Source organism: Neolamprologus multifasciatus, chromosome 15 (assembly GCF_963576455.1).
Source record: "Neolamprologus multifasciatus chromosome 15, fNeoMul1.2, whole genome shotgun sequence".
In the NCBI taxonomy this organism is placed as follows: domain Eukaryota; kingdom Metazoa; phylum Chordata; class Actinopteri; order Cichliformes; family Cichlidae; genus Neolamprologus; species Neolamprologus multifasciatus.
Window position 1 is genome coordinate 14,480,868 of NC_140453.1, and position 144,179 is coordinate 14,625,046.

Sequence of the window (144,179 nt, forward strand, 5' to 3'; positions counted from 1 at the left end):
AAAGCAAACTAAAGTGAATGGGGCTGTTAGCATACAGTACGTAGGAAAAAAGTGCAAAACCATATCTCAAGCTTTTAACACTAAGATATGGCAGTCCACCTACAGTAAACTGGCAGGCCAATCAAAAAGCGTTAATCAGAGAAGCAGCCAAGAGGCCCATGTTAACTCTAGAGGAGCTGCAGAGATCGAAATCTGGACTCCCCAAATCTGGCTGTTGTAGAAGAGCGTCAAGACGGAGGCCATTGTTGAAAGAAAGCTATAAGAAGTCTGCCACAAGCCACAGCAAAGGTGCCCTGGTCAGATGAGACCAAAATTGAATCTTTGGGCCTTTATGCAAAACTGTACATTGATTTGAAAACACAATCCCAGCTGTGAAACATATGGTGGTGGTAGCATCATGCTGTGGGCACACTTTTCTCCTGCAGAGAAAGGGAAGCTGCTCAGAGCTGATGGAAAGATGAATGGATGTAAACACGGGGCAAACCTGGAAGAAAACCTATTAAAGGCTGCAAAAGACTTGACAATGGGGAGGAGGTTTGACCTTAAACATACAGCCTGACGTAAATCCTGTTGAGCATCTGTGGCAAAACTTGAAAATTGCTGTTCACAGACACCCTGCATCTAATTTGACTGCACTGGAGCTATTTTGCAAAAAAGTCTGAGTCTGCAGTCTGTAGATGTGCGAAGGTTGTAGAAACAGCCCAACAGAATTCAGTTAGTGTTACATCGCCAGTAATTAGGGCTAGGGGATGAGGGGCCTTTTATTCGTAAAACTTTTTGAACACCAAGCATCATTTTTCTTCCACCTCACTATTATGGACTAGTTTGTGTTTGTCTATCGTGTAAAATACCATTGACTGTAGAAAAGAAGGACGACGCGACCCCGCCTCCTACCATTGTGCAAAAATGAAGCCAAAGTACCCCGCTTGTCGAGGCTGCCATCTTGCAAATTTGGAGCCAGAGTCTGCGCAGTAGTGACTTGAGGTGGAGCGACTGTGTAACGCTCCCGCCCACACACCCGCTGGACGTGACCGCAAACACGCCCCCCTACACTTTTTACGTAGCCCGGCTGCTCGAGTTTTTTTGCTGGTTTACCGCGACTGACGACTCGTTTAATTAAGGTAAATACAACCATGTCACTGTTATAAAAAAGACACACAGCTTATCTTATAGTTCTAAAACCACTGTTGTTAATTCGTTAGTTAGATTAGCCGCTAGCATACGCACTGTGTTGGAGGCTTGTTGCTAGCTAGTTAGCGATGCTACACACCTGCTACTCTTAATAGTCTTCAACACTTATGTTTTTTTTTATCCATTTTTAGACAGCGATGAGATCAGCTGCACACTCTACAGAGGCCCAGAGTTACTGTTAATATCAAAAATATAATGCTGTCCTTTGAGATTTTAACATAAGACTGAGTGTGATGGATCTAAAACTGTTTAAATCTTCAGAGCCCTCTACAGCCTGGTAACATGGAAACTTTAAAAACATCAGAAGGTTTCAGTAGTGTAGTCTAATTTGTTCCTTTCATTTAATAATAGAGTCCATATTATATCAACAGCTACATTCACCCTGGAGAGAAACTAGCGAGGGAGACCATCAGGACTAAGCTGGGTTTCCTGGGTCCAGAGGTTTGGAGAAACTTCTTCCCTTTCTTTCAGCACAGCTGTCCTGTGCCATAAGTTCTGTTGACCCGCTGTAAGAGGCATCATTTAAGAAACACCAGGAAGACTGAAGCTCATGGCATTGATCAAGCAGGACTCGTGATCTTCACCAGCAGCTCCCTCACAGGGAAATCTTCAGCACTCCTCCGTAGGCCCGCCCCAGGAGATGGATAAACCCAGCATTTCATCAACACTGTGATGAGACCTTTGGTTTGTGTAATGTAATAAATACTCAGATACTCCCCAGAGGCTCCGGACTTTTACATAAAGATATTATATTCAGTCCTGTAGAAAGTTATATATTTAAAAATATATGATCCTCTCTGGTTACTCTGGTATGAATAACTCTGAATCACTTTATGGTAAATAACACACTACGTGTAAAAAAAAAAAAAAAAACTGAAAAAGTTCCAGTTTGTAGTTCAACATACAAGTGACGACCTTTGACCTTCATCAGGTTTTATTTAATTGTGTTAAGAGAAACTCAAACGTGCTCCTCATGCAGCTGAGTACATCAAGTGTTTAAAACAGAAGCTGTGCAGGTCTGAGATACAAACTGAGGTCCTGTTAATGCTGATATATAGTGACACAGTTACATGAGTGATTAATCCTTTAGTTTTTTTGTCTTTAACTTTATCAATAAAACAGCTGCAGCTTTCACTACAGCACGTGTGGTACTTTAACCTTTGTACTGTTTTCATCAGTTCATTTTGCAGTTAACATGTGAACATGTTGGATGATCTGTCTGCTGTCACTGGGTGGCGCTGAGGTCTGAATCTCAGGGCAGCTCCTGTAATCACAAAGACAACAGAACCATCAAACTCAGATATAAATTTTATCCCTCAACATTGAAATAAAGCTGATTCTTCTGTCCTCACACACTCAGGATCTGAAGTTCTTCTCTTACATTTTTTTCAGTATTACAGTACACTACAGTACTTTAATCCATAGTTCCTGATTAATGAGGAGTTACCGAAGTACAAGCTTTTAAAAAAAATGGTTACTGTCTTTACAGATGTGGCAAGAGACTGAAAACATGCTGTTGTTTGCACATCTTTAATATTCAGCTCTGCACAGGAGCTGAAGCAGGGTGCAGCCTGTTGCTTTTACAGTATAATACTTGTAATAAAAGTACAGTAACAGTAATTAGTGACTGAGCAGCCCGGGGCGTTTCTCTTGATTTCTTTAGTAAATTCATTCACCTGCACGGGTTAGCTAAACGAACCCTGACAGCCGAGTGCTCATTTTAGCTAGCTAGGTCTCAGGAGCTAGCTAAGGTCGGTAGTTACGGATTAGCTTACAAACACGTTTAACTTACCGAAAAAGTGCAGCGGGGCCTCGGGTCCTTCTGTCGGGTAGTCCAGTTTACTGAAGAACACCTCAGGCTGTCAGGTTAAAACACTCGGTCGTGTTTTCGTAGTGTAAACGCTGGGCGTCCTCTCAGAGCCTACGCTCTATCTGCTATTCGCGAACAGAGATATGCAAGTTTCTCCGTGACTGCAGCTGTCAGTCAAAGCTCTCATGATGACGTTTCACCCCATTTAACATCACCGCGGTAGGAATTAGAATCAAACTTATGGGAAAGGAGACCCCTTGAACATCAATCAGCGTGATGAGAACTATTGAAAACAAAAGAAAGAATCTTTGGAAAAAAATTATCTAAGGAGAATTAATTTATTTTAGTCTGACCCCAGTCCCATCCGCTAACATGGAGGAGGCGGGGTTTATGACCTATACTGCAGCCATACACCAGGGGGCGATAGAGACGTTTTGGCTTCATTTTTGGGGAGCTGTCGCGTCGTCCATGTTTTCTACAGTCAATGTAAAATAGCAATAAAACACACTGAAGCTTGTAGCTGTTTGGTAAAATGTGTTAAAAGATCAACAAAAAAAGAGCAAGGTTTGTTTTTTTGTTTTGTTTTTTCAAATATAAAGCAGGAAGTAAGTGTGTGAGGTTATGTGGCCAGATTAGAAATGATATCTTCAAATTATCTCAAGACACTTTCAGGCATTCGTGATGGCCTGATGTTTATTCTGTCTGCTGCGAGATACCATCAGCTCTATCAAAATAGCACCTGAGCTGGGGGACTTTTTACAGTGAGTGGTTCTCTTTGCCAGAAAAATGACATTTATTATGTGCCGAAAAACCGTTTTCTCCTCCACAGTACACTGGCAAGCATGATTTCAAGTTAAAGGGATTGGCCCGACAATCAACCACAAAAACCACAGGTTAACAGCCACAGCTGTGAAAGGAGAGCAAGAAAAACATTTTTCTGAATCACAAAACCTTCATGTTCTTTGTTTAGCAAAACAAAAGTTTTCTGGGAAAAGTTGTTTTTTTCATCGTTCGTCTATAGAAACCATCAAAGGCAAGAATATAGTCTTTGTTTATTTAATTTTATGTAGTAGATTAAAACTGTTCTAATTTCTTTGTCTGATTATGGACTTGAAAAGTGGCACAGTGAGAAATGGTGATTAGCATTGTGAGTATTTATTGTGTTGAAATAAAGAGTTGTAGTCAGAGGTTTACATACACTCATCATGGGCATGAATGTCATGGCGATTTTGGGCTTAATATGATGCACAAGTTTGAAATGATTTTGGATTTCCTCTTATCCACACAGGGTAAAACGTGTACATACAGACTCATTGAGCTTATCGGACTTGATAGTATAACCTCTTGAGTAATCAGCACTGCTTAATCCCTCATGTCTTTAGTGGGATAAGGGTAACTGCTTCACTGGGACACCTCCAGACAGCACCCAGGATCCCATGTGTAAATGAAAGATTTTTAATGGACTTATTCTTGTATAGAGCTTTTCTACTCTGGAGGACTCTTCAGTACTTCATACAACATGCCTTATTCGCCCAAGCACTTTTTTTTTTAATGCTTTCTATCTAGCAGTCATACTCCGATGGATGCATCAGAGATTAATCCAAGTAATACTCTTCACCGCTGATGTGTCCAACTATATCTCCATGCCGGAAAGAAAGCTCTGCCTGCTGCATGGGTTCCATGGTTGGCTCCAAAACCGAGCCAAAATCAGTTCTGTTTCAAAAAGATCAAGATAGGGACAGCCACAATACTATAAAGCATAAGTCTGCCTGAAAAGTGAGAGTCAGGAATACGGCTACTTCCATCTTTTAAATGCAGTTTATCATATAGAGCAGGGGTGTCAAACTCAAATACACAGTGGGCCAAAATTCAAAACTGGAACAAAGTCGCGGGCTAACGTTAATATTTATTGAAATATATTTATTCCTCCAGATATAAGAATGAATCTTTTCTTATGGACTCAAACACGTTTTGCTGAAAAACTGAATATGGAACAAGCAAAGCTTAATACTAAACAATATATATATTAGCTGTATAATACCAGTAGGCCAGCTCTAATAGTAATTTGGTATGGCTTCGCGGGCCAAATGTAATTAGGCTGCGGGCCAAATTTGGCCCGCGGGCCAGAGTTTGACACCTATGATATAGAGTAATGGAGGAGGTCAGGATGGATATGTGAAGCTATAGAACAATAGCTCTTTCCACAGGAACTTGCTGTTTGTTTCCTGTTTCAAAGCTTTGCGACACACATACTGTAACCACACTGGCAAATGTTCTTTAACTGAAATAAAGCATCCGTTTTTGAACCCAAAACAAACCTTTACTACTGCACTGTGACATCATCACATGATAATTTATCTATTTTTTTAACTTGTGGTTTGCGTGAGAAGCAGAACAGGAGGTGTGTCTACCGCTTGACTCTGATTGGCTACTTTTTATTACACCACTTTTTAGATTTGCCCACTCACTCTGGGAATGGAATTATTTTAGACTTAAATACTTACTTGGCTAAAAATTGGCTTTGATTTTCATTATAAACATTCAGCAGTACATCTCTATATGTTTAACAGGGACGTGGGACCGATCTGTGAGGCCTCGTTTTTCTGAGGAACCTGTTGTCACGGAATCTCACCCTCGTTAGTCTGGAAATGAGGACGAGCAGGCCATGACAGGATGCAGGCCGATCTCATTATGGGAGGAAGCTGCCTCGCTGAAGCGTAACGGGACAGGCTGGGATGATCAGATGGAGGAAGTGGTGGCTTGGAAAAAGGTTTTCAGCGGGCGAGGGAGGGGTTAGAGTGGCACTGCAGGCCCAGGTCAGCCACAAACACCCCCCCTCCCCCTCGCTCTTCTTCTGTGTGCCAGCCTGGCCTCCATTGTTCAAACCCTCATTAGCACCAGTTAGAGAAGAAGCTGTTGTGGATGCGCTCCCCCACCACATTCACAGCAGAGCCGTCAAACCGGGACGCAAACTGCTTCTCCTCTGCTTTGCCAAGTGGAAACTGTAAACTGACAACACAGACTACAGCACAGGACAGCAGAGGGGTCGAGGGCTTCCTCTGAGATCTGAGACACCAGGATGGACGGTTCAGATTATGGAATTGGAGCAATGAGGAGAGGAAGCTATGATGACGGTGCAGCTTCACTGCATCCCGTAAGTATGCGCCCATTATTTACTCGCAAAGGTGATAATCGTGACAATTTTGTGATATCAAAAAGAAGAGTTATTTTGATCAGTTCTTATGCGTCTGTGAGGGGTTTGTGATCAAAGACGCAGAGAGGAAATACAACATCACAACACTGACTGACTGCTGAAATGTGATTACATGACAGAAAATGGGTGTGGGGGAGGGTTCAGGTAAAATTGGTCGTTCCAGATGAGGTTCAAAGGCGTGTGGCAAGTGAGAGGTGTAGAGATGTAGCCTCTCAGAGATTCCACGGAGTGCAGATGCAACAGAAGCACGAAAAGCTGCAAGAAAACGTCTATGAGCCTTTCAGGTTTACCGCGGTTTGTTAACTGATTATTCACTGATTTGGCCGGATCTTCATCTAAGTCAAAATTAGATAAACCAAATAGCTTTGTAATACGGGAAAACTTACATTTGATCTTTAATGAAAACCTTAAACTTCAAACTCTTCTGTTTAAAAAGCGATTAACAGCTCGCTCAGCTTAGCCAGGTCCGTCAACAGACGATGGACCCTCATGAAAGAAAGTTTGGTAACAATCTCAAAATTGGAGCAGTCAGAAGGGGCCAATCTTAGTGTCTAAACCTGCAAATTTGCATCAGTGAGGTCTCTAATTTGGCCAAAAGGTGAATTTAGGCAGGACTTTCCAAAGATGAGAGATCCTCACAGCAGATATATGTTAACCCCCTTTTAAGGCTTGACGTTGAAACAGCCAATCACATGGTCTAAACCTGCAAACTGGCTTATATGAGGTCAGCATGTGTTCTATGTAGATCGGGCAACACACAGAAGCTCTTTAAAAGTGCCTTTTAATCAATTCCATAACATAGAGGACATCATTTGATTTGGAGGTTTTGATTTATACAATTCATGTGAATTCAGTTTTGTTTATACAGCACCAAATCACAACAGGCTCTCTGCTCGCTGCAGTTGCCCCCATTGATGAGTATTTTTGCCCTCACTTTATCCTGAACCCGAGCAGATGAATCTGCTTTACTGTGAAATGGCTAACCATAACCCAACCTACACTTCAACTCTTGCCGTGGCAAGAGTATACACGAGGCATCACCACACAAAATGCTGTTTACAGAGGAAATAGCATTTTTTTTGTGGCAACTGCTTTGTTTCCTGTCTCTACTAAGCAATGCACGCTTGTTTCTTTGAACTGTGATAATAATATTTCCGGAACCGACACCTATGATCTGTCCTGGATAGGCTTATGCACTCAAAACTATTTGGTTTTATACGCAAACCTAGCCAGGTTATAGCCATAGTAATAAAAAGCATTAATTTATCGTTTCCCTGGTAACAAGGTGCTTTAGTAATTCTTAATAGAATTAATATTGAGTGCATTAATATTCTAATTCTTATTGTTGTAATCAAGAGAAATTAGCGCCACATGGACCATCCTCTGTAAATATCAAACGTTTGGTAACGGAAGATTTTCCTAACAAGTGTGTTTAAGAGAACAGGCGAGCGTGAGATACTTCAGAGGGATGGGTGCTGTTGGTCTATTTGTTGACTGTGAGAGAGAAATATTATCAGCTTTCTCCAAAAAGAATAAAACAAGTGTTTATTTGACTACTGCAGAGACTCTTAAAAACAAAGCAAATCTCCATTAGATGGGACCTACAGCTTGTTAATGGTGACACTTTTGGCTACGCTCCCTTAGTGGCGTGCATTTGTGGTTCCAGGATTCAGGTAACAATGAGCCTTTGTGTCCTCTGTCGCATCCGTCATCAGTCGGCGGACTTTGTGCGCCAGCCTGGCTCCGAGCTGCAGGGACAGAGAGACACTTTGTTAAGAGTTCCAGCTCTTGTTTGTTTTGTGCTGTTGTTCTCCTTCATCTCCAACTCTGCTTCATCCAATTTCTCAGTTTGTCTGACAATTAGAGCGCAACATCATCATCAGCAGGAGCCATAACAAGGATGGAGAGAGACTGTTTGTTTTCCTTCAGGCAAATGAACAAATGTCCAAGTGCGTCGCAGTGTTACCCAACAATTATTAGGCAACTTCAGAAGTTCCTCTAAACTCTTCAAATGCATTCAAAACTCCCCAAAGAAAAGCTGTTTACAAGAAAAAGGTAGAAATAGTAGAAATAGACTATTCATCCATCAGTGCAACTAAGTAAAAGAAAAGTAAGATAAGGAAGATATACATGTGTGAATAAACAAGCAAATAAAAGAGAAATCCTCAAACACAGAATCAGATGGACTGCTCTGAATATTTCAGAAACAGCTGATCAGCTTCGATTTTCCCACACAACCATCTCTAGGGTTTACTGAGAATGATCTGAAAAAGAGAAACTCTCGGGTGAGCGACAGTTCACTAGGTGAAAATCTCTGGTTGATGTCAGAGGTCAGAGGAGAATGGGCAGAGTGCTTTGATCTGATAGGAAGGCAACAGTGACTCAAACCAACTCACAAGGTATGAAGAAGAGCATCTCGGAACACACAGCACATCAAATTGTGAGGCAGATGCGCTACAACAGCAGAAGAACAAACTGAGCCTGCAGTTCACATGAGCTCACTAAACTGGACAAGAGCAGATCAGAAAAACTGTAACTTGCTGTGAACAACATGAAAGCACGGATCCCTCCTGGCTCGTGTCAACGTTTCAGTTTCTTGGTACACTTTAAACTCCTTAATGCTAACTGGGCATTATTTAACCACCGCAGCCTGTCTGAGCGTGCCGCTGACCATGTTCATCCTTTTATGACTACAGTGTAATCACCTTCTGATGGCTGCTTCGACCATCATTACACACCATGTCACAAAACTCAGGTCACAAGCTCAATATGAACCAAAATCTCAGAGGAATGTTTCTAGCACCTTGCACCTGTGCCACGAAGAATTAAAGGCAAACAGGGAGGTCCAACCCAGTAATACCAAGATGTACCTAATAAAATGGCAAGTGAGTGTCTAGCTGTTATGTTGTCAAACTTTTCTAGTCATATTAATAGATTTAAAATGATCAAAAGTGTTTCTGATAACTCAGGAAAATAAATATTTTTTGTATCTGAACGTTGTAAATAAATGTGCCTTAAATCTACAAAATAAAATCAAACCTTGAGACAGGGGCGTAATTTCCAGGGGGGTTAGGGGGGTTATATTTACCCAGATTTATTTATTTATTTAGACAGAGATCTTGACTCCCCCAATGTTCAGCACAAAGTTACGCCGATGCCTTGAGAGCAATAAAACAACCCTTTTTACCTTTTTAATACTCAAATTAATGTTTCATATTTGTGTCCAATGATTTGTGTCGACAATTTTATCACCTGAAGCAACTCTTTCAGCGTTTTCACAGTTCACGTGAGATTTGTTTTTATTTGCAGATTGTTACACGGCCCGATGCAAAAAAGCTCGACACTAACCGCAGTGAGAAAATACGATCGGGCAATCAGCGTCCTAAACTACCGAGACTGAAGCTGATATGTGATGGAGGAAGTGTCTGACCCAGATTCCAGAGCTCATATGTGTAGTCATGGCTTCAGTTTACCTTCGCTTTCCACACAGATTCTCATTGGCCCCTCCTTTATGCAAACACGCGTATTCAGTGCACGCGGTGCTGATTAATTTCATGGAAGTGTACTCTTGAATTTCAAATCCTCTCTCGGTTGTCCTTTGTCACGAGAAAAAAAAAAATCGTATTATTGCACACAGATGTTTGGCCTTCAATATAGAGGACAACTGAACCACACAGGAACTCATTCCTACCTTTGGCTATCTTGTACAATCCTTATATTTGAACATTGTATATTCTGTGCTAAGGCACTTGAATCCTTCAGTCCTTTATCTGTCCCCCTACAAACATTTATTCGTCCACATGTATTCACTTATTAGAGCAGAGAGGGACGAGGCTTTCAGTACCCAACCTTCTGATTGGAATCCAGAGCATTATGGAGGATTAAGTTCAGTACTCAATACTTTAAGCAGTGAAATGTAAAATTTGGCCTCTGAAGGGTGGAAATTGGTAAATTAAAGTACTTTGTGTTGCTTGCTTTCATTTCTTTTCTTGGTAAATGTATTTACTTTAATGGAACCTCTGACTGAGCAGCTATTTTAAGCGATTAAGCTGCCTTTCTTGAAGCTGTTCCTGTACTCGTTTGTCTGCAGGTGGAAGGTCACCAGGGAATAAGTTATTTCCTCAGTCTAAATATACGCTTCACTGCGGTCACAGCTCCGCCATCTCTGCCATCTCTGATTGCGGCCCAATATAAAGTGTATCCGTTATTAAATTTCACAAATCAGCAAACCTTTTGTTGCGGTTTTCTTCCCTGACTGAAATGCTTCTGTGTCTCTTGTGTCTTGTCAGCGAAATGTTGACAGATATGAGTTAATGATTTTTATTTTCCCGGCAGACACAAAAGGTTATGTTTATCTATCACTTCTGCTTTCTTACAGCACCTCAGACACTTGGCTCAGAGACGGCGCTCAGCTCCATCGCTGGTCTTTGGGAAGGCTTTGGGGATGCCATGGTCCCCTATCAGGTGTGCAAAAGACTCTCTTCTTAGATACATTTACATATGTGCAACCGTTATTTTCTTGTACGGCCTGGAGTCATTTTAACACACTCTGATCATAGTGCTGTACGCACAACAGTGCCTTACAGTTTTCTGCTGCGACAATCTCTGCACAGCTCAGCATAACTCGTAGGGAAGGAAGTGTGCGCTAAGTAAGGCTGTGTAATTATCTGATGTACAGTTATGTATTTGTTTTTATGATGGAAATGGAACACTTAGCTTTAAAATGTCAAAACATTGAAAAAAAGTACTGTTTCCATAGCGATTAAGAGGGTAAGTAGCAGTAAAGGTGCAATCAAATGCGTTTGATTAACTGATCAATGGCAAGTGTGCTGGAGCATTCACTACAACCTTCCCAGAAGTCAACCTGGAGTGCAGAGCACCATGTTTGGAGAATTGTATTGTATTGTCTACGCAAACACCTCATATCAGCTATCAAGCACGGTGGTGGAAGTGTGAGGATTTGGGCTTGTCTTGCAGCCACAGGACCCGAGTAGCTATGAATCATTGAGTCAGCCACTAACTCCTCTGTATACCAAAGTATTCTAGAGTCACATGTGAGATTTAGGTGTCAGAAAGCTGAATCTTAGGTGAGAGTGGGTCTGATTCAGTTTGATCTAATTAGAGAGTCAGGCTCCAATGTTTAGTCAAGTCCAGAATTCAAAAATCAAAACAGCAATCACAGGAAGAAGAAGTAGCCTCACTGTCGCCTCCACCCTATAGATGGCAGCACACTCTTCATTAGAGAATAGCCTCACACTATTATATAGACAAGCAAAAAACTAACTTCCCCTCCATCCCGCCACGTGTCACGCTTTGTCACCCTGCAGGCCACGCTGCCTACTCTGTTCAGGCCACAAACACAGATGTCCCCACGGGGAATTACACAGCAGGGTTTTGAAACAACAACGTGCACATGTGCTGTGGCTCCTCACCTCGGCCATGACCGGGCTGTGAGGGGCGAGCAGCGTGGACGATATCGATCTGTCAAGGAAACCTAATTAACCGGTTATTCTCGCCATGACAAGGTGACCTTTTTGAATAAATCAACGGGAGGTCATTACCAGCACCTCCTTGTTTTGACAGCACAAGCAATCAGTTCAATATGAAACTAAACAGCTTGCTTCCAGATATTACTACAGCAACATCTTAACTCCTGTCCCTGAGTTTAATTTCATGAACCACAAAAAGTCCTTTCTATGTTTCCTGTAAAGCAGTTTCTTTCAGTAATAACACTAGATGACTGATTTTAGAAGCTGTGCGATAACTGCTCGCTGAGTGTACAAGAAGCCAAACAATCTCTCAGTATTTAAAAAATAGAAATTAATTTACAGCTACAGCTGCTATTTTAAACACGCTGAGCTCATATCCTGAGGGGTTTTAGCAACCTGCAGACATTTTCTTGGGAATAATAACGTAGCTTATCTTATCATTGTAAGCTTAGGCTAACAAATAACCTGAAATGTTTTCTGAAAACGTCGTTAAATAGATGTAAACGTGACCTTAGATGAGACTCAAACATAGAAAACTGAATAATTAAAATATGTTGTCAATGCAAAGCTTTTTTCTTTTTTCTTTTTACTCCTCTCAACAAACCCTCAGTTTGACAGTTTTTTTTGTCTTTGGGCATTTCAGACACGTGGGCTTTGATTCGGCTATAAAATTTAACCTTATAACGATCACACTCGTCAGACGTTGTCATGTGAAGACCACCAAAGCACGCAGTGGGCGATCCCTTCAAAGCAGAAAGAGAAATGTCAGACACATCCCACTCTCACACATTCAGCTAATCAGCGCGCAAACGCAAACACACACACACACATCAGGTATTTCCATGAGGGGGCTGGACTTCGTGGGTGTCAGTTTCACTATGGTGGGACTGCCACTGACGTAGAGTATACCTCAGCATGAAGAGGCAGAACCAGACATATACAGCTATATTATTTCACAGAGTTAAGCACTATGTTATTATTGGATTCTACATATATATGTGTTAATGATGTAGTGGGGTGAAAATACAGTGTTAAATAAAGTTGTGAATCATAGTTCAGACAGTGAATCAATAGTTTTATACTTATTAAATATAAAGATGGTGAAAGCTGAACATATTTAAACACCAGGCTCCTGAGTTAGCTAATAAAAAAGGCTGTGCGATGAAAGCAAAAAACCCCCAACCCCTCCTCCACGTGACTATTTCAAAATAATACTCTAGTTTATTGCTTAACTAAGAAAAAGTACCTTCAATTCACTGTATCAGATTCCCATTTTTGACCAGTTTTCACACCTTTCTGACACTATATACACTCACAGGCCACTTTATTAGGTACACTTTGCTCGTAGTGGGTTGGACACCATTCTTATGCTCAGTAACACAATGTGTAATCTAGTGAAGCAGCTATCAGAATATGGGTATACTGTGGTCATAAAGGCACAGACATAGTCAGTAACAATACTCAGGTAGGTTGGGGTGCTTAAACATCACTCAGTTGCTCAGTTGTCCAAAATGTGCCAAGAAAATATCCCCCACAACATTACACCAGCAGCAGAAGCCTGAGATGTTGATCCAAGGTAGGTGGATCCATGCTTTATTGTTGTTCATGCCGAATTCTCACCTTACGATATGAATGTTACAGGAGAGACCGAGACTCATCAGACTAGGCTGAGTATTTCTGCTCTGTTGTCCTGTTTTCGTGAGTCTGTGTGAATTGTAGCCTCAGTTTTCTAGCTTAGATAGTATCAGTAACACCTGGTGTGGGTGTGATCTTCCACTACTTCTTCTTCAAGAACCTATGAGTTGTTACTGTTGCATTCTTATCAGCTGGAAGCAGTCTGGCCCCTGTGACCTGTGACATAACCCCCCCCCTTTGGTCTTTTCTCCCCATTCTGATGCTCAGTTTTGAACTTCAGCAGGTTGTCTTGATCATGACTGCATGCCTAGATGAGTTGCTACCATGTGACTGGCTCGATTAGATATTTGCAGTAAGGCACAGTTGAACAGGCGTGATTACACCTCTTATACCTGATTTAGACCATCTACCTCACAGGGTCACTGTGAATGGTTTACTTCAGTGCTGCTAAATTTGGACTTCTTTGTAATGAATGGAAATATTAGTACATAAAGAATATGTTTTAAAAAAAAAAGCAGTAGAACAGTAAAAAAAAAAGGTGTTGCCCACCTAGCTTGGTTAGCAGGCTAGGTCTGTGTTAGCTTTAGCGGAGCAGCTGGCTTAGCTTTGTTCAAAGTTTTGATGTTTAGAAACAACAAAATACATTTATGGACCTGTGTGCCAAGTAGACAAATATCTAATCTAGCCTCGTGCCTTCAATTTTACTCCACAAAACACAAATTTAGGTTCAATTTAACCAAGCGCAGCTAGCTACAAAGCAACTCTATCTTTTGCCCGTGTAGCCTGGCTAATTAGCAAAGCAAGAGTAGGTAAAGTGCATTTATCTTCTGATTTTACATCAATATTTACTAAGAAAAAAAAGTGGTCCCAGTCTGTAAAACTTATCTTTGAAATTTAACAAAAACAAAACAAACAAAGCAGTGGCATGCTCGTGTTAACACACTTTTACTATTGCACTTCTATGGTTTATCCTGTTGTAAGTACAAACACAAAGCTTCTCCCACAGTTTATATGCCCGTAGTTAATGTGTCATCTCCAGCATTCGGGGGAAGTACCTCTACTATAACAATTTGAATTTCTTCCCCCGGACCAAGTGGGAAGATCAACCACTAAATGTGGTTTCATATGCTTTTAGAACAAACAACTCTTACTTGCTCTTACTCTCTTGTCATCTTCACAGGCTCACTCTAGACTCAACAGGGAGGCAACAACATGAGCATGCTGGCTTTTTACATTCATTATTTTTTGTCATCTGACCGCAAATATTTGTGTTATTTGTACATTAATTAACAGCAAACAGTGAAGTAAATGTGACAAACTCCTCCATCCAGATAGATGGCATTTATGAAGAGGAAGAGAAAACCAGCGTCTATGCATAGATAAGAATATGTGAGTCAGGTTTTAAGTTGTGTTGGTAAATGTCATTTCTGAACAAATAACCAAACTTTAGTTAGTAAGTTGATATCAGACCACTTGCCTGTAAAGAATAAGATGACCTTATTGATCCAAGATCAATCAAGCAGGGTTGGCGATGCCGTTATGCACACATCTGACATTTATTCTCTGAATTAGAGCATCATTTCTGCTCTCTGTGATATTTGGAGGAGGAACAGCACTTTGGAGGAAATTGATCAGACAAATAGTGGTTTATTGTGTTACCCATATTGGAAAATAACCAGAAAACACAATAGCAGTGACAAATTTAAGTTTTTAGGATATTATTATGGAACATGTTTGTTCACTTAAAGCATCAGCTTCTAAGTATGCCACATGTAAAACATGCTGTAGTCCACTAAGTATTAGTAATGTGACCCTGTGGTGTTATTTACAAGACTGTGTGCCTACAGAAAAGTTTCAAAAACGAGGGGTGGGTGGCTCAGCAGGCTGCAGGCTCTAATCATCCATTTTTTCTGCACTTACGCTGTATTTCCTTAGAATTCAAATTACTTATTATCGTAAGTAGCCTAAGAGTAAAATTAAACATACATAGCGGTAGTTATGGATTCACTAACTCATTCTTCATTTTCTGGTATGTCCTCTTATGACAAGGCAGTTTCATGCATACCAATTCACATCTTAACCATCGGCTTTCATACATTTCTGGTGAAAAACTTATGCAGCGTGTTACATATGAATTATACATTTCTACGGAAATTTGTTCTCCTGAAGTGATTAATATTCATTTTTAGCAGAAACATCTGGAGACAGATGCATACAATTTAAGTCTGATTCTGTTTTAGTAGAAACTAATCTTTTTTTTTAGCCACATTTACGATGTTGTGCATATGCATGGTTCCTTTTAAAAAAATAATAAATTCATCAAGGAGCCTGGAAGAGTTAAAAAGAATATATATATATATACTTATACAGTCAATGGCCACTTTATTATGTACACCTTTCTAGTACCATGTTGGGCTTAATTTTGCCCTGAGAACTGCTTTAACCCTTCGTAGCACAGATTCAGCGAGGTGCTGGAAACACTCCTCTGTGATTTGGGTCCATATTGACTTGACAGCATCACATAGTTACTGCAGAGTTGGCAGCTGCACATCCAGATATGAATTTCCTTTTCAATCACATCCCAAAAATGTTCTATTGTCTTAACATCTGGTCACTGTGGTGGCTAAATGCACCATTATACTTCTGCCAGCAACCTGAACTGTTGATACATAATTTCATGTTGTTTATGCCAAATTCTGATCCGTCCATTTGAATGTCACAACAGAGATCAGGAGTCATCAAACAAAGTTTTCTTATATTTAGCCTCAGTTTCCTGTTCTTGGTTGACTGGAGTGGCACCCAGTGTGGTCTTATGCAGCTGTAACCCCTCTGCGTCAAGGCGCTCTTCTGCATATCTTGGTTGCACCGAGTATTTTGGCCTTCCTATTAGCTCGAAGCACTCAGCTATTCTTCTCTGACCTCTGTCTGGCATTAACAAAGGATTTTTTCTTCCAGAGAACTGCCATTAACTTGATGGGCCATTCTCTGTAAACCCTGATGAGATGGTTATGTGGGGGGAAATCCCAGTAGATTAACCGTTTCTGAAATACTCAGACCAGCCCATCAGTCACCAAAACCACAAGAGCCACATTCAAAGTTACTTAAATCATCTTTCTTCCCCGTCCTTGGCTTCAACTTCAGCAGGGTCATCTTGACCATGTCTACATCCATAAATGTACTGAGGTGCTGGGATTGGCTGATTAGAAAGTTGAATGGTGTACCTAATGAAGTGGCCGGTGAGTGTATATATATGAGTTTTTGATATTTATCCTGAACTACATCTAACTTTATTTTTCACCTGTGCTTCACCTTATCAGGATTGACTTACATGTATACGCCTATTCTTCATACATCAGGCTCCAGCTGTTAAACTATGCCATGAACCTGATCTCTCTCAGATTCAAAATCAGCTCTGTATCATTTCCATGTGGAAATCACCATATTTAGACTTGTTCGGCTGTGGATTCTCCCCGTCACCCACTCCTTTTTTTTTTTGGTGTGTATCTGGCTCAGGGAGGAGGCTCCCTGCTGGGTGTCTGTGGAGCAGAGTCCATTTGTCCTCGGCCTCGCCAGCGAGAACGGAGAGCTGCTGCTGGACGAGTGCGTTCAGGTCACCGAGGGCTCAAAAACCAGGGAGAGACACCTGTTCCTCTTCAGCGACGTGATTGTCTTTGCCAAACTCAAGTAAGATATTATTAATCTAAAACCCCAGCATGTTAGCTTGTGATGATCAGATATTTTCAGGAGTGTGTGTATGAAACCCAGATAGTTTCTGCTTGTAAAACTGGAGATTTAAAAATAAATCACAACTAAGGAAACTGCCACTGTGTTGTTTTAGCAACTTTCTGTTGAAAATCATCATGTGTTTGTACAGTAGGAATGGGAGAGCGAAAGAGGAAGTGAAAACAAAATGTGTATTTTTGGACTCTACTTGGAGAGATGGGGAATCTCCCAGCAACAGACATTGTTTATGAGTCGTTTCTCTTATTTTAAATTAGTAGAAGAAGAGAGTCGGGTGGTTCCCTTGGAGTGGAGTCACATTAGGGGAAACTCAACAGTTATTTTAACCTTCGCTTCAGCTTTGAAGCGAACAACAGAGCTGCTGGTTCAATACTCTCACAAGTGCTTGTGTGGCTCAAATCACTCTTAAAATTCTTCAAATTTGAAAACCCTGAGATGCTCTGAACATTTACTCACACCTTTTCTTCACCATTAAACATCCTATTTATTGTTTTTCCATATAAGTAAACCTCTGTTTCCTTTCTTTTTTAAATGTAAACAGCATTTAAATACACCTTCAGGCAATCACTGTTTACATGGCTTAGTCAGATCAGATCTGTTTGTCAAACACGGTGGAAGTTTTATACCTAATGAGTGGGAGGACATCACACTCATCTCTGTACCACAACCTGCCTACTGTTCCTGTAGACACACAGCTGGCACACCACTGTCATACAGCATAACAGCCTTTTTGAGCCTATAAATCTATGAGATCATTACATCTAGAGATGATTGTGTGCTACTATTATTCATTATGTGTTTGCGTGTGTGTGTTTTTTAGTTTGCTGTGAAGAAACAGGCACACAGCAGGTGTCGGAGGGCACTTTTTCTCATTTCTCCTACAATGTGAAACAGCCCATCTCAGCGTTTCAGCAGCGTGTAGGTGGATGGTGAGGTGGAGGTGTCACGAGCACACCTGATTTTTGATCCGCGCTTCGAGTTCGGGCCAAAGTTTAGCTCTGCTTTGCTGTTTACTTTCACTTTCTCACTCGTGGTCTTGTTAGGTTCATATTCAGAACCACTATGGCTAAGGTGCAGCACAAAACCTGGTCACTTAATAGTCAGGAGGAGATCGTATTTTGATGTCAAATGCAACCTTTCAAACAGTTAAAAACACGTTACACAGCTATGTTGTGTTAGATTCCAGTGGTGGCAACTCTACCCAGTTCACACAGCTTTTGTTTATCTTTTAAGATGTGAACCCAGATACCAGGCACGTTTGGGGAACTTCTGATTCAGCTGTAGCATGAGCAAGACTTGAGAGGCCCAGATGTGGCCCTAATGTGAAAAACCGCCCGATAACTGACCTGTATAAGGTGTGCCTGTGGCTGAGAGAGTGCATCCAGATTCACTCAGAATCAGTGGAGGCCACATATGGGTCGCAAGAGAACTGCATACCACATTTGGGCCAAATGTTCATTGCTATCAGGGGAATTAAAGGTCATCGTAACAGCTTACACAAAAACAACCTTTTCATTGGGAGGACAGTCTCAGAACAACAACTCATGTAACAACACCTTTAAACAATCTCTAAGTTGTTTTTGTTTGTTAGATCTATACCAATCTAATGCAGAGGGTGCACAGATGGGCTGTGTTTAAACAGAAATGTAAACTCAAGCGCCAGACTCCAAATTAAGAACACGTCACAGTCCCACATAGAAAACTTATTAACATCATGGATCTCTCATTTAAGTAGGTGTCTGTACTCTAGAGGATTTCATAACTTTACATGCCTATAGTTTGCCTATAAATGCTGGCAATTTTCAATACGTGTTATTGTGATGAAATTATGACGACACACTTTGTGTATTTATAGTAAGATACTGTTGACAGAAACCGACTTTGGGCAAACAGTACTGCCTGAAATCTGCCAAATTCTGCCAAAGCTATTCATAATCTGTCCTGAAAACAACAGCTGTGCACATAAACAGCACCCATGTTTACTTCTAACATGCTCAACGCATCGCTTGCTCAACGCATCGCTTGCTCAACGCATCGCTTCTCTCCTATTTTTAGTACCAAAACACCTCCCAGCTCCTTCAATATATCGGCGCTTCAGGATTCAGTCAGCTCCCCTGTGCAAGCACATGGAGGTCCGCGAGGTCATACATAGAAATCCTCTGTGTGGCTTTTTTGTGGTGTTTTTTTTTTCTTCAAATAATAATTCCTCTCTAATCTATTATGAGTCACCTTTTCTTTTTTAGACTCTTATTTGTCATAAACTTGTATCTATTTTAATAAACTGGGGGATGACCGAAATCTTGACCCTTTTTTTGACACTTAGCATGTGACCATTGCTGCTTGACCAAGTGCAGCAATTAGTCAGCAATTCAGGTGCAAGAGTAGATCATTGATTATTTCACAGAAATAATCAGCGATTATTCGCATGAAGGACCAACTTTCAAAACAAGCTGTCACAGGAGAGATTACGGCTTTTTATTTCTCTCCGTGTTTTTATTTCGGTGTTCAGTGCCAAGGTTTTCACAGAGAGGAAATGCGCTATTTCATATAAAAGATATTTTTTCAACGGTTTCACAGGAGGGAAGAAAATCAATCACTCATCCAAAAATTATGGAACTGAAACCTGCTTTGTAATCTTGAGAAAACAACATGTTTAGAAACAAATTCATGAAAATTATTTAGAGGAGTGTTGGTTTTATTTTTATTCCTGTTTTGACAGGTCGCCTGCCAGCTACCGACTGAAGCACAGAGTAAGTCTTGAGGACGTCTGGCTTTACAGTTTTGAGGATGAACCGGAGGAAGAGGATGGACTGATTGGTGACATTGACCTCAGGCTGACCCTCATCCTGGCCTGGGATCTCACGTTTTGTCTGGTGTGTTTCCGGTGAGAAGCTCCCCTACCCCTCCCCGCACACACAAACTCATACACACAGTGAATGACTCACATGGAAATGGCCAAGCATATTTAGTGTTGAGTCACTGATTCACTGTACGCTCAAATACCTGGATACACGTGTCTAAACATCACAGCTCACATGTGGATCTTCATTTGATTGTTGCTCTTCCTTCTTTATGGTAAACCTTTAATATTGAAACATGTAATCTAAATAAGGCAGCACAAGGAGGTCCTGGGTTCAAATCCTCCATCTGGTCTGTTTGTGTGGGCTTTGCATGTTTTCACCGTGTCTGTCTCTGGGTACTCTGACATCTTCCTACAGCCCAAAGACATGCAGTTAGTGGGGTTAGATTAATGAGTTGGAGGTGTGAATGTGAATGTGAATTGTTGTCTGTGTTAGCCCTGCAGGCTGTACCTGGCTCTCGCCATGTGGCAGCTGGGGAAGGCTACAGAGCCCCGTGATCCTGAATTGGATAAGCAGAAGTAAATAGATGGATAATCTCAATAAAGAGGCGTCAAAGTTGAGTTGACGAAGGGCCACAGTGGGAACTGAGAATCAGATTAGAGACCAGACTTAATTTAATTGACTGTATAGGCTTCTGGTTACTATTAGTCAGCACAACAACCTATTTCACAAGCTTAAAGAGGACAGCTGTTGGCAATATGGAGAATTTAATAAAACAAAATATATTTACGGTTTAAAGTCAGGACTCAGTGGTAGTGTGGGAAGTTTATTTGAAAATAAATTGCCTCTTGGCAAACGGATACACACACACCTCTCAGAGCTTAACCTTTGTGCTGCCATGCTGTGCAAGCTTTCAGGCGCAGTGGAGCTTATCCTGTTTTTTGCTTAATTCAGTATTTGCATATGTCGTAAACCACAGCTGTGAGTAGATGGAGTGAAATTTGATGAAAGCCAAAAGTAATAAATAGGCCAGAATATAATTTCCAAAAGGCCACATGAGCTCATCAAGAAAGGATTACAGAGAGACATCAAGGCAAACAATCTGTTAAAGCACTGACGGAGGAGAAAATACGAGTGTATTGCAATATAAAAACACTGTTGCAACTATAAGCTTTCTGTTTCTTATTCGGCAGACTGCTTTTTTTGCCGGTCATTCAGTTTATGAAATCTTCCACATATGCACACTCGTGCATATGTCGTAAAAGGTCAGATGATCTGTGGCCTTCATGAAATAGGGAAGTGGCAAGTAGAAAGTCCGCAGAGTAGCATCACAAGACAAAAAGGTTGTAAAATAGGAAGTGTGGAGCTGGGAGGGAATTAACATCAGATGATCTTTATCTGGAAATGCTGGCCTTTACAATAAAGATAAAACACATCAGATGCTTTATGTCTAGACATTTTCATTGTTAAAGGAGTCAAAGTAGATTTTTCTCTCTCTAGTGAATTTATGATGAAGAGCACCAAACGGCACTAAAGTCTAGAAATGCTTCATTTGGGGCAGTCACTCCCACGTTTCTCGCAAACTTATTAGAATCAAACCAAGAGCCGTTTCACAGCTGGTGCTGTATTCCAAGAAAGCGATGAATGCACTAGTAGGTTTTGAGTTGTTTTGTTTGAAAATGAGACAATTTGTTTCTCTGATTGGATGCTTGGACTCTGGTGATGATTCAGTGTGTGAAACTTTCACTCCTGCTCACTCACATCGAGTCGACCGTGGATCCCGTGAGAGTCCGCGGCCTCGTTTGTTGACACTTTCCTGTCGCCTATGCGCAGACGGTTTATAATTAAAGCGCCTGGCATTAAATCAGGTCATGAAAGGTGAAAGTGCACAGGTGTATATACGTAGGCTCGTCTGTTTCGTCTGTGTGTTTCCACTGATGGACACGAAGCCACAGCAAGCATATGAGGAAGTGGAAGATGTCTCTGGTCGGGGCCCGCCGTGACGTTGCTTCCTGTTCCCATGATTGAGTTACACTTTCCGACAGAGCTGTTAAAAGACAGCGAGGGCCGCACTTCGTGTCATTCCTCCCACTGTAATCTGCCGGCTTGTTTCAGTCACTCTGTGTGGATTAGTAACTCATACCATGCCGTTATTTTGCCCACAGCTCGCCTGAGGTGAAAGAACGCTGGTTAGATACTCTTCACCGGTAAGAACAAGATCATTGTTTATATCAGCAAACTCTTGCAGGCGCTCTCCCATTTATCGTCATTCATAAAAAGCATTGTGAAATTTTTCGATCACTTCTGCCACTTATTGTAATTTTTCGGCACATATTCATATCGGCTTCTTAAGTTATGCAAACATCAAGGCAGCATTTGTAACAATGTAAAACTGTATTTCTTTAATAATCTCTTGAGGCTCCATTGAACCACCCTTTATTCACAATAACTTCGTCATTTTATTTTTGGTTTTGCTGCTTTATAAACTCAAAATTCAAACTTGATAAACAGTCAGTGAGTGCCACTCCTCTAAGTAAGTGTTTCATCGTCGTTGCAGAAAAATTAAAGAAGCAAAAACGAGGACCGGTTCTTCTTCTTTTCCTCCAGACGTCCTGATGAAGGTGTTGAGTGGCAACATCACAGTAAGTCTCGCTATCTGCTTTTTTTTAAAAAAAAGCATAAACATTTTTAAGAGCCGTTATTAAAGAAAAACTACTCATTTCCGTCTCCCACAGACCAAAACTCTAACAGGAGGTGGCATGGAAGAATTGATTGAGTTTCCACTCGATGTAAGTAATCCCAATTTTTCTGGCTTCTTATGGTAGAAAATGTTCAAAATAGACAAATGCTGGTAAAAAACAGCTGTGCCTCTGCGCTAACGCTCGGTGGACAGTTGTTACATAATGAACATAGTATGTTAAATGCAGAAAGTGCAAACATACTGATAAGTTGCACAATTAATGCAATAATTATATTAGAATTCCGAAAATAATTCGAAATCTGTCTTTTGAAAATCTAAAAGACTAATTTAACATTTGTTCATTCACGTGTTAGGAGGCGTGCAATTTGACACAAAAAAAGCCACAACCCCTCCCTTGGCTACTGTTGCATGCTCGTGTTCCTCTTCCACGTTGCTCACCATGCCACTTTTTCTTTATTTTGTCACCAGGGCAACGCAAAGATCTGCGCTGTGTCGAAGCAGTTGAATAATCAAGAGGAGAGGCAGAGACAGCCCACTGGTGAGTTTGAAAATCTCTTTACGGTGTTTTTTTTTTTTTTTCTGGTGGGAGGGAGGGCCTCGCTAAATGTGCCATGTGCAGAGAACAGACCAAAGAGAACAACCACAGACGAAAGGAAATCTAGCCGCTGATAAGATAGAACGAGTACAGAAAGCTTGTTTTTTGGCACTCGGGGCTTTGACTCTTTGCACGTCTGCCTTTGTTGCCGTGTCTTATGAGCATAAAATGTTAAATGGATAAAACATTTCTGCTCCTAACAGACACCAAGTGGAACGTGGTGAGGAGGAGGCTGTCAAAGGGCCGCAAAAAGCGACCAGAAGTAGAAAACAAGATTCAGCTGTTTGGAGAGCCCCTCCACAAGATATGCCCAGACGATTGCTCACTTCCCAAACCAGTCACAGTAAGTTGCCCTTTGATAAATGTCAGAGTTGATGTCATATCAGTAGCTTAGCTCACTTTGAGAACTTTCTGTGCATTGGTTTCAAGATGTTAGCAGCCTGTGTTTTAAAATGATTTCTTAATGCTTTGAAGATTGAATACAATATGATAGCATGCATGCACGCACAAATGGTGCACATTAATAAGTCAAAACAAAAACACACACAGAGCTGCTGTGTTTGTGTGTTGTTTTTTAAAGAAAAAATTCATATATGATAATCTCATCTTCCTTCTCTCCCGTCCTGCTTCATCAGGAGCTGCTGGTGCTGCTGAGGAAGAAAGGCCCCTCCACAGAGGGAGTGTTTCGAAAGCCGTGCAACAGCAAGAGCATGAAAGACATCAGAGAGCAGCTGAACAGCGGCGGCAGTGTGGACATGGGCGATCTGCCCGTCGTTCTGCTCGTCGGACTCCTCAAAGTACGTTTGCATACTGAGAGGCGCTCGCACTTCACATGTTCTGCGCATACTATTAGCGTTACCACGTATGTGCAAATCCACGATTAATATTAGCGCTAAAGTACTTTCTACATTACTGATAAAGAAGCATTACGGCTGTAGGTTATTTTAACCACTGCTACCACAACGGCCACACTACTACTGCTTTACCCTCTGCTATAGTTTCTAAGAAAGCAGCAGTACTTCCTTGAATATGTTAGACGGCTTGACAAGGAAGCTGTCAAATAGGTGGTCTTAATCATATTTAATATGCTAGTGCACAGCCTCTAATATACATGTGTCTGATCAATGCCTTTCTCCTATTTATAGAGTTTTCTGAAGGAGCTTCCTGGCAGCCTGCTAAGATCTGACTATTATGACAAGTGGATGGCGGCTCTGGACATTGAAGACACCCAGCAGAGAACTCTGGAAATCACAAAGTAAGCAGTCGATGTCTGCTAATGAGTCTCGGCACTGCCTGTTTAAAAAACAAAAAACACAAAAAAAGAATTTATATGTTTAAAAAAAATAGTTATGTTCTTTTTTTCATGACTGGTTTTGTGGTTTTGAGGGAAGTTTTTAATCATTCCATATGTTCGCTATACAATCCGACCGGAACATAGCCCACTTCTCTTTTTTAAGTCTGTCTACTGTTTTAAAAAAGGAAGAGACTCTAAAAAAAAAGAGCGGCAAGCTAACCGTTTTGTTTTTTTTTTCCCCTTCCTGCTTCCCCTTTTTTTTTTTGCTTCCCGCGAACTAGGGTGGTAGATGATCTCCCCGGGCTGAACAGACTCCTCCTGCAGCATCTGATCTGCGTCTTCCATCACATCCTGGAGAGCGCAGACATCAACAAGATGGATGCCTACAATCTGGCGGTGTGCATCGGCCCCACGCTGCTGCAGCTGGATGACACCTCGCTGGAGGAGCAGAAGGAGAAGATGCAGAAGGTAAAAAGATGTGATATGAATTTACTTTCTCACTTTGAGCGCTTTGAAGCCTCGCGGCTCACAGTGCAAAAAACCTCAAGCGGTTTCATAAGTGGGAGTGCACTAGCACATACTTAGGTGCTAATAACAAACCGAGTATTTGGACCAAGTGAAGCACTGAATTTGTCTACAGAATCCCTTGACTTTGTTGTTGTTATTCATTTTACTAATGTTCGCTTGTCTTTGTGTGATTCTCTGCAGGTGACAGATCTTACTCAGTTCCTGATCGAGAACTGTGACATTCTTGGAGAGAATACCAGAGTCTTACTGGACACAGATGAAGGTAAATGAATTAGCAAATAAAGCCCCCAATAATGCTGAGAGACCTTTATGGGCCTTTTTTACAGAGGTAAATGAGATTAAATGGATTCTAATCATGTCTTCCTTTCCTTGCTCGACAGACTCCGTCTCCTCCCAGCATCAGGACTCTGCGTATGATAGCACCGACCCAGATGGAGATGCAGAGGTGGGAGAGAATATCATGTCCACGTCTACAGAATATGGCTCTACTTCTTCATCCTCATCGCCCAGCCCCAGCACGACAACCTCTTCTTGGTCCGATGCTGTCTTCAACACAAAGCCAGAATTCAACCGCCGGTGCTCCGAGCCCATCATCCTCCTCTCGGACGATCTCAAGGGCCTGTGCAGCCACGCCAGGAGCCACGAGGACTGCTCCACAGAAAAGGCAGATTTTGGCGAGCAGCCTCTGAAAAAGCAGATCTCTGATGACTCCTTCTTGCTCAGAGGCCGTAGCGTAGCCAGGCCAACTATGCCTTTCTTAAAATTGAACAACTCCAATGGAGATCTGCAGCCCTTCATGGGCAAAGACTGTTCTTGCTCTTCCCTCGAAAGCACTACCTCTAACCATTCAGAGAGCTCTGTTTTCACCAGTTCCCCAATGGTGTCACCAGGATGCTCGAGGAAGGCAAACGCCAGCAGCCAGCCTTCAGTGGCTGTTAAGGGACAGCAGGAGATTTCCAAACCACAAGAAAGGAAGCGCTCTCAGTCCATGAGAGTTGCCACTAAAGTCTTAATGAGGACCAGGAGCTTAGGAGCCTTTAGCAGAAGCAGCCAGAAAAGAGACTCACAGAAGGAAAACGCCTTCCCCTGCGAAACCCTCCAGGAGGACTTACAGAGCGAAGCTGATCCACCGGCCGAGCCTGTGGATAGACCACGCCCTCTGTCTGCGATTGAAGTTTTCAAGCATGTGGACAGCAGGCAGCCCTGCAGCCCTCCATCATACGAACAGGCGGTGCAGAATGTGGGTCCCCCCCCACAGTATCGCTCATTGACTGTAAAGGAGATGAGGAGCAGGTCTCGTCCGTCCTCTGTAAATTATGACTCTAAGCCTCAGTGCATCCAAATTCAGGAATGCATTCCCCAGGAATCAGACATTGTCAATCTACGGCAGCCTTTCCGCCAGAGAGCCATGTCGGAGTCCGTGTCGACGCGTCAACACGATGTCGTGTCACGGAGATGCAGCCAGCCTGTGTTTGAGGAACTTTCCTATGCAAAGGAGTCTTATGTTTGATTGACTTAATATCTGCTCTGCAGATTGGATTTTGTCACAATCTGCAAATATTGTAGACAGAAATAATTCACAGGCATGAGTTACTGGGAGCAAAGCTGAAAGCCAGCAGCAACCCAAGCTTGGTGCACAAAGTCCCGTGTTTGTATCGTTCACTGTTTCACTTTGGATAAATGTCAGCTATGTGACGCCTTTATGGCTGCACATTCTCAGTAGTACTGTTAAGAGTACAAGTATAAACTTCGGTGTAGTTACGATGATAGATATTTAGTCTATCACAATGAAGCTATGAACACAGTTTGCTGTGGAGAAAATATGCTACGAATTTCTGTTTGTCTCAAGTGTTGTTTGTTATGGTGATATTTACCGTATAGTATAATATATGTTCACTATGGTTTTTGTGTTTGTTTGTTTGCTTTTTGTGAATCTAATTCACTTTGCATATTTCTTCTTCTTCCACTACATTAAAGCACTTTTCTGATAATCTTTTTTTTTGTATTTGTATGCTGAATTGTACATAAAGTAAGCTAGCAATGTATGTAATCTTTATCAATGAGTGTTTTGGTGCCATAAAACGTCTGGTTGAACAGTTTTAAGTAACAAAGTAAAAAGAATATAAGAATGCAATAAAAACAATTACAAACTAAACAAGTTCCTGTCTGTGTATCTGTGACCTTCACAAATGCCTGTACATTTGTTTGCTGCTAAATCACCCTGTAGTGCAATCATTAGTGTCTAAATTAATGACAGAAAGGAGGAGAGTGACTACTTTGGCCAGAGTTCTCTTTTCTAGACATGTTGCGTAACGCGCTAACAAGCTTCATTGAGAGAACAGCGTGTTCTGGCACATATGCTAAAGCTGAAGGAAACCAGATTCTGTCACATGGGCGGATTTGGTTTTTCTGCGAATTGCTGTTCCTCTTGTCTGTGACTGCAGATGAGCTGATGCCACCTCTCCTTCCTCCTTTCTACGCGGTGTTAACACACTCTTTCCTTCCTTGACGAGCTGATTTTCTTGTCTAATTTTCCAAATTTAAACTGATTGAAAGTGAGCCTGATTTATCCAGCTGAATACTGAACACCAAGACAGACACACAAAAACACAAAAGAAAAATCATCATAATCTGCTATACTGACAAGCAAGTGCATGCATGCACAGAAGTGGTGTCAGTATTTTGATATTCAGTGTCAAATATACAAACTATAGAAATCAGATAATGGCAACTTGTGCAAATAAAAAAGTTAGAAATATATATGTGACAACAGAACTGTTCAGTAACAATGTGAGGATGTGCAAAATGTAAACTGTGCATGAAAAATATGCATGCATGAAGAAAATAGCCCAGAAAATAAGACACAGATATAGGAGGAAGCTGATGGACAGAAGCCTCCTTCCACAGGGGAAGAACTCAAGAAGTGCATGTTCACTTTGGAGGGTTCAGCTTCAACAGTTCCCCACCAGCATTAGGTGTCAAAGTGTTTGGAGACTAAACTGCACTGGAAAAAGTTTAATAATTGTAATGAATGCTTTCAGGTTAACAAAAGCTAAGCATTTGCCGCAGTTCAGGAGATTATTATTCATGCAAAGGATGCGAGTCTCTTGTTTTCTTCACAGGTATTCCAGGTACCACAAAGTTTAGGCCGATGTTAATACAGGTAACTCTTTGTGACTTTAACTGGCACAGACCCAGGTGAGGATTCTCAGTTTCTCCACAGGTTTGAGCTCAGGTAAGTGCTCTCTGATATCTGCAGGTTTGTGGGGGCGAGAGCGGGCCAGGCAGGGTTCTTTGTCCAGGACAAAATCAGTGATAGAGAAAGAAAGGTAAGATAAGTAGCAAAGCAAAGACAGAGACAAAGGGAGAAGGCAGTTCAAAACAAAGGAGGACCATGACATTAGTGTCCTGCAAGTACTTTTATTACCCATTTCCATAGGAAAGCACAGAAAAACAAAAATCAACAGCAATCATATGCTGTAGGCATTCACATTGACTCCTGTGTCATATGTAAGAGAGAATTGTTTAATCTATAATCTTTTAGCAAATGGAGAACAAAAACAGGAAGAACTTGTGTAATACAACAAGCCACAAGCCTCAAAAACAACCAGGGCTCTATTAGTACCTCTCTGACAGTCCAACTCTGCACATTCTTTGCACGTTTCAAAATTCTTCCAAAATTTAGACCTCAGTTTATAGCTTTCATTTTTTCTTTACTGGGGTATCTGTCGAAGGATCTCCACATAAGAACATGGTAGCTCTGTTGCAGGTTATTTCCAAACCCCCAAACTACGATGCTGATGGTAACATCAAAAGGTTTGATAACAAACAATTATGCAATAGAATTCTTTTGAGTTGCAATGAAAGAAATATGTTATCTTCATTTTAAAAGTCTGTTTTAAAACTCTACTGTGGAGGAAGCTGACAGTCACTGGCACGGCGTTCTGGATACATTTGTTCAGCAGTTGGTCACTTGTTTTTTTTTTTGTCTTTAAAAGGTCAGAAAATATAGCACGCGAGGCTGCAACGTTTTGAGGTAAATGCCAACATCAGCACGCAATTGCTGCAGTTTACAGTGTTGCAAGCAACGTTTCTAGTCAGCACTTAACATGAATACAGCAGAGGCTCATGGGAGTGTTTTTAGTTTTTGCAGGCTTTTGGTCTTGTTTTGGGAAAAATCTGAAAAACTCTGAATCAGTTAGTAGCGTTGGTCTTATGAAAGCCTGTCATCCTGTAGTTGTTGAGACATTTCAGTCAGATTGACAAATTACTTTCAAGTCTTGTGGAAGAAGGAAGCAAGAGTTACAGTACATGAAAACATGAACCTGTTCTTAAATAATCCTTCAACTGGTTGATTTAACATTGGATAATCTTTCTCTTATCCATTTCAGCGTCGCACGGGGGGCTGGAGCCATAGGGCGAGAGGCAGGGTATACTGTGGAGGGGTCACCAATCGAACACAGGGCTAACACAGAGAGAGACAGACAAACATTTGCATTCATATTCACACCTATGGGCAATTTAGAATCACTATTTAACCTTACCCACTACGTGCATGTCTTTGGACTGTGGGCAGAAGCCGGAGTAGATAACAAGAATCCACACAAACATGGGGAGAACAACAAACTCCACACAGAAAGCCCCTGGCCAGTTGTTGGATTCAAACTCAGGACCTTCTTGCTGTGAGGCAACAGTGCTAACTACTGCCCCACTGCACCATGATTAGAGTTATTACACCTAATCTGATATATCTGTGATTGAAAATACAGTTTCATTAATATTTTATCCACGGGTTAAATAAAAATAGTCCATGTGTTCTTGATCTTTTCTCTATGTGGGATCTTCTTACTCTGGAAAAATAGACTATACACTAATGAACAGAGATGGGCAGTAACGCATTACTTGTAACCGATTACTTTTTTACAAAAACGGTAATTAGATTACCGTTACTTTCCCATAGGAACGCTGCGTTACTGCGTTGCTAAAACCTTGATTTTTTTGCAAGAATGTCTCATGACAGTGACGTAAGCGAGTGCAACGTTCGTGACAACAGCTGTGTGCAGATCAACAATGGATAATATATGGAGTGCGGGAGAGAGTATGAGCATGCACCGTTTAAAGCGTGGAAGTACTGACCTTACTTTGAGTTTGATTCCATAAAAAGTGACAAAAACATTAGTGTCCATTGTGCGTGGGAAGAAAACTTTTTACAGCGAAAAAAACCCCTAAACTTCCAAGCAAGCACCGAGTAGCTACGACGTAATGGGAAATTCACAGAGAAACTCGCCGATTCTTCCACTGACCGCCACGGCACACCTGCACCAGGGTAAACCTCCGCCTACCCCACTCCTGCTTTACAGGTGTAATGGGATTACTTTTTGGGGGAAGTAATCAGTAATTAGTTACTGATTACTTTTTTCAAGTAACTTGACCAACACTGCTAATGAGCAGGTTATATCTGTCCTCTGCTTGTATCTTTGACTCTCAGCTCTGTTTTTGACATACGAATGATCACTTGTCATAAAAGGGTTAAAAGAAATATTTTCTATCTGAAGCAGACATTGTAAATGCCCTCCATGCCTTCATCTTATCACATTTAGGCTATTCCCAATACTCTGGTCTCTGCCAAAAGTAAATCTCCTACTTCACCTGGCTCTAAATGACATGGATTCACTCCAGCCTACACTACAGATGTACTCAGACCTCATGAACCAACGTTAGAGCCCCCCTAACTGTTCCCACAGCCCACCTCTTTACAGAAGCCACCTTAAAGACGTTTTCTGTTAGAGACTTGCAGCTGGAGCGCGCTTTACAAGAAGACTGAGGTTAGCAAACTCAGTATCTACTTTTAACCCTTTACAGGGGCCTCACTGGAGTACCCACCATTAACTGAAGCATTACATGTTTCAAGACTTTTTGTTATCTTTTCCCCAAAATTTGCTATTAAAGGCAATTTTTACAAAAAAGCTTTTCTATAAAAACGTTTCTTATGCCCTCTCTTTTTCTTTATAGCCCTATGTATTTAATTTTATTTCAAATTTTTTCATTTATTATTCTATTCAACAAGTCAGTGTACTCTCACTGCCGGTCCCAAGCCTGGATAAATGGCACCGGCTGCGTCAGCAAGGCTAAAATCTTCACTAAATCAAACATGCTGATCATCAAGAATGAGATATTGGATCAGGGATGAGCTGGAAGCACATGATCACTTTTTCACTACTGGTTTCACTTCACGACCAGTAAATGCCTTCCATGTAAAGCACAGGTGACCGTGCCAATCTGCTAGCCACCAAAGAAGAAGTGACCTAAGAGGTGGTTGGGGCTCGAGAGGTAATCTACTCACTGCACGGCTGGTGTTTCAGTCCCTGGCTCCTCCAGTCTGCATCTCAAAATATCCTTGGGCAGGATGCTGGACCACAACTTTCATATATGCATCTATCAAGAAGGTTTAAATTATCGCCCTGCTGGAGACTCTTTGTTTCCCATGTATGTGCGGGTCCTCTGTGGAATCACCAGCTTCCTCTCACAGAGCAAAGACAAGCATGTCAGATTAACTAAAGTGTAAGTATGAGTGTGAATGCTTGTCTGTCTGAGCCTTGTGACCTGTCCAAAGTATATCCTGCCTCTCTCCCAGTGATAGCAGGGATAGGTTAGCAGCCCTGAATCAGATCAGCAACACAAACTGACATGGCTTGTGGTCTGTAAAGCCCTTTACAGTCATGTTTTGAACAATTCTGTACAAATAAACTTTATTTGTATTATTCTGACACTGTTTGATGGCAGGTTTCAATAGACAGTCTCAAACCAGTGTTAAATTGGATTGATTTTACTTGTAATGGTTTTCCATCCCACACTCATCAATAAGCATGCTGGAGATTTGTTTTTCATTTACAGTAATTACCTGCCGCGGGTTTTACTACTTTCCTTGACACTGGTTTACCACTTTCTGTGTAGGCTTGGGGGCATGTTGACAGACCTAGAAGCCCTCCCCCCAACCCTCACCCGCAACCGCCTTCTGTGTGTGTCGTCACCGAAGTTCGGCACAACACATTTAGGCTTGTCCTTTTGTTCTGCTCATCCAAATCCAGGCTCACAGTGGGGTTGAAGTCTTGAATCAAAAGTACAAAAGATTATGTTGTGAGTCCATTACTGTACTGAAAAAAACAGAATGAATGTGTGGAAGCATGCCCTGCTGATTACATAATACCATGGCTGTCAGTCAAGACTAATGAGAAGAAACTAACAGAGTGGCAATCTGCAAAGTTTGCCCTTTAATAATGTGTAATGATTTTAATGATTTGTGGCAGCTGAGGCATAAACAATACACTGTGGTAGGAGGATGTTAACAACAGATACCCCCCCACCCACCCACCCTCACGTCCCCAAAGAAGGGGGAATAATAAAGGGGGAATAATGATTTAAGTTATTAAACAATTAATAACTGGCAATTAAACGAATTAGACAACAAACCTTTGTTTGGATATTTAAACATTTTGCCTGTTATGTAATGATATTGACAGACAAAGGCATAATCAAATCATCGATACGGAAACGGAGAAAAGTGCCACTTCTCACCACAGAACTCTCACCTTTGTCCTCCCTCCACACAGAGTCTGGTGTCAGTTCCTGTGCCCTATTTTTCTCTGACACGTTCAGACTTTTTCTTTTTTATAAAGCTCTGAAAACTCTGTGGTTGAGCATCATCTTGAGCTGAGTTTCTGCTTTTTACTAAGACACTCATGTGGGCCAGGATGAAGTGTTAGCTGTGGGTAAAAACAAATCTATTTTCAAGTGTACTGCTTTCTTTTGTTTGCTTGTTTTGTTTCTTTATAGGCTGCAATAGTGTGAAGAAGCACCACACTTGCACAACTGCTCACATCTGAAGTCAGACATTGAAACTCTGTTTATGTTTACTGGCAATACTAGCTTTTAGAGAAAGTCTTACCTCGTATAGCGCTAAGAGATGTCTTTATATGCAAAAAAAAAAAAAAAAAAGATGCAGGATGACACCGTCACCTTTTGGCTTTCTTTTCTGTGCAGGAAGTCGTTCTTGCATCAAGAGGTTATTCTCAGAATTTCTGATGTGTTGTAAGAGTCTAGCAGGTGCTTACAATACTAGGTTTGTTTTTGACATTAATAGACTGTTTATGGGCTGAAAAACTTTTTCTGCGTGTCTGTTTGTCTGAAACTGGCAGTTCAATCTTGACTTTGAGATGGAGGCTTTGATCACAGCAAGAATTGAAACCTTAAAGAAAAATCGTTACAGTAGAAGCATTTTAATGGCAAAAAGATAACAAGGCAATATTCAAGGTAAACAATAGGAGCACATACACAGACAGAACGTTAAGGGATGAATCCACTTCTCTTTAGTCTCAGGAATTTAGTTGAGGAATGATTTAATTTAGCTCAGTTTTGGGACAAAGTACAATCATCATAGGAATAAAAGCAGTTTGACAAAGACCTGAAGATGTACAGTTACTTATATACACAGCTAAAAAAAATAAAATAATGCATCACTTTTTAATCACATATCAGGTCAGTTAAACTTCTGGAATATTGAGCTGGTCAGTTAAGTCGCAGAGGGTTTTTTTAATCAGGTTCAGCTGCTTCGGTGTTCATGAAATTAACAATAGAGGCATCGATGAGACAATACCTGAAACAGGAACAGTTTTACAGGTGGAGGTCACGGGTTTTTTTTCCCCCTTCTTCATCTTTTCTCATCATTTTTTAAAATTAGGTTTGCATCTTTCTAGGGTCATTGTCACTGCTGGCAGCATGAGGCGATATCTGGACCCTACAGATGGTGGACAGCATAGTTCAACTCATCAATACAGGCCATTGCCAGAAGGCTTACTGTGTCTCTCAGCACAGTCTCAAGAACATGGAAGAGATTCCAGGAGACAGGCAGTTACTCTAGGAGAGCTGTACAGGGGTGTAGAAAGTCCTGAACCCATCAGGACCGGTATTTGCTCCTTTGTGCAAGGAGGAACAGGATGAGAGAGCTACAATGCCAGAGCTACGAAGTGACCTCTAGCAGGCAACTGGTGGCTTGAATGTCTCTGACGAAACAATCAGAAACAGATTTCACGATTGTGACTTAAGGGGCTGACATCTTGTAGTGACCCCTGTGCTCACTGCCCTGCACCGTGGCCAGACTGGGAGTAGCTGTAGAATACTAGAAATGGCGGGTCTGTGCTTTTCACAGATGAGAGCAGACTCGCCCTGGAGAATGTTGTGCTGCCAGAAACATCTTTCAGTGTGACAGATTTGGTGGTGGGTCGGTGCTGGTCTGGGGAGGCACATCCATAGAGGGATGCACAAACGTCTACAAGCAGGCAACGGCACCCTGACTCCCCATTAGGTGTCAGGATGAAGTCCTTTGACCCATTTTTCTTTTTCTTTTTATGAGCTGTATACTTGGCACTAACAAACAGCTGACTTTATGTTTAACTTGTGACTTTCACAAGACCTTCACTTACAACACATGCTCAGCTGAAACCTATACAAGTGACAGACGATATAAAAAGACATAAACTTTCAACTTATTAGGCCACATGACCATGTGACATGAAACTGAGCTTGAAGCTGGCAAATAAAAAAAAATTATTTTATGTCTAATTCTGAACAGAATTTGTCGTTTATGTCAGAGGGCTAATTTTAAAAGCCGACTCTTTGGTTTTATTACGTTTACGTCTGTATTATTAGAAAGCGAAAACCCCAAAAAAGAAAAAAAAAGAAAAGAAGTGAGTCAATGGGCCTTATATGGTACACTTCCTGGAGACGGTTGCTACAACAGTTTGTATTTCAGTTTGTTACCGTTTGTTGTCAGGCCTAAACACTGACATTAACAAGCTAACTGTTAGCTGGAGTATCTGGGGGTTTCTGAAAGATGGCTTTTGCTTCACACAGTCACAGAGATCCAAGCGGAACATACACCTTCTCCAGCCGCCCCAGAGCTGTCGAGAACCGCTCAAAGTACAGCGAGACGTCGACTGAAGAGTACGGTGCCGTTGTTCATGGTGTCTTAAATGCGAGCTTATAAGTGGTTAACTGTACCTGTAATATAGCATATTGACTGTGGAAATAAAATCCACTACAGCGGCTTTACTGACTGTAAGAAAAAGTAGCTGAAGTTTATATTTCATTTTTCAAGTAATAAAAATCCGAGAGCTAAAGCAGCCTGTTACTTGAAAAATTGAGTAAATCAGATAGTTGTGGTCAGAAGTTTAAATACACTCGTCATGGGCACGAATGGCACTGTAATTTTGGGATTTTAATGATTTCTTTGAACTGTTCTTTTTTCTATGTTGAAATGATTATATAGCATACTTCTTTACACCAATAATTAGGTGCAAAAGTATAAACACAGGCTCAAATCATACATGTATCTTTTGAGATTTAAATGTAGGTGCTGAAGGTACTACATTTTTAATAGGCCAAGACCTAATAAACAATCATAAATATAGACACCTGGTAGTTTCTTTTAACCAGCATAAAATGATTGGAGCCATTTCTATACAACTCCAGATTTCTGGATCATCAGTTCAGACAACTGTATATAAGTAAAATCTATTAGAATGTGTTACCACTTTTCCAGACCTAAACGGTTACCCTCAGATGAGAAGAAATTGGTTAGGATGTCCACGAACAATCCAGGATCCACCAAGGTTCAAACCTAAGAACTCTGTGCCAGCTGTCTAGTATGGTGGTGGTCGCATCAAGCTCTGGTGGTGTTTTGCTGCCAGTTGCACACTTTGTGCAGCATACAAGTAAAAATAATGAAGAAGGATTACCTCCATATTTTTCAACTTCACTTCAAATCAAAAGCCACATGGTTGAAACTTGGTCATAGTGGGGTGTTCCAACAGGACAATAATGCTGAACACAAATCAAACTGGTTTTGGATTAATGAAGCAGGTTAACATTGAGCTTCTCAAATGACCTTTCCAAAGCCCCGACCTCAACCCTATTGAAAATATGGCGACTACATTTAAAAGCCACGTGTGTGCCTGGAAATCATGGGATTTAAATGAATTCTACCAATTCTGACAAGAACTGGTTGAAGGACATTTAACCAATTATAAAGGGAGGTATGTGCAAATATTTCAGCCTGCATGTATAATTTAGACTCTATGTGGATTAGACAAAATCCAAAAAATAAATTTAGATGTATGCACCCAGTTCTTGTTTTTTAAAGTGATTAAAGATGTATACTGAACATTCATTTAATGAAATCTTTTGAATTCTGAAACTACCATGACATTCATACTCACGATGAGTGCATGCAAACTTCAGACCGCAACTGTATCTCAAATGTCACATGCTTCAGCTGTCAAACTCCAGAACAACATGGATCAGCATTTTCCCTTTGAGGTTAAAAAATGCAAGTGGGGAAAAAAAAGATTTTCAGCCTTTGAATTCCCGCAGACCTAATAGATTCAAATCAGTTGATGGCTGTTTACAGGTGGTGAACATTTATAGGTGCTGGAAATAGTAGGAAACTTAATTGTCGTCTTCCTGCAGGACAAAGCGTCACTATGGAAACATTATGTATGATCGTCGTATTGTCAGAGGAAATACGTACGCCAAGCATATCCTACCAACTGTAAGTGTGAAACATTCATTTTCTGTTTTTGTGCAGCGTAGGTTGTAGTTCTTTCCTTCTTTTCCCCACTGATAGACAGCTCAGCCAGACCCTGCAGAGATACGAAGACAACAGGCCAACAGAAGACGAGCCATCGCTCGAAAACAGGCCAGGGAGCAATTTAGACCCAACACTCCTGAAGCGCTGGAGGGCAGAAAACACACTGATGTACAAACTGGTAAAATAATTCCCTAGACAACTTCGGCACAGGTAAAATAATTATTTTTGACTCGAAAAACATGGAGTTTTTATAATGAGCTTGCTTAATTTTCAGAGCTCTACCTTGAAGAACTGAGCAATATTATTGCAACTACAGACATTGAGTGTCAGACTGACCCCTTCCTGGACAGACCAGCAACTCCACTCTTCATACCTGCCAAATCTGGCAAAGATGTCGAAACACAGATAGAAGAGGGAGAGGTAAGTAGTCCCAGTGGAAGGTTTGTTTAATAGCATTAACATAGTTCTAATAAAAAAGGTTAGACCTGTTTGTTGCCTTCTATTGTTCTGGAGGAGCCAATAACCCAGACTGAGACTTCTCTTTATAAGGTTGCCAATCACTTTGGCTCGGAGGCTAAAGTACAGAATTTACTATGCATTCAGGCATGTTTTGAGGCAAAACCTTTTTTCAAATTTAGTTGGCAGGGGACAAACATGCAGAAATGAGCTTGATTTATAGGCGTTACTTCTTTTGGTTATTTTCGCTTTCTGTGTTTTAACAACTTTCTAGTTATTCTATATATTGTTTTGGCTTTTTAACCATTTTAACCATATTAATTTGTAATTTGGGTTTCATTATTTTATTTTATTTACTGGTTGGAGGTCATTTAATATTATTTTTTCTATTATATGAGCATTTATATTTGGCGTATTTGATTAATTTTTTTAATTGATATTTTTTTAGTTTATTTTTTCATTTTTTGAGTAATTTGCTATTTGATTATTCTTGCAATACTTAGACTATTTAAATACATTTTGATTTCTCAGATTTTCTGGTTTATTTATTTTGAAGTTGATTTTTCTTTCTTATTCCATGTTGCTCTGTTTTATTATCAGCTTGTCAGTCATCAAGACTCAAGTGTTGGTCTTTGCCTTTAATTCTGTTGCCTGTGAATTGCCCAACTTTGTGGAACTGAAAAAGAAATGTGCTGCTAATTTATTTTGACTTTGTAAGATAGTAATGAAAACAAGTTTTTAAAACACCACTTTTTTATACTTGCCCTATGCAGCTGTTTGACTTTGACATTGAGGTGCAGCCAGTGTTGGAGGTCTTGGTGGGTAAGACAATCGAACAGTCTCTGCTGGAGGTGATGGAGGAGGAGGAGCTTGCCTGTCTGAAGGCCCAGCAGAGAGCCTTCGAGGAGCTTCGAAATAATGACCTGGCAGAGGTGCAGCGGCTCCAGGAGATGGAGAGACGACACAACGAGGAGAAAGTATTCAAGTTCTAGAAACTGTCTCTTTATCCAAACATGTCTGTCTGCAGCCAGCCTATGAGCCCTAAAATGCAACTGGACAGGTTTTAAGTTTTGAACACTTAAAGTACCATTTTGCTATCTATTATAATTACACTCACTGTAATAGGTACCCCTGTTGCACTTCCCATTAATGCAAATATTAGCCAGTCACAGGCCAGCAACTCAATCCATCATCAGCCTGGGTTCTCTTTAAGTGCTCCAGCTTCCTCTCCACAGCCCAAAGACAAGCATTTAGTAGGGTTGGGTTAATTGGTGATTCTAAATTGACAATGAGTGTGAATGGTTGTCTGTCTCTTTGTGTTAGCCCTGTGACAAACTGGCAACCTGTCCAGGGTCTGCTTCCGCTACGACTACTGGACAGACCCCAGCTCCCTCATAACCCTGAATTAGATAAGCTGAAGGAAATGCATCGTTGTTGGCAAAATTAACTGCTGGAACTGCCAGACTGCTCTGAGGTGATATGAAGGCAATCAAGAGAATCACTTGTTATGAATCTTAAAGCAGATGGACTACAGCAGCAGAAGAAAAGCACACCAGGTGCCACTCCTGTCAGCTAAGACCAGGAAACTGGCTACAATTGCTTGATCTGATCAATCTTGATTTCTGCTGTGAAATTTGGATGGTAGGGTCCAAATTTGGTGAAACATAGAAATTTCAATAGGGTCCATGTCAAGCTGGACCAAAATCTCTGAGGAGTGTTTCCATCGTCTTGCTTAATCCATACAATGAAGAATCAAAACAGTTCTCAAGGCAAAAGTGGGTCCTGCCCCTTATTAGCGTGGTTTACCAATAAAGTGTGAACAGTTTAGACATGTATTTCCTGCCAAGATTAGCTGCTGTAGATATGTGTGGTGATTCATCATCTTTTTTTTAAAAAAGAAGTCACACATGGAGCACAAATGATTTCTGTTGGCTAATGTTGCCAGAGAAACAGTGTCATCAAACCAAGTCTGATATGGTAGTAATGTCACAGTGCTGATGAAGCAGATTAACTGTGTTTGAGTTCTAAAATTCATATTTATGAGTCACTATGCATACTCCTGTAGTGAAGCTACATGAGTATGATCTCACTGACAATTTTTAGAAATAATAGAGGTCATAGTGTTTGTGCACTGCTTACACCTGCTAGGTATGGTGGAGAATTTCAGGATTTCAGACATTATGAGTGTGAGTTTTTTGGTGCCAGATTAAACAGATTAATCTGGGTTCCTTCCTCCCTCAGGAGCGTAGAATTGCACAGCAGAGGGAGGTGCTGAGGAAAGAAAAGGAGATTGCAGAGAAGATCGCCGCCCGGGCGTACACCCAGCAGTACTTGGCCGGTCTTCTACCTGCTGTCTTTACCTCGCTGAGAAGGCACGGCTACTTTTACAACCCCGTGGAGAAAGGTCGGCCTACTTGACAGACGAGGGTGTCGCTGCCCTCTGTTGCTAAAGCGTAATTTCCTTACATCTGTGTCTATTAATAGATGAAAAGGTAATTTTCTCAAACTTTGCGGATGAATCATATTTGTGGTTTTGATTTACAGATATCGAGACTAATTTCTTCCCATGGCTGATGGACAAGGTGAACAACAGGGTGGAAAGGAGATACACAGCAAGAGAAATTCTTGACAGTAAGAGACATTGGTTATTTTATTTAATGACATCCCTTTTTTGAGATTTTTTGGGTTGATGTATGCAAACCTAAATTTGCTATATTTAACAAAAACTTTTGCATAGCTATGTTTAAGTTTTTTTTTTCCAGCTTATCATTTTCTGTAGTCCACTCATCATTGCTGTAGATTTTCTATAATTATGCTTTTATTTAGCATTATTTTTTTTTTTTATCACTTCAAAGTGCTTTATAAGTTCAAACCAACTCAAATAGAAAGCAGAGAAATGAAAAGAATGGGACGTGCCACTCAAATTGAAATCTATTTGAGCATTCTGTAACAGCACTGAGGGTGGAGGAAGTACACCTTGCAGGTGAAAAAAGGCTTTTTAAAAACTTTATTTTAGACCCAAGTTTTAAAGCCTTTAAACATTAGATTTGATTGGTGACCATGTGTGCAGTTTTTAATGTTCTGGTGACTGATGAAATTAGTCATTTATAATAATTGGACAAATAATTGCCCGGAGGAAATAGCAGTTGACAAAAACATTCAAAAAAACTTGGTTCAGGAGGGTAGAGGTCTGCATTTACTTCTTGTAAACTTTTCCCCAGCATGCATTGTGTGACTACCATCTAGTGGTGCGTGATAAACATTACAGCTGTCACTGAAGTCAAACAGGACAGGGATGGGGATGCACCTGTGTGACTGAAACATTTCCATGTTTTTGTCTGTTTCAGCTATGATCTACGATGTAACCCAGAAGAGACTTGAGCGCTTCAACGAGGAAGAGACACAGCCAGAAAAGTCTGATTCATAGGGAGATTTATACACAAGTATTTACCACAAATAAAAGTTTCTTTTCATCAACTGGTTTTTGTTTACGGCTCCAAACCTAGGTTACCAACAGGGAAGGTAATAACTGCCCTCAGGTGGACAAACTATGCCATGTCAACATTCATACTTTGGTTGAAGGGTGGCTCTTCTTAACTTTTTAAGTTAAGTGTCTTTCATTGGCTGTTCACAAATGACTGATATGATAGATCGGTAAATAGCTAATATCAAATGATATTAGACAGGAGGCCAAGGTGAGGGTGGCAGAGCTGGAACTGAAGATGTTAAGATTTACATCTGGAGTTACATGAATGGGCAAGATTAGAAATCAGCATATCAAAGTAGAAAAGTGAGGCTGAGATGTTTTGGCCATATAGTAGTGGAGGAGGAACAGAGAAAGACCTCAGAGAAGATTCATGGATGTAGTGAAGGAGGACATGCAGAGGGTTGGTGTGACAGGATATGAGGAATAGGATGAGATAAAGGCAGATGAGCCTCTGTGGAGACCTCTAAAGGGAGCAGCACAAAAAAGCAAAGATGATGACATTGGCCTGTTTGATATATCAGTTGGGCTCCAATGATTAATAGTTCTGTGGGTCTTTTTTGCACTTATGAATTCGATGCAATAGTTGTCAATTATAGACCTATAAATAGAAACAACATGTTACAACCTCAAGATAATAAAATTATTTAAAAAAATGAAGTTCAGGTTTCCTCATTTTCCCCCGTGAAGGCAAGCTTTTTCTTTCAGTTCTGCGGTACAATTGTTCATTTACTGCTTATCTGAAGAAAGTTCCTGTGTGCTACTGAGCTGTCAACATACCAATGAAAGAAAATCAGCCAAAATCTAATGTTCAAAGAGCAATCTTAAAAAGATTATCATCGGCAGAACAAGCAGTGAAACAGGTTTTAAGGAACTCCAGATATTCAAGAGGAGCATTCAAAGTGCCTCCCTGTGTATTTATCCATTTGCATCTGGCATCCGACTGCAAACAGTTTATTCAGGTGCACTAACAGGCAAATTCAAGAATGCTTTGCATTCCTGTGACTGTTCGGCTCCATTATCCCAGCACCCAGAAAATGTATTTAAAGCAGCTGATAATCTCTCCTGCTTTAAAAACCAGCGAGGATTAACATGTTGGTACCAGCTTTGTTTCATGGGTTTCAGGCTAACCTCCAGGTGTTAGAGACACACCCATTTTCAGTAGACTTTGCTTAGAAAGCGGTTGTGATGATGATGATGGTGCTGGTGAAGCTAGGTAACAGCACAAGCAGGGGCAGGCGGGACCGTCACCTCGCTCTTTGGTTTCGTATTATGGCGAGAAGTAGGTCTAACCTCCGATATATACGGTCTATTTTAATCCCATCCTCTCATTGGCCGGTTCACCTCTGACGCCAGCTCTCGGTACAGCACGCGCAGGGCGGATGACACGCGCTATTTCCCGTGTTAAAGTTTCAGCGGTGATGCAACTCCGCGCTCAGGACAGGTGACACCTGAGTCTTTGCGCACTAAATTGAGGAAGTATTAAAAAAAACAATATTAAAAAACAGTTGCCAAAGTGACAGCGCTCTTAACACGACAACTTACCGGAAAAATAAAAGTTTATGTTGCTTGTTGTGGTTATTGAATGTTATTACACGATTTTCGTATAATGCACGGAAAATTTGGGCTAGGAAATAACTATCTTAAAAGTTTATTTTAAGGTCATAAAAGAGACGCACAGTTTAAAAATAAACCTTCAAATTAAATAATAATTAAATAACAAAAAGATTGAATAGCATAATTTCATCACACCAACTTTAAATAAGAGCCATTGCACACCATACTTATATTTATTTATTGTTATTATCACACTTAACGTTGCAGCTGAGGGCCCTGTGACAAACCACCAAGATTCCCCACTATAGCAGGGAAAACACCCAAAATGCTCATCAAACATCAATGAAACTATTAATGGTTTTGTTGGGAAGTCCCTCAGAGTTCCCTTAGGGTCCCAGGGGCCCCGAGTGGTGACCCTGCTGCCCTGCAGGCGCAAGGGCGGCACACAGGGATGTATGAGCGCCATATTGCGCCTGGCTGGAGCAGCAGCGGGAGAGGGAGTGTGCGGACCCGCCGTGCAAACCACCGTCTCATCTCCGGTAAGACTTTATTCTTATTTCAACACCTCCGTCCTGCTGACCGACCCGGCAGCAAAGCGAGATGGAAGAGCTGCAAAATAAGACTTTGTTTGGTTTTATTTACTTATTTTTGCGCTCGTTTTTTTGTGTTGCACTATACAAAGCAGGCAAATCTCACAACAGGTGTCTTTGGGATTATAATGGGAATGTGGCTGAGGGCGGCGCAGATGAAGCTTCTGCACAAAGGGGAGCATTAAGACAGCGTGGGTTTAGGAGCCCACGGTTTAGTCTTCTAAATCTTTTACCGTGTATTTTTATTAGGAAATATTTTTAGTGGAAAAAGTGGAACGTGTCATAAACTGGTCTTGAGTCGTTTCCCCGTCGGTGTGGGTGTGTACCCAGAGCAGACATTACAGTCCCGGTGAAATATTCCCTGTCTGCCGTCACTTTGTCCCGTTTAGTCACAGTGTAGCTGAGCACTCCTTGCGCTAAATGCACTGTAAAACAGGATTGTTTCTGTTGTCTACTTCTTTCTTTTTAATCGACTTTGTGACGCGATGCAGGCAAATATTGAGCATGAAAGGCTTCCATTAATATGAAGTGGGGTGTGGATTTTTGAGATAATGACGTCTTCAAAATAAAAGACCAAAAACACAGACGGGTGGGGACCATTACGTTTATTAAAGGTAGTAGTTGAGGTGTGTACTAAAGCTAAGCTGCATGGTGTCTGTGTGACTCAGTGTTAAGGTAAAGCAAGATTTCAGTATATCCGGTGTTACATTTCAAAATAAAGTCTTTCAAGCGCGACATTTTTGGTATTCGTTGTTAAAAGACAAGAAATGGCTGTAAGAGAATTTAAAAAGCCAAACAACCAACATCACCATTTTACCTTGTTAATGTGTATAGGTGTATAGGTCAATGTGTATCAGTCTGTTGCTGGCTAACACAGATGGATAACCATCCAGATACACATTCACACTACCAGTTTAGAGTCACCACTTAACCTAACCCCACCTACGTGACAGCGCGTCAGTGATCCACTGATAAGCAGTATGGTAGTGCCCATCAATGGATCACTGTACATTAAATAAATACATCCATTTGAAGATGCAAACATGGGTTTTTATTTTGTTATTCCGAATGAAAATATTTAGGTTTAGAAGTTCCTCATAGACTGACATAGATTTCTCTATTTTGTTTTGTGGAAGGATATTGATAATTCGTATTATTATAGTACTAAGAGGGGTAATAATAATTATAATAATTGTAATAAATATGAAAAATAATCGACGGATTAATGTTTTTTTTTAACCAGTGTCTCAGGGGATTACTAGAAAACAATGACCAGTAAGACCAACTGCTCTTAATTTGAAGGTTGAAAAGCCCACTTCCTATGTTATTGTATCCGGCTGCCGTTGGCTTGTTGGTTTCCAGGGTGATTCATCCTGATGACTGTAGTCCGCAGGAGTGTCGCGCTATCCTCAGTCGGGTTTAAGTAGCGCAGAAGTGGCCGAAACTCGTTTCTCTTCTTTCTCTCTTTTCAGGAAGGCGCAGTGAAAGCCGCAGTCGCTCGGAGTACAGGTCTCTCCTTTTTTTATTTGACAGTTCCTCGAAGCCGGGAAAAGGACAGAAAAATGCCCAAAGCGGTAAGCAGCCCCTTTGATTTTTCTGTATAATTTCACTCTTTAGTTCTGTGACAGGTAGATTGTATTAACTGAATCACAGCAGGTAACGATTACCACACTCTCAAATCTGTCTAATCCTATTCGGAAAAAAATATAAAGAAATGGTTTTATTATTTTTGTATTATGCGAATCTCATAAAAATGTGGTTATAGCGACACTATAATTATAACAGTAGAGCTTTATGAGATTATTAGCTCATGTAAAAATACGGTAGTCATGTTAAAGGAGAATGCCACTGAAAAATTCAATGTCTTACATCTTTGTTATTGTTCTTCATTTATTTTTACTTGAAAGATAAGTGTGAACAGTGTTTAATTTTAAATGTGGTTGCTGTTTAAATGGGTAGATCTATATTTTTAATAGCTATATGCTTTTACTGGATAAGGGTGGAAAGTATTTGAATGCAGATGTTGGGTGGAAAACTGGCAAAAAAAAGTGACTTGCTGTCTATATAAACTGTATTTTATGTAGTTACCATGTATATGTGAACAGGTTTTTAGCCTTCAATTACTCCTGACTCACTTTGCCCCACCCGAGCTCTTACATACTGTACAGTGGCACATGGCTCGTCCTGTATCTATCCCTCTTTGTTATGGAAATGTGTTAGATTAAAGCCTATGTCAATATTTTTCTCCGTATAGAAAGTGTCAGAAAGATATATTAAGCCAAGTTGTTTGCATGAGTAACTCATGCAAGTCAAACTCACAGTTTTAAAGTATCTCAATGGGGAAAAAGGCAAACAGTATCAGAAATAGGTGCAGTTGTGCATTTTGTGTTATTATGGTGACAGGTTGCTGTTAAACAGATTCATATAGGCATGACAATGACTGGAGCCCAGATGAGCATCACTAAACATTTGTCGGTTTGTTTAGAAATGTCTCAGGGTTGTCATGAGCGTCACTGTGGAAATGACATCATTGCTGTCTTGTTAGCAGCAGCACACGGAGTCCAGTTGACACAAAACAGCCTTTTTAGAAAATCATGTCAGAGTATTTTTTCCACAATACCAAAAAGAAGTCACAAGGCCTTTTTTTTCTTCCTAAAAAGTTTATCCTAAAGACTAATTCAGTGTGTGGCCTCATGATTGGCCCAGTCTTTCAGACATGGCATGAGTAAATGTCAGCAGGACACTGTTTTTTTTAGTAAATCTCTTCTTTCGATGCTGTGGGTGGGGAAAGCTGGGAAACAAAACCCACAGCGAGAGTCAGATGAGCCTTATGTTACATTCAGCCTGTTTAATTTCATCATCTATTAGTCAGTTGAAGATTTTCTTACTTAATCATCAGTCTGTGCAGTTTCAAAAATCCCTTTTTCTTCCCCTAGACACACATTTTTGTTTGAGAAATGACAGTTAAAGCTGGTAGTTTTTGTCCCTTCTGCATAAAAATGCACCTTTTGTGTCAATTTAACACATTTTTTTATTTCAAAGACACAAAATTAAGTCTAAAAACATTTAGGAAAGCCCTAATGAACAAATGCGAAGGTATATTTCATTTTAGCTAATGATCCTGAGAAACCAGAAAGGGACACAAACCAAGCCTCAGGGGTGTCATAAGCTCCTACTAATGGTCCCAACCCCATGATAAATGGGTGTAAAAAAATCTGTGTCAAAACCATAGATATAGATCCATAGATTCAGCTCTTATGTGTAATAATTCACAAAAACTCACCAAAATCATCTAACCATCCATCTGCTGTGATACAGTCAGGAATGTAAATGTGAAGTCACAGTCAAGCAGCAAAGGATCAAAAATGCAGACTTGCCTTAAATGTGAATCAAACTGAGAGAGAAACCTACAGGCACTCTGCAACTGTTAGAGTTCCGATGATGGGTGTGATACCAATCATTCCTGCATTGTGTTTTATCACTGTGGGGCAGGACTTCATAGCAGATTTGCGCGAGCAGCGAGGTCTCCCGTTCACCCCTCTGAATTGCACATTATCCAAAGTAAACCTCAGTGCTCCCAGAATTTCCTCAGGATCACAGCCCTGTGACATAATCAACACAAGGCGTGGTTGGCATCACCATGGATGGGTGTTTTCTTCTCATGTCCAGTCCCATTGTTGCTATTTGTTCCTTTTAAATAATTGATTACTCAATCATACGAGGAACACCCTCCAGGCGTGATTCACCAATCCCAAAGTGGTTACAAGTCCTGAAGTCCTTGAGTCCTCATTCTTCAGTTACTTGTGTTTAATGTTGACAGAACGAGCTGGCCTGTTCTCCCTCTCTCTCTGTCTGTGCTGCAGTCATTTATTGGTATATTGCCATGGTGACTCCCTTTGTACCAGACTCTTGTAAAGCCATGCAAATTATGCAGAGGTTAAATATTGAATGGTCATCACTGAAGAATGCACCGTAGCCTATTCACAGTTTAACTACTGAGGTGATGCCCACTTTATTTTTTACCTTAACCTAGAGAAACGTCTTAAACTTGCCACTGAAACATCCAAAGGAACGTTAATCAAATCTCGTGGTTATACAGAGCTGGGAGGGGTTATGTACGCATAGACTTTGGAAACTGGAATAACCAAGTCAGTCAGGCCTCTAAATTTAAAGGGTCTCAATTTCATGTTAGATTTGGAAATGGCACTCTAGGAAGAAAAACAGTAGTGAAAGCAAATTGCTGTTACAGTAACCTTTCTTGCAATGAGCGTCTAACCTGATTAGAAAAAGATAATTTAATCTATCTTTTTCTAAAGATTACCTCCAGCCTGTTCCTTAAAACACACACACCCAGTGTAACCATACAACATCTTGTGCAGATGGAGTTAATAAAGAAGATCTAGGAGACTGCTTTAACATAAAGACTGGAAACTGGAAGGAACAGGCAGCCTGGCTCTGTGCAAAGATTCCACTTGTGAGCCTTAATCCAGGCTGGTCATTTATTTTCACTTCCAGATTTAATGCCTTCTACATTTGCTTGTAGAGACCTTTTCACTCCCAACAGTTGAAACAGTGGTTTCTTGGTCCATTGAGTACCATGAGTGAATTAACACAGTGATAAAACTGTATTCTCTGACATCACAATGTTTTTTTTTTTTTACTTCATTCTTAACCCTTGCTAAACTAGTATTTTGGTATGGATGCACTTCAGTGTCAGCATAAAACATCTTTAGATTCAGGCAGATATGTTGGTCTTCAGTGATTGGGTAGAAATAACCCGGTAGCAAGGAGACAATAGGGGACTGAAACTTGAAAGGGAGTGGAATGAGTTGATTTCAGGTACTTTGTGCACCACATTGCGGTCTGATCGCCTCATCTAATTCTGACCATGAGATCATGTGCACTTGTTACCATGTTTTGGCTCTCACTGCTTAATAATCTGTGTTGCCATAGAGCTCGGATTGCTTGTTAATGTTTCATAGCTACCACTGCGGTGCATCTTCCTCCAGGAGTGATTTGCATAACCTGTGCTGTTACAGTGGGTTTAGGAAATAGAGCTTCTGTTACTAAAATCTTGAAGTCCGGTATTAATATGAGGCTGGGGTATAAATGGTTAATATGAACTGCTGGACTTTCCTCTGACTAAAGTTGCTCTTTGTGGAACTCTGGGTCCTTGCCTGGTGTATTTTTAGCATATGTGTCATGTTTTCTTTACCGCTGTGAATGGCCTCAGTTTATTGTGAGTTACCGTTGGAGAACTTAGTTTGAGATCAGATATTACTCACTCACTGGTTTCCACTGGCTTGTCTCCTACACATATTCATATATTCCATTCTCTTCTGGTTAGGGTGTGTGTGGGTTTTTTTCCCTTCTAGATGCTCCATCTGTAACTGTTACATCTGTAACTGTATTTGTAACACCTCAAACTGAAAGCGCTAGAGAACAGTAATTTAAACAGAAGAAACCTAAAAAATAATACTTAATAGAGCTGTTTTTGAGCGATTCTGGTGAAGTTTTTGTGGTAGGTCATCTGGCTCCTCTGGGATGTAGATGGTGATATTGGAGGCTACTGGGGCACTGCAACTGAAAGGAGAGCTTTGTTTTGCTGTGTAAAGTAAATGCAGTGCTTCCCCTCCTTCTCCAACCTCCAAGCTGTGACTTGAAGCGGGTAGGGGTTGCTTAATTGGGCGAATGACTCAAAACCTTTCAAATTGTACGCACATGTGCCATTAGAGGGTTGAGCTCAGTGCTTCATTGTTTTTATTTTGTTGGTAAAGCAGAGTTTGCTTTGCTGCTGCTGGGTTTTAATGTCATGTGGGTTGACTGGCTAACCTGACTTGACAGCAGCAGCAGACTGGGGCAGTAAATGGGGCATTTTGAATATCCACTGACTTGACTGCTGTGTTCTTACAATATCCTGAAGGGCACAGCGGTGAGGTGCTTTTCCATGCACTGCTGTGATTGGATTTGCCTTCCCTGGAGGATTTGCATGTAACAGTTAGTTGATCAGTCCGTAAAGCTTCATGGGAATCAGCGGCCCTCTGAGTCACCAGATTTGTCGCTGCTCCGGCCCAGATATCCCTTTTCCAGTGGGCGTCATTCAGTTTGTTCACCGCTGAGGCTCAGTGTAGTTCACAATGGACTGGAGATGAAAGATGTCACTGGAGGCCTTTCTCTGTCCTCACTCTGTGTCCACTAACCTCTTTGTATCATTTTCACTGGGCATTAATAAGCTCAGTCAATACCCTGAGTATCTGTGCCTTTTCATAACGACGTCAGTTTTCATTATTCAGCGAAGCACGGCAGTCATATTGTTTGAAATGATTCTGCACGTTAATCACCGGGGTGGATGGCTGTGAGTGGACATTAACTTCTGGGCCTGTAGAGCAGGTTTCAGTACGATGGACCTCCTCTTTTTGTAAGCACAGGTCACTGTGATCAGTCATTAACCAGAGAACTGAAAGACTCTGAAGCTTTGAATAGGACTGAGTGAATGGAGTTACTTCAGTTGAACCATCCAGAATAACATACATTGTGCCATTATTAGCTTGGGAAACTGGTGTAAGCTGTGCTTATGATATATAATCTTACTTTCATGAGTTGGACTTGTCACTGCATATTTTAATCAATAACACCTCCAGTTTTGCAGCACAGTTCCCTTCAATCAGCTGGTCTGTCTCTGAGAAAGCAGAGCCCCTTCTGTTTACTCTGCAAATACACCCCCCTCACCAAACTCACACTGACACACACACATTGCAGCTATGCTCTGCAGCAGTTTAGTATGATTTACCTTGTTTTTTTTTAACCTATAAGCACCCCTCTGTGTCTCTGGGTCAGCATTTGAACTCGTGCTTTTTTTCTCATGTTTTTCTGCAGGTCAATGTTCGCGTCACCACCATGGACGCTGAGCTGGAATTTGCCATCCAGCCCAGCACCACCGGCAAGCAGCTGTTTGACCAGGTAAAGTGCATATCACCTCTGTACTTGACTGTGGCATCAGTGTTGGCCTTTTAAAACTCTATTTTAAAGACTTTGGAAACATTATTATGTGGAAAAGTTAACAATTTGGGATTTATTTTGATATAAAGTCTTTGAATCTTTTAGCCAAGGTGGTGAATATAGTTTGGCACAAAATTAGGAATCAGGCTGAGAAAAGATAGTGGATATACTGGACAAAGATGCTAAGTAAGGAGCTGCTAGGCAGGAAGAAAGAGGAGGACTGCAGAGGAGGTTTATGTATGTATTGAAGGAGGACACGCTGAGTTGTGACAGAAGAGGATATAAGGGGAGTGGGATGGAGGAAAATTATCTTACACAAATTATGACACAGGTAAGTACAGGTGACCGTGGCAATCTGTTAGTGACCACTCTCCCCCCCCCCCCCCAGTGATTGAAGGTTGCCAGGGGTCACTGACTGGTCTCTAAGTCTGTGTGACTGAGGACTAAGTGCTTGCATACTGAGTGTCAAAATCTCACTGTTCCCATTCTTCCTCCTGAGGCCTCATGTCCCTTACCCAAATAAATAAAATAATTAAAATATGTGTTTTTGGGAGATTTTGTTGAGTTTTGCTAGCTGCTTCCTGTTGCTTACAGTGTTTATGCAGCAGTTCCTGGCTTCAGCTAACATTTAATGTTCATACTGTAATGATCGTCTCTGCTGGCAATAAAACAACTAATTACCAACATGTTAAACCTTTTCAGTGCATGCACTTACTCAATTCACAATGTTCAGTCTTTACTTAAGTTAATGCACATTATAAATCAAAATATTTGTCAAATCAAGAATTTTTTTTAAGTTTCCTTTCCAGAAAGAATTGCATTTAGATTAATTTTCAAACTGCTGTGACCTGTATTATTGCACCAGTAAACTGGGCTGTTGTGACTTTCCAGTCATTACTTCTGGGCTTGAAAAGCTGTCCAGCACAGAACAGATTACAGGATCTTTTTCCTTAAAGACTCATTTTCAGCATCAGGGACTGTTATTAAAAGTTTCCGGTGATGAAGAACAACAGCTAAATATAACGCTTAAGATGAAGCAAACATGGAACTTGATGAATATGTCAATCAACTTGATGGTTTATGGCTTAAAGTGGTGAATGAAGTCTGTGTGGCTGGTTACACAGTGTCAGTGCGGAGTGAAAGGTGTGGTCACAGTGAAGTAAACATTTACCTGTTGTGACTGTAGCTGTCTAGTGAACAGTGGTCTTCACTGACTGTAAATTATTACTGGTTGCTTCATTCTTCTGCAAAGCCTTACAGCTTAATTGTGCTGGCATTTAACCTCAGATTTATGTTTCTGTAGTCTTCCATCAGGGGCGAGTTGAGTGTTGATGTAAGTCAGTTTGATATTTTTACCCACTACGGTGAATGACATTACGTAATCATAGCATGTGGCTTTGTTTCTTGTTGCTATTACTGGTCACCTGCCTTACTAAAGAAGACCATTTTAATTTTCACTTTCCTGTTGCTTATGAGGCCATTGTGAAACTCTGTAGCAAAGATCCAAATGTAGATGACGAGTCATTAGTATGAGCTCCTCTGTGGCTTTTACGACAGCACCGGGGGAGGGAAGGTATTGTTTTAGCCACTTCCTGTTTAACTTGTTTTTCAATAGCAAAGTAAAGCCGACTGTGGATTGATTTTTTTTTTTTTTTTATTCAAAGACATTTGAATGCAGTCATGTTAAGTGTAGTATTGACCTAAAAAATCACAACAAAAACATCCAGATTCAAAAATGGTCATGTTTGATGTCTCGTGCAAAGTGGTGTATGAATTACTTGCATGTAGCTGATCAGTTCATAACAAATTTTCAAATAGCAGAGGCATCGTCACTAGTTTTGTTGAAGTAAAGATGAACTAAAGACCCTGATGTTGACCTCTCTTTATTCGCCTACTTGTTACAATGGCTGTAAGTAGGGTGTGCCACAGATAATCATTCTCTCTCTGTGAGTGCCAGAGACAGTTCACAATGCTCTATTTTTATACATCAATACAATTTGCTACTCCAAGCATGGGAAATTATCTCCAAAGCTTTGAGCAACCGTTCACTGTGCCTCCAGGTTTAATGTGTGACAGTAACTTTGGAAATTCCTTAGCCCTGAAGTCTGTTTGTGTCTGATTTAAAAAAAAAAAAAGTATATATTTTTTGAAAGCCTTGAAAGCAGTCGGCAACAGAAAACAGAAGTACCCTCATAGAGTTCAGCAGCTTCTGTGGAAATGCTGAGTAACAACAGTGAGCTCATTCCCAGTGCGAATGTGAGGCCTGGCGTGGCCTGTGTGGTCAGCGCTGATCATAGCCTTCGTCCTTGTCATGCTGCTGTTAAGGAGAAACGCCTGCCACTCCCCTACACACCCTCATACGGTTTCACTTCCATGTGACTTCTGCTTCTTTTCGTTTTGCCTTAAGCCACAGTTAGGAAAATCACTGCCACTGCATTTTACAGTAGTAGCAGTGGTTAGTTAAATCTGGCCACGTTCGGCCTCCAGATACTTTCTCCTGCGTTGGTGTGGTTTCGACAGATTTTCAGCTTCAGCTCTGTAGAACTGGTTTGGATCAGTTAAAAGCTGGAGGGACAATTGCTGTGAAGCAGCTGAAATCATGGCAACGTTTTTAAACAGTTCAGCAATGTGTTAAACCGAATCCAAGTCCAAGAAATATGTCTGACAGGTGGCAGCAGAACAATGTGGCACCCAACACCATATGTCAAAGATTCATACAAAAACATTGCTGAGTTCCTTGTCAAGAGAGGTAACATGTTCCAATGTGGGATGTTTGTGGTTGTGTTATGGTAGAGCTATTCTTAGTTATTAAAATGAGCAACTCTAGCTTCTCAACACTCCCTTGGTCATGGTCATTGTCATTTGCCTCGAACCGGCACTCCCACCTCAGGGCACACTCCATCTTTATTGTGGTTGGTCCTTGTTTGGGGGGAAACCTCTCCCTTCCCCGCCTCAGTCACTTGAACACTCTGGGTTAGTCTGCCTGGGGGATCCAGTGAGTAATGCTTTTTCAGGCCAGTGGCATTCCTGTCTTTTACCACAAGGCCTGAGCTCCCATAAACCAGTAGGAGAGACTTTCACTCAATGTCTGATTGCTTTTAGCGTTAACCTGACTGCTAAATATTTCACAGGTGTTTTCCCCCTCTTTTCTTAATCATTGCCAGAAAAATGCAGAGCTGTCCTGGTTGCCTCTTTGGCCTCTTTGGTTTTATGTATGAAAATTAACTTATTCATGCTGGTTAATGTCATCAAGAATTTTTTAGTAAAACCATCCACAAGTTAGCCAAAAGGCATTCGATTCAGCACTGAAAAAGGCTCATATGTAAGGTAATAGTCATTAATTTAAAAGTCTGAAACATTTTGTCATTTTTGCTACGGACAGAAACATTAGGAGACATTACAGCCTCGTAACTAAAGCTGGGATTCAGTGTTAGCCCCATACTGCAGATCACCTGCTTTACGATGCTTTATTTCAGTGTAACTTAAAGATATAAACTTGACAAAGTGCTAACAGAGAGCTTCCTGGGTAAAAATTCAGTTATGTGAATATCCTGTCTGGCAGGTAGGACGTAACACATTCTCTGAAAGAAAATTAGAAATTGTCATTCTGGATGAGAATCAGGCTGATCATTAGCAAAATAAAGAGTTTTCAGTTAGTGCTGCCTAACTAGTAGCAAATATATAAGCAGATTTCATAAGACTTTAGTGCTAGCAAGGTGAGGGCAGACAATTCCTTAAACCACACAGAGTATTTGCAGTAGTGAGAACTAGGGAAAGTGTCTTGTTTTCTGCAGTGCACTGCACGTGAGGAAGAGTAATGGCCTCTTGTTTGGGTGTGCCTGCCTTAAACCTGCATTCTCTCTAGTGGCCCACAGGGGGCGACTCCACTGGTTGCAAAAAGTAGTCCAGCTACATTAAAGTCTATGAAAAGCTACCCTTTAACTCAGTTGATGATTAACTTCAGTAAACACTTTCCTTGTGAGTTTGTGGTCTCAGTTGTTAGTTTCAGTAAATATAATCCAATGATTGTTTTTGTGAATGATGATCCCATCGGAGTCAAAAAGTGCAGTAAAGCAGGGTGTGCTTTAGGGTGGGCCACTGTTGTGATAAGCATGTGGTGTCTTTGGTTTGTTTGTCAGATTGACTCCACCAATACCAAGACAGTGATAGTTAAAACACTGAGAGACTTCAATACAGGACTTCAGTAATGTAATGTTACAGTGATGATGAAGCTCATTATCTCATAATGAACTAGTCTAAGCCATTGCTAAAACTTAAACAAATAGTCAAAGGATTCAGTCTATTAATTCATTTTCTACCACTTTAGCCCTATATCTGTCTTACTGGTTTTACTTTATAGTTTTAACAGTAAGGTATTGTGACCATATAGGATTTTGTTTAATGTTAAAAATGTAATCAAAAGGCTTAAATTGAATTTCCAAAAACCTTGAAGCTAAGTTTCTAACTGGAATGTTTTACTCGGAGGGAATATGTGCTACACTCGGGTTTCAGAGCTCTTGACGGATATTGAGGTAAACTAGCAGCAACCCATTAAAGTCGAGGCAACCTGCCAAATCACCCTGCTGCGAAGTCAGTCCACTAAACCGTGTCCCCAGGTTCAGATTTAATCCACCTCTAATGAACTGTATTATTTTCAAAATCCTTTGTCAGCAGGTGTCTGTAACTTGTACAGCATATTTTGGAAGCTAGTTTATTTTTTTAGGCAAACCACAATGTTGTTGGTAAGCTTATACGGATTACTTCAACGACAAAGTGGTATCAGGGATTTCTTCAACTGAATGTGAAACAGAAGCTCATTTAGGTATATGTGTCGCTGTTCCTTCTGGTATCTCTCCCTCTCAGTCTGTGGACTCCAGATCTAAAAGCACCATGAAAGGACCGATTGTTTTCTCAAGCCTTATGAGTTTCACTACAGGTGAGATGCAGGCTGAAGTGCTCTTGCTCTCTTATTCCAGGCTCTTGTCTTGTTGCTGCTGCACTAAATACAGTCCATCTAAAGGTCTAAAACAAAGCCAGTCTTCTTTCATTCAGGGACTTGTTGATATCTATCAAGAAGAGAAAAACATTGTGGATTTAGCTAAGTGTTGCATTTAATCAAAAGAGTCTTGTTTTGCTGCATGATTACTTATTAATATTGAATGATCCTTAAAAATGATATTTTCCAGTTATTATTGTGGCGATTTACTTATTGTCTTAACTGTGTTTTTTGTGATTTAAAAGAAAATGTCCCTCAGGGATCCTCAGAGACCAGTGAGAATACAGTGAATGGTTTTACAGTGGTTCATGCCCAGGATCTTATGTGGCCAGAGGGATCAAACATGTAGCATTTAAGAGCGTACCTTTGTTTGTCCTGGCAGTGTCTAACTGCATTAACTAAAGCCTGAGAATGTGTAATACTATGAGGGCTGTCCACCAGATTACTGTGGTACCTGAGTATGTCATCTTAAGGTTAGATTGTATAGACTTTGCCGAAGGTTGAAAATCCTTCAAAGGCCTTTTCACAACTCGTCATTGTGAGAGGAGAAAAATTACAAGTTAGTGTGATTATGTGGAAAATTACAAGGCATGAAGGCCACGATCTTTGTATTTTTCTGAAAATGAAAAACTTTGTGTCACATCCAGTTAATAAAAATGTTATTAAGCTACAAAAAGATTTCTGTTGTAGTGCGTTAGGCGATAAAAGGAATAGCTGTTGTAGCTCTGCTAAATCTGAGTGCTTTCTGTTTCTCTGTGCAGGTGGTAAAAACCATTGGCTTGCGTGAAATTTGGTACTTCGGGCTTCAGTATGTGGACGGCAAAGGTTACAGCACTTGGCTAAAACTGGACAAAAAGGTAAAACCCAGGTTTAAAATATGTTTTTTTGTGTGTGTGTATTGATACTTAATTGTGAATGATTATTATTATTGATAATGCCAAACCTGTGTCTTATTTATACTTTGATGGGCACTTTCCTTTTCATTACATGGTACCTGATTCCTGCATACTGTGCGTGTATGTCATGTCTGCTTGGCTCCTTAACACCCTTCCCTTTTGATTAGTATGGAGTAATAGAGAAAGAATGCATTGTTCTGAGGGGGCGATGTATTCAAAGGTCTCTTGTTTGCCTTTCATTCAGTCAGTAGCTGCTATATTGCTATATGTGTAATATGACATGGCACCTGGTTTCTGTGTGCTGCGGTGGCTAAGGAGGGTGGAAGGGGTGGAGGGGGTCAGGGCTACATGTTATCAGCTGGAGGTGGATTATTTGACAAAGAGTATGAACTCTTTGTGAACCATAGCTGCCTCTGTTATGTTCCTCTCTTTCCCTGAGTAAACACACTTTACCTGGCCTCGGCTCAGTGTTGATCTGCATTATCAAACGGACAAAAACAGTCTTGTGAAAAGCACACATTTGCCTGACAAACAAAAGATCCCTGGTTCGATTCCGTGGGGGGACCTAGATCCTTTTTGGGGTTGCGTCAAGAGGGCATTAGGTTTTTAAAATGAAAAAAAATCTGCCAAATCAAACGTAAAGCTTGTGAATAAGGGAGCAGCCTAAAGAAAATCAGCCAGGTGATAAAGTCATATGTCCATAGTCCACATGTTCAACTCTGCAGCTGATCCTGTCCTAATAATCTGATCTGACGATAATTGATGGATTCCAAATTTGAACCACTAGTTGGGTGCTACTTCTGAATCTCAAACTGAAGCAAGGAGGGAGGCACCATGTTTTTACATGAAAGAAAAATGTGTGGGATAATTTTTGAAATGTACACCAGCCTCTTTTGGCTCCCATGAGGAGGGTTAAGCTCAGAGTTTAAAAATAATGTTCAGTACACCGATCTTGTTTATGTCTAATAGATTTGAAAAGAAAGGTTATGAGTAATACCTTTCTGAATGAAACAAATGCCAGAAACGATGCTAATCTGTCCTGTCAATTTATAAAAAAAATTTCGAAGAGAGAGGGAAAGAGAGAGAGAGAAAGAGAGAGTTATACTTGCCTCAGTCAGCAGCAGCAAACTGTACACTGTCTGCTGACAGTGCAGCTCATCAGCACAATGCAATGATCAAACTGGAATATTCCTGGTCCCATTCTCTTCACCAAGACTGCCCGGTTCCTGTTTTGAAATGAGAGGAAGAGGTGTATTGTGTAAACACACACTGTAGCTGGGAGTTAATAAAGTTTATTTCGACTAAATGAAAGGGCAGATCCCCCTTTTAAGGTCATTACAGTGCAATGGGTTTCATACGGTTTAAAGTGTGGATCAAATCCATTATTTATACCACTGATTGTGATTGTTTTGTAGCCAATAATAGTAAATTTGTTAGAGAAACTGTTTTTAATACCCAATACCCAAGGGCATTGTAAAGCGCTTTGGGTGCCTTGAAAAGCGCTATATAAATCCAATCCATTATTATTATTATTATTATTATTAAAACATGCTTTTATAGCGTCATGATTCACAGGATGATTCTTGCAACAGAAAGTCTTGATTTACACTCTGACAGTTCTGGCATTTATATAGTCCAGTTTTACAATTTGAAACTGAAGTCACAGCTTGACAATCATTTTGAAAAGTTGAATGAAAATGAAAACCTGTCCATAAAATTACTTGGAATACTTTGAGATAGCAGTTGCTTAGATAAGATATCAGCCTCTTATTTAACCAACTTATCAAGGCAGTAAGTGAGTATGTTTATTGTATAATTTCTCCCCAGGTGTCATCTCAGGATGTGAAGAAGGAGAACCCCCTGCAGTTCAAGTTTCGTGGCAAGTTCTTCCCTGAGGACGTTTCTGAGGAGCTGATCCAGGAGATCACCCAGAAGCTCTTCTTTCTGCAGGTGAAGGAGAGCATCCTGAGCGACGAGGTCTACTGCCCACCAGAGACAGCCGTGCTGCTGGCCTCCTACTCTGTTCAGGCCAAGTTTGGAGACTACGATAAGGATCTCCACCGGCCTGGGTACCTGGTGTCTGAGCGCCTACTGCCACACAGGTGAGATGTGAGCTCAGAGCCACTAATTGAGACTTGCAGACTTATTAATCTAAATCACTTGATTGTCCTTTTTTGCTTTTAATGGGGAAAATGTCTTCGAAAAAAGGAAGTAGCATGCTTAAAATCAGCAGCACTGGTTGAACCAGCTCCAAAGAAAATCATAGTGTCTCCACCCAAAGAAACAAAAGAGGAGATGGATTTTATTGAGGAAACATTGTTTCTAATTAACAATGAGTCAAGAGCAAATTATGCATGTAATCTGTTTAGATTGGCTCTTGGATTTTAAATGTGAGTGGGTATGTCAGGGATTGGCACTTTAAATGTCTGGGCGTAATGCTTTATGTGTCTGTCCCAAAGGTGTAGAGATTGTTGCAAAACTAAACAACAACGTGCTGCCTTGTACTGAACCTAAGCAAGAAATTTGAAATTCTTCTAGAAATCTACAACAACAAAAAAAAACACGACTGCAGCTCTAAGTCCCTCCAACCACACAGACATGAACATATATGCATTAGGATGGAGCGTGAAGTCCAAAGTAATTCAACAGCATTTTGTGCTTTTTACTATAACTTTGATGCAGGATAAGAGAACAAAATTCCCAGATCAGCCAGAGGGTTGCCATGTTATGCTATCCCATAGCATATAGTTCCACTTTATACCACAGAAACTGCATGAAAATAGCATATTTCTACATTTCTCTGTTTCTGTCTACAGAGTCATGGAACAGCACAAGTTATCCAAAGATCAGTGGGAGGAGAGGATCCAGGTGTGGCACGAGGAGCACCATGGGATGCTGAAGTGAGTTACTGCTTTTCTGCAGTTCTGTTAAGAATTATTTTTGTGTAATCCTGCATTACTAAAAGGAATTGTGGTTTTCATGTCCTGATCTTTGCCTGTTCTTGCAGGGAGGATGCTATGCTGGAGTACCTGAAGATCGCCCAGGACCTTGAAATGTACGGAGTCAACTACTTCGACATCAAGAATAAGAAGGGAACAGAGCTGCGTCTGGGAGTGGACGCCTTGGGACTCAATATTTATGAGAAGGATGACAAGTAAGCGCAGCTCCTTCAAGTACATGGCCTCGGTGTTGGTGTCTCTTCTTGTTGTTGGAGTAGCTGTGGCCCTGGGGTGGCTGTGGCTCAGGAGGTAGACCAGGCCATCTACTAATCAGATTGAACCATCACTATCAATCTGTGGTGTGAGTGTTAAGTTTAGAAAAAGGGCTTAAGACATGCTGTATAAAGCGCTTTGAGCGCTCAAGTAGAGTTGAAAAGTGGTGCATAAGAACCAGTCCATTTACCATTTGCACAACTAAACTGGCTGAGCCAGGTTCATGTCTGTGCTTAATCACTGTTCCTGTTCTACAGCAGGCAGTATGACAAGAATAACAATGAAGACACGGGAGATACAGACAGTTATAAATTTAAAATCAGCAGTTTACTTTGAGTCAAAAGTCTGCTGTGCAGGTCAAATAATAGGTTCTTATTTGGAGTTCTTTGGGGTTTTGGACCACAAGTTGGCACATAATGTGGTTTCATGACTTTAGTACTTATTTTTTGACTGCCTCAGGTGACTGTGACCTAATCTCTTTTAGAGATAAAGGTTATCAGTTGGTTGTAGAGGTTCACTTCATGCTCTACATAATTCTGAATGGTAAAAAAATCTCCTGACGCATTTTTGGGCCATTTAAACATGCAGATGATATACAAAAGCTGCAGACATTTTGCCTCGCCTTTCATTCCATCTGATTCAGTTCTCGTTCTCACCTTTGGTAACACTGATATAAACTTGCTTAACCAGGCTAAAGTGCACAGTTAATCTCTAACCATTTTTTCTGTTAAAAACAAACAAATAAAACAAAGTAAATGTTTGTATTTTTTCTATCCTTTGATCAGTTTGTGGTGCTGTGCTTGAAGGCAGACCTACTTTTTGAGAGATCCAACTCACACTGGTGATTGGGTGTTTCCACATTGCTTTCTGGCATTGCTTGTGATTTTCCACTTTGTTTGTAGGCCAAGACACTTTGGGAGATAATCACCGTCTGGTTTGGTGAAATGACTTCTGAGATCCCCTGTGGCCTCCTGTGTGTGGTTACTGGAGTGAAGTACACTGTGTTAAAGGGGCACTCCATCCCAGATGACTTGCATTTCAGTCACTGACCCCGTGCTTGGAAAAGCTGCCAGCTTTGGCTTCGATTGTCGTTCTTCACGTATTAAGTTTGTCTACTTTCCTGCCATGCAGTGGGGTCTGCTATGTCTGTGGAACAAATGAGCACAGCACAATGGTGACGTTTTAAAGAGAAAGCTTGGCATCTCAGCTCCCTCATCAGGCCTCTAACTGAACATTTACAAGCTTGGTTTATTGTCTTCTCAAATCTAAATGAATTAATTACCCTTACTGCCATTGTGTTTGAGTCATTCCTGCGCTTCATTTCACTTTAAGTCTAATTTAACAGCTTGAGGTATGAAACCTCCAAGAAGAGAGCAAATATATTGTTAGGAATCAGACCAGGTCTTGTGTGAGTGTCTCTTTGTGCGCTCGCTGGGATCAGCATAAAAATGCCTCTCCTCCATGGTGCCCTCTGCTGTAACCATGGCTACGCCGACTGGTTTTTCAAGCTGTGCAGCACTTAAGAATGCGAAGCAAACCTACAACACTGTCTCTCCAATGAGGGCAGCCGGCCCACAATGCAACAGTGCAGCCAAGGTTTCACCCAGGCTGGAGCTGGATTAACTCCTTCTGCTCCTGCTGCTGTAGCTCATTTTTAAAGGGCAGTTTTTGCTTTTTTTCAGCCAAAGCTTTGTCTTTAGCAGGCAAGTGCAGCCTCACACACTAAATTCACTTTTTAGCATTTAGGAGTTAAACGGGTGTAATAAATAGATTCTTAATTGGCCTTAACTGTGTAGCACTGAATAGTCCAAGCTTGAATGACACACTGGACCTGAAACAGTTATTTATATATATTTTTTATATCGATACAAGTTACTTTAATACATTTTTTTGTTGTAGAGCCTGACCAATATTGGGATTTTCGGTAGATTACTGATGCATATTTTAAAAGAGTAACAACCACACGGTTGTTTCTTAATTAGTCACTCATTTAAGCTTTAGTTTAGACTTCTTTGTCAGTCGGTGAAAGTGATGATTTGTGACTCCTGTCCATCATTGTTGCAATCCCCAGGCCTAAAAACTGGTTACCAGTTGGGCCTAAACATAATGAGACGGTTCTTAAATTAATTGGTGGCACATTCAGATGTAAGTTAGTTCTGCTAGCTACTAAAGTCAGCAAATAATAAATGATATTATCAGCAGAATGAGTCTGGTGTCTCAAGGAGAATTGTGTCTGTTTGTGGAGGCATTTTACTACATAGAGTGAATGATTTTGGGTATGCAACCTGTACAGATGCACTTGTGTGCAGGGGATTTTGATGTAGGTTGGAATTTTAAATTTGCATAAGCGGACAGGGGAACCATAAAGAGGAAATATTGTTAATCTGAAAGAGAAAAAAAAAAGCTCCAAAAAGCAGCATGAAAGACATAAACAGCAGCTGCAGTTGACAGTTTTCATTGTTTTTAATAGCCATCATCTGTTTTCTGCTACTTGGCCGGCTCGTGGGGACAGCAGTCCACTCAGAGACGCCCAGTCATCTCTTTTCTTGGCCACCTCCTTCAGCTCTTCCATGGGGACACCAAGGTGTTTCCAAGCCAACTTATAGACACAAACTCTTGATTGTGTCCTGGGTCTGCCACAGTGACTCATTCCAGTAGGACATGCCTGAAACATTGCACCCAGGAGAGGTCTTTGTCAAATGCCTGAACCACTTATTTTAGTGGCTCTACTCAGAGTCCCTATTGAATGACTGATCTCCTCTCCTTATCTCTGACACTGAGTCCAGACTCCTTTTGAAGGAAGGTCCTTTTTGCCTGTTCTATCTCCAATATCATTCTTTTGGTCACTGCGTCCAGCTTGTAAATCTATAGCTTTGCCTTCTCTCCGATACAGTATCCCTATCACCAAGATGCCACACCAGTCTGCCTTTCAGTTCCATTCTGATCCGGAGTGGGCATGCACCCTTTTCCAGCTGAGATTCAGTCTCGGAGGTGCAAAGTCTTTCGCAATGAGAGCTCAGCAAAAGGACACATAACAGCAGAAACTCAAACAAGAGTAGCCCACAGACCAGTTATTCCACACATTTTCTTGACACTGCCCCCTGGTGCCAGTAAACAGCTACGACATAGCTTTTTGTAGGACCAGCGTACAGCTTGAAGCAAAGACGGCTGCACCCATGCAGCTCTGTCTCAGAGTATCCCGAGTATGTTATCTATTCAGCTTTGTGCAGCTTTCATTATCTGACCTTTTACTGTCACTTTACAACAAATTTTCATTTACAGACTGCAGCAGTACCTGAAGCTGGAGCACACCTTTTATTACTCATGCATTTGGTTTTTGCAGCCATTGCAATCAAATGCTAATATTTCTTACACCTGAATTCTTATACATTAGTGAATTAGTTAAAAGAGAGACTTGGTAGTAAAATCCATTTATTCATGGTTTCTCCTTTTCAAAGCAAAAATCAAAACAAGTTTTGAGCAAAGAGTTCCGTGTTACCAAAATGAATTGATAAAGCACACCTCTATAGACCACAGAAGTGTGATAGAAATACTCAGCAGATAACTTCCACATTGTTTTCTCAATTCCACAGGCATGTGTCAGGGTCAGCTGGAGCGAAATTCCAGTTCAGGGAGTATAGTTTCATAGTTTCATAGTTTCATAGTTTCGTTGGCAGGTGTGTGGCTGCTTTTTTTTAGATTACCACATTATCGGCCTCTTCATGTTTAAAGTGCGACTTTCCATTGTGTCGAAAGACAGGCATTCGTTCAGGGTTTTTTTCTGGCACTACAAGTAGCCTGCCACACCCCAGATTCATTCCTCCTACTTCGTTACTGAAATCCATGCTAAGAGGATTATTCTGACTCAGAATGAATGAAAAGTGGTCCAAATGAGATTGTTCAGTGTATTTCTATAGCTTTATGATATGTAAACTGTCTGTATTCTTATAATAAATGGGGCTAGAATTGAGAGTCACAAATTTACTCCAAGCTGCCTTCAGTTTGGTTGTTTCCAAAATAAAATAATGTGACATAAAAAGTGAGTTTTTTACATTTGAAAAACTATAACTAGAGATTTTAGCATAAATTTGAGAAAAGTGAAACGATGACTTGCTTCTCAGTTGCTGATTACTTGTCTATTAATCTACTAACTGCTGGAGCTGAAGTATTAATAACAACTGATAAGAATGCACATTATTCCAAGGAAAGTGCTGGAAACATTACTTAAATTGTAATAAAATAAATTTTATGAGCAAGCACTCAAGCTACTTAAAAAGTCTATTGAGATCTTTGTCATTGTAGGTCAGTATTTTGAGCTTGGAACATAATGAAAGAGACACTTGTCTAAGGAGGAAGGTGCTAAACCTTTCAGTGCTGTGTAAACCAGCAATAAAACCTCAGGACGAGACCTGAAACCAGTATGAAGACAATAAAAACTGGGTGTGATGTAGTATTTTATTTCGTCACCATGCTCCGTGCAAGTCCATTTTTTTAAAGAGGCGGAGGTGTAAATACTGATGTTTTTTTTTAGGCCATCTAGATAACAAAACAGTTCATACAAAAGAAGACCAAGAGCAATCAGTTTTTACATTGTGAAAAAAGAAAGCTGTGGTTAATTATGTACAATACATTTTTGGTGGAAAAATGAACTCGTACTTAGCAGACAATTCAGGTTTTTATGTTTAAAACACTGTATTGGCACCGTTATCGATCTCAGTGGGAACATGCAGGAAGGTCACACTATATCAGAAAATGATTATTATTGTGTCCCAGTGGACACCCACATTATCCCATATATTTCACATTTATTTTCTTGTGCTTTCTCCTTCAGACTGACCCCTAAGATTGGCTTCCCCTGGAGTGAAATCAGAAACATTTCTTTCAATGATAAGAAATTCATCATCAAGCCTATTGACAAGAAATCTCCGGTGAGAAATCTCATCTAAGCAATCACACACACACACACCTCTTCTTTCAAAGGTCCTATTTTTCTATGTAATTTCCCTTACTTAAAGCATTCTTTGTCTTTAATATCAGGCTTTTCAGGGCGTATTGGGTTACAGTGTGTTTCTGTATTTAAGCTCGCTGCTTCCATTTTGCCTGTGGCATCATGTTTCTCTGCAGCGGAGGGGGAGACCATTAGGCATATCTCTCATTACAATCGAGCATAAAGAATAGCCAGAGCTGCTTTCTAGGCAGCGCTGTTAGTGATTGACTGCAGACACACACAAAAAAGCAAGTGGTATAAACCTTATCTGTGCACTTCAGGCTGCTCTGCCTTTTACTACGAGCGGAGGTTGTTGTTTTTTTTTAGCACCAGTATTCATTATTCAGCCCAGTGTCTGTTCTGTTTTCTCCTTATCGTTCTTATTGTTTAATTCTTTTCCCAAATTCAGGACTTTGTGTTTTACGCCCCGAGATTGCGCATAAACAAGCGCATCCTGCACCTGTGCATGGGCAACCACGAGCTGTACATGCGTCGCCGTAAACCCGACACAATTGAGGTGCAGCAGATGAAGGCCCAGGCCAAAGAGGAGAAACACCAGAAGCAGATGGAGAGGTACGCAGATTGTGGAAATGAGTGTCATTTAAGAAGTAGTTTCACTCTTAAAAATTATTGTGTGACTGTTGTCTTAAGTAAGAACATAAACCTTCTAGACTATTATGGTTTTACCCTCGTGCCATTCACTGAGATTTTGATAAGAGCTGATGTGTTTTCACTGAGTCAGCTGTGAATAAAATGAGCAATGAGCAATCAATTACAACATTAGAACACGTCATTGCTGCAGCTGCTACTAAAACCCCTTATCAGTTATTATTTTCATAGTAACTTGATTGATTTTTATTTAGAGGTCAGGGAGGAAAGAAAAGGGTGCACAGAAAATATTAGAGGTTTGATATAATAACTACAAAAAAGGTGAAGTGTAGGAAATGTACTTCCTGTGTTGACTGAGCTGAAACTGAATGGATGTTGACCCTGATCTCAACAGCAGCTGTCAGCTCACTGTCTGTCCCACACAGCTGTTCAAACACAGACAACCATGAACAGACAACAACAGTGAATACCAGAGAGAGAGCCATCAGATCACCAGTTCAGGCTCGCGCATAGTAGCCCGCAGTCTGTCCAGTAATCAGGTTGACTGGTGTTCAAACATAATTACAAGATGGTTTGCGATGAGTCCCTCAAGAAACTTTATTTAAAAGGGACGTGAAACGCTACACAAAGGCTAACTTAATTCAGTTATCCCTGCTCTCAAAAACTGACATAGATGTAACACTGTCTGTGAAACTGAATTTAAGAAATAAATGCTTAAAGTTTTAAAACCATGTTTAGCGCCATCTGTCTGTGCGGAGCGTGATGTCATGTGGTTGGTTGGTTGCGGTAGTAGCTAACATAAACTAATGTAAGTCTATTTAGTGACAGAATCAATAACTCAGTTGAAAATAATGACACTAAAACTAACTACCTTACTAAGTACTCATTTATAAAGTGCTTTACAAACCCAAATATTATAGCTAACAGCTGGATTTTCCTGTTTGAGTGCAGCTAGTCAAACAGCGAGCAGCCAATTACTGCTAAAGAGACAGACAGTGGAAATTGACACTATTGGCTCAGTTTCTTAACATAGAACTTATTGTTCTATTTAGGGCAACACAACTGCGATCCCCTAGTTTTAGTGTCGTTATTTTCCTCGGAATTATTGATTCTATCGCTAGTTAGCTAACAATAACTAATGTAAGTCTATTGCAACCAGCCAACCACACGACGTCACGCTAAAAGAAAATGGCGTTAAACTTTAAGCACTTATTTCTTAAATCCAGCTTCACAGACAGTGTTACATCTATGCCAGTTTTTGAGAGCAGTGATCAATTATGTATATTAGCTTTGATGTGTGTAGCATTTCATGTCCCGTTTAAACATTAACAAACCCAGAGAGATATCAGGTTTTTTTCTGCAGCAAGAGGAGACATGATCAGGATGTGAAGAGAGTCAAATGAAGTTTAACTAAGAATAGGGAAGCGAGAGATGAATAACTCATCCCAAATTTGAGAAAATGAACTGTTCAGTTTTTTAGATTAAGGCAGATTGACATAAAGTTTTCTGAGAGACAAACAAAGTCCGGCTGTGGAGTATTTTAAAATTATAGTGGATTCCAAGAGTTTGTAAGAGACTAAAATGGTGCTTAAGAATGAATCATAATTAATTAATCATAACCTAGTATATAAAAGTTAATTGCTAAGTTACTAATGAATTATTTGGACATTTAGTGGACAAACAATTAGTTAAAAAATTAACTGAAGCCAATAATTTCATTGCTGTGAGTAAAATTCTTGGTTACTGAGGGCTCTGCTCACATCCTCCTATCAGCTGATTTCATGCCAGCTTTTTATAGCTCTTATAAACCCTGAAGTCATTCAGTTTGCCAAGTCTTTGTGAGTGTCATGCAACTTAAAATCACAAGACTTCACCTGTATAATATGACTGCGTGAAAAAAATTATATTTAAATGTCTTGTTGTTTTCACCAGCTCTTATAGAGCAGTTTTTGCAAACATGCACCAAATGCCACGTTTGTGTGTGTGCCTTTTGCAGTAACCATGTATCAACTATATCAGTTCTGTTTGTGTCCTCACGGCTCCTTTCTGTTATCTGCAGAGCCCAGCTGGAGAATGAGAAGAAGAAGAGAGAGGCCATTGAGAAAGAGAAGGAGCAGATGGAGCAAGAGAAGCAGGACCTGATGATGAGGCTCTACCAGTTTGAGGAGAAGACCAAGAAGGCAGAGAAAGGTGAGGCGAGGGGAAAGATGTGTCTGAGTGTGTACGTGAAAATATTTGGAATATGTGTGTACGTGTTGTTATGCAGGTAGGTAACAATAGGTTATTAGGATATGCATTCAGTTTACTTGTTGTGTAAATTAAATGATTAATCAAAGGCAACCCGCTGCCCGCAAAATAACACTAAAAGCAGCACGGAATGAAGCACAGTTATTAGTAGTCATTGTCTTTTTGATTACATATGGCTCTGTATTCAAAACAGAGGAACAAAAACTACGTCTTGGAATGGACTCTCTGCAGTTTTGTCATAAACAAAAGACAAAACAATTTGATTGACTTACGGAAGCAGTCTGGTTGTAAATTAGCTCTGATTTCCAGTGTTTGTTATTAAATGATTTAAATTCCAGCTGATCAAACATCCGGTGCATTATAAATAAGAAAGCGTTCACGCAGTCATGGTGCAGAGCTTTGTTGGTATTCAGGAAACATGTTTGACATCTGACAGGTTTACTTTTTATTGAACTTCCTTATTAAGAGACTGCTGTAAGGTGGTGGTCTCAGTTAATAGTAACAAATATACAGATATATACTGCTGCTCTGTTATCTTATAAGATAATGAAAAAAACAACAACATATGAACATAAATATCTACACGTTTAAATAAAGTATTTGTGTCATATTATATTTTCTTTCCCCCTCTTTTTGCATGTTAGATTTGCAAGACCAGCTGCAGAGAGCCATGATGCTGGAGCAGGAGCGCAGGAGAGCAGAGGAGGAGGCAGCTCGTCTGGAGGCAGAGCGTCAGGCTGCCCTGCTGGCTAAAGAGGAGCTGGCCCGCCACTCTGAGCAACAGAAGAAGAGTCAGGAGCAGCTGGTCAGTGTTTTAAATCAGTCTTTTGTGATTTTTCCTTTATTTTCCTCTCATTTCAATACTGTTACATAGGTGGATGCTCATGATAAGCATGTGCACCATTTTTAATATTGAGGCTATGTGTGACATCAAAGAAAAGGGATCTTTCTTATATGGTCATCTCAGAGACACAGGTCTGACACCAGGAAAAGCAACCAATCAGAAAAAAGCTGCCTGAGCAGGAGAAGGAAGGAGGCTAAAATTGCTTATTTCATTGTAAGATTATGGTGACAGTGAAAAAACAGATTTATCACACACACTTTTATTGCCGAGATCTCAGCTGTTTGTCCAGGTTATTATCAGGCATGTACTGATGACTGGCTACTGTTGCTCCAGACAAAAGCATTTTGTAGTGTCTAGCTGGTCCACACCGCTGCCCCTCAGACTAACAGCCCCTCAGAACCACCTGCAAGACTGTGCTTCAGTTCAACTGTCCTGACACGAAAAGCTGTGGTTCCTACTCCACATTCAGGCACCAGACACAGTTTTATTAGACACCTGCTGTGACGCCCTCTTTACTTAAACCCTATTAAGACATTTGTAATGGATTAAGTCCATGTGCAGCTTCCGCTCACAGAAGACGTGTGAGAGCATTGATACGAACTTGTTTGAACCCACGTATCTCATTAATGATAGTGTTTTCACTAACTTCATTTTCCAGTTGAGCACCTTTCACATAATTTCATGGCTTGCTGGAGGCAGCCTACACCCACTGAACAGCTAGAGAAGGTGTGGCGTTTAATGCTGAGCAGGGTATACTTCAGTGTGGTGAAAGACAAGCCGTTGGCATTGTTGTAGTTGTGAGAAGGAATGTACCACAACACCCAGAGAGGCTACACGGTCTGGTTAGGTTTAATTAAGATGCCTCCTGACAGCTGCTTCCTGTTTCTTTATTTCTTTTTTTAATGATGCCGGCAGTTTGCAATAATCCAAAAATGAACTATTACAGTTTTTACACTGGTTTCCAATCATATTTTCTGAATTAGTAATCAAATGTAGTTTTAAATCTACCTGTTTTCTTTGTGACTCTTTAGAATTTTTAAATATATATATATATATATATATATATATATATATATATATATATATATATATATATATTATTATATTTTTTAATGCATACTGAGGCTTAAAGCTAAAAATATCAAACAAGTGAAAGATCAAAGGAAGGTTTAAACTAACATTAAAATTAAATTCTTACAATAAAATTTTTAAAAGTTTCTTTATTTTTGGGAGGAGAAGTAAAAACATAACAGGGAAAAAAGGTCATTTAATATGACACTTATAATAAATCAAGCTGCCTATATTTATTTCTGGAAACTCTTTGAAATGCTTTGAAACAATTGTGGTCTGTTAGGTTAGTTTCTCATTAGAAGGAGAAGGTTTTAGTCTCTTGAAGTGTAGACATAGAAGTAGTATAGTGGTAGCATAAGACAACAGACATGAACAAAATGAGATGTATTTTTTCTGGATGCTACAAGAGTCTTTATTTGCCCTTCTGTATAAAATAATATGTTTCTCTTATTTCTTGTTTTCTTTTTTGTGTGTGTGTGTGTGTGTGTGTGTGTGTGTGTGTGTGTGTTAGGCTGCTGAGCTGGCAGAGCACACAGCAAAGATCAGCCTGCTCGAGGAGGCTAAGAAACGCAAGGAGGAGGAGGCCAACTCATGGCAGCTCAGGGTGAGAGCTTTAATGTGACCACAGTGCCGTTTACTCAGGCTCACTCAGCTGTTTCTGTCTGAAACAAGGACTGAATTAAATTATTGCAGACCTTCTATTTGTAGTTAGAAATTCTATAGCGTTGATTTTGAGCTGACTGACCTTCTCTGTCATCACCAGGCCCGTGAGGCCCAGGACGATCTGATTAAAACCAAGGAGGAGCTGCACAATGTGATGACGACGCCTCTGCCGCCACCACCTCCTCCCATGTACGACCACCTCATGGACGACAACAGTGACGACAACACCAGCATGCACAGCGCCGACCTGCACGTGGAAGGCATCAACGACCACCGCAAAGAGGAGGACCGCCTGACTGAGGCCGAGAAGAACGAGCGCGTCCAGAAACAGCTGAAGGTGAAAACTATCACCTCACAGAGTCAGTCATTGGCGAGAGTGATGGCACACTAACACCTTTATCTGAGGTTATCAGCTGTGTTAAGAATAGAAGAGAAAAACAGTGCTGCGTGTGTGGTTCCTGCAATTCAGTTAAATAATCAGGAAGAATTACCTGCTTTCATGCTTATCTGTTACTGTGTTACCCAACATTAGGGTAGAAGATCTGTACAGACAGATTTAGAAATAGAACTTCCTCCTCAGGTAATCTTAGTCCGAATTAGCTGACAGCTTGAAACAAGTCTAGACAGAGAAGAGTTTAACTTGAACAAACAGTTTGGCTGTGAAAGCACAGAAGGGCCTGGTGGTATTGAATGCATCAGAGTTCTCATTGAAGCCTTGATCTAACTTAAACACTATTAACACCAAAGCAATTTTTGCAGTCCATAAGACTAGAATAGCACTACATTCTGTAAAAGCGAGTTCACAGCTGTAGTTTCAGTTAAACTTGAAAGATTACAAGTTTCTGCACCGCATTCATCCTGTTCTCACTTCTCTTTTGACCTTCATGTAGAACCAAAGCTGTTGAGCTCTGGCTCAATTATCTATACTAGACTATAAGTATACTAGGCTATAACATCAGGAAGTTGAAATCAGCGGTACCTTTGAATGTTTGAACTTGATGTTTGAGACCAGCTCAGTCACCTGATCGCCCTGTATCCTATCTCAAAGCTGCGTTCAGAAATGAGGGGTGTTTATGCAGGAAGCGAACTGCTCATCACGCATCGCTTTGACAGTTGGTCGCTAGCAGATGATTTGGGCTCTGGTTGTCAAGGCATTTACCATGCCATACTATATGACAATTAACAGCATCTTTTGCTTCACTCACATCACTATTAACTAATATTAACTTAATATTATTAAGTGCTCATCTAGAAGTTGCAAAAACTTCACATGGCCAGAGGTTATTTCACTCGTCATTGCTTCAAGTTGCTAGATATGTCATTGACTTTCTGTTATTGCCGATTGCCCAGTTGATTATCGCTTCCTGTGTGAAGAGCAAAAACTTTACTGCTCACTACTTTATATAAAGTCAGCTCTCAGGTTTCTGCCACAGAAACTGCAGCAGACCAATATATATTTTCTGTTTCTAATAGTCATATTGTTTTTAATGGGAAAACTACAAGAGTTTGGATGAAAATGATGAATCTGCTGAGAAAGTTTTCCAAATCTCTTGGAGATGCGTGGAAATGTATTTGATTTTTGAGTCAAGTTTAACTTAATAATTACAGGAGATAATGGTGTAAAATTCTCAGGGCTGAAGAATATATTCAAGCCCTTTTTTCATTTTTTTTAATGGACCAATCTGTGATCAAGAAAACTGTAGTGATTTTACAGGAACGTCGTCACAGCCTGTTTTCAGCCATGAACTTCAGAAAATGTCAGGAGAATCAGATCAGGACAAGTCGTCCTTTCTAACATGTGTCAAACAGCAGGAGACAGCTTGGACAAATGATCACTGCTGGAAATGCTGTATTCAATCTAGGCTACATTGTCACATACACTGGTGTTTTTATAAAGAAAAAAAAAGAAACAGAAAATGTTTATCGCTAAAGCAACACACATTGATAGAACTCTAATCATACAGAGATGTTGATATCTCTTGGTAAAAAAAGAGGGAAAAATGTTTGTCATCCTCATCCACGTGTAAATGCAGAATCTGAGTTTCCAAACTACTGTTTTGTGTAGAATGTGCCAAACATGATGTGCATTTGCTAGATGGAAGGTTAAAGACTGATTAGCACATATGTCTTTGAGGGATATAAAGTTCGAGGCTATAGTGAGCTAAAATGGACACGGTGACTCATTCATGGAACTGTATAAGAGGCAGCATTGTTGGTTTTTGCCCTCAGATCTCATTCTTCTTCCTTTCCTCCACCCTCAGGCCCTGACCTCAGAGCTGGCTCAGGCACGTGATGAATCCAAGAATACCGCCAACGACCTCCTCCACAGTGAGAACGTGCGGGCTGGCCGAGACAAATACAAGACTCTGCGACAGATCAGGCAGGGCAACACCAAGCAGAGGATCGATGAGTTCGAAGCCTTATAAGGAGCCCTCGGAAAACGTACCCTTTCTGAATGGTCACTACATATCTCACTCTTCGACTGCCAGATCAACACACAACCAAACCCGGACATGTTTAACACACTGCTGCAGACTGAATTGAAGCAGTATAAGCAGAGCAGAAGCATCACTACAGAGAGAAAGAAACTCCTGCTGTCATGAGTGCCCTGCTGGATGCAGGGCTTTGCAAACCCTCTGAAGAAATATTAGTGCCAAAAACTTTCCCTTTTGTCTCTACTTAGTGTTTCATTTCCCGTTTGTGTATTTAATTGTGTAATTTGAGCAATTCAGACCAAAAATAGTGGGATGAAGTGGGGGATTAGCCAAATTATTTTAGTATTTTATGATGCGTACAGAGAGAATATAGTGCAAGCTTTGCTTATTTTTGATGGAGGACCGTTTATTGTTCATGGCGACCACTCAGAAAGGGGGAACGAGCAGAAAAATAGTTTTTATTTTCCATCATATTTGAACACTTCCATTTATGTTTAATATTGCTATTCTGTAGGTTAAAAAAATTAATGCCTAGTTGGATATTTATACTGTATATGGGACATTTAAAAAGGGTATTTCATTTTGGTTTGTATATTTTTGCTATCTTCTGATAACAAAACATTCAATATGTTTTAAAGATTTTATATATTGACCAAACAATAACGGTCTTATGTTCCATATGTTTTCCTTTAGATCAATAAATTAAAGAAATATTAATTGTAAATTATTATTTTTTACCGTAGGAAATATATTCAACTGCATGCTATTAAAATCACGTCAGAAGATCTCTAGCTATCTAGGTACTTTTATCATTATTATTATTAATAACATTATTATTATAGTTTTTTTGCCATGCAGTTCACAGAACAGCGATGCATCTTTTTCTTGAGAGCAGGTTTAATATTTCTGTTTCTGTCTGTTCTGTGTCATGTCGCTGCAGAGTGAGAAATGAACATATTTACACTCTAAAGTGGCCTTTGGTCGCCCTTCTCCAGGGGTCAGTCCCAGACAGCCGCTCGACACTTCTCAGCCAAGGTGCTTAGTAACCCAAAAAATAACAACAATAAGATGCAATTCGGAAAACCTTTGGGGTTTTTTTTTTTGTTTGTGTTACATCTCCAGAGTTTCATGGACTGACCCAGATTGAATAAAACCAAGTCTCATGTTCTCCTCTCTGGACATTTATTAGTATTTACTGACTCACAGCTCTGCTGGACTTTGTATATGAACAGGATTTTATATTGAGGTGTTTAAGAATTTGGCAATTTAAAAAAAAAGATTACATGTCTGTGTGTACTTTGTAAAATATATATTTCAAAGTAAGTAGACACTTCTGTCCTCATGCTTTCTAGACCGGGATGTTTTAATGGGTTTGCCTTATGCCTCTGAGTCTTAGCCTTGCTAGCCAATGTGGGTTTAACCATGTAAAACCAAGTGTATCATATCTGATACAAGTTAAAACTCATATATGCAAATTAATATAAATATATATATTTGTCAGGAGGTTCAATAAATCAATTTTCAAAAAAATATAATTTTCTGGTCATTCTGTCATTGTTCTGGGTTTACAGTGTTAAAGACAGACCAGGATGACAGGATGGATTACGTTGAAGGTTGTACCAACTTTCATGTTCTCCCAAACAACGACTGCTGGGCGCTGATGATCATAGCTTTGTCAGGCTTTGGCATTACAAAGCCACACTGTATGAAAAGGTAGTCCATGGACATGGGACTGGTTCTGGCTTAGGATGTTGTGAGATTGATGTTTGTGTTTTTGAATAAAAGAATTCACCAGATGTTCAATGAATTGAAAATGAAAATTGATGCAGAAATTTCCTTTCAAGATGAGCTCTAAAATGAAGTCAGACACACTGGTTACAGCTAAATGCTTTACGAAAAGTAGAGTTTTATATTTATAATATCAGCATGTCAGGACTCTCTCACGTTGTTTTGATTCATATTCAGATACTTTTATTTTTACAAAAGCAATTCAGTGTGACAGAAAAATAAATAAAATGACAAAAAAACGAAAACACACATGCACGTGGAAGCTGATTGACTTATTATCTGACAGCTGTACTACACATACACTGTAAATAGTTGAATGCTAAATGAGCGTCTTAAAGTGCTGGATGTAAACAAAAATAAATAAATAAATACAATGAGTCTGTATGCGGCCTGTGCCGCTGCTGGCGTCAATTTCTCCACCTGTTGACGCAGGCGAGCTGACGTCACGCTTAACCTGGTGAGCCTCCAGTTGCCATGGTGAGCCAGGAGAACGCGGAGTCAACAGAATTCCAGGTCAGTGACATCACTGCTCCCAGCACAGAAACCGCCTTATTCCTTCTCTTCTTCTTCTGCTGCTTTCATACGCCGCGTCCACAGAGACAAGAAACGTGTCTTTGTACTCGAAAAGCCGCTGTGTGGTGTGTCTGTGCGTGTGTGTCTGAAGCGACTCAAACCGCTTCCGCTCCACCACCGCGTGTGGCTCCAGATTTCATTTGTCAGTAACGTTAGCTTAGCGTCTCTTCCACTAGTTTTATTTGCATGGACGTTTTGTTGCTGCTCTCCTCTGACAGAAGAACATCGAATTTAGGAGGAAGATGGGTCTGAACGGATCCACGAATGTCAGCAGAGAGGCCTTGAACGGAAGTGGCATCACTTTAACTGTTTAACATTTATAAAGCTGTAAAATTGTACGTGCTAGCCGTCTGCAACTATGAAGCATCCACAAGCAGTTAATAAACAAATATGTCGGTATGTTAGGTACAACCTCCATCAGGAAGCTGGCTTATCCAATCTTTCTTTAGCTTAAAACTGCAGCACAGGATATTATGAAGTAATTATTAAACAGACTTGGAGCCGATGGTTATAGACTGTAACTTGATTTTTTTAAGGAGCTTAGCAGATGAAAAAAGAAACAGAAAGGTAAATAAATATAACAAGCATAAATAATGTTTCTATAAAGCAATAGATTTTTTTATAGTCTGTTCTATAATGCAAAAAATCTATTAATTAATCACAACTGTTTTGCTTGAGGTGGTGTATACATTCATAACGATTGTAGATGCTTCACAGGCGGCATTAAAGTGTTTCCACAGAGGACGTTCAGAAGTGAATCTCTGCTATTATTGGTCCATTCAAGTCCCCATTATGGTGCCTCAGAGAGGCAGGAGGTGCTTTGATCCCACAGGCCCAAGTTCAGAGTGACGTCCTGGACGAGGAGGACTTCGGTCTCCCTCCTTTTTTAGAAATGGGCGTCTTGTGGACGAGCTCTCTGCTGGCTTCCAGTCAGACTCCTAAATGAGACACGTACATACACAAACACACGAGTTATGTAAACACTCCCTCATGCTTGTTGAACAATGTTGAACACTTGCATTCAAAAAGTCACACACCAGAACACACATAGCACACCTGAGGCCTGCGGACACAAGGAGACACACAGGGCCACAATGAGGTGTATTTACACTCTGAGTCATGTTTACACTAATGGGAAGGTGTGAAGCACGGTTAGTGGATCATTGCTATGTGGCCCAGTTTGCCTTAAAGGACAACACAAGGTATCCAAAACAGATCCTCTCCTGACCCCTAGTGCCGAAATGAATGCACCTAAAAGGTTAAGGCTCTTGAAATGTGCCTTTAAAAATTATATTAAACACAATTTCAGCTCACTTAAATAAAAAATATTAATTTTTTTACTTATTTTATTTAGTTTTTATTAGTAGACCCTGACCAGCCTTTTCTGAAAAGTGTTGATGACATTCTCTTAAAATAGTGGTTTTCATAGCTCGCACCTCAGCCCACTTGATAACCACACCAGAAAAAAAAAAGAAAGCCACCTGGAGGATTTTGAACAACATGATATTACTAGCAAATAAAGTAACCTTTAGTCAGAAGAAAACTTTTATTTCTATATTGAATCATTTATATTTGACATATATTAAAATATTTGTTCTGGGGACACTGGAAGAGATGAGTGTAGGTGTGAGTGGGTTGCAAAGTGGTTTGCAGGCAGCAAGCAGCTTTAATATCACCCTATATGATTTGATTTGCCAATTTAAATGAATAAAAAGGTATCAGGTGACACAGATCAGCTGATCTGGTAGGTTTACGCTTGTGCTCGACTATGTGACCTCAAACTCACGTACATACACCTTGTAAAGTACAGCTTTCAGAATCACTGTCCCACTTGTACTACACCACCTACTACGTATGAACTACAAAACACATGAACTACACAAGCCTGACGAAAACAAAGCGCTAGACAGACATTTAAGAAAGCTACAAACTCACCTTGACTCCGGCCAGCAGTTCTCCTCACTCCTGATCCGCAGCACCTCCGTTTTGTCTTTCAGGCTGAAGGACACAGGAAGGAGATTTTATAGAAAACCACTTCCATATCAGCCATACAGGCAAAAGTCTTCAGCAATAATAAACTAATCTTTTCTGCTGTGCTCCATTTTACCTTCGGACACAGTGGATACCAGTTAAAGCACTGGAATGCCTTGTCTTCAAATCTCCAGCCGTCCAGAGGGATGAGGACTTCACCAAGAAAAACTTTCCTTTTCAGGGTACCTGAATGCCACACAGTCGCCTGTAGCCTCTTTCCAATGAGCATGTTGCGCTGTATGCCATACTGTGAAAAACATTTAAATTTTAGTGAATGCTGTTTACGTTCACAACATTTATTAAAATGTTTTCTTTAAACACTGATTAAGCACATGAGTGCAGGTAAAAGTCCTTGTCCTGGCCTTCTGGTAGTGTTGTGTAGACTATATAAAAGACACATTTCTATATAAAAACCCAATCGCAAAACAAACAAACTGTATATAAAAGATGGATGCTTGTTTGGTTTAAAAAACAAATAAACATTCTGCCCTGTAGAAATTCCTCTGATGGCTTTATGGTCTCAGGGCCTAGTTTTGAGTGTTATAGAGCAGTGGATGATATTATTTTTGTAAAATTGAATCAGAGTCAGAAAGGGAGATAGCCGGGGTACCGTGGAGTGTCCCCCAGTTTTAAGTTCTTGCTCTTTATTTCTGGCTTTAAAACACCCAGATGACTGTAGTGAAAAGGTTCAGCTCAAGTCTTCACAGCAGGACTTTACATCAATTACTGAGCGACATCACAGTGGCTATGTCCATCTTTTATATACAGACTATGATGGCATCTCAGAGTAGATCGTATTTTTGATGCACCAGATAGAAAACTTTCAAAGGAAGAATTTACTGCCCATGAAATCAATAATTTTGTTTCCATAAGTCATGAGCATGCATATGTGCATGCTGCAAGTTTTATTAAACTGATGACACATAGAGGCATCCAAAAATAGCTGAAGAGGTTCTTTGCTTTTACCTTCAAAACTTCATTGTAAACCGGATCAGTCGTGTTCTTCTTCACTGACGTCTTCAGTTTGCAGCTCTTGTCCGGCAGCACGTAGATTTTCACGTATCTGTGCAGCAGAATACAAAATAAAAAAATGCTGTTGAAGCTTTGATGGAAAATCACAGGAAATGCGCTCTGCCTCTTTGTCTTGCACAGAGGGACATCAAACGTGTCCTTACGGATGACACTTCCTCTTCTTGCTGTCTCCGTAGGACAGGTTTCTGCAGGTGCCGACTGTGATCTCCAAACGGGAGGTGTTGGTGTTGAAGGCCAGAGCCAGCTCCAGTTCTCCGGTCACAGAAACGCTCTCAAAGCCCAAGTCTGTGCTGGTGCTGCTGCAGCTGCCCTGAGGGAGCCAAATACAGGTTGTAGCATTAATTTTACACTTCAGAGGAAAAGGATGAGAGAGGTGTGAGAGAGGGTAATTATAAGAGGGGATTTTGTGATCAGGGCTGTTATTTCTGAATATTTCAACCACCGGATGTTGTTTGGGGAGTTTATTTAAAAAAATTTTTTTTTTAATAAAAATCAGCTGTGACTTACTCTCTTCCCTTCAGAGTACTCAGAACCGAATGAAGTCTCGTCCTCTGCCCCGGTGGAGGAGCCCTCCTGGTCGCTGTCTTTGCTTTTCCTGAACAGGTTTGGAAGACTTGGGACTTTGAAGAGCTGCACAAAGAAAGAAAGTCATTTTCTTTACTCTGCTTTTGAACATTTTTATATGATATAAAACTAGAAAACATCAAGGAGCAGTTTAGGCACAAAAAGCAAAAAGTCGCACTCTCTCTCAGATGTGAGGTTGCTGATGTTATTCCCTGTCATCACCAACAGGTGCTGCTAAAGGCCCTGAATCAGTTCCCCGTTTTATCTGTGATTTCCCACTTAGACTCTCAGGCCCAAATATGTGCTCTGCAAAAACACTTTCACTTGCAGCAGAAGCAGCGCTACCACTACAAACTCGACTTGAGTTCAGTGACTGATGCGTTCCACCTACCGTGCTCGATTTGTTTATGTCTGTGTCAGACAGGCTCTTTTGGGTGGAGTGGGTGAAGCTCGAGCCTCTCCATCTGTTGTCGACCTTCAGCAGATCTTCACGGACGTCGTTTTGAGAATTGGAAATCTCTGCAAAGGGAAATGTAAGAAAAGCACAACCCAGTAAATGCTTGTTTACTGGAAAACAAATTTAACGAAGAGGTGCATCCTGTGCTCGGACAAACAACGCTGCTCAAAGAGCTGTGCGTGCGTGGCGGTGTTATCTCCTGCATCATCTAAAGCCTCTTTTGCTGATGCAGTAGGTGTCATGAGCTCACAAGGCTTTTTTTTTCTTCTAAATTATCTCTGGTGAATTTCCTTTGTGGTTATTACTGTGCGTATATTGAGCTCATGATCAGAGTGTGTTTGATAACATCCACAGGAAGTGATGCTACTAATTTCGAAGCAACAATTTCTCACAACTGCACACTGAGAGTACCTGTTGTGTGTTGTACTTTCTGTTATTAAGAAGTAAAGAATTACTGATCCTGGCAATGCTGACCGCTGGGCTGAGGTTGAACAACGACTTACTTTTAATGTGACTCGTGAAGGAAACCATTAGATTTTCCACAGATTTGGTGAAAGGTTTTGAGTTTTTCCAATCCTGCAGATCAAAAACAGTAATAATGATTAATCACTTTATACATGTTTCATTTTAACTTGTAAAAAAAATGGGAAAAGAAAATAATACTTTACCCCAGATCTGCTCAGGAAGTTATAATCCAAGTGAGGTGGAGGAGTGGGAGGCACAATGGATATATGACTGCGAAGATACACGAGTCAAAAATTTTTATTTTACAACCACATCGGGACAGAGACTTAACCTGATGTAGAAAAATAAACACTTAGAAGGTAAATAATACCTCAGCACATTGTAGGTCTTCAATAGATTCTCCCCAACTGTCTCATATTTGTCTGAAAGGACATCAGGAAGGAACAGAAAACCATTTAAATATCCTTAATAGTTAAGTGTTATGATGCCGAGCCACACTATGAACTGAACACATAAAGCCAGCAACATAAAACAACTGCGTTCGTTCATATTTTATGAGTCAGTGTAGCTGAACAAGCGTGCATTAATATTGAATAATGATTTATATTTAAAAAAGGAAAAGCAGCTGTGTATGCAGCATGCAAGCGATCCTGTATACTTATTTACAGCTGCTGCCAGTTTAATGTCTACAAGTTCAGAACATATGATAACCATGAGAATATTTTAATCTCTCCCTTTTTAAATTAACGTTCTCAGGATTGTAACTCAAGGAGGCGACCTGGTGTTGTTTACTGAACATCAGAGCCGTGAGCTCTAACTTGTGCTTGACGGTCATGTTAAACTCTATCTGGAGGGTTGCTGTCGGACGAGGCAGCAAGTGTACTCATAACTTCCTTAGTCTCTTAGGGATGTGAGACAGCAGTCCCAGTTCATAATTGCAAGCCAACAAGTTGGAGTAAGAAGCTGCAGGTTGGGTCAATGATCATTCCTGTGTTTGATACTCAATAATAATGTTATTAGGAGTTTTGGTGACTCCTCTGGGCCCTTTTTTTATTTCTCTTTTATTTAGTTAGCTTTAGTTTTATGTTGAAACGACAGTGTTCTGGAGTGTAATGAAATAATGCAGAACAGGATTGTGGCATCTCTGCTGCTCTGACACTCAAACTGAATTTCGGATTTGATTGTTGTTTGCCCTGCACACTGTCTGAAGATGTAGCGCTAAAAATCAGAGCTGGGGATAAAAAAAATTATTTAGCAGAGGATGCGCAGACCAGAGATGGGGGAAGTTACCCCTACGCCCTGCAAATCACACCCTATGTGTATGCATACAGTTTGGGTTTTGCATACAAACCTGTGGTGACTGGAAATTTCTTTGACTTTTCTTCTAGAAACCATTCTCCGGACTTGATTTTTACATCCCTGTGAAGAGGAAGAGCGCCGTGATGAGCAGGTAGAAATGACAAGACAGCCACAATCAATAAAACTACAACTGCAACATCTTCATTTCTCTTTTGAATTTAGCTTTAGTTTGACAAATGTATCTTCGTTCTTTCACAGATAATTAAAGTAGTAAAAGAACACGTTACATCATTTTCTGAAAGACAAGGCGTAGGTTTCGGAGGAAAACATGCCCCCTCAGTATTCTGAACAAATCATCTATAAACGTGGACACATTTTTACACATGTAAAATACCCACACTGAAAATGAAGAGGCCACAAATACGTGTAGGAAATACACCTGATGTAAATTTCACTTTTCAGAGATGCTATCTGCATATTTCAAATGTTTATGACAGAGTTCATATACGGAAGCGAAGGGGAAGTTTTAAAGAAGTGACAGGATGTGTTAAAATATCTGGTCCCATCTTAACAAGCTAATAGTGTCACAGCTATTTTAAATAAGACTCAGGACACTTTAAAAGTTATTAGAATAGTTTGTGGTTGATTACCAAACAGCTGGAATGTTGATGATTAATTAAAACAGCGACACTTGACCTGAAACTCTTGTTAAAGTTGTAGATTTAATGTAGGTATCAATCAGTCTGAGCGCAGACCTTGTTATTATCGGTTTTCACTCATTATCATTTCCTTCATGAATTTGCTCAACAGAATAATTACCCACATTTTTATGGAGATGGAGTTCTTCTACTCTTGCTTTGGTTAGTCGGCTCTTGAGTGATTTGTTTCAATCATGTTGCTTTAGTGTCCTTGACACAATTTCCTCTTTTTTTGTAGCAATCGGTGCCTTTTAAACTGCAAGTCAGTCTTTACATCATGTTCCTGCAACTGAGGAAGGGGGGGGGGGGGGGGGGGGGGGGGGGGGGGGGGGGGGTTCAGTCTTTACGTGAAGCTGCTGACTCGAGAAACTGCAGTTTAACAGGGGTGTAGCTAAATCTAGGGAAGTTAGGGGGGCTCTTAGTGGTTTGGTCCACTGTCCCCTATTCCCTAATGCCTTTACTTTGAAGGGGAATCTTATACTGTTACGTGGAACGTTTTATGGAGGCGGGAAGTCCGTCCACAATTAAATTAGTGTTCTAAATCATTGAATTATCAAATAATTGGTCAGGTTTTTATTTCTAATGTCATTTTCTGATCTCCCACGGACTGTTTAACCATTTCATTGGATAGTTCAGCACAACGACGAGCTCTCTCAACAGTACACAAACAGAGTAAAAGTGAAAGTGTGAGATTTGAGCCTCAGTTACAGTAACCTTCAGTCAGTCACTGCCGGGCTTTACACACGCACAGTCATTCAGTGCTTGATTTGAGCCTCGCTGAGTCACACATTTCAACCCTCTGTACAGCAGGCTCGCTGGTGGCCTCCATACCTGTACGCGTGGCAGACCGTGCACTTCCAGATCGCTGCTCCCACACGACACTTGTTGCAGATGCGGTGGCTGCAGCCGCGGCAGACTGCGCCAGAGTTCCAGAACTTTCCCAGCGGCCTCTGGCAGCGGGCGCAGGTCCGCTCGCCGTACTGCCGGGCATAGCTCTTTGCACCCTTCCTTCGGAGCTCCTGCAGGTCGTATTTCATCCTCCTGAGGAGAGGGAGAACCACAGAGCTTTAACTGCGAGATTCACAGACATTTCTCTTCTGACAATAATGAACAGTTTTTTAGTACATTTTAATATTTTAAACATCCTTCAGAAATGCATCACTCTGTTATAGATGCTCAACATAAAGCTAGCAGATAAAAGTTAATTTCTTCTGGATATAAAAACTGAAGAACAGTATGGTTTTTAAAAAGTATGCCCTTATATGGGGACAATGGGGACATATGGGGTTTCTTTGAGAGCGTAACACAAAGTTACCATAGTTAAACTAGGTTTAAAACACTTTATTGAGCAGAATTAAGTGTCAGCTGCAAAAAACAAGATTTAAAGGCCCCGTGTGAGAAGAAGGTTCTTTCTTTATTTTATGGCACAGTATGAACTTCTGATATCACACTCATGTCTGTATGTTAAGTATGAAACTACTAACAGTTCAGATTTGTAACAGGTAACATCTCTGAAACAGGTTTTGTTTTCAGAAGAATCATATTTTCGCTTTCACATAATCAATATAAGAGCAGTCGGCCCTGCCTCCTTCCAGCATCCCTAAAAATCAAATTTCATCCCAGCACCTATTAACACTGTTTGAAATGACCCACCTGATCCTGTCTTCTTCGATTGCTCGCATCTGTTTGTCTCTCCGAAGAACCTCCAGGATGCTCTCTCTCTCCATAACTTGAAGCAAACTTAAATCCATGTTTTTGAATTAAAAAAAGAAAAGAAAGAAATACTGGTTCAGGTCTTCTGTCACTGTCACAGGTCCTCCTCTCTCTGTCTCTCCTCTCTGCTTCACCGTTTTCTTTTTTCACTCCTGTCTCCTCCTCCTCTCCTCTTTAGTCCTCCCCCTCACTGGGCCCAACCCTCAGATCGTCTCTTTCGTCTTCTGGAACTGAAAGATTAAAATAAGGGAGATATTTTTATTTCGCGAGCAGCGGAGATTCCCCTTTCCACATCATAAAGCTACTTGTAGTATTTCTACTTGAATGATTTAAAATAACCTTCTTATCTCCAAGAATACCCGGCAGCTACGCGTCAGAAACACCTGATGACGTAAATAGTTGCTCGGCGGCACAGGATGTCATGAAAAAATGACATGTCCAGATCTGTGATGATCAGTTACCCCTCATTTCCCCTCATGCTCATGTCCTCACAGACCTCCGCTGTGTTAAACCACCGCTGCTTCCTCAGCTGCAGGAACAGCAGCGATGCTTCACTGATGGCAGGGCAACAGCAAAACAAACCAAATGCCAACCCTGTGCATTATTGATGGCTGACGTGCACCCGTGGCCCAGTTTCTTTTTTGTTTTTATTATTAGATCAATATCTCTGTTTCATGTTTTACTTCAAAAGAGGTCACTTGACAGTCCTTGGAAATAAGCTCACCCACTGGTTTGAGGGTTACAACAGAAGATCAGCTGTGTGTGTTTGTGAAGAAGCTAGAATATCTTGAACACATCTCATGTCTTGTATTTTCTTGGCTTACTGAAAATGTTCAGTTTGCATAACATTGCATGTAGAGTTGTGACTGTGTTACTTACCACAAACAGTCATCATACAATTTAACAGGTGTAGCTGTGAACTGGCTTGAAAGTGACACATGGACCTTATTTTTTGTTTTTTAATCCTTAGTTATTTTTAATCTCTGCCTCTCTTCCACAGCTTGTCTCTTCTCCCTCCCCTCACCCCCAACTAGTCAAATGGTTGCCCCTCCTTGAACCTAGCTCTGCTTGAAGTGGAGTTTTTCCTTTCCACTGTCGCCAAGGGGTCAAAGGCGGTTGTTATTGTACATTCTTTACACTACAATTTAAAGCACATTGAGACGACTGCTGTTGTGATTCGGCGCTGTGTAAACAAAACTGAGCTGAATTGCTTGCATGCCTGACCCCACAGCTGGGTGTGTGGTCAGTGTGGTCACGATTGACTCGTGGTCAGGCGAGTCAATCAGCTGCGTGGGAGGAAGTAAAGGAGAAAGCTGATTCTTTAATATCTCATTCATTTGGAAGACGTCATTCCCGAGCGCTTAACATCTCAATCTGGACTGAGACCATTTTCCTTCCCGGCAGTGCACAGGCGTGGGGAGCAGAGGGGAAATGACCTGTCGAAGAGCTGGATGTCAACCTGTGTTAGCAGATAAGGCCCGTCGTTGTCACTAAACAGAGCTGCCAGGAGGCTGAAGAAAACAGTCGGTGCCAGTAATAATTAGGCCTCACGGCTCAGAGAGGGGCACGGCTGTTATCTGTCCTCTGCTTACGTGCTCTGTGCCGCTCTTGAGCTCTAAATACCAGGCGAGGCAACAAGTTGCACACTTAAAAACTACTAGTAGCAGATTCCTCATTCGATGAGTAGCTCAGTTTACAGATGATCGTCTTCGTTATCACAATAATGCAAGCACACTCATCTCAGACTCGCCTCTACGATGCAAAGGGGCCATAATGATTCAGGCTTTGCGTGGTTTAGTGGTTAGCGCTTTAACATCCGAGAAGAGAGGGAGGAGGATTGTATCAGGCCACCGCAGCAATGACAGTAAAAAGGGCACTTGACTAATTTCATTGAGACCTACATATAGCATATCGTGAGAACCCCCAAGGCGGTCACGTGGTCTCTGACACACTTCCCACCCAGATGAGGGGCTTCCAGGAAGCCTTCAGTGACAGCATGCAAACTCTGGCCTTAAAGCCAGAAGCATCCGCAGCAAGTGAATTCCAAATAAAAACCTCACAGCTGCCTTTTCATGCTTGCAACCCACAGTGACTGACAATAGAAACTATGTCAGGTACACATTTTTAAAAATGACCCATCTAACAAAACTCGCTCACGTCACAAAACCTTGCTGTGAGGTGACACAGACTCCCAAAATACTTTCCAGGAAATTATGTGCATGTTATCGAGCTGCGTGTATATTTAAACGAAACTTATCATCTTCATGCAGTTCATCACAGCAACTAAAAAAAAAAAAAGCTCAGAAAAGCTGGCGTCATCTTTCTGCATTTCCTTTGCAAGAGACGTGCCCTCTGTTTCAGTTTGAGCTGGATTTGAAAACTTTCACATAAGAGTTAAAATAAAGAAACCACTGACTCAAAGTACACTTGAAAATATGAATGCCAGATGAAGTAATAAAACATTTGAAGTCATACTGATAGATCATCATAAGAAGAGCATGCACAGTCAGTAGACCTTATTCAGCCAGCTCAGCAATTCAACAACTGAATGGCGGACTTCACAGAAAGATTTCACACAACAAAACTTTTTTTTCTTTCTCAATGACTAAAGATGCAGTGAGACAACTTGTACCCTCTTCTTGCCAAACCATCAACCGACACTTGAGAAAAGTATTGTGACAACTGCACCAGCCTTGCAACAACCTCAAATGCAAAGTAGGCTCAGGTTTTCTGACATGAGAATTGGGTCACCTCAGAGTTTACGAGGTGCAGAGCTGAAAGCTGCAAGATCTTACCTTCTGGCTTCTTGCGCTGCCGGAGTGGTCAGCCTGAGGAAGTGGCAGACTTTAAGTACATAGGTTAACGTACAGAGCACGGCTTCCTTCCTTTTCACATGTACACGTACTGCTTCAACCTGAAGGAGACTTGAAGAGCAACTGCTGCTTCCCTCGTTCTACATGACGCTTTAACTGCAATCGTGTGAAGCGAAAGTGATTTGTGCGCCTTAAATCTTGGCTGATAAAAGGTCATAAACAAAAGGAAACAAGTCACAAGCTCAATGTGGAAGTTTGTTTTTTATATGAAATTTTTCATGTGTGAAAAACTGCAGCAACCAATAGAAAAGGCTTGGTATACATGAAATCTATATGACTTCATATACGAGCAGTACGCGAAGATGAAAAAGACTGAATAATGATTTTGCTGATCCACACATTCAGATGCACACAGTCACGGACGGATTAATGAACTGAGCTCACACAGCTTCTCTTCATCTCCAACTAAACGCTGAAGTTTAGCGGCTGCCTGAAAATTCATCTTCCCAGGAAAAAAATCACCAAATGGCTGCGGAGGAACAAAATGACAACAGGGATGTAAAATCACTTCAATGAGGTTACAAAATGGAACGAAAGACACAAAACAACCAGAAAGAGTCTGAAAAAAGACAGAATAGAAACAAAATAATCTTAAATAATTCTCCAGATCTGAATTTTTCTTATCTGTGAAGAAGAAAAAACATCAGTAATTTCTGTTTACCACCAACACCGAGCACCAGTATAATAATAAAAAGCAGTTTACTCGAATGATCCTTAAACATTACAGCTTTCACCAGACTTGCTTTACCCCCGTGAGGTGTAAGTTACACTCATGATCATCAAGGACTCTTGTAGGAGATCAATTTTCTGAAGTCTTGATTGTTCAGGGTTACAGCTGCCTCACGTGATCAACAGTTATTACAGCTTCACATCTGCTGCTTCTAGGAGAAGGTACATCAGGCTGCTCTCTTATAAAAGCCTCGCCAGGGTGGATGGATCGCCATGTTTAATTTGGCAAAGATTTTATGCTGGATACCCTTTATCTGGGCTTGGGACCGGCGCTAGCTTGTGACTATGCGAATGTGTTAACCACAAGACCGCACACTACACAGTTCACATGACCTGTGATATATTTAACAGCTATTTTAGTATACAACACCAGGGACCCTTGCTAAACGTAAACTTTGCTTTCAGTGTTCTTTGCAGTTGCTTTATGTCTCTCTGTGTTGGAGAAAGAAAAGGCTTTTACGTGTCTGAGCCCAGACTGGCTCAAACGTGTCTCATACAGTAATCCTTCCAAGCATACAGCATAGGCGCACATTTAAAAGCTGAATAATTCATTCATTTTACAAAAGACAAAAAATACCAATGGGTGTAAAAAGAAAAGAAACACATATAAAAAAAGAAGGGCAAAACGTATTCATGCTAGATGTTTTTCCAGCTGCTGCAGGCAGCTCCCCTGATGTGTGGCAAGCTTCACTCAACATAAACAGTTCTTCCATCAATAAAAACTCTCTTTTCCCTTTAGTTTTATTCCAGTTTTCCAATCTGGAAAGGGGAACCCGGAAATACTTTGGAATCATTTTATTCGATGTGATGGCGTCTTTAAGCTCCATTCATTATTTACTTATTAATTTTTTTTGTGCACAATCAAAATCAATACAAATGTCTTTTAAAAATGTCACTTCAAATAATGGATGGAGCTTAAGAATGAGTTCAGTCTGAAATGAGGGAAGTCTATAAGTAAAGCATCTGTTAAACCCGCAGTTATCGGGTTAAACGTTTGTCCACGTGGGCAGACATCTGCACACCAATATGGCTTCCTCTGCCAGTTAAAGCTTCACTTGATAAAGTCTGTGAGTTTAATAAGTGTGGAGAAATGTCTTCATCCGCAGCGTCTCTTCCACTGATAACCTGTCGTGGTAGAAGCTGAGTCCGGTAAGGAGCTCGATGTCTCGCACTCGAGCGGTGTGGAGCTTCAGCCAGTCTTCCACCCACGTCAAGTCCGTCCCATTCTGAAGAAAAGCAGAAAGTGGGGGAGGCGTATATTAAAATGATGCAGTATCAAGAAGGGTCTGACAGCAGGTTTCCACAGAGGCAGACTGAAATAGACTGTGCAGAAACATGTGGGACGAATGGTGTTACTCACAGCACAGCTCTCTGTGTGGTCGGGCCTGTGGGGCATGATGAAGGACCTGGCCTGGAGTGGACCTGCACAGTTCAGAGGGCCAAAGGTCGAGTCCCCGCAGCTGGTCAGGATCACAAAGAAATGTGTTGGGATGGGAGCCTCGTTCCTGCAGAGATGAGAGATCACACGTAATCAAAGTGCTGCAATGGAAAAATTGAATACCTCAGTTATAAAGCCTCAGGTTAAAAAATAACCATCGGGTGTATTTTAAGTCCGATTTCTCTCATTTTGCATCTGAATAGATTTTGGCATAAAAAACATGGAAGGATGGGTCCATCTTACTTCATTTCAACAGTTCAGTGTCTTGGCGGTGTAATGATGAAGGGGGATATTTTTTGGCACACTTTGAGTATCAACTGACAGAAGTTCTCACTCCCAAAGCATAACATTTTACGCTAGGTGACAAATCGTCGGTATATTACGCTTTCGGCCACCCAACGCGTCCTTATATTACGAGTTCGGAAATATTAGAAATAGGAGAACCGTTTGGAATGAATCTACACATGTACGTGTATTGTACTTTAATCTAACACGATTAAGGTGGTGGTGAACGTTAGGGATAAGGTTATGATTAGGGCTGGAATACACGGCTGGAACGTGTGTTACTGCGGGAGCGTCGGTCTATTCAATTTCATCCACAATCCGGCGCGTAGCATAGGAATGCGGAAGGTCACCTTTCGCGTTCCCATGGAACGCCTCGGGACGTGACAATTCGTCAGTATATTACGCGTTGCGCGTGAGAATGAGCTGCAACTGAGCAATGTTTAAACACCACAGCCTACCCGAGTATTGTTGCAGACCATATCCATCCCTTTATGATCACAGTGTACTATCTTCTGTTGGCTGCTTCCAGCAGATCAACTCAAACTGGTTTCCTGATCATCACCTTGAGTTCATCATACTCAAATGGCCTCCACAGTCATCAGATTTCAATGCAGTAAAGCACGTTTATGATGTTGTGGAATGGGAGATTCACATCTCTGACCTTTTTAGGTTCTGAAGGACATTTCACCTTTTATTTGAAAACTGAAGGAATCTTTCTCAAGAAGCCTTTTTTGGATGAACTGGCTTCAACTCAAGTGCTCAAGACTTCTTAAGAATTGTCTGCATGTTGTTTAACAAACAGTCACAAAGCAACCCACCAAACTTCATTCAACTGTCATTGTTTCCAAATCTTGATCTGAGTATAGGAGTATATGACATCACATGTTCCAGCCAGCATGAAGTATTTAAGCAAAAACTGAGAGCTATTAAAGGGGAATAGCCAAATTTAGTTTGTCTGCAACGTGTGTTACTGCGTGAGCCATGAGAAACCCTAAATGTAACCCATGAGTGGGGTTACATTGAGGGTTTCTCAAACACTTTCTCAAGGTCTTTTGAGTTTTTGCATAATTGTGCATGTGAAGGCTGCATCAATTCTTTAATTCAAACAAAAACGATGCAATGAGTTCATTTATGCACTTAAATTAATATCACCGGGGGGTTGGGTGGAGTGAGGGTGGGGTGTATTGAACCAGTGCACAAAGCTAATGTGCAAAATGAGCGCGTCAGCCTTTACACATTAGGTATAATATGCATATACTGAGTCATACAGATAAAATATCTTATAAAAATTCAGTAACTTAAGCATATGGCCAAAACAATGCATATACATATTTTGTTATATATATAAAAAACACAACTTTTAAGAGTCTACACTGTTTCTCTATTTTCTGAAACTCTACAACTATTTCTTAGTTTGGAAGAGAAAAAACTGGAGACGTTTGAAACCCACATTTGCTTATCAGTCACTACATGTCCTCCTCCGAAATTATCATTCTCTTATCACAAACCCTTCTGCGGAAGAAAAAGGATACCTGATTAGTTTAACATTAAATAACAGCTCAGAGGGATTACTGACCTTGTGTTCAATGCTAACAGCTAATGCACCATTACATGCAGGAGGCATTCCTGGTGTACACAAACAGTCATGCAATCTTCATTTTCAGATGCGTTCCAGTGGACTTATAAGCTAGGATATTTTGTTTGGCCTTCCTTTGGACAGGAGGCAGGAAGGGCAGAGCTTGAGTTAAGCCATGTGCAAATGTTCTACCAAAACTACCAGGGATGTTTATGTAATACATTGCATTTTAACATCAAAACTTTAGTCTGGATAAAGCCTGAATGTAGTTTGTAAACCCTGGAAATTAATGTCTACAGCAGCACAGGTATTGCATCACTTTAGAATTCCCCATCAGATCTCATCTAATTGAGTGTGCTCAGCTGCCTGGACACTGATAGTCAGTTTTACACATGAACTATGTGCTGCGTTTCTTACATTTTATCTGAGTACTGGTTTATCTTATGATGGCTTTCTGACATTTTATATAATTATTTGTTAATACTTTTGCTGTGTGGATCCATATAAACATTAAATGTCTGGTGAATGTTCTCAGTTTGAGGACACAACAGTGAAACTCATTTTGGTTTGGGTGAGGGAGTTGCCTCAGGCAGGAAACAGAATGATCATTTTTTAGTAGGAAGCTGGAAAATGACTAATTAGTGGTCGCTTTAGTCGTTCTAAAGTAGAGCACTAATCTGCAATTAATCTGTAATCAAATTACATTTTTCTGCTTTGTTTGTTTGCTTGTTCTTCATATGTCCGCATGAGTGGTGAAAAAAGTAGAAAAAAACAAAACAGAAATAGGAAAAAAAGGCCAAAAACAAACCAAAGGTGTCATTGTCCTGCACTTTAGCTACCTGAACCTGACTTAAATTGCTTGGAGGGTGAAGTAAAAATAAATACTTCTAATTAGTGGCAATTAATTTAATTTTTATTGTGCAGAAGGACAAGAACATGATGGTAAAGTGCAAACTGTGTCCAGAAGCATCCACAGTTAAATAACATAACACACTTTATGTGTGTGTGCCCTCTTTAGAATATGGATTTGTAACACATTGCTCACATGCACCTCACTCAGGAAATGTCTACAAAAATCAAAATTGTTGTTCATGTGTGAAGATGAGTATTGTACTAATGTTCTCACTATTAGAAATCCTTCTTGATTTGCTTTAGACCTGCTGTGTCTGCTAGAGGAATAAATGGAAATGTCGACATAAGCATTTTTGCAACACAGTTACTTCCTTAAGAACTAACTTCAAAACGAAAGTGAAGTTACAGTTTTCTTTGGAAATCTTTCTTCTTTGGATTTACGAAAGGCCAAATGGAGACTTTTGAAAGTGAGTCACCACTTAAGTCTTTTTTTAATAACACCTAATAAGCAGTTGTAAAGCACAATAAATGAAAAGGGCTGAATTTAATCAGACCATTAAACTGTCAACATAAAAATATGCAGCGTCTGACAACCAAAGGACCTTACTGCATAGTGTAGCAACAGTAAATGTTACTTTGCTTCTGTCTTACCCTGATATCTTTTTTAATTCATCGACATGTCCATCATAGTCTTTATCGAATATTGGCCCGCTCATGACGTTGACTCCGTTGAGCTGCTGTGAATATTTTGGGAGGAAGACGTCATGGAAATGCGTCCAAACAGCTGAGAAAATACACACAAAAAAAGCTTTAAGTGCTCCACTGTGTTGTACAGAAACATCACTTTATTTTGCTTTTTTCCCCTGCATGCAACACATGCTAAAGTGTTTGTCTGGTCTTCCTTCATGTTTTCCTCCCGTCTCACTCATGCAAAGACAGTACTCAGCCACCAGGGGGCAGCATCTCCCAGCTGATAAACATTCTGGCAAAGTAGCTAGCGAATTTCCAGTAACAGTACAAGTCACCACAGTGGAAACTTTTCTGCAGCTTGTTTTCAGGATAAAACTCAGTTCTGCAATATCTTAATCACCCAGCACAATCTACAGGTTTCAACAGTTCTGGGTTGGCTAACTAAACACAGAGTGAAATTACCAGACCACCATGGATGTACATATTCTTTCACATATGACAGATGATTTTGTAATGCTGTAAAGTACACCGAGAGGAAGTTCAGGCTTCATAATCATGTAATCCAGCCCATTTAAGTCATCTCTACATAAAGGATGAAGTATGAAAGCAAACCTGCACAGATCCTTGACTGAAGAACCTATATGCGCTCCTTTGTGGAGCACAGTGTGTTGAGTCACTTTACAAACATACTGACTTTCTGCTGAATCCTGCTGTAAGGGACACACACAGCATGCAAGCAGGGAAACTAACCCTGGAACTGTTCCACTAACTAAACCTTTGATTGTGTTTTACAGAACAAGCTCAAGTAAATTAGGGCGGCGAAGTCCCACATAATTACATCAGTTAGATCTCTGGACTTGGGATGGGATAAAGTATAGCTTGCTGTCGGCTTTCAAGCAACTCAGGATAATTTGAAGCAATGGAAACTGGCAAACCGCAATACCTGCTGTCTGAAAACCTGAGTGTTTGACCCATTTAACAAAATCGAGCCTGTCTCAAAGATCCAGAGAGCTGTTAAGCCGACTCATTCAGTTGTGACAGATCTTTTAAGAAATGTTGACCTTGTGAATCACTGCTGGTCTCTTTACCGGTCTGGGTGCAGCTGGAAAGTTAGAAACAAATAAGCAACTGACTCACCTTTAAATGCAGGGAACATCGGTGCCATGTTGCTTGTGATTAGAGAGTCTGAAACATTGGCACTCAGATCTATAGAGGAAATGAGAGGTTAGGACAAACTGAATTTGCTGGGCATGGAATCTGGCTATGGATTAAAACTTAGATTACATGTTGTGAAGACTGATGTGTCTACTGTGAAACTAAAGCATAGCGATTTACTGGCTGAGAAAAACATTTACAAATTAGTGGAGTTGAATGCAGGCAGATTTAGGGCTTCTTTATTACATGTCCTGTGACTTATTTTAATTTTAATAATCGCATTGATGTAGTGTCAGAAGAACCTGAAATAGTTTTTTCTCATGCTTGGAAAGCTGGCGTAAAAGTCGGCAGGAGCTTCCAGGATCGCTGACTCAGACACATGGCAATGAAAGTTGGTATTTGGTTAATTGTAGGATTTTAGCCCTGCAACAGACTGGTGACCTGTTCAGGGTGTACCATGGCAGCTATGATAGGCTCCAGCCCACCTACAAACTAGGCCTGGGGGAAAGGATTAGTTAGGTTGGCTAAGCATTTGACATTGACCTTCATTGTTAGCATTCAAGGTCAAAGTTGACCTTGGAAAATTTCTTAAAATTTTCCAAATTTTCCACTAATATTTCTTAAAATCTCAAGGTTTCAGACAATTCTGCTCCAATCATATGGCTACAGATAATAACATACACAATTTTGGTTTGTAATGCTGCAAAGTCATAGTTGAAAGGTCCCACCCCTCCTCGTGAAAAACAACAAAATACAAAAAACCAAGAAGCAAAAAAACAGACTGATCACTCAGCATGTAAGAAGAAGATCATAAAACATCAAAGTTTTGGTATAGCCCTTGCCCTTTAGGGGGAGCTGTACCCTCTTGTGTGCTCTTGTTTGTACTGGTATTGGTTTGCCCAGATAACAACAGAGCTAAAACAGATTGTGTTTAAGACTTGTTTAAGCAATGATCAGTAAAATACTACACGTCACCTTTCTAACATCCACATTGATTCCACGTTCCAAACACTTAAACACAACACGAAGGGTCGTGTAAGAACTGCAAAAGGCAATAGCACCCTGAATGGTTACCAGCCTGTTACAGTGCTACTGCAGATAGCAAGACAACCACACACTGACAAACATACAGTCAATTTAGAACCACCAATTAGCCTAATGAGCAGGTCTTTAGACTGTAGTGGAAAACTGGAGGACCAGGAGGTCTGAACTGTTGTGAGGCGACAGTGCTAATGACTGTGTCTTATCTCCAGAAAAAGTGAAAGTCATTCACATTAAAAGGTTGCTACATTAATTCACTCAAGAGAAATTAATTGATGAATTAATCTGCTATCACTGCTATTGCTGTGCTCACTTTCTACCAGAACCAGAGGCAGATCAAAGGTTTCATTTTGGCCAGCTTTTTCTGCTAACCCTGAAAAATCTACCACAAACTTTGTGTATTCTTATCTCTGAACAAAAGACAGATATACAGAAACAGATAAATAAACATTCAATCCGCAGAGTGTCACTCAAGAGGAAGTGGATGCTTTTCTCTCACGCAGCTGTGAAGCATATGTTTGCTCTGTATGTGAAAATGCGCTCTGAAACATGTCGACCTGACTTCAACACAGACTGAGAGGGATGAACTGTCTCCCTCAATACCACACACATGCAGGTTCACAAACACAAACACTCACTGGGGGGATGCAGCAGGCCATAGGCAAGATCAGAGTTGTCTTTGTAGCGCAGACACTGCTGGCTGTTGTTTGCTGGGATGCGTACGTCAGCACGGACACACGCCTCCAACGCTGGGCTCAGAGGTTGCACTCTTGTCTGAGAGAGAGAGTAAGAGGTAGAGAGAGCGAGGATCAGTCAGTGTTGACAGTATAAGTGGGAGTCCAGACTAAAACGCGAGTGTTGTGTAAGATGGTTTGGCTTGGTTTTTGCTCTCCATGTGTATATAGGTCAACAAGGGCATTGCTCTGATTCTGTGCGCACAGCTCCCAAAAAAAACCCCCAAACCAATAAATCACTTCCATCCTCTGTCACAGAGGGAAAAAAAAAGATACATTTGTTTCCTCTTAAATTCTTGGTAGCACCAAGGGTTATATCATTTTGGAACCAGATATGCAAAACATTTATATAATTTCAAAGAATAGAGTGCTAAATAGAAACAATGAAAGAAAGACATTTTTGGGTATTTCTATTTCCCAGAAAAAAGAGCAGCTTTAAAATATCCATCCTCTTCCACCTTTTCAATTCAGTGTCGGAGGTGACGACATGATTCACTCTGGACAGATTGCCAGAGAGACAGTAAACCATTCGCACTCACATCTGCATGTTTTTGGACTGCTGAAAGAAGTTGGAAGCTGGAACACCCGGAGAGAACCAAACATGGGAGAACATGCAAACTCCACACAAACTCGGCACCTTCTTGCTGTAAGGCAACAGCGCTAACCACTGCTCCACCGTGCTGCCCCGCTTTGAAACACATACCGTTTACACCATGTCTACATAAAGATGCACTTTTGTGTTTTTAAACCGCATGCAAAAAATCTGGGCAATCCCCCAAAGCGGTTTGGCCTCACCCCAAAGACAAATCAGCACGAGTACAATGAAAATATTTTCTATTTTCTATTTTTTTCTAGTTTTCCAGCCCATCTAAGCTGTAAGAATTATTTGGTTAAATGCCAATGTTTAGACATAAAATGGGCAATAAGTCAATCAAATCAAAGTGACAAAAAGGACTAAACTGTGGAGATGTTTTACTCTTTACTGAGATTTAAGTAACATATAGTGTCAGCGCCTGTACGAACAGCTCGTGGGTTAAAACATATACAATATACTTGTGGAAAAAGGGGTTTTTTCCCCCCAAGAGGCAGATGAAAGGAATTTTAAATGAGATCTTGCATTAAGCTAGAGGCCAGGGCCACAGATGTGAACTTGTGTAAGTATCTATAATAAATGAACAGCAAATTAATATTTAATTGCATGTAAAACCATTTTTTTTTGCCCTTTACTTTTTTACTATTATTCCTCTTTGTCATAAAATACTAAACATTACGACTCTGTCCAGGAAACATCTTGGATGATATCTTAGTCACATTGTCCTTTTTTTTTATAATAGGCAAACTAGCTTAAAGCTAGCTTTTCATGGAAATGCTTAGCTTTGACAAGCTGCAAACTGAAGTTCTGTGTAGGTTTACAAGTGTGATGAAGATAATAGTGCTCAGTCACAAACAATCTGCAGTATGAGGGAAAAAAATACAGATGGTACAATAAGATTCTCTGTTTTACTTCTATTGTTTAGATAGAGCTTCAATGGCTACTTCCTCTCTTGCACCATGATTCAGACAGTACAGTAATAGTCTCAAGTCTCCCGGGAATGCATCACTCCGCTTGAGGTCATAATTTACACTAGAGCTCAACCACATAGTGACAAAGACAAGAGAGACTTGAACCAACATGAGCAGAGAAGATGAGTAACAGCTGCTCAGAAAAGGGATTCAGATACTAAACAACTCTGTGCAATCTGCTGCCAAACCATAACCACAGAAGAAATATAGCCGGGACGACTCAACTCTACGGGCTATGTTTAGAGATAAAAGCTCCAGCCAGCGGACTCACCAGAGGCGGAATGGTATAGGATACCCAGAGGGGCATGAGCCGGTCTTTGCTGTATCCGCTGAGGTAGTTTAAGTGGTGCAGCAGACAAAATGTGGCACCTGATTGGATGACTCGAGGGATGCCAAAAGGTTCGTGGAGGCGACGCAAGCTGGATTTCTCACCTGAAAAATGTGTAATGTGTATCAGACAGAAGCATCTCTAAAACCACCACATGTGCAAAGAAAAGTGAAATGATTCTCACTTGAGCTCAATGCCAAGAAATTTCTGTTCATTTGTTCCACCTGAAAAGAAATTCATCGTGTTAGCATGATTGTGTTAGAAATAGCTAACATAATTTAACCACGTATTCAGTATATAAAGCTCTGATGTCAATGCATTTTTTAAAGTTCATTTTTTGTACATATCCCAGCTTCTCTACTTTGAGAGTAGGATAGTAGTACTTCTATTACTCCATGCACTTCACTATGTGTTAATGAACTTCATCAGAAGAGACCAAGTAGTAACCACTGCCACTAACTACGAATAAAAAAACATAAATCCGGCGCACACCAGAGGCCTGTATTATTGATCATGATATGGGGCTTAGTGAAGTAAATTCAAGGCTAACTCTGGGTTTTCCAGCCAACATCTACACACCAATCAATACTCTGGAAAATAGTTTGTCCATTGCTGGAAAAGTCTAGTATTAGGAGGGCTAGATACTTTTTATTTCTCTGATGACCTTCAATCCAGCTTTTTTCAATTTTTCTGCAAGCAGGTTTAAAACAATTCTATTGCTCTAAAAGCTGTTATACAGCAATATTATCCAAACACAAGACTTCATTTAGCACAGTCAAAGATGAAACAACATCATATGTTAGCTTCATAGAACATGCAACTGCAGTTATAGTCAGATCCCCGAGCTCTGCTGTGTTCTGTCCTGGAGAATTCTAATTTTTCGCTGTGCACACAAAGAATGATTAAGCGAAGCACCAAATATAACCACCTAAAAGTCTACAGCAATGCCACTGTGGATAGAAACTAGTCCCAAAATAAGCCTGAACGTGTGTTACATGATCTTGTGATGTAGGAGTGATGAGCTGTTCTGTGTATTTACAAAACTCTTTGAAATCATGACTCTAGCAAAAGGCCCACATGTCCCAGTTATCAACCACCACAAAGCACTCATCAGCTGAAAAACACGGAGAAGAGTCTCAAATCTAACCAATGCATATGCATGTAACTGCACACAACTACGATCTGTAAAAACAGAACGCAAAAAAAAACAAAAAACAGATGTTTGGCAGATCTTTGTATAGTTTAATGGGAGTTTACTGACAGAAAGAATATTTCATATAAAAATAAGTTTTAGACTAATTTAAATGTTGGCCAGGCACTGGTCCATAGCTATCTAGTCAAAGAAATTTTTGTCCCCATCCATCTAGTAGGTTGACAATAATCTTAGGGTCTTTAAACCTAGTAGAAAACATTCAGTGGGTCCCATAAATGGCTTTAAAAAATTCATAACATTTCACTCTAGTTGTAAATATATTTCATTCTTGACATTTGCATCCAGAGGCCAAAAATAAATCTGGTTTGCACATACCATTTCTGTGGTTAGGGATTCACAAGTGCACTGCAGGTTGTCAGAGGGGAAGAAGTCATTAGAGTCACAGGGGATGTCGTGGGAGAGCTGTGCTGGGAGAACTGGATTATGGATGGGGTGCTTCAGGAGGTGGTTCAGACTACCGTGGGTCCCGTTGTTTGGAGAAGGACGAATGCCAAGAAGATCTGTTTGATAAGAGAAGAAAATGGTTAATTAAATGAATAGGACACATCAAATAAGACAACATGTCAGTGTATTTGAAATGAAAAGAAGAGTCACGGTTTCAAGAACACCAAATCTTTACCAAAGTTATCACACAGTACAAATATAAGAGTTCAGCGACTTATACAAATTTGCATTTGTTTCAAAGAGAGCGAGCCTTAATAGTCAGTTTATTATTATGCTAAAAAAATACACTAGCAAAGAGTAAATCTGCCTAAATTCTATTTTTTTAATTGATACTGCCTGAATTAATGGAAGATGAACAAACAGCCTATTCTATTTTGACCTACAGAGCCACTACTGTAGCTGTCATACACCGTATGGTTGTGTGTTCAGTTTGATTCTGACTTAGAGTACTGAAATAACCGGGTTACTCTATCTTTTCGTCAGCATGGTAGATATGGTTTTCTTTTTTCTAACACTTCTTTATTTTGGAAGTAAAACACAGACCTGAAACTCAGTGCAGACGAAGCACACCTGCTTCCTCTTCTCAAGTGTGTTAACTTATCTTTTAAAAATAAGCAGCTGTTTTTCTAAATTTGATGAATTATGGGGTTAGTAAACTATGTTAGGCAAGGTAATAAAAATGAAATCAGATGACTTGACTGTGTCTTGTGGACATGATTCATATGATGAAGCGATGGAAACTAATTATGTCACTGCAGAAATAGTTACACATTCAGCAAATGCCCCGAGCTCAAGCCATTGCTGCTAGTGTCACATTTATCTGCTAAATTTGTAGCTGCAGCATGCTTATCTTAGACAGAAAGTCAGCCTATGAGGATGTTTAGAGCTCACTGATTGAAACATTATATCTCCTGCAGTTTAAGACTATGGTATCAATTTAGAAGGTTTGTGAGGTGGACTAGTTCTCGGCTTTGATCAGTAATTCTTGTAGTCTCCTCAGCTCGCCTGGCAACCTCAAAGGGCTAACAAAACTTCAGGGTACAAGAGTAAAATAGATGTTCTCATTTAGCTCTCAGCATGAAAGTCAATGAGCGAATATGTCTAACGAAAAAGAAACGATAAAGAAAAAATATTAGGCTTCGTTACAGGACAGGAGAAGAATGTGCAGTGAGCAGTGTGAAGGAACAATATAACTTACCACACATGAGGTTATATAATTCAATGTTCTCAAAAGTTGGCACAACTGTGCTGTGTTTAAATGCTGGACCGTAGCCAATGAAGATTGCCTGATGGAGACAAGCAAACAAACAAAAAACCAGGTAAGACTTTCATTAATTTCTCTGCAGCCTATAAAATAAAAAAGTGCGTATATTGAACTATATGATCTACAGTTTGACAGTTTATCAACTTAAAACCTACGTTTAAATTGTTTTTGTACAACAAAAAGAAATCACTGAACACTGAACGCTTTGATTAGATAACGCATAAATATTTGAAAGGAACTAAAACAGTAAAATGACCTTACGTAACCTCAGAAGTGAAGGGTTTCAATTCTAGGAAAGCCTTGGATGGATTCACAGATATTTGCCTGTGATCTATTTCAAGGGCAGTTTGCAACTTTCCCTAGCTGTGCGCAGGCAGGCCGGCAACCGCTTACACAAAAGTTGACTTTTCTCGACCCTTTTTTTAGATCAGTCTGCAGTCTTGTAAGCTAATTATACTGAGTCAAATTCCAGTGTAAACCACGGCCGGAAGCATAGACAAAAATACCATAAAGACTGACATTACGGTGGCAGACAGAAACACCTTTCTCAATTAAAACAAACTCAGTCAAAGGTTGATTGTGTAGGTGGAGAGAAATCCACACAAAATGTAATTACGGTACTTAGGTCTGGGTCTAGACATACCTAATGCATATGTTTCCTTTAGATTTGTTTCACTACAAGTACAAGCCTAATTCCAGAATCTGTGAGAAAAGATGCTAGGGCAGGGCCGTGTTTACCGCTGTGTAGCATCTGCTCTTCTTTTAACAACAGTTCATAAACATCTGGAAACTGAGGACACCAGCTGTTGGACTTTGGGAAGAAAAACATTGTCCATTTCTTGACTGATATAGGATTCTAGCTGCTCAACAGTCCTGATTCTTCTTTGTCGTATATTTGTTTCACGATGTGCCCAAGTTTTTTTTTAACCGGTGAAGTTCTGGACTACAGGCAGATCAGTTCAGCACCCAGAGTTTTTTTAAAGCTCATCTATTAAGACATTACATCGTGCTTTATTCTGTAATAGCTGTGGTATGTAATTCAAAACCATCTTTCCGAAATATAGAAGCCCTTCCTTGAAAACGATGTCATGGGAATGAGAGCAGATGTTAGTCTAAAACTTGTATATAACTTTCAGGACTGATGGTGCTTTTCCAGATGTACAAGCTTTGAAGCGAGCACACATAGCAAGCTGAATGGTTCATTTTCAAAGATGACAGTGCTTTAAACCTTCCTTCTGTTCAAAAATCCATCTATATGCATATTTAAAGCTCACTGATTAAAATAATATATCCTATTTTTTTATTTCCATAAACAAACTACAGTATAAAGATCATGTTGGACTAATTCTTAGCTGTGATCAGTATATGTAGTCACAAAAGCTCGAACATTACTTATAAAAGAAATCCAGAACAAATCTAATATTTTTGAGCAAACAGCAGAATATAACAAGATAGTTTCTTTTTTTACAATTGCAAACACATAGCATGACTTGATTATCCAAACATGTGTGTCAAAACATCGTAAGATATGTGTGAGGTATTATGCGATGATTAAAATGGGAAAACCCACTGTTACAAGGATATCTCTGACACAACTCTTTATCTTTCTGGGTATTGTGGCCAAAATGATCTGACTGGTGCTATTAACACTGATCTATCGCAGACAAAACGTTATGGAACATTCACATCTGTGTGTGAGGAAGGACAGTTATGGTTAGTCAGAGATATTACACTTCCTGTTCCTGCTTCTTTTTTGTCTGTCTCACTGCATAACTAGCAGAAATGGCGAGTAACAAAGCACTAATTCTTTTTTTGTGTATTTAAATGGATTTTTTTCAGGTATCTGTAATTCACTCCACTACTTAACCAACAACGTTTTGCTTTTACTTCTACTTAACACATTTAGATGTCGATTAGATGTGCAAAGTACACATTTTTAATTTTTAGTAACTTAAAATTGGTATATTAAACTGACTATGCCGAATCATTTGTTGAGTTTTTAACTGTTTCTGGTTAAAAACCTAAATCAATGAGAGAGAATGAGAGGAAGAAGAGTTAATCTTCTTTAAATTAAATTCCTCTGACCTGCATGTTGGTGAAGAGGTTATCAGAGCCGTGGAATCCGCCAGTGCAATACTTGATATCACTGCGTTTACTAAGGAGAGAAAATAAAATTTATCTGAGGGAAAAAACACAGAACAAAATAAACTCTGGAAGTCACTAAACATACTTCCCTTTTAGGTGTAACTGTAATTGTGTCTGCCAGCATTTTTGGATGATTGCACAAATTACATTCAAGGAAGCATCAGCAAAAAAAAAAAATAAAGATATATAATATATGTCAGCTTGTTTCTTAAAAAACAGCTCTGCTAAGCTAAAAAGGGAAACAATAAAAAACATTCTGTTTTATAAAATAATATAATAATAATACGAGTCAAAACATCGCACCTACATATTGAGGCTGCATGTAGGCGAATATACACAAAGGTAGTTCAGAGATGTTTAGTAGAGACATGAACGTTGTAGTTACAGCTTAACATATATGCTTGCAGAATGATCTAGATGCAGGTCAGCATGATGTGTTACTTTACGACAGGAGGTTTACATGGCCATGAGATTTCTATGATTTAATTTTACATACAGTTTGTTGTTTAAGTTAAGTTGTTAAACCAAAATGCACAAATTACATGCTTGTAAACAAAAATGTTAACTTAATTAGGTTAGAATTTAGCACTAAACTAAGCCTTTAATAGGACTAATAAAAGGTTTTCATGCAGCCCGACCTGATGAACTAACACATTAAAAATTAAAGAGAGTATCACTGATTGTTTACTTACAGTGCTGCTTGCCAGCCTGACTTCATGTAGAGGTGACCCCTCTCTATGCGGCTGTTTTTAGCAAAGTGCATTCTTTTGGGAAGGTTTTCTTTGAGGTACGGCCTCATTGGCTGGTCAACGGTCCTGCACTTCAAAATGGACACAGACAAGGAGAATCAACACACAACAGAGAGAGAATGGGACTGTTTGACTTTCCAAGCAAGCAGATAATCTTTCATTCTTCTTATGAATACAAGAGTCCGATCTGGAATATTTCGCATACCGACAAGTTCTTCACCAGGCCCTCATAGTCAACTGAAAAAAGAAACACAGTACCAAGTCAGGCATGCTAATCTCCTACAAAGTGGCACAGAGTAATGATATAAATCTGGGAACAAGGGAATTCTGGTGTTTTTAAACAGGAACTCACAGGAAGAGTAATCCTGTGGGAGGCGACTTGGTCTGATGCGAGCAGCTGGGCCTTGGATTACAGTGAAACCAGAGGTGTCTTTCTGGAAATCTGACACATATGATGCCCTTTCACATGAAGCACTCTCCATGCCTATTGAAAAGAAGTCATTTCACTAGGTTGTCTTCAGCAGGGCAACAAATGACACAGAGAAAGGCACCAGAAGAAGTTCTTAAACAAAACCTTATAATGTTTAAGAATTGTTTAATGTTGTATAAAAGCTACAAAAGTTTGCAATTCCTCTGAAATACAAAGTTTAAAGCTTTCCTCAGTAAAAGGGGAAGATTTGTGGCGTACTTTTCCATTCATTTCTAGGGATTATGTTTGCAGTGCATGCAGGACGTGATATTTAAAATGACAGTGCAACATGTGTTGGCAATGTCTTCGGGTGTGACATGAGCACTCCAGCTAATTGCTTGTTTCTTGCCTTGCCAAGCTAGGAACTACCAAATACTAAAATTAAAATTAACATCTTCTCTTGTGAATGATATGAAGGTAAACCTTTAATGAAGAACAAAATCTGTTCATGGATTTTAGAAAATGTACTTCTTCTCTTGGAAGTAATGTCTTAGATGAGGATATCTGGGCATCGCCCTGAGCCACATCCACTCCAACACACTGATCTTGAGTGTGTAATTACAGGGCTAAACATCTGGTCTCCAGCCATCCAAAGAAACCTCTTTCTCTAATACTGAGAACATTTTACTTAGTTAACATGCACACGACTTCTTTATTCAGTTCCTCAGTGGCAGTGGTCTCCATTCTTACCGACAGCAGGTACACTAACTGACAAACTGACATCAAGACTCAAAATAATTTCACTTTGAACTGCCAAACAATTTCCAAGTCTCCTTATTAGGGTGTGTAACAGTAACATTTAATGTTTTAAGGTATCCAGTTTAAGGTTTCAGAGCTCTAATGTGCAGCAGTCTTTGAAATGCATGTCTTTGAAATGAACAGGAGCACCGAGGATCCTCTCAGTGATAAAATAATTAACTGGAATCAAAATGTTTATTTGACTATTTTGTGCTTCAGATCCTAAGATTTATGTTTTCTTGCAGGACTAATTGCTTGTCAAATTGCAGAAGTGTTACATTTCTGCTATATTTCGGTCTCCATGTTATCATCATCAGCTGATGACGTCACTAATTGGAATAAGAAGCATGTGGAATGCCCCTTTATGTGAGCGAATGGAAAGAAAGCCTGGCTATTTTGAGTTCCATTTGCAATATACTGCTCAGTTCCTCAAAAATGCTCAAAATATGTCCATTTGTATTTTAGCTGACACTTCAGTGAATCAGTCGTTTTCAGTATTTCCATTAGAAATTAAGCCATCTGCTAGCTAAAAATAAGATAATGCTTCATTTCTTTTAAAGTGTATTTCAGTTTCAGTAAACTGGTAATTTTCTGTCTCAGTCATCCCATGTAAACTGTATCCCAGCTGTGGAGAGTTGGTATTTATCTCACCGTGGTCAGATGCGACTATTATGTTGACACAATCGTGCAGGTTTTTTGCTTTTAGGCCATCCATCAGCATGCCCAGAATCCTGTCCACCTTTTCCAAGGCCCAAACGATCTAAATGAATAACAGAAGTTCAAGTTCTAACAGAGTTAAAATGTTACCATGACTGGAACAACAACACTGAGAATCACTGTGCTTTTGCCATGCAAACGCCCTATCAACAATGTGCTTTAGATAAATATTTACCCAGCAAAATGAACTAACTAACAGATTTGTTACCATAAGAGACTATTTTGACTATTTGAAGAGGTTTGACTTAATACTTTCAGTGGAATAAAATAACTATAAATAAATGAAAATGGAAAAACAGCATTACAGGTCCTTCGTTGTGCAGGCAGCAGTAAGCAGAGCTGAGTAGACCTCCCTTTCACCAACCACCACTTCCATCTCACCAAAGAGGTGCTAAAAAGGTTTTAATTCAGCTGAGAGAGTCGTAATCACTCCACAGCATCCTGATTTTATCCCAAGGGCCTATGTTCCAAAAACACCACACTTAAAAGGCATCAAGGAGTCATTCAGGACAGATGCCAGAATCAGGTGGTTGGTCAGCTAGCAACTTAGCTTCTCCTTAAACTGTTGAACAAGACAAGACATACAGTTCCAAAAAAACCAAACAAAACCAAATGCAATCAGCACACTCACTAACACCCTTCTGCCCAAACAGTTTGTTATGGACAAACTCCCTTTAGTGCAGATGTCCTACCAAACAATCCATTGTTCACATCAGCGTCGAGTTCCCTCAGTTGAGGAACAGTTTTCAGTTGGTGCCCTAATCCTGAGCTTGGCCGGATTTCATGGATACAATGTGGTAAAATCTGTATATTTGTTCATCTGTATATCTGCCCGTCTGTATAGCAATATACAGCATCTGTATGCTATATAGATCATCTGTATATCTGTATGCAACAGTACATTTGTCTGTAGTTCATCTGTATATTTGGTCTCTCTGTACATAGTCTGTTCCACCATTTATACTACCCTTATTTGTATATATCAGTATATCCATACATTTAGTAGCTCTCTGCTTATCTGTATATAATTGCTCTTATTGCACTTACTACTCTTGCACTTAGATGCAAACTGTATTTTCTTACCCTGTATTTATACATGTGTAATGACCATAACGTTGAATCCTAATCCTAAAATGTGTTTATCCTAGTTAAAGCAGTTAAACACTTTTTTCTTCTTCATTTTGTGCTTAATTTGCCGCTCACCAGGACCAATTTACACTAGCAGGAGCATATTAACTGAAACCCCAGGCATACATTATACAACTGAGTGAACCCGTGATTGTAAGGCATGCTCAGTCAGCTGACGAACACCGTCAGCACACAAATTTTCCACACAGAGCTTTCCTCTAATGATGTTCCCTTCTTTTACTTAGTAATTCTTTTAGGTAATCAATAACCGTCTTGTTAATGCAGGCAAATAACTCACCTGCGTACTTTCTGGCCCATAGTAATGTCCTGTTGAATCAGGTTCATCCAGGTATAAAGTGTAGAAGTCAGGTCTAAAGACAGAAAGCCAACAGTTACGAGTGATATAGAGAGTTTCCTTATGGGAACTTACGACATCATCTTTGTTATCATAAAGATGAACATGAACCTTTCTCCCTCAGGTAAATCGAGCCAGTCAAGCAGTGTTGACACTCTCTTCTCAAATACAACAGACCTGTGGGACAAATGTAATTTATGAAAGCATCAATACAGCACTGCATTGAGCTACATTTTACTCTTCATTGGCATTGAATCAGAAGCTTGCGTGGCATTGCTCTTACTTGTCATACATCTTGTAAAAACTTGGGAAGGTGCCATTGATGGCGACATCAGAGCCTGGCCAGAAGAAAGTTGCTGATTTCAGCTTCTGATACATGGCTGTGAGCCAGACCTGACGAGAGAAGTTAGGTGAGATAGAGAAATGAAAAAATGAATGAAATTAATAGAAAGGAGGAGGAGAACAGAGTGCCATCTAGACTTTATTCTGAGTGAGTTGCAGTAGAAAATTGGATAATTAATTTTCAGTACATTGCGGCACCAGTGTTTAGTACATCGAGTTAAAAGCTTAATCCCTCACAGCCCTGTCAAGTCAGAAGGCAACCTAAGAGTAGGATTTTATTCTAAATGAATACCCATTAGATCTGCAGGTAGATGTATTAGTTATGTAGCTGTCTCCTAAACATTTGGCTGATGCACTTAGCTGTATTGGTTCAAAAGTCATTGTGAAAGAATTCATTCCTACAGACTAAATTGCTTGACAGGGGTCATCCATCTCTCCTTCCCTCCTGAAAAGCCAAATGGCAGCTGCATTGTGTAATTTCAAGAAGAGCACTTTGTCACACACTTGAGAAATGAGATTTAAGAGGCCTCTCGTTTAAATGAAAACCACAAAGCATCTAAACAAGCACCACACGCAGCCCTCACAAGCTGTCACTTAGCACGAGCTCAATCCATAATTATAATCAAGAAACTCCTTACAGGGAAAACCAATTCTCAGCAGTCAAACTTGACTCACTGACTTGTGTCGTTCATAGAAAGCAAATTACATTGTGATGAGCACAGTATTTCTATTTCTAACACATGACTAGTGCGCTGACTTTTGCAGGACTATGAACAACACTGTCTAACTGGGGTTCTCAGATGTGTGAAATTCAGAAACAGTATTCCCGAGAGCTACATTTTTGTGGCCATGTTCAACAGAACCTAAATTTCCCTAAAAGGGATTTGTTATTAGCAGGTTTTACTTTTGGCCTCTATGAGCCTGAGCTTTGCTGTACTAATTTACCACCTTTCTACACAACAGATTCACTTACTGGTTCTCCTTGATACCACTGGGGGTAAAATTTCTCATCCGTTTTCAAGCTGAAGAAAGCATTTCGTTTCACATCGTACATCTTGTTGTCCACAATCCCATGAGACTCGGGATAAAGACCCTGCAGGAACAGAGATAAGATAAACCAAGTCACAATGAGCTGCTTTGATTCTGTGGCTGCAGGGATTTAAAGGTGATTACCTCTTCTCTCACCATCTTTCAACCCCAAATATTACAAGTAACCACAGCAGTTTATCTTAATTGCAGTGTCTGATTTCAACCAATAAAGGTGGAGTCAACGTTATAAGCGTCTTGCTGGAGTTGTTCTCCGTACGAATGTAAGCCATTAGGTCTCAACCATTCCTACCATCCCGTGGGAAATGTTTACACTTCTTTACATACAGATTTAGAGTTTGAGCTTCTCTTACTCCAAATGTCTGTTCCGTCTGTAACAATTGAAAATAAAATAAAATAGATACATAATAATAATAAAGGTCAATTAAATGGACCAATATGGCAAGGCCATGATGATGCACTTGGTAAAGTAAATCTGCTAGGCATCTTTCTTGGCCTTCAGACAATAATTCTGATGGCTAAAGATCCAAACGGGGCAGGCAAAAAAAAAAAAAAAAAACCAAACAAACAAACAAACAAAAAACAAAAAACAAAACAAATAAATGTTTTGCTACTTTATTCTCAGTCACATCTGCTAGCAACCAAACTAAACAGAGAGGGGGTGTCACTGACCGGTGTCCAGGCTTCTGTGAGTGAGGCCCTAAGTACTTGGCTTCAAGCACAACTGGAAAAAGTTTAATAACAATAGCTACTTAGTCACGGTTTCCACGTTCACAAACAAGTATAATCCTGGAATAAGTCTATTAACTAAACCAGTTATTTTTATAGCTTTTTTTCCTAACTTTAAAGTGGACATGAAACACTTCATGTATAAAGGCTAATTTACATCATCATCTCAAAAACTGACACAGATGTAAAACTGTCTGTGAAGCAGGATTTAAGAAATCCTATTTTTAAGACATGTTTAGTGTGATAATCTTTCAGTACAGAGTGTAACGTCACCGGATTGGTTGGTTTCTTGTAGTCAATAGACTTACATTAGTTTATGTTAGCTAACTAGTGACAGAACCGATGGAACTCAATGGAAAGCAAGGTGACTAAAACTAAAATCTGTTTCAAGTGATCACTTTTGTGCTGCCTCTGACTGCAACAATGAGCTTTATGTTAAAACTAAATTTATACTTTTCACTTTCACTGCCTCTTTGTTGTTTGGCTAGCTGGACTCAAATGGGAAAATTCAGCTGTTAGCTGTAATGTTTGGGTTTGTAAAGCATTTTATGAATGAGCACTGTGTGGAGGAGAGCCATCACAGGTTTCTTAAATCCAGCTACACATACAGTGTTACATCTTTTCAGTTTTTGAGAGCAGGGGTAGTGTAAATTAGCCTTTAAACATCAAGTGGTTCATGCCCACTTTACATATATAGAGAATAATCCCTTTTCAGTTCACTGATCACTGAAACCGAGGCATACTAAAGGCACATTCACACCTTTATTCAGGACTCTAAGGCTACGTTCACACTGCAGGTCGTAATGCTCAGTTCCGATTTTTTGATCAAATCCGATTTTTTGATCAAATCCGATTTTTTTGTCTGCTTGTTCACACTACAAATAAAATGCGTCAGGAAACGCGCTCTAGTGTGAATGCTCAAAGCGGCCCACATGCGCAAAAGAAGACTGTTCTGTTTAGATCTAGACCAAACAGTATTGTTTGACTGATGGCCCTTAATATAAAGACTTATTTAGGACTTTACGTTAGCCAATTTTTGCTTTAAGTTATTTTGTTATTTACATAATAATGTAAATATTTACATTATTATGTAAATAATAATAACCTAATTATTATTATTAGGTTATTTACATAATAATGTAAATAACCTAATAATTATCCTTATTGCTGTTTTAGAGGAGCGGTGCTTCAAAGGATAGTTGCAGATTTCTGTCAGAATCTGCAGATTATACAGTACAAATAAAATGTTCACGTTGTCTTTTCAACAGTTTCACTAACATCTACACTGGATGGCCAGGAAGCGTTCGCGATGTCTTCTCGGGCGCTTCTCCGGCGCTGATAATTGGCGTCTGTCTTGTGTCAGTGACGGAAAAGACGGATTTAATGCGACATGACCGTTCACAGCAGTCGCTTTCTAAAATATCGGATATTTATCGGATTCAGTACCACATACGAAAGTGACCCAGATCGGATTTGAAAATATTGGATTTGTGCTGCTCACACTGTCATACCATGATCGGATATGGGTCGCATAGGGTCAAAAAAATCGGATTTGATGCGCTTCCGCCTGCAGTGTGAACGTAGCCTAACTGTAACTACTAGGTGCTTTTCCTATCATGCTGACTTACATGCTGCTGGCTTTGGCTGCAGCAACTGTGTTGCTACTTAGTGTGTAGTTTTCTCTACATGCCATCTGCACCCTTGTCATATGCTACAAAAACCATGTCTTATATGACCATACACTGGGTTTCTTAATCACTGCTAGATTATTGGCAGATTAAGAAACCCTGGGAAATGAATAACCAGTGATGTCATGTGGGTATGTTGAACGTGCTTTGTAGTAAGTGCCCCAGGTAACTGGGTTGGTCACATCACATTCAAACTGCACACAAAACTGCTCATTGAAAAAGTTCATTGAAACAGTTACAAATTACAAATACATCCTTACACAACATGAGTTATTCATCATCACTGACCAAACACTGTTGCCCAGCAAACCTGTTTGTATTTCTCACTGAACAAAAAACACTCACAGTCACAATGGTGTAGTGGTTGGGAAAGGTCTTTGTGGGATAAACAGGCCTCAGGTATGGCGTTGTAGTTCCATTATTTCCTGCAATGTAACAAAGTCACATTGTTACCATGAGCTGTAAATTGTAAAGAACTGTGAGACAGGCGATGTTTTTGACTTACGTAACTTGCTGATAACAGGCATGTGACTCGCATGTTCTTTCAGATACGCTGCCCGGAAACCGTCCAAAGACACCAGGATGAGAGGAGGCTTTGAAAATCTGGACAGGAAAAACATCTTATAAATTTTAATATCTTATACATTCTCTAAGGGGACGCTGTGTTTATCATTAATAATCTGGAGTCATCTTTCCACTCCTTCTAGTGCCAAGTTTTTCTGTAAGCAAGTCTAATCACACAGTAGCATCTTGAAATGGCTACAGTCAGTCATTTCGAAGCATTTTTTAAATTAACTTTCATATCATAGCTCACTGAAACATAAAAACTGAACCAAATTTAAGACAAATGAAAATTTAACTGACTTTACTTTTCCATCTGTGACACTTCAATCATCTTCTGTCCTCCTATCGGTATCCTTTCAATTCAGAAGTCTTTCAACATCATGTCCCTTTCTTAGAATGTCTGTCCTTTAACATTGCTTTGGTGTCAAGCCACTGAGAGCAAGAATTAGACCTGTGGCTGAATGCGCTGTACTATGTAGCAGCGCTGGCATTAAACTAAAACTGAAAACCAAAACAAGCTAAAAGTTGTGAAACAGACCTGGAGGAGGAAGAGATGGTTATGATTTTCTGTAGAGTTGCAAATATGAAAATGTATTTCATTTTTTTATTGTTAATGTAGAATAAAATCATCAATAGAATTCAGAAAATCATATAAAAATAGATACAATTAAAGCAGTTTATTGAGGGTTCTCATGTGACATCATGCGGACATGGTTTAAAATTTGTCTGCCTCTGATTTATAAAGCATGTTTCACAGATAAAAATCACAGAGTGCTTCACAATAAAGCCAGAAAACTCCCCTAAAAAACATAACACTGGCCAGTTTGTGTACTGGTCATCTATTACTGGTATTAGCTGTGTAGTTGTAAAATTTGTAAAAGTGACGCTTAGTGGAAATAGGGAAGGTTCAACTTCAAAGTAAAATATGTGCTTTTTGAAACTGCAGCACTATGGTAGAACTTTTATGCTGAAGGCAAACTTTCTCCATTTCCGGTTTGCATGTCACTTTTAAAAGTTTCCCAATAGCTCCGAGAGCAAGTCCATCACATCCATTCAAACTAGGAGCAGCAATATGCTAGTAATCAAAATAATCATAAGAAAGATTTTGCCAACCTGTCAGGAAAGTAAAAGTGTGGTGCATCCATAGAAACAATAAAAAACAACACTCATATAAATAATACAGACATGTGTGTGTCTTATTGTATTTTTCAAACTAAAATAGCTTCATCTGGAGCCACAGGACCATTTTTCCACAGTCTGACGCGTCTGTCTGAGGTTACTCCCTCGCCAAGACAGAAACACAAACATGTGACCACGCTCTCGTGCAAACACACAGACACAACTCATCAACACATGCCTGATTACTCGGCCATTACCCCAGTTTCCATAGAGACAGTTACTTTTTCCCCAATAAAGCAGCACCACTGGGAGAGAACAAGCCGCGATTCAGCTATTTACAAGATAAAAAAATATGGACGTTAGCTGGGTAAGCAACCAGAGAGTGATAGAAAGGAAACTCTAGCCTGCTTTGTATGTTGCTAACAGTGAAAATGGTTTCCTCTCAGGGAAAATGTGGGTGATATGATTAAATAGTTTCACTTTCAGATCTGTGATATGTTACAACTTAGGATTCAGACAGAGGAGGACCAGAGCTGATGTAATCCAAAAGAGTCCAGGTGGAATTTGTGTATTCAATTTTGTGAAAAGTAAATCTGTTTTCACATTGCTGAAGCCAAACAAAAGTATTATATTACCCAGAAGGACACTGTGGCTGACTGACTTCCTGAAAGGCCACGTCCAGCCAGACCTCTCCTCCTGTGAGAAAAGAACTGTGTTACTAGGGAAAATTGAGGTTTTCTATTTAATTTCAGCACACTTTTTGGGTTAATGCAAATGTCAATAAATAATATATATTAACATGACACAGTGACCTTGCAAGGTAAGTTACTAGAAATGTTTTGACAGATCCACAGTTTAAACTCTTACAGATTTTAAAACCTTTCATATAAATAACATAATCTTTGTTAATCACTTAGAGTTACCACAAAAGGACATCACCTGACAAGCTTTGAGGATATAATATGATCCCTTCTGGTGGACAACAACTAAAGCAATCTGTCAACTTCACCCTTTAAATGGCACTGTTGAATAATTTGACTACCAGTGAAGAGGATGTGTAAGTGCAAAGTGACATTACTTTTTCATCCACATTTACAAGAAGACTGGAAGCATTTCGAGACAGAACACATGCTGCGCTTTCATTTTGCCTCAGAGACAATGCGATCGCCATAGAAACAATCTTGGAAACAAAGAAGTGAAACATAACACGTTGTAACCTGATGTATCCACACATGCACTGAAACCCCTCCCCCCCAAAAAACGTCATTATTTCACTTTATCTGATAAGTGAAATACATACAATGATGTTTTAAGAATGCATTAATTGGTTTGTTACATCAGGGAACTACACAACCTGTGAACACAACAGTACATACTGTATTCAGTGCAAACTTTTTAGCCATCAGCTGTTTCCTTATATAACAGGGCTTTCATGATATCACAGTTTCACTTCATGTCTGTCGTGTTGGATAATGCCACCAGTCAGGAAAAAGACTCCTGGTTTGGATCTTGCTGTTGGCTGTTTGAGTGTTCTGCAGGAGCCTGCATGGGTTTCCACAAACTGATCGAAGTCATGCATGTTAATTTGATTTTAAATGGGCTGCAGGATGGGAATGTAAGACTGTTTTCCTCTCTGTGTTAGCCATGTGACAGACTGGTGACGGCGTTTATCCCGTCTTGTTATCCTCAATTCATGGTTATCATGACACCCCAGAAGAAATGAGCCTCATTTTCATTAGAGCTCTTATTGTGCCGACTTGATGCATTTACTAATAAGAGGGTCTGTATCAAAGACACACAACTGTTAGGTTATTCTTTTGATGGGTGGATTTGGGTTTTACATATTTTTACATGTTCCATTTGTTGCTGTTCTTTTAACTCTCTCAAACCTAACCTGTCGCTGGCATCAGACAGGTGTTTTGCAACGCTCTTTTCAATATCTGCAACTCCCGTAACTCCTGAACCATTTGCTTGATTGAAATAATTGCAACGGTTCCTGAAAGCAGCGACTCTGCACTTTTTAGTGATATTAGGGTTATTACGGTAATCCCAGGCATGGTGTCTTAGCAGCTCTGTGAAGATGAAGGTTGGTTCTCCCAAAACAACAAAAAAACACAAAGGAAAAAAGCCCTCACTTGCTCTTTCTGCTGTGAGAGAGGCTAATACAATACTGTTGTTTATGCATCAGTAATATATGATTATCTAAGAGAGAGCCGCAAGAGCAGCACTTCCTGCGTTATGTAGAGATGTATGATTAAAAAAAAAACCCCAATAAAAGTGTTGCTTCCTGGAGCTTTTAGAAAACAAAAGCAGCACTTAGTTTGGGAAAGACAATAGACAGTAAAACAATCATAACATTTATTCTAGTTGTGTTGTTGCAATCAAATGCGAACTGAGAATACGCGCTCATATGTTGTAACGGTCTGCACAGGTTGATAAGAAACTTTCCTTACTCAAGGACTTTCCCACAGGCAAGGCATCACCAAGCAGGAAATTTTGGGTCACCTCTTTAACCTTTTAAACATCTGCCTTCCTTATGCATCCATCAAGTCTCCTGCTGTACTGACAGGGCATACGACAGAGGGAGCCTTAGCACATGGGTGAAAAATCCCCTCCTCGCTGCTTCGGGGCCAGCTATGTGGTTTGGACTTAACATGGGGATGCTCTGTCTCAGGAGACGGCTTTCTATGGTGAGTAATCGACATAAAAAGCCACTCTCAGCATTTTGTACAACACAGCGTCAGCCTTTAGGAACAAGTGGAGTTCTGGTTTATTTTTGTTTCTTTTAATCTGTTGCCAAAGGCCTCACCAAGAAAGCAGCAGTATGAAAGATGTGAAAGTCCCAACAAAGCTGCACAGATGTAAGGACTGGTGAGTGAAAAGAAGCATTCTTCCCATATGCAAAAGTTTTATGTTAACTGAGGAGAAAATAGAGTGCAAGTTAAAGGGAAATGCCACAGGAGAGAGAGGACCCCACCCAGGCTGGGGACTGCTGCCCACAGTCATCGCCGCTGCCCCCTAAATTGGAGGAGCGTTTTTGGCATGGTGGTTTTCAACAAAGAGCGTACTGACACTGCTGCCCACGTCTAACTGGGGCGAATCTATAGCTGCAGAAAACATTCCTCTGTCACTTAAGAGGGTATTTACGACTTGTTTTGCAACCATGGACAGAAAAAACTAGCCTGCACCACCCTGACAAAAACATACGCTCAACCTATGTGGCGTCTTGGGGGTTAACTTTCACCTCTCTGTCTCTCTTTTGCTGCCTGGTTGGTAACTTTATCCTTCTGTACTGCTCCTCTAAATACTTCAAGTTTCAAGTTTCTGGAGGATCTGCAGTGGGATGTTAGGTGCTATACACGAGAGTGTGGAACCTTGATTGTTATTTCACCAAGTGACAACCGTACCAAATGAGTTCTCGCTGAATAAATGCCAGAAATGTAACCTGAGATAATCTGTCTCACGCTCTTGTAGCCAAAGCTCTCTATTCACTGTCCATGAGGAGTGAAAACCATGACTTAGACAAAGCTCAGACAGAAAATGTATTAATGTGGCACTACTCAGATTTACATGTGAATGAAAGAAAAAGCGGGTCAGCACTTTGACAGCTGCATATCGAAGGTCAACTCTGAGAATTCAATGGAAAAGCAATTGAAATCCTCGTGAATACAGGGCGCTGAGGTCTATATTGACATTCTTCACATTTTCAACACCAGCATTTCACAGACTATATATCTACTAAAGTAAAATTCAAAGATATCCTGCAGTAACAGACTTATGCGGATTGTAGTTTTGTTTCCTGCGCAGAAGGATGCACATGTGTGTTGCAGTGACACGAAGTCCTGCTGATATTTTCATCTTGTACCACTTATTGACAGCTGCAGCAGCAATACGTCTAGATATGCACCAACCAAAGGAAGAGGGAGTGCAAGCAATCAAATGTGGCAGTGAAGAAATGTAGCTTTCAAATTCTTTATAAAACTCTTTTTGCTGTTTTGAGGAAGAAGATACACTTAACTTGTTTATTAAACCACATTAAACATGCATAAAGTGGTTTGATGAGAAACAGGGGTGTTAAATAAATAAATTTCTTTAAAATTTAAATGTAATCCAAGCTGAATGAAAAATATGCTATAAATGAAGCACAAATCATGAAGGGGGAAGAGGGATGGGGGAGGGGGATTGGAGACTTTTCCAACAGCCATTGGGCAAGAATTATGAAAATGAGGAGGTGAAATGTACATTAATTTAATGCTGGTTAATTAAAACAGTCAATCTTACCTGATCCTTTCTCCTTTCTCAGAAAAAACACCACAGCCAGGATAACCACCAGTAAACAGAGCAGCAGAACCTATAACCCAGAAGATAAAATGGCAAGATGTTTGTTAAAGCTGTTAGAGATAGCAGCCACTAATTTGACATTGTTTATTTTGAACTATTTGAACTTTGAGAAAAGAAAAAGGTTCAAGCACTACAAAATTCAACATAATGTGATCAATGATCTTGTCTCTCTCAAGAGGAGACATAAATTAACAAAACTAAATCACGTCCACACTCAAAGCTTCAGCTCTAGAGAGAGCAGTATTGGCTGTCGTACAGCAAGTATTAGATGGGATCCTCTTCACCTAACAACTAAATCATGCTGTTATTTTGCCTCTTAGTATCACTAACACGAGGCTGACATTACAGGCTCTTAAAAAAATATTAATGGACCGATCATGTATAAATTTGTTGTATCCACAGTTTGCAGAGGAACCCAGCTGACTCACATGATCCTCTTAAATTTCCAAGTTTTCTTTTCAAAAAATGTGATGCAGCTGCAGATGCAGACTGAGAATCACAAAAACAGCCAAGCTACGAGACGGTCAAGAACAAACGGGCTCAGTGTTTCTCTGTACTTCACTGTCTTCGATTCCGTTTAAAAACTGTGTCTGGAAAACATTATTTTATTGAATCGTTTATTTACACTTTACGCACCAGAGACAGCATGCTATTTTTCCCCAGATCCTCGTCCAACAGGGGGAAAACCCCTCATCGGATTACAACTCTGTGTGCATTGTTACTAAACTACAATCATGTAAAAAAAGAAAAGAAAAGAAAAAACATACAGAGTTTGACATCTCCAAGTTAAAATAAAAATGTACATGTCTTATGCAACTTTGTTACTTTTTTACTGTTAAGAATTAGCATTTGGGACCTGATGAATTACACTAGGGTGGCAAACACTACTCGATCACCATGCTATTATTTTCTGTATACTTCTAATTATGCTTACATTAGCTTTTAGCTCAAAGCCCTACTCCATTACTGCAGCTGAAGAGGTTTAAATACGTTGCTTTATTCAGTTATCCTTCTGCCATCCACCGAGACTTCCATCTGTATCCTCACAAGCTCAACTGTTGATTTTAACAATTTCCACATAATCTCCATCTGTCTATATATTAGTCTCAGCTCTCTGCAGTTGGAAGTAGTGATCCAGAATTGTTTTTGTTTGTTTTTTTTAAAAATCACAAACTTTCTGCCCCAGGACAGCAGCTCCCTGGGGGCGAGTGGTTTGTAATTAGATGGGTGTTTCAAAGATTACTTTACTTAGAAATGACAGTGTTTACCAGGGTTATCACAGATGCTGATTTTGAAGCGTCTGCAATGCCCCAAACCAGGCCAGTTACTCATCATGGCATTACAAATCTTCATTTTAAATGTGTCGCCAGATTTTAATATTTATTATTCTGGTAAAATTGTGCCTTGCAATCACAGTTTTTAAAGAGTATAATATGTAAGTGTATTATGGCTTATCTCCTTTTATTCCTATGACCATCTTATCGCCTCTCTGCTGGGAACGCAGCTGCAAATATTTCCTTAGCACAACACAAGTCATAGTTTAAAGCAAGTCTCTTGTTCTCTGGTGTCACTTTTTGCTCGCACAAAGAGTCTAATTTCCTCCCAGAACTGATACGTTTTTAATCTTTTCACACCGTTTCTTTAGTCTATTACTTTTAACTGAAAGGGGGAAAAAGCTAAACTAAAAAGTAAAAAAAAAAAACAGGCTTGAAGTGGAAAAACATAAATTCTTCCTGGAGGAAAGATTTTACAGAGGATTTACAGTTTAAACAAACAAATCCTCAAGCCAAAACTAGTCTGATCCTCCCAAGCTAGAAAGCTACAGCAGTACAGCAAGAGTAATCTACTTAGTGTGATTCACAAGAGCTGGAATTCCTATACAGGTATGAAAACACACTGCTGTATTTGGTGTCTGGGTACGCGCACTTATTTTCCCCAGCTATAGGTGAAAAAAACTGAAAACTCGGATGGGCTTCACAGAAATGCTTAAAGACGGGGTCTCTGTGGGTTGTGAAAGTAAACAGACTGTCTGGTGGAAACCTACTGGGCTGACTGAAACACACTTTAATACTTATTTAGACCCCCCACCATGACCACCACTCATTTTCCATTGTCTACAAGAGAATGATGTAAAGGTTATGAAATTAAACTACAGATGAAAGTCATCTTCGAAGTGGACATCAAAAAAAGGCTAAAGTCTTTCTAGGGAAAAGTCATTCTAGTTCAGGGGTGGACTTAGACACAAAAGCTAAGGGCTACACATCAAACAGCCATCATGTGTGGCCTTATGACACGCACAAAGCTGAAAGATATGATAGATATGACAAGCTGCTCTCACATAAGCTTGGATCCTTGATCCAAAAAAAATAATAATCAACAACTCTGCTATTTTTCTGTGTTAATCAGGTGCACAACTGACTTAAATGCTGTGTCAGCTGCAACTATTATGGATCAAACTAGCTATTCTGAAGCAAACTAGCTTCTCAGGCAGCAGAGCAAAAGATGAACTACCATAGAAAAAAACAGTTTAAGGTGGGTGGAGTTTGAACAGATTTACGTGTTGAAGGAGTGGTAGACATTCACTTTATTATTCATTGTCATAAAGTGTTAGTGGGTACTCAAGATTGAGCTTTTACTTATTTTTGAGTTATTTTGGGGTTTTAAGACATTAGGGATGTATTGCAAAGCAGTTACTGCACCATTTTCTGGTAAACCCATTGAACTAAAGCTTACAAAGTCATGCTATTGTCCGAATTCTCGTGGACCTTAAAAATGAGACCTTGTGCATGTCTAATTGGTACAAAGCAGACAGCATCTGGTTATCGTGGTGTCGAGCTGAAGGTCGCAAGTGAATAGCTGAAAGGATGTGCACATTCTCAAATGACTTCTTTGACATGCAGTTTATGCCTCAGTGATGAAGGAGATCACGAACATTCCAGACATGTTTAACTTTCCACTTCCAACTTTAAAAAAATCACAATTTATTTCACTATATTACAGCAAGAAACATGTTTTTCTGATATGACTATGACCGCAGCAATATAAAACAAGTCCATAAAACATAACAGTATTTTTCTTTACAATTGCTTCAATTATGTTTTTTTCTGTAAAGACTGAAACACACTCCAGATTTAGCCTCCACAAAGACTAAGTGTGGTTAGTTTCAATGCCCCGAGGAGCTGTGAACAATAAAAGCTGCTGTTGTTTTCTGAGACGTTCCTTCTGTGATAAAAATACTGTTCTGGGGAAAACAAAGAACAGACCCAGCAGATTAAATTGTCCATTCCTGCCAGTGATGGAGATAGCCAAGTATTGCGTCAAAGTTCGCACAGCCTGTCTTTTGGTTGACATATTTGTAAACCTTTATTAAGTTATTATTTTTCAGATTTAGACTAATAATTCAAAATACATATTTACCAATGCTACTTTATTACAGATTACACCTCAAAGCGCTACCAAGGTTTTGATCTACTGGCCCAGATGTGGGGATGTTACTGGACACTGAAGGTTATTGATCAAGTCAGAATCTTAAAATTAACAATGTGTTCTGTAAGAGAGTCCAGGGTCAAGATGGGCCACTTTAAATGAGTCTGTACTTGATGGTAGCACAGGAAGAACAGGCCAAGCCGTGACAAACGTCCACATCCATCTTCTTTCACTGTTTAATTCAGGTTCTTGGGCGGGGTGCTGGAGCCTACCACACATTTCATAAAAGTTAGAGGCGCGTTACACTTTGCACAGATAGCTAGTTTATCTCAGGAACTGCCAATGAACCCAGCACACATCTTTGGGCTGTGGAAGCTGGAGTACTCAGATAGAGCCCACTGGGAGGACATGCAAACCCCACGCAGAAAGACTCCAGCTAGCCAGTGGATTCAAACCAGTGGCTTTTTAGTTTTAGTCATCAGTGCTGACTATCACAGCACTGTGCCTGTCTGTTTGTTGAACAGTCTTGCATTAGAGTAAAACAAATATTGCTCAATTATGTGAGAAACTAATTGCCCAATTTGTCAATGTTATAAATAATTATAGTTATAAAGAACTTCAGCTACTACCTGTGCCTCTGCACTGTAACATCTAGAACCACTAAAACAACATCAAAACAAAGCACTGGCAGGATGACTCGTTTTCCGGCTGCCGGAATACACCCAATATTTTGCTGAAATGACACTTTGGATCAGAGTCAACGTTGTGGGGTCAGAGCTCCACCCAGCCCTGCTTCACACTAACAACTGCAGGTCTTGTCCACCTGCAGAGAGCCTGCTGGCCTGTGTCTGTTTGCAGTGGAGTGAAAACATTTAGTTTCCACGTTCACGCTGGCAACACTGACAGTCTCGTCTGTGTGGCAGCTGTGAATTAATGACAGTGTGAGTAAACAGTGCAGAAATGCTGACCCGAGGATGTGGTTTTTGATCCCTGACGATGGTTCTCTTCCCCTAGTTAAACATCACACAGTGTCAGTTGGGTTAACTGTCTAATGTTTGACAAAAATTATACATTAAAAAAAAAAAAAAAGGACTAAGACTCAACAGGGCCCAAAATGACGCCTTCAAATATTTTTTAAACCCCAGATTCCAGTTTGCAATTATGAGACAAAAGAAAAAAGATGGACATCTCTTCATTTCAAACAGGGACAGGTGATTTTTTTCCCAGTATTTCTTCTAGAGGACAAAAGACAGCAGCTACTTATTAATCAATAATATCATCTATATTAATAGTGTCCCTGACACTTTAAGGGCTTCCCAATTTAAAAGTCACATTTAAGATCATGCAGTAATATAAGTGGCAGGAGCTCAGACACATACATTAACTATAATGTGTGACTTTCACACTGCGGAAGTCAATCGCTCAAAGTTGCCAAAGTGCAACTGAACATACCCCAATAATGATTTTACGGCGGGTACTCCTTTTATTCTCATTCATGCTCCTCTGACTCTCCACCTCTCGTGTCCCAAATAAAGACGCTGCCTGTTCCGCCGACCCGTCCTCTCCTTTGGTTACTTCCATGCTGCTGAGCGCAAAAAAACAAAAACAAAAAAAGGACGCCTGCCAGTGCTTTCCAGGTTGAACTGAGTAGCAGGATGGGACGCAGCTCTGAGGAATATATAGAGGGGAAATGCCCGCCTTTCTGACGTCTTCAAGTTTTTGCAAAGTGGCTACATGTGTTAGATCTGAGGGAGGAGGAGGATCCAAGACTAATAAAAGCAGAGCAGAAAGCAGAAACTCCCCCTCATTCTGACTTATTTTCCTCTAATGTGGGGAGGAAATAGTACTTTACCCACTTTAAAGCCAGTCAGAGTCACTTTAAAAGAAAATAAAACCCAGACACATTCAGAATACGCATGCCTCAGACGTATTATCACGTCTAATTTCTTTGATTTAGGACATTGACTCGAAATAAAAAGCAAACACAGATACAGTAATTACGGACTTTCTATGAAAATCCATTATAAGGTCGTGGAGCTGCCACCATCTTGTGGCCAGACTTAAGTGGTGCATTAGGTTCCAGTTCGAGGGTTGAGTCCCATGCTATTATTTAAATTAATAAAAATTAATATAAAAAAAAAAACAGTTCAACACATTTCCTTTCCTTAAATAGGAATCTAAGGCTTTTGGCTTGACTATAGTCTTATTTAATTTCACTTGCCGTTGGCATATTTGAGCTTGGCTTCGTTAGTGACTGCTTGCTAAAAATTAACCAGTGAAGGAAAAATGATCCACTAGAGGGCGCTGCTCCACCTCTTCTATTATTTCTTCTATTCAAAAATAATTTGGTCAACAAAAAGAAATAACAGCGGATTACAAAAGATATTCGGCCTCATATGAAAAAAAGATTGTATTTTAATCAATTGTAGTCCTGCTAGAAAAAAGGTTTGCATGTAGCATAACAGCATTAAACTACTTTAATATAAACGTCAGGCAACCGGAGCTATTTTCAGAGTTCCTTCCATCAGGTCTGTAAGCTTTACTTGGCTGGTTTAGAAGCGATTTATGGTAAATGGCCTGTATTTGTATAGCGCTTTACTAAGTCCCTATGGACCCCAAAGCGCTTTACACACACATTCACACACTGGCGATGGCAAGCTACATTGTAGCCACAGCTGCCCTGGGGCGCACTGACAGAGGCGAGGCACCTGTCTCTGAAAGGTACCTGGTGTTCATCCGCCCCATATGCCCACCCCTATGAAAAAATAAATGTATTAAGGTCTTCTTTTCAAGTGCCTCTTAAGCAGAGCAGCTTGGACTTATCGGTCATCTTTCGTGCTTAATGGTGTTTATTAAATAAGGTAATCCCGCCAGAAGTTTTGTAGATCCCATCAAGACATTTCATACCAGCAATTAGCAGAGGCTGTTAAAAGTAAAGCATATACAACTGGTTAAAGTGTCAGTGCAGCCTTTGGAAAATCCAAATAAAACTTTGTATATGTTGCTGTATCACACACTAACTTTTGACTATTCTGACCTAATGAAAATTTAATTTGGATCACCCCATTGCCCATTTAAAGTGTCAGGTGCAGTATTAACTGATGTCGATTCTTAGTAGCCTCACTGCGATTTGCTTCTACTCTAACTAAATACAATTTAAATGATTTAACAGTAACACAAAAGCATGTTTTTGTTTGCAGGAAGCACTTAAATTCAGATTCTCTAACTTTGAATCGATTGTTATGGGCACTTGCGGTTTATGCATATATATCCAAGCACACTACTCTGTGGTATTAAAGCATCCACTATATGGTGCTGTTGCAACACTTTCACAGTTATAATACATTTGGTATTTGGTGGTAGAGCTGTTTTCCTGTCACTATATGCAGTCATATAATATGGTTTCTTTCACATCCAGCTGTGTCCAGTTGTATGATCATTTTTATCACATGTGGCTGGTGCCCCTGACCTCTGACCCCTGTGTTGTCTTGTACTCATAAACAGCCCAGGGCTACATGTTCTCACTGTCTGTTTAGTTTTGTCTCCCAGTGTGTGTTTGTTTGTATGTGTGTGTGTGCGTTAGCTCCATAAGCCTGAGTTTGTTTTTCATTGTAAGCTATAGGGCTGTGCACGCATGCCCGAATGTGTGCTTCATGTTGTTGTTACAGTGACTGTTTCTGTGTGTGTGTTCTGCTCAGTGAGCTGCGTGTCTCTCAGCTGTGTCTCCCTACAGCTGCCCCTGACTCAGCTGGATATTACAACATGACCTTTAATGCTGACCTACACATTTGGCACTCAATGTCTACACGATTCTGACCTAATGCTCAGACTGACAAAATAATCCAAGTAAACCCTTTTGTTGTGCACTTTGAGCTTCAAAGTATTTGTCATGGGAATCATGGCAGCAACCCAGAACATTTAGACATGTAGACATGATCAAAATGACCTGCTAAAGTCCAGCTGAACTCAAATGGCATCCACAAAGATCTGAATCCAATAGAGCACCTTTGGGATGTGGTGGAACAAGAGATTCCCATCATGGATGTGCAGCTGACAAATCTGCAGCAGCTGTGAAGCTATCATGTCAGTGGGGACAAAAACCTCTGGAATGTTCCCAACACCTTGGTGAGTCCATGCCATGAAGACTTAAAGTCGTTGGAGGGGCCGCAGAGTGCACAAGGAACCTCTTGAAAGCAAAAGGATGCTTGGCTAGCCATCATCAAAAGGAATTTTGTAATAAAACAAGAAGAGTTTGACTTATGCTTTGCTTTTCAGTTGGTGGAACCCAGAGACCAAATAGTGGGCCTGGGCACTTAAAAGGTTGCGGAAAAACTTTGTAAAGGTGTTCAATAATGACCGATAATGACATCCATCCATCCATCCATCTTCTTCCACTTATCCAAGGCTGGGTGTCGGGGGCAGCAACCTAAGCAGAGAAGCCCAGACCTCCCTCTTCCCAGCCACATCCTCCAGCTTGTCTGGGGGAACACCAAGGCGTTTCCAGGCCAGCTGAGAGATATAATCTCTCCATTGTGTCCTGGGTCTGCCCTGGAGCCTCCTCCCCGTGGGACATGCCCAGAACACCTCACCCAGGAGGTGGCCAAGGAGCATCGTTGTCAGATGCCTGAACCACCTCAACTGCCTCCTTTCAATGTGGAGGAGCAGCAGCTCTACTTTGAGCCCCTCCCAGATGGCTGGACTTCTCACCCTATCTCTAAAGTAGAGGTGTTAGCTTACAACGCCAACTGTCTGCCATCTATAATCCAGTTTTGAGATCCCTTTCCAGACGCCTTAACGTCCACTCACATCCTGGACCATTTGACCTCAATAAATCACATCATAGGGTGGGGCTAGGTTTCACTATGGGTTCACCTGAAACCTTGGCTGATTGTGACCCACACCCGTTTTCTTTGCTTTCCAAGCTCCCTGGACTACGATGACCTGGATGACTGAGAAACTTCACAGACAGTTAGCAGAGTGCTTTGACAGATAAGCAAGCGGCAGATACACAGTGGGTGAATTAACATAGGAAGCAAAACATCAAGTAAAGAAGTAAAGAAGACACTCAAAGAAACAATAAAAAGACAGTAAAGACTTTCCTGTTAACAATTCTTTTGCTCTTCAAACATACTATATGTACATTCAGAAAATTAAACCTTTCATTCATGTGCAACAGATTGCAGCAACAACTATTTTTGCAATCACATTGCTGAAGCAATCTGCAGCAGTGAGAGCAGAGATGAGAAGCAGAGAGGAGATGAACCCAGATAAAGCCTCGATTTATAAATAATACACTGTGAAAGCAGCAGTTGGTGCAGTAGGTTAAAGAATTCATCAGCTGACAGTTATAAGCACGTCCCCCGCTGAGATTTACTGCACTTGAGTTATTCCTTCAACTTTGCACAACCCTCAACCAATATTGAAGTCTTCTGTCTTCACAGGCATGTGTGTCACCAACTACCTGTCAGCATTCACAGCGGAGCGCCTATGCTTTCAGTCTGAGGCCTGCTTTTGTTGATGCCCTGAAATAATGAGCACCTTTCAGAAATGTTGATATACACTTACCCACAACTGGAACACGTTGCCCACCTGGAACATGTTGACATATTTTTGGTTTTAACTGAGTTGTGATATAAGGACGGACAGCATGTGACACTACAACATAAAACACGAGGTTGAACATTAGCAGTTTGCTTTAGCTTCACCATGTTTGTAAGATCAGAACAAATCTGAGTTATATAAGCACACTTTATTGAGTTACTGGGATCAGAAAAGGGCCAGAATAAGGTTATACACACCTACTGCACATCAGTCTGCATTATGAACATTATGGAGGTGTGAAAGCTGGTGCAAACAGGTTTTAGTTGGATAGTTTCACTTCTTCAAATGATGCTACAAATCTGCTGAGGTTGGATGTGACACCTTAAAAAGCTTTGAAGTTGCTGTCATATTTGCTCAAGTTTTTTTTAATGTAACTAAAAGAAAAGCAGATTTTTTTTCTTAATTTGGCACTAATGGTAGCGCTGTTTGTTCCAAGGCTCTGAAAGCTTATGTAGAGCTGCTAACATTGCTCTTGATCTTGTTATTCTTCCATGTTTCAGTTTTATGCATTAAAAATCCATTCATCAATCTGTGAAAATGCTCATCCAGGTAGAGTACATAGTACATAGTTAGAGTACCCTGCTTAGACCCTGGACTCTGCCTAACCTACAATATAAGTGCCACTCACATTCACACCAGCAGACAGTTTAGAATCACCAACGAACCCAACGTGTATTTTTAGACTGTGGGAGGAAGTGGGAGCACCCAGAGAGAACTCATGGTAGCACATGGGGAATATGTAAACTTAGCACAAATAGACCCATGGCTGGCCAGAGGATTCAAACCAAGGACTTTCTTGCTGTGCATTAGTAAAGTTTACTTTTGTAGCTCTGCATCGAAAACTACAAATAACGGTGAAGCACAGAGGGTAGAATAAGCACAAATAGTGCCCATGAGAAGGGACGTCCCACAAGTTTAAGGCACACAAGGGAACAAGACACATAATCTGCACATTTCCTTGGGGTTAAACAAGCATGCTTTCCCTGTGGAAGACCAGCGCTAGTACAAGATGTTCTGTGTTTGTCTTACGTAGTTTTGTGTTTCAAAATGTGTGCATTTTCACAGGTGTGTCACTGATTGTTTGAGACAGTGTAAAACCAGAAAAAGACATCTTCCAGTGGGGAAAAAATCTCATGAGGTTAATGTCAGATGAGCTTTCTGTCATAGACTGAATATATTTTGGGAAATGAACCCCTGCACAGAGAGAACAGCGGGGAAAGAAATGTACTCTGCACAAAGTGACAGTTTGGGACATATATTAGCAGACCGTGGTGTGCATATGTCTCTCCACATATAAATGTGTCTGTGGAGGTATTATATCAAGGTCTGCAGCTGCAGCCCTTTTTTGCCCAGGATGAAATTCTATCATGTGGCCTGCCAACTCTACTCAAAGGTAACATGTAATCTTTTTTTCTTTTTTTTTTTACACTTTCTGCAAGCAATAGTCAGTGTACTCAGATCAAGATCTTTTGATCTTGGGTAAAGGTTTTTTAAAAAAAAAAAAAAAAAATTCTGTTTTGAAGTGGTTTTAATAAAGATAAAACTGCTTCATTTCCAGCAAGCAAAAGAGTAATGTCATATTTATTACAGTCACCTGGAGAGTGAACTGTGATAACATGAGATCTATTATGATTTTAATTTTTTCATCATAAATATAGTTGAAATGGTGGGAATGTTCTAGAAAAGGAGTGTCAAACATAAGGCTCGGGGACCAGAACGGGTCTGCCAAAAATTCCAATCCAGTCCATTAGATGGCTTTGGAAAATGTGAATGAAGACATAAATTTCTGACTTTTGACTGCAATTTAACAAGTTTTAGAGCTTTTACTACTGATAAAAATCTCCCCCATGGCCATTCACAGTACAAAGTATTTAAATGATAAATGTCTTTAATTTTTACACACATGGTACAGTTTAAGATCAAAGAGTCCTACTGACAAGTTTCTTTCGTTTATTAGAGCACCATTTTTTTTATCATGTAGAAAAACTGAGATTTACTGTTGACCTTGTGCTTTCTGTCTTATATTAAGATATTTCATTGATTAAATGTGTAGTTAAATGTTCTTACACTGACAGAAATTTGACTTTTACCAGTCCAGCCTGCATAAGATCAAAGTCAACAATAAGTAATATGCAAGTAATCCACGTAGTCCAAAAATTCAAGTTTGAAGCTCCGTTTAAGGCCGTTCATTCTGCTCATTGGCTGGATTTCAGTGGGAGAAATTGTTCATTACTCCTCCAAGCCATCCTCAGCTGCATGATCATTAATATTAACGATCATGAAATGAATGATGCTGATGTAAGTAATGCTATTATTGTTATTAAACATGCAGTAAACTGAGTCTGAAGAAGTCAGATGGGTGAATATTGAATCTTTTCTCCAAAGGGAAATCAACTTTCTGGGATTTGCTTTTCTGGATTATTGAGGATGCATCAGGACATGTTGGAATGATGTACCATAAGGGACAACTGAACTAAAGGGCAATTAGTTGCAGACAGCAGAGAGCCACTAAGTGTTACTTGGATCCACAGTCCCATCGACAGGTTATTAGGTACAACAGAAGCACTGACATTTTATTTTGTTTTTTTCTGTTAATAAGATACAGTGACAACTGCTAGTCATACAAATATTTCTCTGTTTCTCTCATTTTTTGACATTAGATTCACTATGAGTAAAAGTAGAGGAGGCTGTTATCATTGTGCAAGACTGGTTATAGCAAAAAACAATCATAAACAAACAACATAAAAGGGAAAATGTACATATGTGATAACAGTAAGTCAGACACTTACTGTTAAGACACTAGGCCCAGGATCCTCCAACAGCCACTAGGCCCAGGAATCTCCTGCTGTTACTGTAATGATAGCTGCTATTGTTGAAGCTACCAACAGGGGGTGCTCTGGAATCAATAAGATATACAGAATAGAAGAAGAAAGTGATCGCTGTAGAAAAACAATAAACAGCTAGCTGAAGCTAGCACCAGGAGCAATTCTTGATGTTTTATTCATAGAGGAATAAGAACATTACATGGTACCAGGAGACGGGTCAAGAATAAGAAGAAATACAACAAGATGGATGCAATAAAACCGCCAAGTCCGTTGAAACTGACTGGAAACGTGGATGCAAGTTGGAGGACTTTCAAACAGCAGTTCAAACTGTATATTGCAGCTGTTGGAGTGGATCGATGGGCAGATGAAAGGAAAATAGCCATGCTGCTCACCATCGCCGGCACAGAAGCAATAGAGGTCTTCAACACTTTTGTGTTTGCTAAGCCTGAGGACAAAGATAACTTTGATGAAGTCATGAAGAAATTTGACGAGCACTGTCAAAGAAAAATGAAACATACGAGAGATACGTCTTTCGCTCACGCTTACAGCATCAGGGTGAGTCATTTGATACTTTTCTCACAGACCTCAAGATCAAAGCTCAGTCCTGCAATTTTGGTGATCTCAGAGACTCTATGATACGAGATCAAATAGTGTTTGGAACTAATGAGAAGAAGCTCCGAGAGAAACTGTTGAGAGAAACAGAACTAACGCCGGAAAGTGCTATAAAGATAAGTCAAGCCAGTGAGCTAGCACAACAACATGTCGTGAGAGAGAGAGCCTGTTCAAGGAGCAGCGCAACAAGAAAATGAGGCAGTGAACGCAGTGTTGATTAAAAGAAAGCCATGGAGTAAATTCAAAAACAACAAAAACAAAAACAAAACGTGTGACAATGAAATGTTCACACAGACCAAAACAATGTCCCGCATATGGAAAAAAATGTGCAAAATGTAAAGGACAAAACCATTATACAAAAATGTGTCTCTCCAAAAAGAAGGGACAAAAAGTACACACTGTGCAGGAAGGCACAGATGACAGTGATGATCTATGTGAAACATTTTTCATTAAGATGGTGTCACATGAAGAAGATGTCAATGCACAGTCTTCAAGACTTAACACTGGCCAAAGTGTTAGTTCAGTCACAGATGATAAATGGACTGCTCCACTGTTAGTCAATGGGACATTGGTAACATTTAAAATTGACACAGGGGCCAAAGCTAACTTGATCAACGAGAAGGATTTCAAGGCACTGACTGAGAAGCCTAGAAGATTTACAGAGAAAGTCACGCCGCTGAGGGCCTACAATAACCAGCCAGTACAAACAAAAGGTGGATGCAGACTTAAAGTGACAGCAAAAGGCAAACAGCATAACATTTTGTTCACCATCGTGCCTGATGGACACGAGTCACTTTTAGGAGATAAAACATCTGAGGACTTGGGACTAGTAAAGAGGATCTATCAGATTAATACTGACACCATGAAAGAAGCCAAACAAGGCAAAAGACTGGAACACCAAGGGCATGAAGGAAGTTCAGACATTATCAGTGAATTTCCTTCAGTCTTCAAAGGACATGGCACATTGCCTTACACCTACAAAATCCAGCTCAAGGATGATGCCGTGCCTGTGGTGCATGCCCCAAGAAGAGTGCCTGCTCCATTACGGACAAGTTTGAAAAAAGAGCTTGAAAGAATGACTCAAATGGGTGTCATTGAACGAGTGGAAGAGCCCACAGACTGGGTGAACTCTATCACTTGTGTCAAGAAAAAGAATACAGGTGCCTTAAGAGTCTGCCTTGATCCCAAAGATCTAAATGAAAACATTAAAAGAGAGCATTATCAGATCCCTAAGAGAGAGGAAATAATGAGTGAAATGGCAGGAGTTTTTTTTAGCAAACTGGATGCATCACATGGATTTTGGCAGCTGAGGCTAGACCCAGAAAGCAGCAGGTACACTACCTTTAACACACCATTTGGGCGTTACTGTTTCTTGAGGCTCCCATTTGGAATTAAATCAGCACCAGAGATCTTCCACAGGGCAATGGAGTCCCTGATTGAAGGGCTGGAAGGCACCAGAGTCTACATAGATGATCTTGTAGTCTGGGGAAATACAAGGCAACAATATGATGAAAGGCTGGAGAAACTTTTGTGGAGAGTTAACAAGAATAGACTTAAACTGAATAGAGACAAGTGCCTCTTTGGTGTTTCAGAGATGACCTTCTTGGGAGATAAGGTTACAAGTGAAGGGGTGGAACCTGATCAGTCAAAGGTACAAGCCATATTGGATATGCCAGCACCCACTGACAAAAAAGGTGTCTTGCGAGCAATGGGGATGATCAACTTTCTGGGTAAGTTCATTCCTAATCTTACCTCCCTAGACAGCATGCCTAAGGGAGCTGCTACAGCACACCACAGTGTTCGAGTGGACGGCCCGGCATGAGAAAGACTGGAAAAAATTGAAGGAAACTGTAACTACAGAGCCGGTCCTGACATTCTTTGATCCATCAAAGCCAACAAAAATTTCAACAGATGCCTCAAAAGATGGCTTGGGAGCAGTTCTGCTCCAAAGGAACAAAGACAAGTGGCAACCTGTAGCATATGCGTCCAGATCAATGACAGAAACTGAACAATGCTATGCTCAAATTGAAAAAGAGACTTTGGGCTTAGTGTTTGGGTGTGGAAAATTTCACAGCTATGTATATGGATTACCAACCTTTACAGCAGAGACTGATCACAAACCTCTCATATCGATCAGAAAAAAGAACCTCAACGACATGTCGCCCAGAATTCAGCGCATGATGATGGTGTTGCAGCGCTATGATTTTGAGCTGATCTACACGCCTGGGAAATATATCATACTCGCGGATGCATTATCCCGAGCGCCAGCACCAAGTGGTGACAGGTTAGTCAGCACTACAGCTGAGGAGGCTGAAACACATTTAAACATGGTAACTGCTTCACTCCCAGCATCAGATGTCATGTTGCAGCAAATTGTCCAGGAGACGGCAAAAAATCCAATGCTGCAGAAAGTATCCCACCATATACAGAATGGGTGGTCAAAAGGAGTCTGTCCAGGGTTCTACTCTACTGTGCGAGCTGATTTATGCATGGCTAATGGGATGGTGCTGAGACAAAACCGGATTGTCATCCCTCAATCTATGCGGAAGGACATGCTTCAGCGTATCCATGAAGGACATCTCGGAGTGGAGAAATGTAAAAGAGCGAGAGAAGCAGTTTACTGGCCAGGTATCAACAGGGATATTGAAGAGATGATACAGAAATGTGAAACATGTCTCAAACATCACTACAAACAAACAAAAGAGCCAATGCTAGCAGCAGATCTACCCACTGAACCATGGCAAAAGGTAGGCACGGATTTATTTCATCTGGATGGCAAGAACTATGTTTTGGTGATTGACTACTATTCTAATTATCCAGAAGTGGCACAGCTTTCCAGTACATGAGCACAGTCAGTCACCACACACATGAAGGGCTTTTTTGCCAGACATGAAATTCCGCAGTGTGTCATCAGTGACAATGGTCCACAATATGACTGTAGAGAATTTAGTGACTTTGCAAAACAATATGGATTTCAACATATCACCTCTAGTCCCTTGTATCCCTAAGCGAATGGACAGGCAGAAAAAGGAGTCCAAATAGTAAAGAGATTGTTCAAAAAAGCAAGAGACAGTAAGACCGACCCTTACCTGGCTCTGCTAAGCTACAGAGCTTCATCCCTGGAGTGTGGGGCATCACCTGCTGAGCTACTCATACATCACAAGCTCCGCACCACACTTCCACACATTTCCAAGGAAAATGACAATGCACATGACAACAAGCTGACTGACAAAAGGATGAAACTCAAGCACAGACAGAAAAGGAACTATGACAAAACTGCAAGGCGTCTAGAACCGCTTCAGGAAAGAGATGTTGTGAGGATTGCAGGTCCAGATTTCTGGGACAAAAAAGCAACAGTTCTCAGCAAAGTAGGGCCCAAATCGTTTGCTGTTCAGACAGAGAATGGACAAGTGTTAAGAAGAAACCGGAGAAGTCTGTTAAAGACACAGGATGTTAAACATCAGGACACAGAGACTGGAACTGAACAACGAGGTGCTAACCCTGTTGAGCACCACAGTGAGCCTCCTTCACCTTCCCCAATGTCTGAGATACTGAGGTCTACCAGACCTAAGAAACCTACAGAGAGGCTCATAGAACAAGTGTGAACTGTTGTGGTAAAGAATTGTTAAAACAAAATAAATCACAAGTAAATAAAGGATAATAATTCATTTAGAATAGTAATTGTTCACACTTACTTGAGACTGCTGAGTTATAATGTGTTATTGACTGTTCAAGTTGTCAAAGGTGAAGAGTTTTATTGTGCTTGAGGGCTGTATGGGACTCATTTGGTTCATTCTGGAAAATGTAAGGTATACATTTGGATTTATTTTGTTTGACTTGTGCTACAACTTTTGGTAAAAAAAAAAAAACACTACTGAATGTAGTTTGTTGCACAATTTATAACATGTTGAATGTTAGACAAGAATGTTCAGATGTTACAGAGTAGCAGTTCTCTTCGGAATTGTGGTTATTATAACGCCAACCTGTTTGGAAAGGGGATGTAATGATAGCTGCTATTGTTGAAGCTACCCACAGGGGGCGCTCTGGAATCAATAAGCTATACAGAATAGAAGAAGAAAGTGATCGCTGTAGAAAAACAAACAGCTAGCTGAAGCTAGCACCAGGAGCAATTCTTGATGTTTTATTCATAGAGGAATAAGAACATTACAGTCACTAGGCCCAGGATCCTCCAACAGCCACTAGGCTCAGGATCTTCCAGCAGCCACTAGGCCCAGGATCTTCCAGCAGCCACTAGGCCCAGGATCCTCCAACAACCACTAGGCCCAGGCTCTTCCAGCAGCCACTAGGCCCAGGATCCTGCAGCAGCCACTAGGCCCAGGCTCTTCCAGCAGCCACTAGGCCCAGGATCTTCCAGCAGCCACTAGGCCCAGGATCCTCCAACAACCACTAGGCCCAGGCTCTTCCAGCAGCCACTAGGCCCAGGACCCTCCTGCAGCCACTAGGCCCGGGATCCTCCAACAACCACTAGGCCCAGGATCCTCCAACAGCCACTAGGCCCAGGATCCTCCAACAACCCCTAGGCCCAGGCTCTTCCAGCAGCCACTAGGCCCAGGATCCTCCAACAGCCACTAGGCCCAGGCTCTTCCAGCAGCCACTAGGCCCAGGATCCTCCTGCTCCACCAGGCCCAGGATCCTCCAGCAACCACTGAGCCCAGGCTCCTCTAGCAAGGCACCAACATGTAAATCGACAGTGGCTTCAACGGGCCATCACAAGGTAATACCAATCTCACCATTTTCAAAATGCCGCCTAAAAAAGCAAACCCAGGAGTTGAAGAGGAGTTGGAGGAGATTAGGAAATCGCTTAATTTCATGTCTGATGAACTGAGCAAAGTGGCTAAACAACAAGGTATGCTACATGACCTAATGGATGAAAGAAAACAACTAAAAAACTTGATAAAGGAGAAGGACAAGAAAATAGACGACTTGGAATGGCGAATCGAGGACCTTGAACAATACACAAGAATGGATGATTTAGTCATAAGTGACTGGAGACGCAACACCGAACCTACGCCAGAGTAACAGCTGGCGGAGGTAAAGACAGTGAAGATGCCCCGGTAGAGGAGCTGCAAACACTTGAACAGCAAGTGATAAAATTCCTTCAAACGAAGAATGTAAGTATTCAAAGCCATCATATCGCAGCATGCCACACGCTCCCCAGAAAAGACAGTAAAACAAAGCCAGCAATTATTCTTCGGTTTGTGAGTCGCAAAACAAAGATTGAGTTACTGAAACAGGGAAAGAAGCTAAAAGGGACCGGTGTGTATTTAAATGAACATTTAACGAAAAAGACTGCTGAAATTGCAAGACAGGCACACAGCCTGAAAAAACAAAATAAGATACAAGCGACATGGACGAGGAACTGCAAAGTAATGATAAGACTAAATGGAAAGTTGTGATGACAAGAGAACTCAAAGACTTAGAGCAATATAAATAATCAGGAATCTGCTATGGAATATATTGGTAAAGTGATGATTGGATAATGAACAATGGATATGGAAAGTGTTTCTGGCCTTACGGCTCAAAAAACAATGGAAACAACAACAACAAAAACAAAAAACACATAAATGACAAGTTTGGACACAGATTATAGGTTTCCATTCAGAGATATTGAAGAAGAAGACTTTGATTATGAAAAGGACTGTCAAGGAGTTTATTTTGCCACACATGCTGAGAAAACGAACTTCAAAACATTTAACTATGCAGAGCACAACATGCATAACCCTGAAAGTAACATTGACCCAGATAACCACTTCTACAATAACAACAATAATACTTGTGAGTACTATACAGACGACCAATTCAATATGAATATTAAAATGGCAAATGCATTGTCAGTCATACATTTCAATAGTAGAAGCCTGTATAAAATTTTTTCCTTAATTACCGAATGTTTAAGTAAGTTAAAAAAGTTTAATATAATTGCAATATCAGTAACATGGCTCAATAATGAGAAAGTTAGTGAAATGGGAGTGGAAGGATACGAATTATTTAGGCATTGAGGCGGTGTTGCTTTATATGTAGATAAAGTTTTGAAATGTAGTCTGATTGAATGTATGTCAAGCACCATAGATAACGTATTGGAATGTGTTACTATTGAAATCCATGTTGAAAAAGCTAGCAATATAATTATGAGTTGCATCTATAGGACACCAGGATCATGCCTTGAGACATTCAATGAAAAACTTGCTGCTATGTTCAGCAACCTAAATGATAAAAAAGTGCAAATAATTTGTGGTGATTATAATATAAATTTGCTAAACCCAAATGGACATCAGAAAACAACAGATTTCATCAATACAATGTATAGTAACTCCCTTTTCCCTGTAATTATAAAACCAAGTAGGATAACAATTGATACAGCTACATTGATAGATAATATATTCACAAATAAAATTGACTATGAAATAGTAGGTGGACTTCTTATAACTGATATAAGCAATCATCTTCCTGTTTTTGCAATTTTTCAAAATTATTTTGGGAGTAAAACTAAACAAGAGAATCAAACATATGATATGATAGAACAACAAGAGCCATTGCTGCCCTCCAGGTGGACTTAAAGGAACACAATTGGAATGAGGTTTTTGCAAATGAAGATTCAAATAGTGCATATGATGCATTCCTTTCAACTGTAATTTCACTATATGAAAAACATTGTCCTTTAATGAAAATCACTAGAAAGCATCACAGATCAATAATTTAATTTAGCAAAAGAAATTCCAGAGTCAAGAAATAATAACGACCTAAATAAACGTATTACTCAGAATGTGTCCTCCATGTTTATTGGTGCTGTAAGAGAGAAATAATTAACATTGTGAAAACATTTAAAAATAAAAAGTCCACTGAGTGTTTTGGTATTGACATGATATTAGTTAAAAGTATTATAGAATATATAGTGCAACCTTTCGCATACATTTGTAATTTGTCCTTTCGAACTGGTGTGTTTCCCTCACAAATGAAAATAGCAAAAGTTATTCCAATCCATAAAAACGGAGAGAGATGTCAGTTTACCAATTACAGGCCAATATCACTACTCCCACAGTTCTCAAAAACTTTAGAAAAGTTATTTGTTAATAGACTTGATAAATATATTGAGAAGCATAATCTCCTAAGTGATAACCAATATTGCTTTAGAGTGAAAAGGTCCACTTCGATGGCAGTGATGGAACTTGTAGAAGGGATATCTAATGCAATAGATAATAAGGAATATACTGTTGGTGTTTTATAGACTTAAAAAAGGTGTTTGATACAATTGATCATTCTATATTAATGAATAAACTAGAGAGATATGGCATAAGAGGGATAGCATGAAAGGTTACCTGGATGACAGATGTCAATATGTTGAAATCAACAATGTACTCTGCGGCCTGCTGGAGCGGGGGGGGGGGGGGGGGGGGGGGAGGAGGAGAAGGAGGAGTTGGCCGTCCGACTGGGGTCCGGAATGTGGGGCCTCCCTGCTGCTGCGGAGTCGGGGCGGTCTGCTTCTCCCCACCGCAGGGAAAAGGGTAACACCACCTGGGTCTGGGTGCAGTTCCCCCCTCCAGGGGCAAGGGTACCTAGACCCGGTTCGTAGAGTACGCTTGGGGAGTGTGATTGTGTGTACAGCGTCTCTTTATGTCTGTCTCCACGTTGGTTGAGTGTGGAGTAAGTGCATATGAGAGCATGAGGGTGGGAATGGATGTTTGTATCTGTGTGTGCCTGTATGTCTGTGTCTATATGTCAGGTTGGGTATCAGACGCCACCTCTCTGTGGACATCTCAGGCCCTCCAAGGTTTGGAGGCCTATCTCCCCCCACCACTTCCCCTGCCGGGGGCGGACTCCCTCAGACATCGGTGCGTTGGTGGTTCTTTGTGTCCGGGGATGGGCGTCCGGGTACACACCGGCTCACTCCTTGGCGGCTGCTTATCGGGGCCTGGAGCCTGGGGCTCGCTCGGGCCACTTCGGAGGTGGGGTGCCCCCGGCCTCTCGGCCTGGGGCTCGGTCACTCAGGCACAGCTGGCTGCCGCTGGAGCTCACGGGCACGTCACTGCAACCCCCCCTGGCTTCTGCTCCGTGGCTGCTGAATGACCCCTCATCTGGGACTCTCCTCAGCTCTTTCTGGGACAGTGGCACGGCTGCCCCTCTGTTGGTCTTCCTTGGTCTCTTGTGTTCTGGGGGCCTCTGGATGTCTGGAGTTTTGATCTCCTCCATACCTGCTTCATGCCCTGGAGGATGGGGCAGTGGCCCCCCACACCCTCTAGCAGATCATTACATGAAGGAACCTTTAAAAAAAAAAACAAGCGCGTCCATGCTCACAGGTGTACACACGGGTGATCACACACACAAACTACACCCTTTTTGGCTCCTACCTCAAAGCACACTGTGCTGTCGATCTTATGTGCTGCACAATAATGTTTAATATTTAGTATTTATTGTGATATTCCCATATATCATTGTGATGTTGTTTATTTTCTCGTTTTCTTCTGCTTGTTTTCTTTTTTCTTTCTCAACAGGTGATCCAGGTGATCGATATACAGTGGGGCAAAAAAGTATTTAGTCAGCCACCGATTGTGCAAGTTCCCCCACTTAAAATGATGACAGAGGTCAGTAATTTGCACCAGAGGTACACTTCAACTGTGAGAGACAGAATGTGAAAAAAAAATCCATGAATTCACATGGTAGGATTTGTAAAGAATTTATTCGTAAATCAGGGTGGAAAATAAGTATTTGGTCAATAACAAAAATACAACTCAATACTTTGTAACATAACCTTTGTTGGCAATAACAGAGGTCAAATGTTTACTATAGGTCTTTACCAGGTTTGCACACACAGTAGCTGGCATTTTGGCCCATTCCTCCATGCAGATCTTCTCAAGAGCAGTGATGTTTTGGGGCTGTCGCCGAGCAACACGGACTTTCAACTCCCGCCACAGATTTTCTATGGGGTTGAGGTCTGGAGACTGGCTAGGCCACTCCAGGACTTTCAAATGCTTCTTACGGAGCCACTCCTTTGTTGCCCGGGCGGTGTGTTTTGGATCATTGTCATGTTGGAAGACCCAGCCTCGTTTCATCTTCAAAGTTCTCACTGATGGAAGGAGGTTTTGGCTCAAAATCTCACGATACTTGGCCCCATTCATTCTGTCCTTAACACGGATCAGTCGTCCTGTCCCCTTGGCAGAAAAACAGCCCCATAGCATGATGTTTCCACCCCCATGCTTCACAGTAGGTATGGTGTTCTTGGGATGCAACTCAGTATTCTTCTTCCTCCAAACACGACGAGTTGAGTTTATACCAAAAAGTTCTACTTTGGTTTCATCTGACCACATGACATTCTCCCAATCCTCTGCTGTATCATCCATGTGCTCTCTGGCAAACTTCAGACGGGCCTGGACATGCACTGGCTTCAGCAGCGGAACACGTCTGGCACTGCGGGATTTGATTCCCTGCCGTTGTAGTGTGTTACTGATGGTGACCTTTGTTACTTTGGTCCCAGCTCTCTGCAGGTCATTCACCAGGTCCCCCCGTGTGGTTCTGGGATCTTTGCTCACCGTTCTCATGATCATTTTGACCCCACGAGATGAGATCTTGCGTGGAGCCCCAGATCGAGGGAGATTATCAGTGGTCTTGTATGTCTTCCATTTTCTGATGATTGCTCCCACAGTTGATTTTTTCACACCAAGCTGCTTGCCTATTGTAGATTCACTCTTCCCAGTCTGGTGCAGGTCTACAATTCTTTTCCTGGTGTCCTTCGAAAGCTCTTTGGTCTTGGCCATGGCGGAGTTTGGAGTCTGACTGGTTGAGGCTGTGGACAGGTGTCTTTTATACAGATGATGAGGTCAAACAGGTGCCATTCATACAGGTAACGAGTGGGCTGTCCCCCACTCGTTACCTGTATGAAAAAGCTTCTTACAGAAGACGTTACAGGTCTGTGAGAGCCAGGGATTTTCCTTGTTTGAGGTGACCAAATACTTATTTTCCACCCTGATTTACGAATAAATTCTTTACAAATCCTACCATGTGAATTCATGGATTTTTTTTTCACATTCTGTCTCTCACAGTTGAAGTGTACCTCTGGTGCAAATTACTGACCTCTGTCATCATTTTAAGTGGGGGAACTTGCACAATCGGTGGCTGACTAAATACTTTTTTGCCCCACTGTATGTAGTGTTTCCAAACTGTTAAAATGTGTATTGTTTGCTGATGATACCACTCTGTATTGCTCAGGTAAAAACCTAGAACAGCTTCTGACTACAGTGGAAAAGGAGTTAAATATGTTTAAAAAACTGGTTTGATATAAATAAGTTATCATTAAATATAAAGAAAACAAAATTGATTATTTCTGGCACTAGATAAATGAAAAATGTATCTAAAATCAGGGTTAATGGAATTGAAATTGAAAGAGTGTATGAAAATAAATTTCTTGGAGTGATAATTGATGATAAGCTGAGTTGGAAGTCTCATATAAACCATGTGAAAATAAAAATGTCAAAAACCATTGCTATTCTCTATAAAAACAAAGCATGTCCTGAACAAGAAATACTTATACACACTTTATTGTACTCTGTTGCTTCCATATATGACTTATTGTCTAGAGATATGGGGTAATGCATATAAAACAAATACTCTTCCTATTTTCAAGTTACAAAAAAGAGCTATAAGAATTATAAATCAATCAAACTATATAGAACCAACTAACATTTTGTTTATTAATCTGAATAACCTGAAATTTTGTGATTTAGTTGAATGTAAAATGGCACAGGTAATGTATAAAGCACAAAATAACTTGCTTTGCCTCAGTACTCAGAAGCTGTTTGAAGTCAGAGAGAGTCAATATGACTTAAGGGGAACAGATTTCTTTAAAAAAACAAAACAAGATAAGGACAAATATAAAGCAGAGATGTGTTTCTGTTAGAGGAGTTAACCTGTGGAATAGTTATGACTGTGATTTAAAAAGGTGTAGTTCATTTTCCTTGTTTAAAAACATGTTTAAAAATAGAGTATTAGAAAAATATATAAATCAAGAATGAAAAGAGCAAAAATAATAATACTGAAACTCTTGATTGTTTTGCTTTGATGTAGTTACTTATCTAAGGTGGAAAGTTTTTTTGTTTTGTTTTGTTTTTGTTTGTTTGTTTGTTTGTTTGTTTGTTTGTGCTTTGCTTTGTTTTATTCTTTGCTTCGAGCCCTGTGTACAGGAGCTGCATGCAAAAAGATCTTTTGTTAAAAGAATTGGCGTAATAAGCATATGCTTCAGCCAATACCTTTTGATTAGCCTCTATTCTGTATTCACTGAGATATTTGAATGCTAATCAAGAAATCAAGAAATCAAAAAAAGACACTGACTTTTAGAGGGCAGTGTTGTGGCCTTTTTTCTTTAAGCCTTCTCATTTTTAAGGTTGGTGATGTTACCGTATGGTTAGGGTGAGGGTTAGAGTTGGGGGTCAGGGTGTTAGATGCCATGACTTTATTAACTGTGATATAGCCTGACTGGCTCAGAGAAATCCTTGTAGTCCTATGATATTAAAGAGAGGTATTGGAGATTCACTGAAATTATGAAATATGGTTTCTCATCCAATTAAATGGTTTATGCTCATTGAGTTCTCAAATTACTGATGACTGCAACAATTAAAATGGGGAAGGTTAATATGTGACACCTTGGGATACAAGTATAAAAACCACTATAATACCTACATATTCATCTATGTTTTTCCCCCCACAAAAAAAGATGAATTACAAGTTAAAAAAAATCTATGAAATAATTTTATTCATATATGTCACTGAAAAACATCAATGCGGGTACTTGCCTGTATCTTGTGATATTAAATTTATGCAGTTTTCTTATGGATGAGATTTGAGGTACCAGGGTTAACGACGCCTGCTAAAAATATTTATGTACGGGGCTAAACAGATCAATTGAGAATGGAAAGTGAGTGGGGAAAAAAATCTTTTAAATTGGAGGGTGTCTATCTTTTTAAGTACAGTCATTGATGAAGGAGGATGTCTTTAATTACTTCAATCAATTTGAGCTGAATCAATCTCTCAGAGTCAATATACGATTTTTCTCACTTGAGGCTGATGTAATGAGGGTCAGGCCTTTAAAGTTTATTGGCAATCTATGAGAAGGAAAGCTGGTGTCAGGGCGAGTGCGCTCCACACTGGAATATTCATACAGTGGAGAGCGACACGTGTTACGTAAGAACGCAACAGACATGTGACAGGGTTGATTAGAGTGTGTGGTGCTGATGTAGGCAGCAGGGATGACTTGTGATGAAGGACAAAGGCTGAGGCAGACAGGAGCATGGCGGGTCACTGATGATGTAAGCGTAGTTGTAACTGTATTTAACACAAGTGTTATCTTAGCTGAGGAGGAGAGGACAGGGAACGCTGATAGAGAATTAATCACCGGCTATTTTTGTAATCAGATTTCTGTTGTCAAATAATCTGCACTTTATGTAGCTCAGCTCTATCACTATACTGTTTGCCCTTTTTAAATAAGAAATCAATTATGTCAGGTTTTTTGATCATTTTTTTTAAAGAAATCTGTCATCTTGTGCTGTGTGAGGTTGTGAGGGATTTTATTTGTATATGTGATTTTTTTTTTTTACATTTATAACCAAATCCCTCCCAAGCTAACAAACCCAATCCTTTTCCAGATATTGATTAAACCTTTAAAACTCATGTCTTCATGTTAAGAGCTTAGATGTAAATTAAACTCTACACAGATCTATAAATATGCTGATTCGTCCCTACCTCCTGTGAGCTATTTGCATGTAGCCTGGCCTGAGTCCCTCTGAGGGGCTCACTCAGGGAGTGAAGTGAGACACAAGTGTGTTTTGATTGCAAGACTTTTGCTTCTTGGTGGCTTTGGTTCACCTCTGCGAGCTGGTTTCTTTGTTATTTTTAGATTGCTTCTTTTGTTTTATCTTCATGTCACTGTGCTCATCTTTATTCCAGCAGAAGATTATTTGAGTGTCTTGTTTTCATTTTCTGAGTTTTTGTTCAGACTTTCTATACTTGTCTTTGCAGTTTTATTCCTGCTTTTTTCCGTAATTTTTTTGTGTGACCTTATCAAGTCTAGTTTCTCATTAGACTTTTCCAGGGATTCTTTTTATTTCTCATGTTCTTTGTATCAGCATCCCGTCTGTCTTGTTCTGTTTATTTATTATTTTAGCTTGGTTCCTTTTTTATTTCCATGTCTCGTGCTTTGTTGTCAGGAGTTTGTATTTAGGTTAGGATTAGTATCCTTTGGTAATTTCCTGTTTTACTTTGAAGTTTTGTTTCCCGTTCCCTCCTTTTTTTAAAAATTTTTTTAAATTTACAAATCACCCATCAGTGTGTATAACTAGTCCTAACACTCCTTGCTCAGTGTTTTTTGATTTTTATGTTGGTTTGAGATAAAATATCTCCCTCTGCTGTTACTGAGACTTCTGCTGGCATGCCTATTTCACGTTTTACAGAGGCAAAGTGTGAAATGAACATGGTGGACAAGTGGGTCTATTACATGTTTTCTCACAATATCAAGTTGGACTGACAGAGCAAAGATCCGAAATTATGACGTTAAAACTAGAGTTTACCCGAGGGTTTAGAAATACCAGGTAAGACTTAGACAGCTAAGTTAGTGCTTAGTTGTAGTGTTTGCACTGGTTCTTCTACAGGTGAAGAACATTTACTATCTTGCCACAATACAAAGTTCTACTTCAGGCTCAATCCTGCAGGAAAAAGTGGCATCGATACAGAAATGGGACTTTCTGAGGAGCACAAGAAGGAGTTTCGACCAAACCTCAAAACTTCCCAGATCCCAATCTGATTAAGAACCTACACCCTGTTGGGGATCAATAAATTACTATGCAGGTGGTTTTAATCTTGTGGTTTATTGGTATACTGCCTGCCAATAGAGGTCATTCTTGGTAAATAAAGTATACTTTTAGTATTTCTGTGTTTGTGTAACGGAGCGAAGGTGATGTTTTTTTCAGTGTTCGTTTAAAGGAGGGGAAACCTTCCTCCAAAACGGACAGAGCAGCGGAGCCGCCAAGGGAAAGCACACGAATTTAAAACTGTATAATTAAAATATAATTTATTATACTTAAATAGTTAAAAATGTAAAATGAATTAAAACAACCCTGGCCAGGGGACCACACAATAAAAATCAATAAAACACAACATTAAAAGTCCGGTGGCGTGCGCCACGATATAAGAGTCAATAAAAGTTAAAAATCCAGCGGAGCGGTGTAGGAGGGGAACCCGGCGGTGTCCTCGCCTTCCTCTCCACGTTCTGCGCCCCGGTGCGCTAAAGGAGGGAGGCAGCGGCAGTTACTATTCTTTTAGGCAGCTTTCAATCATTAAAAGGGGAAAGTCAAGAGATTTACCCCGGGTGGGCAGAGCTCTCAACTCCGCCGCCGCTTCTTTGCAACTGCCACTCGGCACCGGCCCGTCTCGTCGCCTCCAATTCTCTGCAGACGCGTACTCTGGCCTCCTGTTGCTGCAGCAATCGGACCGCTCGCTCTGCGTCTCTGGTTGCCGGCGCTGTATCCTCCTCTCGCGCTGACGCCAAGCTCCACCAGCCCTCCGGGCTTGCAGGCGGCGGCGGCGCCGCCGCCGCCTGACACCACTCACTCCTGCCCGTCTCTCAAGTCTCTTTCCAAGCCTCCTTTCTCAAGCCCTCTTCCTCAAGCCTCTGTTTTGTGGTCTGCCAGGCCCTCTTATTGGCCTCTGGGACCTCCCAGGTGTGATTAGGTTTGTAATCAGGTAGGGGCGGAGTCTTTCCAGGACAAGTCACCAAATAAATACCATAAAAACATGCAGTAAAACTCATAAAAAACAAACCAGTGTACAATATTAAAATATTAAAAAAGGTAACACGGCAAAACATGCATAGTAAAAAACCCTAGAAACTTGTCCCTTTCCACCCCATGACATCTGGAATCTTAATTTGGGGTCAGTAAATTGCCCAATTAAGGAGAAAAATGTTGGAGAAAGCAATCAATTTCAGAATGAATTGTTTATAATCTAACAGAAAGCAAAACCGAAATAACACACTTCGTTCATAGCGAGATTACCTTTGACCCATATGTCATGGTGGTACAGCCCAACCAGAACAAACTTTCCAAATGTCCAGAGGTCACAGATGAAAACCAGTGAACCAAAGTCTCCTGACCAAAATATTCACATTAATGTGCAATGTGACATTCCTTCATCCTGCAGAGCCGAACAGGTGTGTCTCAGTCACTGGGTTGTGAAGGCTAATAAACAGATTCTTCTCTAATTGAAGGGGTATTTGGAATAATTACAAAATGACAGCAGGGGCAGTGGCAGAGTCACGGAGGCAGAGCAAATGATGGGAAAATGAGAGGCTCTAATTGAACATCATTGGGAAGCTGAAGGCCATGTTAAACCTCATGTAATGGGATGGAGGCAGCTGAAGGGAGCCCCTCCCAGGTTGCTTTAAGGCTGGGAAGTAGGTGGGGGTTGAACACTCGGGGCGGGATGGCTGCTGTCTCCCTTGCATTGCCCTAATGATGTCCTCGTATCATGGCATTACGTAACGTGTTCTCCAGTAAAGTTTAGTCAGCCGAGTTGTGTGTGTGCAGGACTTGTGCATGTTTCTGTGTGTAGATGTACACTGGCAACACAGCTGGAGTTAACTGCTCATCGAAATATGACATCAATTAGCTCAGGCCACTGAAAGCACAGATAACAAATACAACCTGGCAATAAATAAGTAAATAAATAAAGATTTTTAACTGAAAACAAAAATAATAAAGCTCTTCTATTATTGTCAATACTGTTTACTTCAAGGATTGGCCAGTAGAGGGTGACTCCTCTGGTGTTAAATAAAGAAAGAGTAGATTGACATCTTTGCCCGCAGTATAAAATTTGTGCGACTGCTGCAAAAAACACAAATGAAACAAAACATTTTCTGCCATTCTTAAGTCATAAATCAGGTTTTTATTTACTTATGAGCTATTGCTATACTTAAATTTACACAGCCTCCTGCAGCTTGTTGCACACCTTCCTGACTGAAGAATTATAAAGTATCATTATGTATAGTTATGTTTTTCTAAGTTTTTTTTTCTTTTTTAGAACCATTACTTTAGTATAAGTAGCAATAAAACACCTCATCTTACCAACATACAACTGTAGATTACTCTGCATAGAAATGTTCCCTATTGGTATGATATAGATCAACATTATAATTGCAGATTTAAAGAAGTAAAAACATTTTTAAAATAAATCACAACTGAATTTAAAGTCTTTGAGCCCTGTGATTTGGGTAATTGTCAATATCTACAGGAGAACTGATATGGATTCCAATGTAAACACAGTGAAGCAGACTTAATTCTACTTCCAGAGACCGTAGCCAGATGCGGCCACAAGATGGCAGTGATTTAAAGAATGGATGCCAACAAGAAACTCGGTGCGTTCCAGCTAGAATTTCATGTTCCCAGTTGCCTTCACAATCCAAGATGGCAGTAGTGCACCCCAACCTTTTGTACCCCACCTTTTAATCTGTGCAGCCATTGTTGTGCCACTGGAGTCCTGTGCGACAAGAGAACGTCAATCTACCTCAAGACGAAAGTCTACAAGTCGAATGTGCCCTCAGTGGCACTGTACGGGTCAGAGTGCTGGCCAGCGATGAGCAAGCACGAGCAAGTTCTTCACATCATGGAGATGAAGATGCTGAGGTGGCCCCTGGGTCTCACACGACTCGACCGAGTGATGAATGAAGATGTCAGGAAACTTTATGAACCGCTAGGAAAGAAGAAGTCATTGTTGTGTATTTGTGACTCATTAAATAAACCATACACAGAGAAATGACCAGTCACTGTCTGTGAATGGGATGCAGTGATGTTTTGAAGCACAAAAAAACAACAAGAAAACCCCAAGCATTACGCTGTATTACCAGTGATATAATGGATCTATCTTGCTAAGGAGCAAAAAAATTTTTCCGACATATTACTGGACAACACTCAGCTCCAACACGCTCTGAGGTATATAGAATGCATTTGAGGCAGAACCCTTTCTTAGATGAAAGAAGAGAGATCACCTTCACTTTGTTATTTTTTAACTGAGGTATAGAAAAGTACTGCTTTCCT

The 144,179-nt window shown here is 40.3% G+C and overlaps 5 protein-coding genes across 6 annotated transcripts; 3 read left to right on the forward strand and 2 right to left on the reverse strand.

Annotated features, from left to right (window-relative positions):
- The first annotated feature begins 5,610 nt into the window (after window positions 1–5,610).
- On the forward strand, window positions 5,611–27,157 carry tagapb (T cell activation RhoGTPase activating protein b). The gene is made up of 14 exons (XM_085133345.1): window positions 5,611–6,155; window positions 10,594–10,679; window positions 16,853–17,023; window positions 19,800–19,964; window positions 22,047–22,088; window positions 22,439–22,523; window positions 22,617–22,670; window positions 23,051–23,120; window positions 23,381–23,520; window positions 23,813–23,974; window positions 24,323–24,432; window positions 24,753–24,939; window positions 25,180–25,261; window positions 25,380–27,157. Exons 1-14 carry the CDS (start codon window positions 6,081–6,083, stop codon window positions 26,507–26,509), a joined length of 2,559 nt encoding a protein of 852 aa, XP_084989471.1. The 5' UTR covers window positions 5,611–6,080; the 3' UTR covers window positions 26,510–27,157.
- A 7,634-nt stretch (window positions 27,158–34,791) lies between these two features.
- rsph3 (radial spoke head 3) lies at window positions 34,792–40,576 on the forward strand. Its single transcript, XM_085132594.1, has 8 exons — window positions 34,792–34,998; window positions 36,523–36,604; window positions 36,680–36,821; window positions 36,918–37,063; window positions 37,873–38,076; window positions 39,341–39,503; window positions 39,644–39,730; window positions 40,447–40,576. The coding sequence occupies exons 1-8, from the start codon at window positions 34,889–34,891 to the stop codon at window positions 40,524–40,526; spliced, it is 1,014 nt and encodes a 337-aa protein (XP_084988720.1). The 5' UTR covers window positions 34,792–34,888; the 3' UTR covers window positions 40,527–40,576.
- Window positions 40,577–42,560: 1,984 nt separating this feature from the next.
- On the forward strand, window positions 42,561–73,848 carry ezrb (ezrin b). The gene is made up of 14 exons (XM_085132597.1): window positions 42,561–42,679; window positions 44,203–44,304; window positions 49,607–49,690; window positions 55,487–55,582; window positions 57,449–57,723; window positions 58,438–58,521; window positions 58,629–58,775; window positions 63,665–63,761; window positions 64,230–64,393; window positions 66,489–66,619; window positions 67,321–67,481; window positions 69,103–69,195; window positions 69,355–69,591; window positions 71,516–73,848. Exons 1-14 carry the CDS (start codon window positions 42,596–42,598, stop codon window positions 71,678–71,680), a joined length of 1,920 nt encoding a protein of 639 aa, XP_084988723.1. The 5' UTR covers window positions 42,561–42,595; the 3' UTR covers window positions 71,681–73,848.
- Window positions 72,749–82,365, reverse strand: sytl3 (synaptotagmin-like 3). Its single transcript, XM_085132598.1, has 13 exons — window positions 82,250–82,365; window positions 81,428–81,637; window positions 79,951–80,018; window positions 78,970–79,021; window positions 78,803–78,869; window positions 78,638–78,710; window positions 78,069–78,196; window positions 77,621–77,743; window positions 77,257–77,423; window positions 77,048–77,144; window positions 76,158–76,328; window positions 75,986–76,048; window positions 72,749–74,988 (listed from the first exon to the last, which is right to left on the reverse strand). Exons 1-12 carry the CDS (start codon window positions 82,345–82,347, stop codon window positions 76,010–76,012), a joined length of 1,293 nt encoding a protein of 430 aa, XP_084988724.1. The 5' UTR covers window positions 82,348–82,365; the 3' UTR covers window positions 72,749–74,988; window positions 75,986–76,009.
- On the reverse strand, window positions 82,246–119,813 carry enpp1 (ectonucleotide pyrophosphatase/phosphodiesterase 1). 2 transcript variants are annotated; one of them, XM_085132595.1, is made up of 24 exons: window positions 119,504–119,813; window positions 114,566–114,635; window positions 110,920–110,980; window positions 109,107–109,204; window positions 108,947–109,026; window positions 106,111–106,230; window positions 105,079–105,188; window positions 104,907–104,972; window positions 104,739–104,811; window positions 103,247–103,355; window positions 101,741–101,872; window positions 101,594–101,625; window positions 101,332–101,459; window positions 100,580–100,649; window positions 98,429–98,516; window positions 97,102–97,286; window positions 95,758–95,797; window positions 95,517–95,677; window positions 93,587–93,722; window positions 91,890–91,958; window positions 90,714–90,846; window positions 87,272–87,416; window positions 82,649–87,137; window positions 82,246–82,539 (listed from the first exon to the last, which is right to left on the reverse strand). In XM_085132595.1, exons 1-23 carry the CDS (start codon window positions 119,630–119,632, stop codon window positions 86,985–86,987), a joined length of 2,388 nt encoding a protein of 795 aa, XP_084988721.1. In that variant the 5' UTR covers window positions 119,633–119,813; the 3' UTR covers window positions 82,246–82,539; window positions 82,649–86,984. The 2 variants fall into 2 exon arrangements, with proteins under 2 accessions (XP_084988721.1, XP_084988722.1); XM_085132596.1 differs by having other exon boundaries at window positions 85,105–87,137; window positions 119,504–119,807.
- Window positions 119,814–144,179: the final 24,366 nt, after the last annotated feature.

What these genes read in the sequence shown, in the direction of transcription:
- tagapb (XM_085133345.1), top strand. Translation starts at nt 6,081, where the DNA reads ATGGACGGTTCAGATTATGGAATTGGAGCAATGAGGAGAGGAAGCTAT. An exon ending in ATTGTCTTTGCCAAACTCAA is followed by an intron (nt 17,024 to 19,799) that starts GTAAGATATTAT and finishes CTGTTTTGACAG; the next exon opens with GTCGCCTGCCAGCTACCGAC. An exon ending in TGGTTAGATACTCTTCACCG is followed by an intron (nt 22,089 to 22,438) that starts GTAAGAACAAGA and finishes TCGTCGTTGCAG; the next exon opens with AAAAATTAAAGAAGCAAAAA.
- rsph3 (XM_085132594.1), top strand. Translation starts at nt 34,889, where the DNA reads ATGGCTTTTGCTTCACACAGTCACAGAGATCCAAGCGGAACATACACC. An exon ending in AGCGAGACGTCGACTGAAGA is followed by an intron (nt 34,999 to 36,522) that starts GTACGGTGCCGT and finishes GTCTTCCTGCAG; the next exon opens with GACAAAGCGTCACTATGGAA. An exon ending in TTACAACCCCGTGGAGAAAG is followed by an intron (nt 39,504 to 39,643) that starts GTCGGCCTACTT and finishes TTTGATTTACAG; the next exon opens with ATATCGAGACTAATTTCTTC.
- ezrb (XM_085132597.1), top strand. Translation starts at nt 42,596, where the DNA reads ATGAGCGCCATATTGCGCCTGGCTGGAGCAGCAGCGGGAGAGGGAGTG. An exon ending in GAGCGCCTACTGCCACACAG is followed by an intron (nt 57,724 to 58,437) that starts GTGAGATGTGAG and finishes TTCTGTCTACAG; the next exon opens with AGTCATGGAACAGCACAAGT. An exon ending in CTATTGACAAGAAATCTCCG is followed by an intron (nt 63,762 to 64,229) that starts GTGAGAAATCTC and finishes TCCCAAATTCAG; the next exon opens with GACTTTGTGTTTTACGCCCC.
- sytl3 (XM_085132598.1), bottom strand. Translation starts at nt 82,347, where the DNA reads ATGGATTTAAGTTTGCTTCAAGTTATGGAGAGAGAGAGCATCCTGGAG. An exon ending in GAAATTTCCAGTCACCACAG is followed by an intron (nt 79,022 to 79,950) that starts GTTTGTATGCAA and finishes ATGTCCTTTCAG; the next exon opens with ACAAATATGAGACAGTTGGG. An exon ending in CTTCACGAGTCACATTAAAA is followed by an intron (nt 78,197 to 78,637) that starts GTAAGTCGTTGT and finishes TTCCCTTTGCAG; the next exon opens with AGATTTCCAATTCTCAAAAC.
- enpp1 (XM_085132595.1), bottom strand. Translation starts at nt 119,632, where the DNA reads ATGGAAGTAACCAAAGGAGAGGACGGGTCGGCGGAACAGGCAGCGTCT. An exon ending in GAGAAAGGAGAAAGGATCAG is followed by an intron (nt 110,981 to 114,565) that starts GTAAGATTGACT and finishes CTTTTCTCACAG; the next exon opens with GAGGAGAGGTCTGGCTGGAC. An exon ending in GATGTTCCCTGCATTTAAAG is followed by an intron (nt 90,847 to 91,889) that starts GTGAGTCAGTTG and finishes GTATTTTCTCAG; the next exon opens with CTGTTTGGACGCATTTCCAT.